This window comes from Rhineura floridana, chromosome 9 (genome assembly GCF_030035675.1).
Source record: "Rhineura floridana isolate rRhiFlo1 chromosome 9, rRhiFlo1.hap2, whole genome shotgun sequence".
NCBI lineage: Eukaryota > Metazoa > Chordata > Lepidosauria > Squamata > Rhineuridae > Rhineura > Rhineura floridana.
The window spans coordinates 81311698-81455876 of NC_084488.1; the positions used below are offsets into that span (position 1 = coordinate 81311698).

Consider the following 144179-nt stretch of genomic DNA (forward strand, 5'->3'; position numbering starts at 1 on the left):
ACCAGTTTTCATGGTCTACATGCAAGGGGCTTTGGCTGTCCTGAATCCCTGCCTGCTTGCCTCTCCAGAAGAGGACTGCTGATCTGTGCCATGTTCAAACCATTGTTACTGTACTTGGAAGGGACTTGATTGTATTTATTTATAAATGTATTTATATTTCTCACAAACACCAGGGTGGTGTACAGCAACAACATAAAAACATTTTAAAATAATATAAAACCATCATTAAAATGACTGGCTACTCAAAAAAAAAAAATTAAACAGCCGCATGGGCCTGTCAGCACAAGAAAATCTTCAGGAGATACCTGCAAGTCAAAAGCAAGGATACTTCCCGAATCTCGGCTCGAAGAGTATTCCACAGGATGGGACTAGCTACATTCAATGCCTGACTTCTAGTCGAGGCCAGTTGGGCTTTTGTAACTTGAGGAACACCTAACAGCACTCCTTCGGATGATCTCAGTGATCAGGCTGGGATATAAGGGTTGAGGTGGTCCTTAAGGCCCTCGTTCAAAAGAACTCTGCCTTTAGAACAGAAACAATAGTCCTGTTCATATGAACATAGGTGTACTAATGCATAGAAAAGGGACTGGGATCATAGCAGCAGAATCCACTTCTGGCTTCCACCCACTCATTGGCTCATCAGCACAGCACATTAGTTCTGCTGTAGACGTTGTACGTATGTAAGCTCCTTCCAGATTTCCATCCACACAGGCAGAACCTACAGTGAATTCAAGGCCAGGGCCTACTGCAATGGTCCCCTTCCCCCCCCATCACTCAGTGTCGTGCCCGGGTTGGGACTCAAGAACAGAATCACTTGATGAAAGCAAATCAGTTTTTATTACAGTAATTTCCAGACATAGGCTTCTTCACCTCATGAACTCTTAACATGAACCAAAACCCGCGGCATGGAAGAGAGTTGATAGAACAAAGTTTCAAGCATTCCCCATCCCTTATCAAGGGGGTTTTCGGGCCCGGATCCTCTCACTCCACCTCAAACTGCCCACATCTACGCCCCTTCCCGCCTCTTTTCTTTGGTGCAATTTTAACTGCCTTCGTGTGCGGGGCGATGGGGGGGGCGGCTGCCTCCTCCCCTTCTGATTCGGAAAGGATGGTGGGAAGTGGGGGGGCTTGGCCCGACACCTCAGGCAATTTCTCTCTACCCTTCTCTGCATCCGAACGACCTTGGTCCTCCTCCTCCCTCTCTGTCTGTAACTGCAGCACATTCCTAGGGGGGGAGTGCGTGAGAACCGAGTCTGTTGTCTGTTCAAGATTTTCCCCCTCTATCTGGGAAGCTTCCCCCTCCCCTTCAGAATCCTCAGCCCAGCTGCCCCCCTCTCCTAGCTCATTCTCAGAAACATCAGAACCCCAACCATACGTCCTGACACTCAGGTCCACACAGGTCACATGAAAATGGGGAATGAAGTGAGTGATCCAACTGTTGTTTCTAAATCTCAGCCCAGAACTGCTGAGCACCATGATCTTCTGGTGGGACACATGATACATAAATGCCTTGCCCTAACGTTCATGTGATGCTGACGCTACCTGATTCTATCACAGCCTTAAACTGGATCTTGCATGGCATTTGAACAACAACTGCCAGTGACTGCACAGAACACACATCTCTCCCACACTTTGCAGTGCAAGAAAGAAGGGTATAAGTGTTGGATTGATTCTGTTCTGTTGTCAGCATTGTAGAGCAAGAGATCCGTGGTGGGTTATTGACTGCACACTATTTCTCACATTTGCTACCCCTTTCCAGCTACTCTTCACTCGAATGGCAGTGGGGAAACCCACACTAGTAAAGGACTGCCTAACTGCTCAAACAGCAAATGAATATCATAGAATGGCAGGATGAACTAAAAAGTGAACTCTAAAAAGGCAAACACAAGTGCCATCTAGTGGTGGACACATCTTTTTTTGAGACAGCGAGAGAGAACTGAAAAGTTAAAGACAATGGATAATTGTGTATAAATGTCAAAGATTGGAAACTGAATCTCCAAAAACAGGCTCTGGATAATTAGGCATTTTTGGTGATTATTGAATAGCTTCATATTTTTCATAGCTTCGTTACTTTCTTTAGCTTGATGGCTTCTGTCTCAAGTGATGTCCTTGTATAATCCTACTTGGAACTTGTGGAAGATCCTGGGGAATAAAAGCATGTAAGCCCTTTATCATGGCAGCAGCTCACAGCACGTCAGCATGAATAACACCCTTCCTTCAGTCCTAACACTATCCCAAAGTCATCCCTATGACTTGAAATTCTGTCTTTCTTTACAGAATTATTTATTATTATTATTATTATTATTATTATTATTATTATTATTTAGAGGTAGCAGCGGTAGCAGCCCTACTTTGTGCCACTTGGAAATGGAGAACTAGAATGAGAGCTGGATGAACAGACTAGCATGCTAAGCAAGGAGATGAAGCAGGCTGGATGACAGCTAGAGCACAAGTGGCAAAAGACGTGCTGTGAGGCTGACTGGGCACAAGTAAAACATCATAACCATGCCTATTGTATAGTGGTGAGGGCAGTGAAAAAGGCCAACTTCTCTGCTTCCATCGCATCCTCAAGTCTGTCCAGTGGAACTTTTTGGAAATGGAGTTTTAGACCCTTCGGAGGCCCACTGTGAATTGTTTGCAACGCACTTTGAGGATAAAGTTGCTCAACTCCATAGCAATCTGGATGCCGCATCCACATCTACTGTAGTCCCAGTGAAGTGTCCAATGCAATGTCTGCTGCAACTTCTTGGGATCAGTTTCAGTTGATGTGGTCAGAAACGTGGACAAGGTGCTTGCAGCAATGCAGCCAGTAGTGTAACTTCTTGACCCTTGTCCTTCTTGGCTTATTAAAGCTTGCTGAGAAGGTATGACCGAGTGGATCCAGAGTGTGGTCAATGCGTCATTGTGGAACAGAGTGGTCCTTCAGCCACCCTGAAGGAGATGGTGATCCGACCACTCCTGAAAAAGCCCACTCTGGACCCATTGGTCTGTGACAACTACTGCCCAATCACAAATACCCCCTTTTTAGGGAAGGTGATTGAGAGGATTGCGGTGCAGCTATTGCAAGAACTCTTGGATGAAACAGATTATCTTGACCCATTCCAATCTGGGTTCAGGCCCAGTTATGGGACTGAATCATCCTTGGTTGCCCTGATGGATGGCCTTTATCAGGAGAAGGACTGGGGGAGTGTGACCCTGTTATTATTACTTAATTTCTCAGCGGCTTTTGGTACTATTGACCATGGTATCCTTCTAAGCCAGCTTGGTAAGATGTGTATCAGAAGCAGTTTTTTTACAGTGGTTTCTATCATATCTCCAGGGTCAGTTTTGGAAAACAGCAATAGTGATTGTCTTTTGTCACCCTGGCAGTTGTGCTGTGCAATGCTGCAGGGTACCATCTTGTTCCCAAATTAGCATTTTGTTCCCTGTTTAACATCTATATGAAGCCCTTGGGATTGGTCATCAGGAGATCTGGGGTGAGGTGTCAGCAGTATGCTGATGATACCCAGCTCTGTTTCTCTGTAACATCTGAATCTGGAGAGGCCGTGCAAGGCCTGGACTGGTGCCTGAACTCGGTGGTGGGCTGGATGAGGGCCAAAAACTGAGTCTGAATCCTAGCAAGACAGAGGCACTGTGGTTTGATGGTTTCCAAATTTTGATAATTGGTCTGTTGCCTGCTTTGGATGGGGCTGAACTTCCTCTGAAAGAGCAGGTTCGTAGTCTGGGGGTGCTCCTGAATCCATCTTTGTCACTAGAGTAACAGGTGACCTCAGTGGCTAGGAGTGCCTTTTACCAGCTTCGGCTGGTAAGACAGCTGTGGTTGTTTCTGGATCCTGACCAGTGTTATCCATGCACTGTAACCTCCAGACTGGATTACTGTAATGTGGTCTATGTGGGGCTGCCCTTGAGGTTGATCCGGAAGTTGCAGCTGGTGCAAAATGTGGCAGTACGACTACTCACTGGGCCAGGGTATCACCAACATGTTACCCGCTGCTGAAAGAATTGTACTGGTTGCCCATTAGCTACCAGGCCAAGTTAAAGATTCCGGCTTTGGTGTACAAAGCCCTATACAGCTTGGGACCAGGATACCTGAAAGATCGTGTTACCCCTCTATACCCAGTTGATCACTGCACTTTCAGATGAGGGCCTCCTGTAGATACCATCTTATCAGGAGGTCCATTCCGCACAACATAGGAAGTGGACCTTTAGTGTTGTGGCATCTACTCTTTGGAATTCCCTCCCTTAAATATTAGACAGGCACCATCTCTGTTATCTTTTTGGTGCTTACTGAAAACCTTCTTTCAACAAGCATTTTAAGCAGAGGCCTTATCCCAGTCTGTATCTGCTGAATATTGGAATTGCTTTTTAAGATGTTTTTAAAGCATTTTAAAAACTGTTTTTGAAGTTGCTTTGTTTTAATATATTCTAAAGTCTTTTTTAAACATGTTTTAGAGTGTTTTTAGTGTTTTTGTTTGCCACCCTGGGCTCCTTCTGGGAGGAAGGGCAGGATACAAATTTAATAAATAAATAAAATAAATAAGGTACAGAGCAGGGACAGCCAATGGGATGCCCTCCAGATACTGTTAGACTACAACTCCCATCAGCCAGCATGGCCAATGGTCAGGGATGACGGGATTTGTAGTCCAACAACTTCTGGAGGCTTTCACGTTGGCTACCTATGGTACAGAGTTTGATTCTCTGGCTCTTTGGAGGCCCTGCCAAAGGTGGGAATGTCTCAGTATCGACTGTCCGAAGCCTGTTCCTTGCAGTGGGGCTGGTCCATCTTAAAATATTAAGCCCTGAAAGCTTTTGCTGAAAAGCAGGATAGAAATATTTCAAAAATATAAGGAAATAAGCAGCTACATAAATACACATTTCTGGTTCAGAAGTTTCCTATGATATGTGTACAAAGAGGGACCTACAGCAGTCCTGCTAACTAACATAATATGAGAGTTGCCAGAACTTCATCCTGTCTATACAATGTGGTAGCTCTTTCCCCTAGCCCCAGATTATAGGTTGGGGAAATGAATTCTGGTATGATCCAAGAAACTCTTTTCAGTGTGTTTATCCCATGTCAGAGGGCTGCACCTGTCAATTCTTCTGCCTCAGGATCCTATTGCTGGCCCGAGGACTCAGATTCAGATGATTCACCGGTGGCTCCACTCAAAGGGGTGTCCTCAGCATCCCCTTCTACATTATCCTGAGGATTTTATATATTTGATTGATATACCACTTACTCATAAAAAACTCTAAGCCAGGGGTTCCCAAAGTGTGGTCCATGGACCACCAGTAGTCTGTGATCTTCATTCAGGTGGTTCATGGGTTTGTGGTTGAAGATAGGAGATGGCACATCCATCACACTGAATATTCATCCTGATTTCTAATTTCATTTGATTGTATCTCTTATTCCTTATATTGTGATTTATTGTATTACAATTTGAATTATATGGAATTACAATTGCTACAACAGGTAGAAAAATTGCTAAGTGGTCCACCAAGACTTTCAGCAATTTTCAAGTGATCTGTGGGGGGAAAGTTTGGGAACCACTACTCTAAGCAGTTTACAAATAGGTCTCCCATTATCTTCAGAGACTGAAGTTGACTCTTCTGCAGCCTGCTGCTCCACAACCACAGAGGAGCACTGTGACGATCCCACCTTTGGCTCCACCTGTCAGGTTCCCACCTGCTTGTTGCTACCACCTTTCACTAGGCACCACCTCAGGACACCACCAGTCAGGATCGTCGTTTTTATTTTTTCTCACTCTGCTCTAGCACAGATCTCTCAATATCCCACTGCTAGGCAGCACCACCAACCACTCCCTGTAAACAATACTGCTAGAGACTTCACCTTAGTCTCCCTATGGCTTGTTACTTTGTGTCTGGGTGCCCTTCGTGTCACAATCTTTGTCTATAAAGCATACAATCCTGGGTTGCTCTGGATACTTGACGATGTTACATTTCTTCCTTCACCTCTGCCACCATTAGATACAGTTTCCCTTCAGCCTTGGTAATTGCCCTGCCCTCCCTTCTGGTCTGTATATCCCCAGCCAAGGATCAGGCTTTTGGTAAACCAATAAAAGTATTTATTTGATAACACTAGGAAATAACAAGATTACTTTAGCAATGTTTAACAAGCGTATGGTTTCATATAGTGTCACTCTTATGTTTCCAGTTATATATATTCTGTCCAAATATCAGCCTAATAGAATCCAAACCTCCCTCAGAACTCTGTCAACTCAATCCCAACTGCCCGCCACTTCAACTCCTTTCCAATCACTCTCCTCTCCACTCCTCCCAACAACCTCTCATTTATACCTTCAGCCATTCAAAACACTCAGCCAATCATCATCCAACATTCTCCAGCATTCTAGTCCATGTACTCCCCCCTCTTACTCAATTCACTTACCATATATCCCTATATAAACCCGCACTTACCATATTTACAGTTTTTAACATGTAAGGACATCACAAGCACATGACTGCAAAATAGCTTACAGGCCCTTTAAAGATTGCTTGCTGCTTTACCAAGAAGGTAGAGCCACTGCAGCCCTGATTGCCTTCAGTTTTTAAACCCTTACATGATTCTGGTTCCTGTTTGAGGCACCATCTTCCCTAACTCAGCCAGCAGCACCAAGTGGGAGTTGCCTTGCCTCACCTTGCCTCCTGGTAATCATTATCACTTTCCCTGTGGGGCCCAAGCAGAACAAGAGAACACTGAAAACAGTTCCTAGGATAAAACCCTGCAGAATTGGTTCAAATTAAGTTCAACCAGTAAATTTCAGTTAGTTATTTCAACATGATGTTAAGGTTGCCAGGTCAGAAGGATCCCAAACCCTGAGATTTTGGAGGCAGATCCAAGTGATGTCATAGGGGTGGGTCTGAATGATGTCATAGGGGCAGACCTAAGTGATGTCACAGGGGTGGGCCCTAGTGATGTCATTAAGCATGATACATTAATCATCAACCACAGTTGCTTGGAGCATACAATTCAAACAAAAAAAATCTCTGATTGGAAATTGAGACAGAAATCTTAGCTAAAAGATGGAGCCTGGGTAGGGAACATTTAAACTAGCATAGTTGCTTCAGGCAAGAAGTGCCCTCAGGCCAGCCCAGTCATCAGAAGGCCATTGTAGGAAGAAAGTAGCCTAGTGTCATGGAAATGTTAGACAGGAGCACTCAGGAGTAAAGATGGATGCCCCTGAAGGTGGCAATTCTAACACACTTACTAAGCCCCATAGAACTCAATAGGTCTTACTTCTGAATACATATGGTTTGGATTGTGCTGTTGATAAAGGTTAACTAGGGATCCTCTACAAAGATATCCATATCAAAGAAGGGTTGGTTAAAGGTAAATGAAATGCAAATAGAAAAAGAAAAACAAAAGGCAGTGATGATTTCCTAAATGCAATACCATCAAATCAACAACAAGATTCCTATGAGTAAGGCAGAAAACTCAGCATCTCACAACCAGTCAGGATTCCTAACTAAAAACATTCTGGCAGCCAGTCAGCCAGGGTCACAGAAATCTCCCTGCAGCACAACCTGACCCAGGGACTGCAGTTAGTGCAGAATGTTGTGGCACGATTGCTGACAAGAATGATACCCTGTTAGCACATAATACCTCTGCTCTGAAATCTGTACTGGTTGCCATTTGCTACCAGGCCAAGCTCAAAGTGTACTTTCCATGTTATGGGTGCCACATAGTACTCGTTCTGCTCTTGTAAGAAATTGATCCTTTAGTGTGGAAGTACCTACGCTTTGGAACACCCTGCCTATTTACTTTAGGCAGGCTCCTTCATTGTACTCATTTTGGCACCTGCTAAAAACATTTTTGTCTAGCAAGCCTACCCAGGCATGTAGAAGCTATTTTTTATATCTGTTTTTAACTCATTGTTGGTTTTATTGTTTTGAATGTTTTTATATACCTGTCTTTAACTGTTTCTGCCAATAATTTTATGGTTTTAATTCTTTCTGTAAATCGCTTTGAGATTTTTTTACAATAAAGCAGTACATAAATGTTGTAAATAAAATAAATAATTTTTGGAGTCACTGTGGCCCTTGGGTCTCTTTCCTCTTTTGTACCGAGTCACTCCACAACACAAAGACAATTCTTTGCTATGTTCACTCAAAAGTCCCATTAATTTACAGCACAATCCTAACCTTTTCTACTCAAAAGTAAGTCCTATTGAATTCAATGGGGTTTACTCCTGGTATGTGGGATTAGCATTGCAGCTTTACTCCCAGAAAAGTGATTATAGGATTAAAACTTCATATTGGGAAGGTTTTCAAAATACTGCCCTCTTCAACAGCCCAGGAAAATTTAAACTTGTTTGACTCCTGCACACAAGAGAAAAAAAGACTGAAAGTTATATCCTTACTCAATTTATGAGATTTTCAGATAAGCAGGGGGTAAAGCATGAGAAAACAGTTTTCTGAGCTTGCAGTGCAGACTAGCTATTGCCTGGAGGTCAAAAAAATCACAACCCTGACTTCACTTATTGGCTACAAACCTGAAAGGGCAGGGTTAGAGCAGCCAGCTTACAAACTTATTTAACAGAAGTTGGGGGGGCAGCTGTCATTTTGGCGTATAGCTTGTGAACCAGACCACCTATACAGTTACTTTTTAAAAAAAATGAAAGCTGAGAGTCCGGAGATTAAGTTGACTCACCTGGAGACCCAGAGAGGACCCCAAAAATCCAGAGTCTCTGGACAAAAACTGGAGACCTGGCAACGCTATGCTAGACTCAACATTTATCATAATACTCTGAAACGCAAAGATCTTTATAGGATTTTTTCCCCTCCTCGCCACTGAGATATAAAAAATAATTTAAGTCAAAGTTGACTCTGGAGATTTGACGATTTGACATTTTGATCAGTGTTAGTTTTTAGCAGTAACTTCCCAACAAAACTTGCCTTTCTTTTCCATGACTCTGAAAAAGATAGTTGAATTTTTGCACTTAAATGTTTATCTGAAGTCCATTCCATTTACACTGAAGCAAATACGTCCAACTTGGTGCACTGTCTGAAGTTTATTTTGTTTTTTCCCTATAGATTTTGCTTTATTCAGGGAAAAATAGCTATTTCAAAACAAAACAGACATTATGGAATTTATTTCATTGTAGTTATGATAATTAATGTTTAAAATGTGATTCATTAGTTCATCACTCCACTAGATGGCATAGAAGACCTATTTTGTAGCTTTTTTAAAGAGGAGATTGTAGCTTTTAGCAACTTATTTAACAAACTAATCAGGAGGACAGAACTGTGATCTTTTTTGAGGGGGGCATAAAAAAGCTTCTTTTACTGCCAGAGCCAGAGCAGATGTGTCATGAGGCATCTCTGATCAGACCTTGACTTAAAAAAAAACTTTCAAAGATACACAGAACAATGGCTTGAAGGGAGTAAAGTTTTTACCATTTCCCACATCATTTCCCCATCTAAGTCTGATGGGAAAATGATGTGGGGAATGGTAAAAACTTTACTCCCTTCAAGCCATTGTTCTAATTGCTGTAACCCACCCTGAGACCTTATGATGAAAGGCATGTAAGTAATTGAAAGTAATTGAAAAACAAAAACAAATTGGAGATCCAATCAAGGGTCTCCCATCAGAAACAGGTTTTACCTCCTCCAGGGTCAGAGGCAGCATGTCTTTAAATAGAATTATAGAATCATGGGATCGTAGAGTTGGAAGGGGCCTATAAGGCCATCTAGTCCAACTTAAAGCATACCCAACCAGTGGTTGTCCAGCTGCCTCTTGAATGCCTCCAGGGTTGTGGCCACCCCCTTCCTAGGTAATTGGTTCCATTGTCTTATGGCTCTAACAGTTAGGAAGTTTTTCCTGATGTCCAGTCAAAATCTGGCTCCCTCCAACTTGAGCCCATTATTCCGTGTCCTGCACTCTGGGACGATCGAGAAGAGATCCCAGCCCTCCTCTGTGTGACAACCTTTCAGGTACTTGAAGAGTGCTATCAAGTTTAAGTTCAATTTTATTGTAGGGCCATAGGCCAACACAAGTACAAAGCAACATACAATATAAAAATAAGACACAAAGTTATTATGCTAAAAGAACTAGAGTTAATTATTAGTTAAGTTAAAAATTTTTATTAAATAGTTTAATTTGGTTGTAAACTTAGAATAAAAATGGCTCTTAGCTTCTGAGCTGCCAGCGCAAAAAGAGATACCTTACGTGTTATCTCATGGTTTGTATCAGATAATAAGAATAATATTTTTTCCTCTTCCGTGGGCATCTCACGGAAATTGAGCCACTCCTGTAGAAAATTTACTCTAGGATTCTGATAAATTGCGCAATATAACATAATATGTGGGAGATCCTCTACCCCATCAAAACCACAGACGCATTTTCTTTGGTCCTTTGGGGTATTGGATATTCTGCCCTCTCTATCGGAATTCGGTAATGTGAAAAAGCGAAGGGCTGTGAATGCGCGTCTGAGAGGCACTGGTAGTGCCTGTAAGAGGTATGGAGAACAATTATGATCTGTTTTAAATCTCCAGTACCATGGGGCAATACGGCAGTTAATTAAGGTCAAATGGTCTAAATAGTTGCAATGATTAAAAATTAACTCGCGGAGTCTCTTGTTTGTATCTATGTGAGTGAATTGTTGGAGAGTTATATGATATCTATGGAGAATGCCTTCAATTTTGCTGCTCCATGTGGTATGGAAATATGGGTGGGCAAAACAAAGTTTAAGTAATTCCCTACCTTGGTTTGAAGTGGGCAGTCTCATAAATTTTAGGACGGCTAGATGTATACGCGCGCCCAGTGGCGGGAGGCCAGTTTCCGCTCGAAGCATGGCTGCTGGAGTTCCTTGGGGCAGGAACAGTAAGCGCCTTAAAAAATTGGTTTGGATTGTCTCCAAAACCAGAATTGCTTTTTCTGCCCAGCCCCATATCATTGCTCCATACAGAACTTGAGAGATTACTTTGGCCTCATAGATTTTCAGGGCCGGTAGAATCAAATGACCCCCGGTAGATCGGGCGAACTTTAAAATTGCTCCCACTGTTTTTAAAGCTGAATGTTTTACAGATAACCAGTGATGTTTCCAGGTAAGGGTATCCGAAAAGATTACTCCCAAATATTTAAATAAGTGGCACTGTTCCAGCTGGTGGTTTCCCAGTGACCATCTATGTCTCACTGGCCTTTTCCCGAAAACTAAGATTTTTGTTTTCTGAAAATTAATGTTGAGTCTCTCAGTTGCACACAAATCATGTAATTTTCTCATTGATTTCCTCAGACCGACAGGTACTAAGGATAAAAGGACCATGTCGTCCGCATAAAATAGGGTAGAGATCTTCTTTTGCCCAATGGAGGGAGGGAAATGTTGTATATCTGATAGGTCTGAAATTATATTAATTAAGTATAGGTTAAACAGTAGGGGGGCTAGAGGACACCCTTGTTTGACACCCTTTTCAACCCCGAAGAGAGGCGTCGTGTGGCCATATTGATTTACTTTGACCTGGGCTTCGGTGCCTGTATTTAGGGCTTTTAAGAGGTATAAAAGACGACGATCGATGTTCATGTTGTGTAATTTAGTCCATAATCTATCTCTATCCACAGAGTCAAAAGCTGCAGCCAGATCTATAAAGGCCGCATATAGATGTCTTGTGGGACCAGATATAGACAGGCTTGCCAAAAAGTTCAAGGTTAAGCAATGGTCAGTTGGGGCAGACCCCTTCCTGAATCCAATCTGTTCTGGGGGAATGAGTTGGTTTGAGTCGGCCCACTGTTCTAACTTATAGAGAAGATATTTACTGTAGAGTTTAGTCACTACATTCAATAAGCTTATGGGGCGATAGTTGGAGGGGTTGGAAGGATCATTCTTTTTATATATTGGGACAATGATGCTATGTTTCCAACTCTCAGGTATTATTCCAGAGTCATTGATTCTGGAAAACAGCGATGCTAAAATAGGCGCCCACCAGTCAGGGAAGTGTTTATATATCTCAGGTGGTAAGAAATCTTCGCCAGGAGATTTTCCGTTTTTCAGTGAAGTTATTAGCGTAATAACTTCTGCAGTTGTTACTGGGGGCCACACAGGGAGAGAGGTAATGTCAATGTCTAAATATTGGGTTTGACAGGAAGCTGAGCAAGAGTAGAGACTCAGAAAATGTGCATGCCAAACTGAATTCGTAATATGATGTGATTTATTACTAACGAATGAACCCATACCCAGGTTAACTAAATTCCAAAACGGACATTCTTGTTTTACGGAAGCCACAACGGCCAGCCTCTGCCAACAGGAGACTGCGAAATCTAATTTCTTGCGTCTTAAAAGGCTTTTGTATGTAGCCTTTATAGATCTAAATCAGAGAGCGTAGGAGTTAACAGTTGGATTTTTGAGTGATAACTTCAAATATGATTTCAGTTTTCTTTTTGCCGCCCTACACTCTTGATCAAACCATGTTAAAGAGGGGTAAGGCTTGTTAAATTCCAAAGGCTTTCGTATCAAAAAAGGTCTTGAAAGAGAAAAGATTTCTTGGAATGCCTGTACTGGGTCCAATGTGCCTTCCAAAATGTCCTTATGGATCGATTGATATACGTCAGATCCTAAAAGAGACGCTAGATGTTCCCTCAAGGGCTCTGACCAGTAGACTCTTCTCGGTAGTTTTAAAGATGCCTGATGTACAGGTGACGGAAAAGGAAGATTAGTAGGTAAGAGAGTTAATTGAAGTGGGAAATGATCGCTCTCTGGTCTATGTACTACCTTAAAGTCAATTATTCCCATATGCAGTGGGGAGGATGCTATCATATAGTCGATTATGCTAGATCCCAAAACAGACCAATATGTAAAGGAGCCACACGAAGAGTCTACACAAGAGCCGTTTAGTATTTCTAACGAATGTTGGGTGACAAGTTGTAATAAAAAAGATCCCTGTTTGTTTGACTTATTGTCTTGGAGAGTTTTAAAGTAGTTTAGATGGTAACTCGATGGGTCCCAATTAGAGGCCTCTACATTGTGGGGCCCGGAGTTCCCAATTCTGGCGTTAAAATCGCCGCTTAAAAGAAAGCAATCTTTTGGAAACATTTCTTCAAGAAGGGACAGGCACTCTTCTAGTTTGATCCATACATTGTTGTCCTCTAAGCTAGAGGCATAGAGGGGAGGGATGTAGACATTTATGCAGATCAAAGGTTCTGCCGATATGCCCTTTATCCTAATGGCCTGGATTAATTGGGGAGAGGGAGTTGGTAAAATATCGACATTCGCCGAATAGGTTTTAGATATAAAGGTTACTAGGCCTCCTTTTGGGCGACCTCTCCCTATGGGTTTTACAGCTGGAGTAGAAACAGAATAGTAATCTAATAAAAACGGGGCATTGGGTGAGGAAATCCAAGTTTCCTGTAGGCGGATGATTTCATGTTTACTTAGGAAGTCTAGAAAATCGGTATCCTCTTTCTTATTGGCCCAGCCATTGACGTTCGACGAAAGGATTGTTGGCTGTCACTGGGACATGATTTCATCGAAAAGAGATGAATGTACTACGCAACCATTTGGTGGATAGATCAACTTATTGCTTGGATAGGAATGTAATTGTCTACTGTGTCGGGATTCAGGCTCCCTGACTTTTGTGGGTTTAATCGGAGATCCAATTTCGTCTGTCCCCAATATACACATTCTGTCCCACCTGCCTCATCTAAACTCATTTAAAAGAGACAAGCCTTGCCCAGATCTATCTCCAAATTCCCAAAATATCGTCAAGACATCAAACATGGAACTGTTTAACATCTCTATGACTTTTCAAAATGCGGCTAGAGACACTTCCAATCACCCACAAGACCCTTGGACAGAGATTCTTTCAAGACATTCATCTTCACATACCCGGGAGATCAATGAATGGTCATTAATCATGGACCCTTTACAACTAGTCCTAGAAAATTTCCCGAAACCTCTGGGACTTGTGTCGCATCATGAACGTATTTCTCATTTATGTAATCTGTTAACCCCATGGGCTACTCTTGCACCATCGGATGTCCTACGGGTACATTATTTATACTATAATGGCCATAAAGCTCGAGCTTTGGTCCGTTTTTCTTCCCACTCTATAACTAAAAAGATGCTTTCAGTCAGACATTTAGTAGCCAAATCAGGCATTAACATTCAAAGATATTTTGAAAATTATGCTCCTCCACTGCCCCTTTTAGCAAATTACACTTACCCCAGAATCCCAAGAGATGGGCCCAAGGGAATTTCTTCATCTCCACCTGAACCTCTAATTACCTTTTCAATAGACACAAAAGATATAAAACTGCCATTTGAACCATCCCCTTTGCCTTTGGGGAATAACAGCACATTTACCAATGAAGAGTTGTCATTATTGGAAACTTTTGGCACTCTCCCAGAAATATCCCAACAAGAGATAATAATTAGATTAGACCGACTAAAAATGCAACTTATTACTTTAAGACATCAGAACCTCAAACCTACACAAGCAAGTCCGACAAATTCAAGGCAAATCCCAGTGCCACCGCTGAAGCCCCAAAAGTTTATTCAATCCCGGGTAACAGATTATCTTCCGGGAATCCTATTGGACACGGATAATTTAAACCAGACCTCCCATAATTTACCTCTCGAGAATGCCGAACTGGCGATTTCCCTTTACTCCACAAGCAGCAATGCTACCAATTTAAATATTTCTCCCCACTATGAATTAGCCAGACGCGCAAAAATTGACCCTTTAGGCAAGAGCGCTATCATATCTCCCCTCAGTCTTCTCTTCTCAAGGCTAAACATGCCCAGTTCTTTCAGTGTCTCCTCATAGGGCTTTGTTTCCAGTCCCCTGATCACCACCAATTCTTTTCTCTGTATTTTACTATGGATGCACTTGAAGAAAGCTGTTTTGTTGCTTTTGGCATCTGTCGCAAACCTCACCTCATTCTCAGCTTTAGCCTTCCTGACGCCATCCCTTCAATTTTGTGCTACCTGTCTGTACTCTTCCTTTGTGGTCTGGCCTTCCTTCCACTTCCTGTATGTGTCCTTTTTTTGTCTTGAGGTCATCTCTAAGTTTTCTGTGAAGCCACATTGGCTTCTTCTGCTGTCTTCCCCCTTTTTTCCTTGATGGAATTGTTTGCCATTGTGCCTTTAGAATTTCTTCTTTTAGATATGTTGCTGGGGAACAGCAGGAGAAGACTACTGCCTTCATGCTTTTGAGCTTTCCACAGACATCAGGTTGGCCACTATGGTACACAGGATACTAGACTAGATAGGTTTTTTGTTTTATCCAGCAGAGCTTTTATGTCAATGCACATCAGAAGCTGCCTTATTAGCATGTGAAATTTTATTTTGGTTACAGACCAGTACATGCACATCATAAATAAATCAAAACCATATAAAATACATAACATCAGGACTGAATAGGAGATCTGTTGTTGTTATGTGCCTTCAAGTTGATTACGACTTATGGTGGCCCTATGAATCAGTGACTTCCAACAGCATCTGTCATGAACCACCCTGTTCAGATCTTGTAAGTTCAGGTCTGTGGATTCCTTTATGGAATCAATCCATCTCTTGTTTGGCCTTCCTCTTTTCTACTCCCTTCTGTTTTTCCCAGCATTATTGTTTTTTCTAGTGAATCATGTCTTCTCATGATGTGTCCAAAGTATGATAACCTCAGTTTCATCATTTTAGCTTCTAGTGATAGTTCTGGTTTAATTTGTGCTAACACCCAATTATCTGTCTTTTTCACAGTCCATGGTATGCGCAAAGCTCTCCTCCAACACCACATTTCAAATGAGTTGAGAATAGGAGATTGCAACCTGTATATAGGCTTCCTATATAAAATCATTTGTCATCGATTTCCAGCATACAATGGCAGCAGCACAGAAACTAGCCATTTTTGCTGTAACCTGTGGATTCATATCTGCCAATAAATGTGTTACGTAAAACTCATCAGAATTACCTGGAATGTACTGTATATTTGGAGTACTAAAAGAATAACAAAAATCCCTATAAAAAGTTCAGTACAAGAAACATGAACCACAGTTTCGACTTCTCCCATTCCATATGGGCAGTTCCGTTCATGATGGGGTACCCTTCTATACCTTCCATCTAGGAGGACAGATGGCAGAATATTGGACCTAGCTGCTGTGAAAGCTCTTCTGGATTTAGGGATATTCAGATTTATCAAGTAATATATGGGCACCAATGCTCTCCTGTTATCCTTGAACTCAGGGTGCATAACAAAAAGGCTCAAATGATTTTGTAATTCTATATCCCAAATTCACTGTTAGATAGTAGTTTTTGCTTTTACATATCCAGGAGCAAGAAGAGCACTGGGAATAAATCCCAGATTTCATAGTTTCTCAAACAGCAAGCTTTTCCATCTTGACTAGTATGTGTTGATTTATGTCAGTGGGACCAAGCCCACAGGAGAAAAAATCAACTTCAACCAATAGTGAATCCTGAGAATCCATGCACAGGCTTTGATAGAAATTAGTCCTGCTGGTATAGTGGTTAGAGTGCTGGACTACAACCTGGGAGACCAGGGTTTGAATCCCCACATAGCCATGAAGCTCACTGGGTGACCTTGGGCCAGTCACTGCCTCTCAGCCTCAGAGGAAGACAATGGTAAACCACCTTTGAATACAGCTTACCATGAAAACCTTATTCATAGGGTCACCATAAGTCGGAATTGACTTGAAGGCAGTCCATTTCCATTTTCTAAATGAAGGAACACATTGGGCACACCACTTGGGACTCCAATCACAGCTCTCAGAAACTTAGTCTTATCATATGCACATAACTGAGAGCCATATAGCATCTTTGATATAGCTTTCGGTATGAACACCTGAAAGGCTGAATGAGCATATTGGCCCCCCTTCATGTAGAAAAAGCTAAGCAGAGCTTTTACACTCCTCTGAGCATTCCAGGTAGCATTTTTTAATAGTGCTCTCCAGGAGCCCAATGCATAGAAGGTTACACCCAGATAACTGTGAGTTATAACCTGTTCAATAAGATGGTTGTTAATCTGCTGTTTATGCTTTTCCTCGTGATGACTAATACCTTAGACTTAAAGTAATTAATCACCAGATATTCCTTATTGCAACAAGAGGCCAAAGCTTTTAGAAATTTAGAACATGTTACTGCTAATGTCTATCTGCCTCCATGGAGACAAAAATGCCTGGTTAACTGGTTAAAGTTGGAAGAGTACCCAGAAGCTTCCGTGATTGTGGCACGGAATGCTCGAATTGGTCAGAGTGATGAAGCCTTGTATTCCTATTTCCATGAGCACTCACCTGAAATAGAGGAAACTCAATCACTACCCGATCTACCCAATCTAAGGATAAGGGATGCAATTATGCTGGCCTAGTGTGGTATAGTGGTTAAGGTGTTGGACTACGACCTGGGAGACCAGGGTTCAAATCCCCACACAGCCATGAAGCTCACTGGGTGACCTTGGGCCAGTCACTGCCTCTCAGCCACAGAGGAAGGCAATGGTAGGCAATGGTAAAGCCCCTCTGAATACCGCTTACCATGAAAACCTTATTCGTAGGGTCGCCATAAGTCAGGATCGACTTGAAGGTAGTCCACTTCATGTCTTATGAAAATGATAAATAGACTTGACGGAGTAATTCTGAATGGGGGAGTAGAGGGAGATAAGAATGGATAATTCACAATCCTGTCTGGTATGGGTGCATCAACAATTGATTACTTTACCGTGTCTTGCAATCTGCTGAATACTGTGAATAGTTGCAAAGGGGTAACTGCACAGAGAGTGACCATCTTCCCCTGATTTTATCTTTAATTCTAGGAAACCAGATTATGTATGCTGACCATAAATCTCTGCTAATCTCAAAGGTTGAAGTTAGAGCCTCATGTATCAGGTGGTCTATTCAATTGGACAAACCCTTACTCAAGATGTTGCACTCGGGGAAAAAGCCTTGGTCTCTGTCATGATGTATGTTAGCTATGGATTCCCCTGAAATAGTTGTAGCTCTATTCTAAGAACTGATTGTCTCTTTCCAAAATTGTCTAAAGAGTGAACAGACAGTAAGACAATGTTCCTCTTTAAATAAATCTAAAAGATGGTTTGACCAAGAATGCATTATATTGAAATTTTTTCTAGCTAAAAAGTAGAGGCTTTATATTGAAAATGAATCTGACAGTACTCCCCATGGAGTGGTTTGTGGAAAAAAGGAGGTATAAAGCCCTGATTAAGGAAAAAAAGAAACAAGCCCAAAGAGAATCATGGCTATGCCTAATAAAGGTATCAAGGACAAATGATTCAGCAACATTTTGGAGTGTGATTTCGAGGGGCTGGCAAAATACAACAGCTGGCTTGGAGTACCATATCCCTGCTAGCACTTGGGAGTGACACTTCTGTGCTATATATGCGAAGGGACAGGCCTCCCAACAAGCGGGTGGGGAAGAAGTTCATTTGGTTCACAATTTGCATTTCTCCAAATTTTGCAATGCAGTTCCACAATGCAAAATATCTCTGTACTGATGACAATAACACCCAAAAATGCATTAGAAGAAAATGCTTGTAAAATGCATACATTAGGAGGGTTTTGTGCAGAATTGTTTAAAGCAAACTGATGCAAAAATGGAGTGAAATGAAGAATGGAAAAATGAGAAATTGAGCAAAACTGAAATTGACAGATTCATTCATCCCTAGGTAGTGTAAATATATGGACACAAACTAATCAGGTGGGCTGCAGAGAGTGTACTTTACAGCCCTCTTATATTTTCACCTTTCACCTCCAACATACAAAACAGTCTCTCTGCAAATATTCACAACACTGTTGCCTGAACTGATGTTCCCTTTCCTGTCAAATTGGGGCTATGCCTGATTTAGAGTCCAGCTTGAACAGACCAAAAGGTGTTTGGGACAGACTCCCCAAATGTTATCTTTCAGGAGACAGCTTGCTGTTCTGACACTACTAGTTTTTGGCAGAGTATAGTATCTTTAATTCATCCTTAATTTATTCATTTTTTTCTGTATTGTTTTAGTAGTTAAGAAACTGACAGCCTTGAAACCAGAGATTATGGAAAGGGCTGGGTATGCTTTTGTTGAGGATGAACTGTCAACTGTAGAACAACTTCCTGATTTTCTAAGTTTAAATATTGCTTTGAGATATTTTATGGGAATCAATCGGCAGATGGAAATTAAAAAATAAGCAAAGATTTGAAGAGAAAATTGTCTGCTTGAGTTTTCTGTTTTCCATATTAGAAAGACAATTATTGAATCCAAAGAACGTGAGCGGAAGGAAAACAGCTGCTCATGCTATTCTGCAGCAGAAGTGGAAGAACCTTTGGATTTGGTTTCACTTTTCTCATGCAACCATCAAGCACAAGGTGTAAAAAAGACCTCCCATGACCAGAAGATACCTTGGATCCAACCTATTTACTGTATTAAGATTCCAACTGATATCTGCAGCAATACCAAATGGTCATTTCAGGAAAACTTTCTATGAGTTACTGCATCTGTGGAAGTAAAACAGGGAAATTCCTTCCCATATATTGAAGCTTTGTAATGGTCTGCTATTTTAATCTTAATCAGACCATTCCAAAGCTTTTTTGCTTATATCATACTTTATTTTATTGTATTTAAAATATTTCTAGGTAACCTTTCTGGACAGTGCCACTCGAAGGCAGCCTACCACAATGAAAGTTTACCAAATATCTACCCCCAAAAAAATCTTCAGGCATCCCATAAGTGACTTCTTGTGACTTTTTTATTTTTTATGACAGTTGTATTGCCAATAAACTGAAATCTAATATTAAAGACAGCAGAGACTGCATTTTGTAATTTCAAAAGCAAATCATCTATCAGCTGTGTTTATGGAATGCATCTTCCCATTCATATCAAAGCTGCAAGAGATGAATATTGGACCATTCTACTTAAGTGAATTTAGACATAATGACTTCAATCAGAGACCAGATCATTTCTAAGTGCAAGTACAACTGCTTATGAAGATTTGGGATCCTATTAGATATGTGACTGGTTCCTATTCCCTATTTTCCTAAGGCTCTGTAATATCTGATAAATAACTGAGTTACATCAAAGCAATAGTAAAGCATAAGCTGATTAACAGCTCACTGCTAAGAATGGAGTCTTGTCCCATTGACTTCAATAGAAGTAAATCCTTCATCTCAATTGGGTTATGAATTTGACTGTTAGATATTAAAAAAATAAACCAGTTGCCTCAATATTTATATCTGTCAGTCACACTGTTAATAATTTGAATGAATCCATAGATTTTCAAATAACAATGGTGTCATTCCTGCTAAAGGTCAATGGGAGTTTTGTTGCTAAGATGATATAGGGATAAGGATTTAGTTTTTACTTTTCAGGCACTGACATGAAGCATGCTTCTTATAAGGATGATATTCTTCTGGCTACTTACAGTATATGTCACAGGATGTTATTTTCATAGAGCTGGTAGTAGTAAGTGTTAACGTAAATCCTATAATTGACAGGTTAGTGGTTTGTGGAGGCAGTGACTTCCCTGGAGGGGATTTCTTGATTAATTGTGATGGCAGATTTAAGGCAGACTGGCTGCCAGTGCGAGGCAGCTGATTACACAGTGTCTAATTACACACTTTCCACTTTCCAGGGCAATGTAGTGTCATGTGTAAACCTGCCAAAATTCTTTTGAGACAGAAAATGCAGTGAAATCAGACTGACCAAAAAGAAAGACATTGCTGCTATGGCTAATCTTTGATGGATCACATATAAACAATGAGGACAGTAGGAGACAGTGAGCTCATTGATGACACTGAGACATAGTCTGTCTAGCTGGGGTAGAACCTAAGATGTCAGAATTCAAAATTCAAACTCCACCTCAGGTATGGATAAGTCTCTCTCTCTCCTCCCCTCCTCCTCCCCCTAGCTGCAAAATGGGATATGAAGCAATTCTCAAATTTTGTTAAGATAAATAATACATGTCAATGATGAAATATTATATGGTATTAAATAAGAAGGACCTGCAACAAAATGTCAAGGTATGGAGTATTCCTGTTCATTTGTCAATCAGCCTGGCCCTCCTCCAGGATACTTCCTTCTGTTCTCCCTTCCACTCTGTTTTCCATTTCCCCTCCCCTGGCAGCCAGTCAGATCCATGGTCAGTCCTCATTGGGCTGTTTTGGGGGTCTCCCTTTTGTTTTTCCTTTACAAATTGCACTTCTACAATCCTCTTGGTTGCCCTAAACCTCCCGATACTTCCTTCATGTGCCACTGGGGCTACATAAACAACGGCATCCCACCTGAACATCAGAATGCCAAACTTCAAATAGCAGCTGTCAAACTACTTTCCAGGTTATAACCAATCTATCCTGGGTTATTTTTATCCTGATCAGGGAATCTTCATTGAGAAGGGCAGCTGAGGGATATACTGCCCCATCACAACTGATCTTTATCTGTCTACAGCTCACAGACAGCCACTGGGGTTTGGGACAGGGAACACTTCTGACACTGTGTCTTGTGAATTGAGAGTTCACTAAAGAACATGCCCTCAGGAGCCTCTGTAACATGCAAGGGTTCTGTGGCAGACCCAGCAGAAGTTCTTTGGAAGATGTTGACATGGACGTTGTTCCCTGAAAAAAAATACCCTCTGTTGTAAATTGCATGCCAATGATTAGAAATCAGGTGTGGGTGTGACACACGGACAGCAAGTACTTCCATCATGAAACTTAAGGTAAAGTACATGGGATGCCCAAGTAATTTCCCCTTCTGGGAGAAACACTTGGAGAATATTCAGTATCAAAATTCACTAAAGATAATTTTAAGGACAATGTTTGTTTTCCTTCAGCTGTAATCGTTTCACTGTAGTTAACTAACTTGGATTTTTGTAATTAGTATATGTCTGGCTCGTTGCTACAAATGTATTACACGGATGCTTTAAATTCTTGACCCGTGCCTGATAGTCAACTGACCAAATATTTTTTGCTGGTTGAGTTTATGAATAACCAGCCAATCCTAATGAAGTCAGAAATTGTTATACTCTTAGAACAAAAGAGAATGAAGTTGATTAACGATTGACGTATTAATTGTGCTTCAGCTGTGTAAGTCATGTTTAAATAATTTATTCGTCAAATATGCTTTGTTTGTAAGGAGCCATTGAACCTTTCCTTTGACCTTCCATCCACACACCTGTGGGCTGCTCCAGGATCATTTTCTGCTGTGGTGTATAACACATCCTCCCCTTTCCCTGTTAGCAGGTGATTTACGTGACCCCTTATTGGCTTCTGTCAGTTACCTCTGATTTGTGAACAAGTAGGAATGAGCCCAGGGCTGGTGGGATAGCATGGTGACAGAGGGATGTTTGAAAGAAAGGTTACATGCAACCTTCCACTCTGTGAAAGCCAAACATGTAATTTTTCAAAGCAGTAGCTCTGTAATTTTACCTTGCTCCACTCATTTGGCAGGAAGCGCTGCTGCTGCCTGATGACAGTTTTGAAACAGAAGCAATTGAAAAGGCTTCTTTATTATCTGGAGGTCAAAATAATCAGAAAGTGGAAAGGAAACAGACACGTTCCAGGGCCTGCCTGTGACATATGGAATGAACCATGGTTCCCAGACCCTTAATTTAAATTGGGGTGGGGGACAGAAAATGAAAGAAACTTCCCTAACAAGAATAGTACTGCTACGTAAACAAAAATCTGTACTTTTATTATGAGTGGAGGAGGAAATTCCAGGGGTTTGTTTCAATGGGCTTAACATTTGCCCAGGATCAATTTGCCAGTTATTCTAAAAGTTCAGTATTAGTCAAAGAATGATTTCCTTAGTGTGTATTACTTTTGAAAAGAAACCCTATTTTTAGCCATTAAATAAAGCATGGAATGCAGTTAGGTAAAAGATTGGCAGCACAAACCTATGCATATTTACTTAGAAGGACGTTCCACTGAGTTCAGTGAGGCTTGCTCCCAGGTCTAAGATTGTAGCCTAAAAATAGTTTTCATAAGCCAGTCTTATGCATGTTTGCTCAGAAGTACTGACTTCTGTTGCACTTACTCCCAAGGAAGCATGCATAGAATGACAGCCTAGGGCTGCAAACTTAGACTCACTTAGTAAAGCTCATGGAACACAGTGAGACTTCCTAATATATATGCGTAGACCTGTCACCTTGCATGTCTTAATTGCATATCCTAAAAGTTATGCACTTATTTATTCAGCCTTTCACCCACCTTATCCCCAAAGGTCAAGGTGGATTACATTTGAACAATGGATATGCAATAATGCAATTACTGTCAAAAGGGACTCAGAGAGTAATCAGTTCTACGATGAGATATAGTATATTAACCAGACAGATGCCTGCCAAACTTTTTCTGAAATATTTCAAGGAAGAAATTGTTTGCTTTTTTTACTTAGGTATATCTGCACAGCCTGATTAAATGTCCCAGCACTGCATAAAGAAGCTTCATAATGTCACCCTCCTATACAAGAAAAGGCCTTCCCACCCCAGAAGAGACATCAACACACCCAGCCTACAATACATCCAGATAGTTTTCACTCTCAGGGAGAAAGCAGATCTAGCTTACAAAACTTGTTTCTCCAATGCCCTTAAAATATATGCTACCATAGTAATACAATTTGGAACTCATGATGATGGTACAGAGTAGAGGCTTTCATATCCCAAGTTTGGACTCTGTGTTAAAACTGGTGATTCCCAATGCAAAATCATTTTACAAATTCATTTCAACCAACAGATTATATCTACGACACATTTTCAAATGTACCTCTGCAACTGTATTTAAAATTATGATTGCTGACACAATTAGGATGTAAACAAGAGTTCACAGGCTTCTTAACTGGATCCACAGGAGAGAGGAAGGTGAATCATATAACACATGGGATATGTGTTGCCCAACAAGTGGTCAGATTCTCCTTATTCTCAGTCCCTGAATTCCCTGGGCAAGGACTATGCTTTGGAAAAGGCACCACCAAGATACTACCAAGGCCAAGAGGATGGCAATGTGGTTAATGCACAGAATCAAGGAGGCTATTAGAAACAAGAAGGCTTTTTTTAAAAAAATGGCAGTCTTGCTGAAATGAGGAGCACAAAAAGAAACACAAATTTAGGCAAAAAAAGTGCAAACAGATACTAAGGGATGCAAGAAAGAAAGAAAGTAAGAATTCAAGGAGCATATTGCTAAAAACATTAAGACTAGCAACTATATATATATATATGGCGATGTAGAGGGTTGAATCATTGGAGGACAAGTGAGTCAAAGGCATACTAAGTGAGGAAACAGAGGTTGCACAGAAACAAAATGAATTATTTCTATCTGTCTTCACTGTGGAAGGTCTCTGTGCCTGAACTAACTTTCTTAGAAAGGGGGTCTGAGAAACTGAGGCATACAGTGGTGATAAGAGGTGAAGTTCTAGGATTTACTGACACAATAAAAATGAACAAATCTCCTGGACCAGATGGCATCCACCTGAGAGTTGTTAAAGAATTCAAATGAGGAATTGCTTATCTTCTAACAAAAATATGTAATTTGTCTATAGGTTCAGCTTCTACAACTGAGGACTGGAAAGTGGCCAATGTAACTCCATTTTTTTAAAAAGGGATCCAGGAAATTGAATGCTGGTTAGCTTAGCATCTCTTCCGGGAAAACTGGTGGAAAGCATTATCAAAGATAAATTACCAAGCTTATAGAAGCATAAGTCCTGCTGAAGAAGAACCAGCAATGGCTTCCACAAAGGTAAGTCCTGTCCAACTAGTCTTTCAGAGTTTTTTGGGGGGTGTCCATAAAGCATGTTGATAGACAGGACTGTGTTCATCAACTTTCAAAAAGCTTTTGATAAAGTCCCTCACCAAAGACCCCAGAGTAAGCAAATCAGTCATGGCATAAGAGAACAGGTCTTGTTATGATCAGTAACTTGTTTAAAAACAAGAAACAGGGAACAGAAGCAAATAGATAGTTCTCAGAATGTACTTAATCCAACTACCTGAAACAATTTGTGAACTGAAACATAACTATCCTTCAAAATTCGCACTTCTCCAAATTTATTATTAAATTGGTGGAAACTGCTTTGTTAAAATGTGTGTATTAGGCAAAATGGCATACCAAACATATATATTAGGAGAAATTCATGAGGACTTTAAAATAAATTCACAAACTGATGATGGGATTGGACTCAGTGGCCTAACAGGCCCCTTCCAATTCTACTATTCTATTATTCTGTATGGAAATGTGGAGAACTGAACTTAAGAGTGCAAAAATGAGAAACCAAAATGGACATATTCACCTATCCCTATGTAAAAAGGACTGAGGCATTGTTAGTGGGTGGTTCTGTAGACTGGATGGAGGGGTTGTGGCCTGCTCTTGAGGAGGTTGCACTCCCTCTGAAGGAGCAGGTACATAGCTTGGGACTACTTCTGGATCCACTTGGCTTGAGGCTCAAGTGGCCTCAGTGGCAAGGAGTGCCTTCTATCAGCTTCGGCTGGTGGCCCAGCAATGACCCTATTGGACAGGGATAGCATAACTTCTGTTGTCTACACTCTGGTAACCTCAAAGTTAGATTACTGCGAAGCATTATGCATGGGGCTGCCTTTGAAGATGGTTTGGAAACTGCAGTTGGTGCAGAATTCAGAAGTCAGATTGCTTACTGGGATAAGACACATTACACCAATTCTGGTGCAACTGTACTGGTGACCAATTAGTTTCTGGGCTCAATTCAAAGTGCTGGTTTTGATCTAGAAAGACCTTATTCAGCTCACGACCCCAATACCTCAAGGACCGTCTCTCCCTGTATGTACCAACCCAGGCCTTATGCTTAGCATTGGAGGCCTTCTTTGTGTGCCCCCTCCAAAGGAGATGCATAGAGTGGCAATACAAGAATGGGCCTTCTCAGTGGTGGCTCCCCATTTGTGGAACACTCTCCCCAGGGAGGTAAGCCTGGCACCATAATTATTCATCTTTAGGTGCCAAGCAAAAACATTTCTCCCAGGCATTTGGTTTTTCACTTTGGAAGGCTTTTGGAGGGCTTTTTTGTGTAGCCTTCCTGAGAAGTGTTGCTCCACCACCTTATGTACTCTTTTTGTTTTTAACTTTTAATATATTTTTTATCTTTTACTTTATTTTTAATTTTAATATTTTTATTAACTGCAAATCGCTTTGGGTGGGCATATGTGTGTAGAAAAGCAACTAGCAAATTTAATAAAATAAATAAATAAAATTATGCACACTGGGGCAAAAACCCATAACTTCACATATATAGTGATTGACCAGCAAAGAGATCTTGGGGTCTTGGTGGATAGCTCAAGGAAAATATTGACCAAGAGTGCAGCAGCTGAGAAAAAGATGGATTCTATGTTAATGATCATAAGAAGCTGCCCATATCATGCTATATAAATCTACTGTGTGACCTCACTTGGAGGTTCTGGTTGCTGAACCTCACAAGCAACATTGCAGATCTGGAAAGGGTTCAGAAAAAAGACAACCAAAAAGATGAAGGGTCTGGAGCAACTCCCTCGGAGGTAAGGTTAAAACATTTGGGGCTTTTCAGTTTAGAAAAAAAGTACAAGAAGAGATGCACAAATAGCAGAGGTGTATAAAATTATATATGGTGTGGAGAAAGTGTATAGTTTTTCTCCCTCTCTCATAATACTAGAACCTGGGGCCATTCAATGAAGCTGAATGCTGGAAGATTCAGGACTGACAAAAGGAAGTACGTTTTCATGCACTGCATAGTTAAACTGTTGAACTCATTACCACACGATGTAGTGACAGCCACCAACTTGGACAGTTTTAAAAAGGGATTCGACAAATTCATGGAAGATAAGGCTATCAATGGATATTAGTCATGGTGGCTCTGTACTAAATCCAGTATTAGGGGTGGTACACCTACGAATACTACTTGCTGGAAACCACAGGAAGAAAGAGTTCTGTTGTGCTCATGTCCTGCTTGCAGGCTTCCCACAGACATCTGGTTGGCCAGTCTGAGAAGAGAATCCTGGACAAGATGGGCCTTTGGTTTGATCCAGCAGGTTTATTTTCTGTTTGTAAAAATGTTTTGCTGGACTAAAGGCCACTATAAATTCACTCTTCTGTTCACTATGCTACAAGAAAGTTGTGAAACACATAAGAATCAGGATTGTTGTTTGACATGTGCTGTATTGAAATACCAGAACAGTTTAAACAGTATAGCCAGTTTGAGTTCTTGGACGGACCACTAATCATTTCATGCAACATGTAGAGTTTCCCCAGTTACATAATGCTCCAGTTTGTATGTGGACAATGTCCGTGGGTTCAAGTGAAGCATCTGGCTTGCATACTTTCACTTTTCCTTCCTAAAATCTACCAAGTTTAGTTTTGCCTTCAAAGAGTCTCAGCTTAGGGTAACATACAGGATCCTGGTTTTCAACAACAATAGTCAGTTACACAAGCCAGCTTTCTAACCCATTGTTTGAAGTTGGCTTCTTTAGCAACTAATAATGGTTTAATGTTATGTGCAAATGTGGTCCATATCAAATTTGCTAAACTCATGCAAATCAACATGTGTTTTATATATAAGCAGGGTCTGAATATCCAGCCAGGTATTTTGTATGGCTGTGCACCAGCTGTGGCCAAATCCCACGTCCTGAACTGAATTGGACCAATTTGGGTCGACCTGGGATTCAACCAGAGCAGGTTGAGGCAGTCCCAGATTGCTCGAGATCACATTTGGTCCACCCGGAGCAATCTGGGGTGGTCAAAAGGAGGACCAGTCTGGCAGCAAGGAGGAGACACACACACACACACAAGCAGTCTGTGGTCCTCTTACCCACCCACCCCAAACACACACAGCCAGAAGGGAAGAAGAAGGGGAAACACATGGGCTGCCTAATTAATTAGGGTTTAAATCTAAATACTATTAAATACTGTTCAAACCTCTGAATGGTTTGGGGCCCAGATCTGAGATGGGTTAGACCTGGATCATCCTAGGTCAGATTGAGGCTACTCCAAAGCACCGAATGAAACCCTAAATCAGAACAGGGAGGGCATATACAGCCCTAGTATTCTGACATTAATGGAACTCTGATGTGCTAGCACCATCCTAATCTCTTCAATCAAATTCATCTCTTCAAGAGTTGGATGGAGCTGTTTCTTATACATGTTGTTTGTGGCTGCCGTTTGTCGCTTGGGTGGAGGGCCAAAAGATGACAAGTTTTTTACTCCGCTTGAAATGGTTAGTAAAAACATTTTTTTAAAAAAAAAATCCATTATTTCTCATGCAAGGTTTACACTCCACTGAAAAAGTTTTGTACGTCAGCCAAAATGATTGGTTTTTCAACAGGATCAGCCCTTACAAGTTTGAGATATGTCAGAACAAAGCTCTGTTCTATTCTGCCTTGCAGTCCCAAATGGGCTGATGATATTCCTGTTGAATGACATTGCTGAGTGATGGAAAACATACAAGCAATGCTCTGGACAAATGTCAGAATGGCACTTTGTGCCACATCTATTACAGACTTATGCAATCTGGCAGCACTGGAGAAAAAGAGGCACTTAGACTGCTAGGTAGCACTAAAACTGCAGAAAATTGGCTCTGAGGACAATTCCCAGTGACCTATCTTGAAGCCTCAATTTTCATTGAGATTACAGTGTGTAAGGAGGGAAGGCTCGCTCTGCACTGCAGAAGAATGGAGTCATTTGGCTTAAAGTGTTTTACGACTTAAATAGGCACAACTTGAAAGAGATGGAACACATTTGTGAGCACAGTAAGGCATTTGGATGGTGATGGGAGGATTCCCCAAATCAGCCTCTCAATGGGAAAGGGCCATAGCTTAGTGGTAGATCACATGCTTTGAGTGCAAAATATGTCCCCTGCCCAATCTCTGGTATTTCCAGGTAGCGCTGGGAAAGACTCTTGTCTGAAATCCTGCAGAGCCACTGCCAGCCAGTAGAGACCATACTGAGCTAGATGGACTAAAAGTCTGACTCAGTAAAAGGCAATTTCTTCTGTTACAGCTCATCAGTTTGTGGGGACCAGTGGCCTCATTGACCCCAAAGTTCACTGGCTCAGAGGCTAAAGATGCTGATGGGCCTTCTCGGCACACCTTTCAATCATACGGACAGTGAAGATCTAGCCAGCCAGTCAGTTAAACTTTTTGTTAGACTACATGGGTCATCACAAAAATGCGAACAGTGTAAAAGTCCATTTTAGCACAAGTCCATTCTAGCATATGGGACCCCATGTTGTACAATGAAATTCTGTCTGATCCATTGAGCTGCTAAGGTGAACATAGAAACCTTATATGTAGTGCAATTATCACCATCCATCAACAAATAACACAATTTATCTTTATTGTTCAAAAAGGAAACTCTCTGGAGAATTCGAGAAATCTGTCCCTAGGAGAATTATATAGGGATCACTACAGAACATAATGAGCAACATTTTCCACTTCTCCCTGGCTGCAGATGCACAAATGAGTATTTGTAGGTATTCTGTCTTATCCCCCATCCAAATATGCTGTGGGCATAGCTTGAAATTGCAAAGCTGTAAATGCCTTCCCTGATGCATCAACTATTAAATAAAAATTATAATAATCTGGAAGGCCATAATGAGAGTTCACAGAATAATAAAAATGTGAGAATGGCAGAGTTTGTATTTGACATCTAGCCAGCAGAAAGTCCCAATTCTTAAATATAATTTTTAATCATTTTTAATATACTGCTTTGCAAGCTAGCAAAAGACATCAATAACCAGTCCACATTTGATTACAAGGGTTTTGCATTTGTTGGACCAGCTTTGTACAGATGTGTTAGATATTTGCTCCAAATAACATTTTTGGACAACCTTCCATGTGGGACATGCTGTAATTTCAATCAGTACAAAATTAGGGCTGTGTGAACTCTGGACACTATGGAGAAAAGACCAACCTCAAATCTTATCATGACAGTTTGACAGTGAAGAGCAACCATGTGCTATGCCACCGATCTGATGCTTCAATCCACAGAAGGTTGTGCATACAAGATGAGCATCAGGAAATGTCATTTCCTAACTCTCTTCTTGCTAGCAATTATACCAGAGCTGAATTATTGGAGGTTGGCTTTGACTAGTTAATTGAAGACCAAACATGTACATCAATAAAGCAGTGTCTCATGTTTTCATTCCAGAATTGCAGGAGGAATCATGTTTTAGGCTGAAACAAATTAATACGAGCAACACTAGATACATGTGACATGGCAATCATGGAAATGCTGGCACAGCTCGAAGTATAAAAGAACCATCTGACCATGCTTGAAAACCACAGCACGCTGTAACACATTATCAAAGAGCTGATATATAAACAATGGATCAAAGTCCACCAGTGTTCCCTTGCTATAGGGCAGGAAATCTCTGCTTTCTTCCATTTCAGATGAACCCAAGATGAAAATGCTGCTGTGAGCTAAACCTCTTTTCCACAGAAGAGAGAGAGAGGGACAGAGTAGTAACTTAAAAAGCATTTACTGCTGTTAGACTCACATCTTGCTCTCAGGTGTTGCCTTCTGGCAATTTTTGTGTGTTGCTGATTATTAATCTTTGTAGTTTAATCACTATAAACATGGATGATAATTATCTTAAAAGGGAAAAAATGCTTTTTATGTTGTCTTTAGCATAACATTCGTTTTTACTCTTCCCTTAGATTGTAAACCACACTATCTAAACTCTCGCCACAGTAAGAAATATAATCCTCTCTCGAGCTAAGCAAAAATATTTTAGCCAGGAGGTGGTTGTCAGTGCTCTGGCAGTTGGTAAAGTACTCTGTTCCTACAGGAAAGCCTTTCCCTTAAACAATTTGGAAATATTTTCTTGTTATATTTTACATTTCAAATGTACATATATAAATGGCCTCAATTCCATTCTAGCCATGTGCTCTTGTCCCAAGATGGCATCTGCTTCAAAAGGCACATTCATCCAGTTCAGTGAAACCCATATGAAGACATGTGATGCAGATGGAGGCAAGTAGGACCTGCAATAAAATGTTGTTGTGTGGAGTGCTTCTCTTCAGGCTTCCAGCCCAGCAATTATGCCAGGATATTTCATTCCATCCCCCTCCCCGCACACTGTTTTCCATCCACCACCACTCCACTCAGCAAGAAGCCACCATTCCATGCCTACCAAGCCAGCTCAGTTGTCATTGGGCTGTTCTGGGATTCTCCTCCCCTCCACTCTTTAGGGTTGCCAGGTTCAATCCCTGAGACTGATCCTGTATCTTTAGGAGAAGAGAAAGTCAGCCAAGTGCAGATGTTCTTGCAACCCTGTAATAGGAAAAAACACAAGGTGGAATTATCCCTTCCCCCCTGCACAACTTTTAAAGATACAGAAGACCTCTTGATTGCCGGGCCCGGCCTCCAAGAGGTCTTCTGTGTCTTTAAAAGTTGTGCAGGGGGAAGGGAGAATTCCACCCTGTGGTTTTTCCCATTACAGTGTTGCAAGAACACCTGCACTTGGCTGACTTTCTCTTCTCCTAAAGATACAGGATTTTGTTTTATATTTCTGCTAACATTTGTCTCTCCTCAAACTTGCTGATATCTCCCTCTGATGCATGAGTGGACCCATTTTGGCTACATAAGGACGGGCACTGAAATAATTGAGATTACATTTTGTATATATGGTAAGAACGTAAGAAGAGCCCTACTAGATCAGGCCAAAGGCCTATCTAGTCCAACATTCTTTTCACAGTGGCCAACTAGATGTCCATAGGAAGCCCACAAGGAGAACCTGAGCACAATAGGACTCTCTCCACCTGCCATTCCCAGCAACTGATATTTAGAAGCATACTGCCTCCAACAGTGCATCATGCTTCCCAGTACACATTTCTCCTGCTGGATTGTGGTTGATACTTTTATAATCAAATCTAACATGATCTAAGTAAGAAAGAGAATGTAACTGCTTTATATCTCAGAATGGCACAGAGAAGCAAACCAGTCTGTGCATTTCAATCCAAGTTGAAGCCACTTCAGAGGCTACATTTTCCCACTTGCTTTTTAAAGAGAAGCAGCCACAGAAGGATTATCAGCAATGTGCCAGCACAGGCCATTATTTGTTGAAAGAATCCTTTGGACAACTTAGTTCCATTAGAGTCTGTTCATCTGACGACCACAGAAGTCAACACTTCTTGGTAGAAATTGGTTGTTTGAATTCACCACAGTCTTGAATTTGTGAATTGGAGAAAGGGTCATGACTCAGTTGTAGAGCACTTGTTTTGCATGCAAAAGGTGCCTGGTTCTGTCCCCAGCATCTGTCCTCAGCATCTCCTGGTAAGGATGGAAGAGAATCCTGTCTGAAACCCTGGAAAGCCATTGCCCGTCAGCATAGATAGGGTAGAAGCTTGCCATATCCCTATGTTTCATAAATTTGTATAATTTGATATTATGTACATCTCATGAATAATTAGGTGTTAAACCAGAATTATCACTAGAAGCTAAAATGATGAAACTGAGGTTATCATACTTCGGACACATCATGAGAAGACCGGATTCACTAGAAAAGACAATGATGCTGGGAAAAACAGAAGCCAGTAGAAAAAGAGGAAAACCAAACAAGAGATGGGTTTATTCCATAAAGGAAGCCACAGACCTGAACTGACAAGATCTGAACAGGGTTGTTCACGACAGATGCTGTTGGAGGTCGCTGATTCATAGGGTCACCATAAGTCGTGATTGGCTTGAAGGCACATAACAACAACATCTCACTTAATTATATGTAGTTCACTAGCCAATGGCACAGTATGTCTGAGGCATAAAATGCAAGCTGGCAATATTCAGATTTGTTTTCTTTTGGAAACTATTAGGCAAAAGTATTGGGCTTATGTTACTGATTGCATATATATATATATATATATATATATATATATATATATATTTAGAATGGTAGACTTCCTGATTTGGTAAACATCCCCAAGATGAAAAAGCTATAGATGAAGAAGTTAATACAGATTCTTTAGTGCCTTTGAAAGTCAGGCCAAAGTATTTTGCCTGTAGCTATGCAGACTGCCCCAGGAATTATTCAATCTCTCTTGACTGTAATTTAAGGCTGATTCGTGTGGTACATTTTTGTGCTACATTCAGCATGCACTGGGTTGTGTGTGTGTGTGTGTGCCTTTGCTAAATCAGCAGCCCCTTTGCTGATTCTAGAGTCTCCATATTCTAAAGTCTTTCAAGCTTTAAAAGCAATTTCACGATTCATGGAGCAGTTTTGCTGTTAAACTGAAATTAATATGAAAAGCTCAGATGTGCCCTGTGGAGCCTTCTTTCCAACATGTCAAAGCCTATGCTGGGTAACAGACCAAAGACTGTGAATTAGGTTTTATAGGTTACTCGTATCCCTGTGTATTGTCATGCAGGATAGATCTTTGGTTATCAGTTCTCTGATACTTTGCCTTCCAAAATTGCAGTGGCACACAGTGTCGATTGGCTGGTCCTCGTGACAGTCATTAATGACCTTCACCTCCCAGCCTTCCTTTGCTACCAAAGTACTTTATTCAAGTTCAAAGAAACACTAGTTTTTAATCAAGTACATAATAAAGCACAGAGCAAACATTTGAACATTTTAAAAAAGCAATGGATGCTTTTTTGTTTTAAGCAAAAATCTTTTTTTAAAAATCAAGCACAGAGTCAACATTTAATTGGGTAAACATGCAGAGTGTAAAAATCAGTTTACAAAACCAACTGGTTTGTTTGGAGCATTTTAAAAACACTAACAAAGCCAAGCACAGAACTAAGGGTTTTTTTTATGTAAGTTTTTATTTGTTTTCAAAAGAAGTAGCAACAACAAGATACACTGTTGCAAAAATAACAAGAAATTGAGCACACATGCATAAAAAATACTCAAGAATACAGGAAGAAATTTCAACCACTAGTCAGGTTGGTACAGAGCCGTTTCATTGTATCATATGAAAGGAATAGGTGAAATGTGTGGGGAAGTTTTAAAGAAGATTAATCTGCTAGTTCCTGACAACTGCCCCCCTGACATACCCTTGCCATAAAACTGAATAAGATGAATTTTATTTATTTATTTATTTATTGCATTTGTACACCGCCCCATAGCCAAAGCTCTCTGAGTGGTTTAAAAACATTAAAAACAAACATGTTAAAATTAAACTTGTAATGTATTTGACATTTGTTTTTGTTTTTTAAAGACAGACAGCCCACCTAAGTATGGAAGAAGGGCAAAAGGGAAATTAAATCAGCAACAGAGCAGAGCAAATGCACATGTTATTTGAGGAGCAAAGTCAGACAGTAGCTAGGGCTCACCCCAGAGGAGGGGAAACAACACAGCAAATCCAGGCTGTATTTGTATTCTGTTCCTATATTTGAACTGCTTTGGGCCTGTCTCAGCAGTGTAGTGGCAAATTCAGAAATGCAGGATCTCTTCATGATAGTCACAGCCTCACCCTCCCTATGTTTTTGCTGCTGGTTGAGAATGAGATCCTTGTTAATGCCTTCTCTCACAACTACAGGTCCCCCTGGGAGCCAATAAGCATGAAAGAGGAGAGTGTTAGCTACTAAAAAGAATGTTCTCAGTGGCTGACTCTCCTCCTTTCACTCTGACTAGCTCCAATCAGCAGGAAAGGACCAGGAAGCATGCAAGAAGACTCTTCTCAGTGGCTAACACACTCCCCTTTCATGCTGACTGGCTTCTAGGATGCTGGAGACAAAGGAACCCTGCTGGGACCCTGGTCCCACAAAAATAAGGGGTCTAAGACCCCCTGAGACCCTGAATGACTACACCACTAGCCCTTCTCCTTGCTAAAATGATGCTTATCTGCCTTTCACTCAGACATTTAAGCTGGAAGAAATAAAGGGAAATGATTTTATATTTTATTTATTTTATTTTATTTACCATTTTAAGGAGCTACTCTAACTATAAAACCCAAAGAGGGGCTCCAAAAATCAGATCTTACAATACATTGTTACTGTTGTTTTTACTTATAAAACTCCTGAAATTTTATTTTAGAGAGATGGCTCCCTGCTCACAGGCCACATTCACACCATACATTTATTCTACTATTTTCCACTTTTTATTTATTTTCCTCACAAAGCTACAGTTGCTATAGTGGTTTAACAATCAGTCCCTCTTCCCAAGGAACTCTGAGAATTGTAGCTCTGTGAGGGGAACAGGGATCTCCCAGTAACTCTCAGCACCCTTCACAACTACATCTTCCCAGGATTCTTTGGGGGAACCCTAGGCTGCTTTCAGACATGAGGATTGTTGCGTTAATTTAATGGACTAAAATGGTAGCACTGTCCCAATCTCATCCTATCACCATGCAACCCTTCTGACATATATATATATATATATATATATATAGTTGTATAGACACAAGTGTGTTTGTGGGAAATGCTGCTGCCGCCTGCGCCTACGCTGTACTACTGGTCACATGAGCTGCTGCAGCTAGCAACAAACTCCTGCAATTTTCCAGGTTCCCAAGCTTGCAAACAGATTATTTCTGGTATTATTTATCATGACAATTGGCACTAAACTTGCACTATATTCCATTAGAATTCCAGTACTAGCTTGGAATGTATGTCATATGAAAGATCAAATATAAAGTGCAAATTACCAGGTAGGAAAACATCAGAATAACGGAATAAAGTGCAGTATGAAAGCAGCCCTACACTGTTTAAAGTGGAATAATAGCATGGTGTAAATTTGGCAACAATTTAATAGATATGATACAAAAGGAAACAAAGAATGGGGAGGGAAGAAGAAAGAAAGCAAATTAGGGTACTGTTCCTTGAAGTTATATAATCTCAAGTGTACATATACACACAACCCAGCAGCACTTCATCCCGACTGATGGATGGAACAGAGTTTCCTTCCTTTCATTTCTGTAGCAGCCAAATATTATTCCTAGCTGGAAAGGGGAAGCAAGCTCCCTGCTAGCTGATGAATGGGAAGATTCATCTCCCCCCCCCCGCTATGATGCTACCTGGGAGACAGAGGCTGGTCCCCTAGCCAGCGGCAGAGGTCAGAGTAAGTTTCCATTCAACTCTGCGGTCCCATGGCAATTTGCCTTAAAACACTGACACAGAATGAGTATCATACATTCTTGTATTCCATATTGATCTAAATACTAATGATGAACTTAGTATTTAGGGATGGGACAATTCTGTCCAAAATTACAAGGAGAATGCCACTGGGCTAAGGGCACGACTTGCGCAACGCAAAGCTTGTCCCAGCCTTTTTTTAAAAAAAGAGAAACCTTTGACCTTATCATTTTTAAAAGTAAGCTCTAAAATTCTTTGAATTACTCCTCCCCCCCAGTGGCTGATATTCCCCCAGTTTTGTAGGGGGGGAAATGATCCTAGGAAAGTATGGAAGGCCCAGCCTTGGTTACGATGACTCTATCATTCCACTTTTCTGAAAACCTCCTTGTTCATCTCGTCATTGACAATGCTAGAAGGAGCAGCTGTTTAGCAGACTGATTCTGTGAATGTTTGCAAGATGTCACTAAGCAGTACACGACCACTGCATCTGGATAACAATCAGCTTTGGTGTGATGGAGCTGCCCTCCTGACACCACCATCACTGTTGCTTACCTGGACAAAGTGGTGGTGATGTTGGGGCCACACATGGTGCACTGGTGGGAGGGCCAGATTGGTGTTGGTAGTCCTGTTGATCCCCCCATGTGCCCCCAACAATGAGGCAGATGTTGGAAGAGTTGCACGTGCAGGGGGGCCCAGGGCAAGCTGATGCCCAAGGGCCCCGACATGCCTGGAGCTGGCCCTGCTGATGGGAGTTATAGGCAAGAACACCTGGAGGCATCAGACTGGTGAAGGCTATATTAGGATGTCCCAAGTTGAGATACCTGCTAAGGATATGTGAATTGATTTTTTTTTAAAAAAAATCCTGCTACATCCATGAATCAAGATTAACTATTTGTATGGAGGCTGTTAATGAAGATTTTTTGTAGCTGTCATGATTCTATTCCCTAATCATTCACTTCATTTATTTGCCTGAGTGCCCAGGGTATGTTGTTGCTTTTAATTCTGCCCCCTCCCCCAATGCAGGTTGATCATTTTAATGTGAATCACTATGAGAAAAATTAGAGTCAAGCTGTACGGTTATCAAATACAATGATGCATTGGGGTTCCTGGGAAGAGGGATTTGTTGTTAAACCACTCTGTGCACAGTAGCTCTATGAGGAAAATAGGGGTCTCCTAACAACCCTCAGCACCATTCACAAACTACAGTTCCCAGGATTATTTAGGGGAAGCCATTTTGTTTAAAGTGGTATGATACTGCTTTATACAGTATCTATAGTGCAGATGGGGCCTTAGTTTATTTATATGCTGCCTTTCAACAGTGAGCTGTGCTAGGGATGAGGGTTGCCAGATGTTCGGTTTTCACCGAGAGACTCTGGATTTTTGGGGTTCTCTCCTGGTCTCTGGGTAAGTCACCTTAATATCTGGACTCTCAGCTTTCATTTAAAAAAACCCTAAATTTCTAGGTGGTCTGGTTCTTGAGATATACACCAAAACAACAGCCACCCCCTTGCAATGTTTGTTAAATGAGCTTGTAACTGGCTGCTCTAACCTCTCCCTTTCAGGTTTGTAGCCAATAAGTGTTGACCTTCAGACAGTACCAAGACCACACTGCAAGGCCTGAAAACTGTTGTTTCATAAATTAAGTAAGTATATAGTTTTCAGTCTTTTTCTCTCGTATGTGCAGAAGTCAAACAATTTTAAATTTTCCTGGGCTGTTGAAGAGGGCAGGGTTTTGAAAACCTTTCCAATGTGAAGCTTTAACCCAATACTCGCTTTTCTGGAAGTAAAGCTGCAATGCTAATCCCACATACCTGGAGTAAACCCCATTGAATTCAATAGGACCTACTTTTAAATAGACATGGTTAGGATTGTGCTGTAAATTAATGGGACTTTTGAGTGAACATAGCAAAGAATTGTCTTTGTGTTGTAAATCTTTCTCTCTCCCTCCAATCCTATTTTAAAGCAATTAGGCAGGGCTTACATAGGTATCACTGCTTTTATTATGTAAGAAACTAATACTGATTTTATTTTATTTTATTTTAAAAATGTTCTGTAGTGACGAACTGGTTTTGACAATGAACAGTTATATGGGGTGTATGTATTTTTACATCTCTAGTGTGTGTGTGTATGGAGTCTTCCCAACAACCCTTTGAGGTACAGTTGATGACTGGAAACTAAGGCAGCTCACAACAAGAAATAAATCCCTTTAAAATCCAATAACCAATTTTGGGATGAGTGACTGAAGTTTCTTATTGCTTGAGCTTGCAGTTCTGTGCGCGCTTCTGTGCACGATTTTTATTTACATTTAAACATTCTGGAAATATTAACTGCCAGTATATATATTGCACCTAACACATATAACCACTTTTAAATCATTCCACATGGCAACTGTAACAGTGTAAGAAGCTGGTGCTTGGGTGTAGCAGCTTTTTTTGTGGATCAAAACCAGAGCACTTCTTACCACATTGCCACAAACAGCCAGATGTGGACATTTAAGGTGGTTAGGCAAAAAATAGCCCATTCATGATGTCATGAGACATAGGAGAATGGTGCTTGCAAAGGTTAACGCCCACATTTGGCTCCTCTTGGGTAGGCATGAACTGAACAAGGCCTACCAGACCCTAGCCTTGAGTGTCTACTGCCTCTATCCCTCCTGCCCCTGCTGGAGTCCTACAAACCTTATCTGGGGCAGAAATAGAAAGGGGAAGCAGCAAATGCAGCAGGAGCCACTGGCACTGGAACATCCATTCTCAACAGGAACTGGAACTGGAACTACATGTCCCAGCATCTGTGGTGGAAAAATCACACTACTGACATTCATTTCTGCCAGGAACAAGACCTTTCGACACTCAGAGGACCTTCTCTATGTACATGGCATCATTTTCCATGGGGCATGTTGGGACCTGTAGTTACCCATGTTCCAAAGATGTAGCTATGGCCACCAAACTGAATTTAGAAGAGGTTTTTGAGGATGCTGCTATCAAAGTCTGACAGTTTATCAACTTTTTATTTACTGTATTCACAAGCTACCAAGACCGGAAGAAGCAATATCTGTTTTTTCTCCTTTAAACACCCGTAAAACATTTCTCTGTTATCGAATTAACAGTAGCTTCCAACTGCGGAACAAATGTATTTTATTTGACCCTGTTTTCATGTTCCACAAATCTTTTATTGTGATTTAGCCATCTACTCATTTGGGAGCTGCAAACTGCAAGCTCAAGGACGTTAGTGTATTTAAAGAGACATACATTGCTTTCGTCTTTTTTTATATATTTTTAACTTACCACTTTTTATAACAATGAAGTAACGGATGAAGATGGCGGCGGAGTAGGAGGTTGTGGAGTTGGAGCTCCTCCGACGTTTATTAATTACCATCTTAAAACCATCTTAAAACGACTTTTAAAACATCCTAACATCTTAAACATCCCTGGATTGTTGCAGGAGGTGAGCTAGAAATTGTCTCCCTCCCTTTGATACTATACCGGTTGCTACGTGTTCCTTCTCGTTGCCGCTGCGGTCGTGCTTCCATCTTGGCGTGGGCTGGCTCCTCCGGCGTTGCGGCTACTCTGGCCCGGGGGCTTGCTGCAGCCTACGGCTGCTGCTGTGTTTTTGCTGTGGCTCGCCGCCCCTTTGTCGCTTGCTGCTGTGGTCAGAACGCCGTTGCCGTCACGTGTGACCTACGTCATTTTGTGTTGCCGCGGCCCCTGTTTGCTTGCTTGTTGTTGGGGGTTGTGCTGCCCCGGGGCCTGTTGTTTCTCCTTCGCCGCGGCCGTGCCCTGCCTGCCTGCTTGCCTGGGCTTCCTGCTCGTGCGTTGTGACTGCCATCGCGGGTTGGCCGCTACTGGGACATCGGGGCGTTGCTGTGTTGCTGTCACCGTGCCGCTTGCCGTTTGCCTGTTGCCTGACGCCATCGTTGCAGCTGTGGGCCGTCCTGATCCTGGGGTGCGCTGTTGGTGGGACGCTGTTTATATCGCCATCGTGCTGTCGTCATTGCCATTACTTGCCTGCCCAGGTTGGCTAGGACCTTATCGCCGTGACTCGGACCAAGTATTCCACAGTTAATACAGCTTCAATGCTTCTGCTCTGATTTATCATTGCGGCCGGCTGCGACTACCATTGTGGCCGGCTATCACAACCCGGTTCTTGTTTTATATTGGTGTATGTATGGATGTATAGTTGTATGAATGTGTGTGTGTGTATGAATGTGAATTGGATTGAAATGTATTGATTTAGTTGAATTGTATTGATTTAGTTAATTAACTTAATTTGATGTAAATTGATTGGTTTAATTGATTAATTAACTTAATTTGATGTAATTTAATTGGTTTAATTAATTAATTAATTGGTTTAATTAATTTGTTTTAAATTGGTAAATACTGCTGCTATAGGGTACGGAGGCGGGTCTCCGGACAAATTTTATTAGGCTGGGTGGCCTGCTGATAAGCAGATAAAGATAGAGGCATGTGCAAGCCGGAGAGGGAGGTGGGGGGCCAAGTTATAGGAAGTTTGGGCGGCAGGCGCCGGAAGGGTGCTGCTAGCAGACCACGCCGGAATAGGGGAACACGGGACAGATGCATTATATCCATCCCATGTTCCGGGTCTGCTCAGAACCAGACGAAAACTGGGGGACGCAAGGTTCCTACTGACCTTCGACTGCTGTTATGTAATGCCAGGTCTGTGGCTCAGAAAACCTCGCTCATCCATGATATGATCTTGGATGGGCGCGCAGACCTGGCATGTATTACGGAAACTTGGCTGGACGAAGCCTCTGCTCCAATTCTTGAGGCCATGTGTCCGCCAGGTTTCCGTTACGCACAGCAGCCGAGGGTGGGAAGGCGGGGAGGGGGTGTGGCAGTCATCTATCGAGGGTCCTTGGTTTTTGCCAGACCTCCCCTCCATAGGACTCAATTTGTTGATTGTATGTACTGGAGGTTGGGCCTGAAGGGCAGTTTAGGGATCTTGCTGGTGTACCGCCCACCCCGCTGCACGGCAGATTCCCTGGCCGAGGTGCTGGAGGTGGTCTCGGGTGTACAGGCATTGTCCCCAGAGCTGTTGGTTCTGGGTGACTTTAACGTGCATGCAGAGGCCGCTCTCATAGGAGCCCCTCGGGATTTCCTGGAAACCATGGCTTCCTGGGAACTGTACCTAAGTAATACTGGGCCCACCCATGTAGCCGGTCATGCTCTCGACCTAGTATTTGTCCTGGGAGAGGAGAGAAGTGGTCTGAAGTTGGGAGTGATTCTTGCCACTCCTGTGTCATGGTCAGACCACTACCTGGTAAATATGGACTTCTCGTTGCCATGCCCCCTCCACAGGGGTGAAGGACCTATTAAAATGGTCCGCCCCAGACGCCTGATGGATCCGGATGGATTCCTGACTGAGCTTGGGGAATTGCAACCTGCTGAAGGTCGCCCGGTCGAAACCCTGGTGAAGGAGTGGAACGTGGGGATCACCAGGGCATTAGACCGGGTGGCTCCGAAACATCCTCTCCCCCTGAATAGAACTCAGCTAGCACCATGGTATACACCACGGTTGCGTAGTCTGAGACAGGAGGTGAGACGACTAGAGCGCCGGTGGCGGAAATCCCGCTCCGAAGATGTCCGGACACAGGTTAGAGCAGCAGTAGCTGCCTACCAAGTGGCAATAAAGGTAGGAAAGAAGGCTTTCTTTGCTGCCTCTATTGCGTCTGTGGAGTGCTGTCCCAGGAGGCTGTTCCAGGTGGTCTGAAGTCTGGTCGGTCCAGTTGCTCAGGAACCCTTGGAACAGTCAAAGGCCTCCTGTGACTTATTAGCAAAACACTTCGCCGATAAAATCGAACACTTACGAAGCTTGATCCCGTGCACCGTGGACACAATGGATGAACCAGAGTTGGCCAGTTGCATGCCGGTAAATTGGGATCGGTTTCGGCTTCTCCCTTCTGAGGATGTGGACAAGGTGCTTTCATCTGTGAAGCCAACCACTTGTCTTACTGATCCTTGCCCTTCGTGGCTCCTTGTGAGCTGCAGAGAGAAATTGGGCGAGGGGATCAAAGCGGTGGTAAACGCATCCTTGAAAGAGGGTGTGATGCCATCAGCCTTCAAGGAGGCAATTGTAAAGCCCATCTTAAAGAAGCCCTCCTTGGATCCCCAAGTATTCGATAACTTCCGCCCAATTTCGAATCTGCCATTTCTGGGCAAGGTCATTGAGCAAGTGGTGGCCAACCAGTTGTCAGCACACTTGGATGAAACTGATTATTTGGATCCATACCAATCGGGTTTCAGGACTGGCCACGGAACTGAAACAGACTTGGTCGCTCTGGTAGATGATTTGAGGAGGGCATTAGATAGGGGAGAATCCGCCTTTCTTGTCCTCCTCGATCTCTCAGCGGCTTTTGATACTGTCGACCACAGTATCCTTCTGCTTCGCCTGGAGGGATTGGGAATTGGAGGCACTGTATTACAGTGGTTCCATTCCTTTCTCTCCGATAGGTACCAACAGGTAGCGTTGGGGGAGGAGGTATCAGACCCTTGTCCTCTCAATTGTGGTGTGCCACAGGGCTCTATCCTCTCTCCCATGCTGTTTAACATCTATATGAAGCCGCTGGGGGCAATCATCAGGAGATTTGGGCTGCAGTGTCATCAATATGCGGATGACACTCAGCTCTATCTCTCGTTTAAATCTTCACCAGAGTTGGCTGTGGAGACCTTGTCCAAGTGCCTGGAATCCGTGAGTGGATGGATGGGAAGGAACAAGCTGAAGTTGAACCCTGATAAGACTGAGGTACTACTTGTGGGGGACAAGAGAAGGTTGGGCGACATTGACCTGAAGTTCAACGGGGTGAGTCTACCCCTAAAGGACCAGGTCCGCAGCCTTGGGGTTGTGCTTGATTACAGGCTGTCCATGGAGGCTCAGATTTCGGCAGTGAGCTGGGCAGCCTGGTACCAATTACACCTCATACGAAGGCTGCAACCCTACCTTCCTGTTCACCAGCTCCCACTAGTGGTACACGCCCTGGTCACCTCTCGTTTGGACTACTGTAATGTGCTCTACGTGGGGATACCCTTGAAAACTGTCCGGAAATTACAACTGATACAAAATGCGGCGGCTCGACTACTTATGAATAGTCGCCGCCGAGATCACATCCCACCAGTGTTGTTCGACCTACACTGGCTACCAGTTGTTTTCCGAGCCCAATTCAAGGTGTTGGTATTGACCTTTAAATCCCTACACGGTTCCGGCCCAGTTTATCTCATGGAGCGCTTTCAACGCCACCAATTATGCCGCCCGACAAGATCGGCCACACAGGGCCTTCTCTCAATCCCGCCAACAAAAACAGCCAGATTGGCGGGTACAAGAGAGAGGGCATTCTCAGTGGCGGCCCCCACTCCCTCCCACAAGATCTCCGGCAAGCCTCTTCTTTAAATGTGTTTCGGAAAGCCTTAAAGACCTGGCTCTTTCAGCAGGCCTTCGGGGTATCTGGGGAGGGTTAATTGTTATAACTGAAATGCCTCCTGCCCAGTTTTAATATTGTTGCTGCAGATGTGTTGTTTTTATATTGTATTACTGTATTTTATCAATTGTATTTTAACAATTTTGTAAGTCGCCTAGAGTGGCCATTGGCCAGATAGGCGACGAAGAAATTAAATTTATTATTATATTATTTATTAAAGGCACCCAGTTATTATGGCTGGGATCAAGGCAGAATGTCTCCAAATACCAGTTCCTGAGGAACAACAACAGGATTGCCCTCATATCTTGCTTGTGGGCTTCCCATAGGCATCTGGCTGGCCTCTTTCCCAAAGCATTCATGGATTAAAGATAGGGGTGGGGGAGAAATTTGATTCAGCTCACATGTAATGCCAGATCTATCAAATTTGCAGTTTCCAAAACTATATGAGAACCAAAACGCAGTCATCCTTTGAAATTCACATTTATTTGAATTTTGTAATACAGTTCACCAACCAATGTTTACAAAAATGCATATGTTAGGGGAAAGTATGCATAAAAATGAATATATGAGTGAAAATAATAAAAATGCATTATATGATGAGAAATTGCTGGTAAAAATACGTACATTAGTCAAAAGTGCCTACAAAAATGTGTTTATTATTATTAAGAGAAATTCACGCTATAATGCTGACAAATTTTCATGAGGATTTTTTTTTAATCACAGCTTGCTACAAAAATATGGAGAACTGGATTTACGACTGGAAAAATGAGAAACAGAGCGAAACAAATTGAACAGATCTTTCCATCCCTAGCTAAGGGGGACTTAGGAAGAGAGATAAATTTATAATAGTAGCAGAAAGTGTCCAGCCTTGCTTGAGTATTCTAAGAAACAAACAAATATCATTGCAGTTTTGAAATCTGTGATTACAGTCAGTGCAGTTTTGAAAGGTTCAGTCCACCATCTTGATTCAAAATGTATCTTTGTATCCAGAGCTTGGAAAAGTTACTTTTTTAAACTACAACTCCCATCAGCCCAATCCAGTGGCCATGCTTGCCGGGGCTGATGGGAGTTGTAGTTCAAAAAAGTAACTTTTCCAAGCTCTGTTTGTATCCAAAGATAGAAAAAAACCCTGCTCCTTGATCTCAGGAACCACCACGCAACATTTGGTTACAATAAGAGTTGTCCAAATGCACAGAAAACGGACAAAGAGACAAACTACTTTCCAAAACATATAGCAGCTAAAGAGATTCTAAACAGCATAGATTTGACCAAGCCTCTAGAAAAGATAACCTAATGAGTCAACGTAGAGAGAGGTACCATATACAAGTATACAGTCTGTATCTGGGCTGGAATTTATTTTTAAGATATTTTTAAAGGTTTTTTTTAAAAAAAGATGTTTTAATATGTTTGTAAAGATGTTTTGTTTTAATATGTTTTAAAGTCTGTTTTTAAGATGTTTTCGAATGTTTTTAGTGTTTTTATTTGCTGCCCTGGGCTCCTGCTGGGAGGAAGGGCAGGATATAAATTTAATAATAATAACTAATAATAATAATAGTTTTGCAGCCAGCATAGATAATTACCAGTGTTGTGCAATTTACATATGTGCAACAACCAAGAGATACACAAACTGAACTATTACATACATCCTTTAAAAACAAACCACTCCGCCCCCTTAATTGTAAAATGAGGGGGGTGGATTCTTATGTTTCCTTCCATTCAGATGCCTCAACTCGGCAAAATATATTTGATTTAGGTATACTGCATGCACTTTCTGTCCCCTCCACCCCCCCATCATTCCCCATACCATTTGTTGCTGGGCAATCTGCCAAATGGAGCTCCATTTTAAGGCTTATATAGCTAAGCAGTTTTCCTTCATGCAGAGCCAAACTGACAGGTTTGCTCCTGGATTAATTACAAGTATAGCTCTGCTGAGACAAAATTGCATCTGACAATATTAAACCCTGGGCACCTTTGACATAAAAACCTAAAAAAGAACCCATAAATGGCGAGGTTGTACCATTCATTTACCACAGACAGATCTGAAATGCCAGCTCATTGGTTCAGATTTACAAAGAACTCTTGAGTTTTTGGTTAGGAGAGCTTCCTAGCAAATCTGTCACCAATATTTTCCAGAAGCATAGAGGTGATTTTATAATTGGATCCTATAATTTGTGGACAGGCACAAAGAGCTCATGGGTCTATTAGAACAAAGGAAGGTTTGAGACAACTGTTCAAAATAATGTCACTCCACAATCAAAGTTGTGTTTTATGCCACTTGTCATTCTGTGGTTTCTATTTATCAGCCCAAAATATTATATGGTGTTAGCTGTGGGATTTGAACCTACAAGATCCAAGATCATTATACAACCCCCTGCTTTTCTTCAGCTACTATTCTCCCAGGAAAAACCCTTCCCTGGTAGAAAAATAGCTGGGAAGCTGTGGGTTTAGCAGGGAAAGCATGGGCCATAGGAGGATTCAACTCTCCCTTCCACCCATCTATCTTAGCCAATTTAAATTGCAATCATAGAGTGTACAGACCTGGTACAATGATATGAATGTATGTATCCTGTAGGTACTCTCTGTACTCAAATGCATAGTCTATTCTATAAGATCTTTATATCAGAGGAAACCTGAGATTTACCTGAGTTTTATTTACAACATGTATGCCACTCAGGTTTTCATGCAAAAATATGGGGGGAGGATGTCTGATCATGTCCTGAAAAACTTTAGCTTTTGATGGATTTCTGAGCTCTGTTCAGTCATTCCCTTCACACAATTAACCATCTTGTGAGGAAGAGAGCAGGGCCATGATCACTGGCCCTTCCTCACACTTGTCCCAGAGCTTGGAAGATTACTTTTAAAAAGTAATAAATTACAGTTACAATTACTTGGCCCAAAAAAGTAGTAATTACCGTTACAATTACAATTGCTCTGAAAGTAACTAATTACTTTACTTTTTCTCAAAAGTAATCACTACAATTACGTTTCAGTTACTTTTAAAAAAACTCCTACAAGGTGCTGGCCTTGGCTGCTGCACATCTAAGAAGCCTAAAACAATATTAAAAATAAACACACACACACAGGGGGTAGTAGAATAAAAAAATTATCCATAAGATTAACATAATGGCATAACAGAATCTCACATCCCCCCAAGCAATGAAGATACCCCAACTCTTGAAATCAAATTTTACACTTGAAATGCTTTTATAATATGTTTCTGTTATGTCTCAAAAGAACAAGATGCTCAAAGAGCATGTCAGACAAGGAATGTCTTTTTACAGTCATTATGCTGCCACCAGTACTGAACAGGCGTTCTACTGCGGCGCTTGAAGGCATGCCTGTGTTGTGCTGCAAAAAACACCGCAGCACACGTGGAAAGCCATGGAGTGATGACACTTCCCTGCTGGGAGACCTCAGGTACCTCACCAGTTCCTCCTCAGCAGTGTCCACTGCTGACTTCTTGCCCTGGGGCAGAAAGTTAAAGAAGTCATCTCCTAAGTCATCTCCTTCCTGGTCTTTATCTGAAGACTGATCACTGTCCTCATTAAGTACACCCATCTTTATTTCAGCTTTCAACAAGGCTTCCATTGTGTATCTAAGAAAGAGAGAGGATATGTTAACACATATATGTTAGGAAACCATCATCTACTCTTCATTTCCTGATGCTTGTCATGTCCCCTGGTTCAGGGTCCAGCCTGAGCCTGTGGATGATGACATGGAAGGTAGGAAGGTGACCAAGTCACCACACTCATGGGGCAGCACAGCAGACCCTTAAGGATTACCTGCAGCAACCCAAGGTTGTGATGAGGAGCCCCAGGAAGAAAAGGCCCAGCCCCTGCCTACCACCTTAAGCCCTCTGATGACTCCCTTGAGACAACATTTCCCTTGGAGTAATCCACCCAAAGGGCTTCCCTAATGTTCTTACTTGTTGGTATGGGTAGTGGCCTGACACGATTCCAGCCGATCTAGTTTGAAGCGAGGGTGTACGCAGGCTGCCAGAAGAAGCAGATCCCTGCCAGATCCCCACCTCTCAAGGGTTGTCTGCTGCTGCTTCAGCATTTTGGGAGGAGGGGTGTCATGCATTGGTTCAGGAAGGCCACGTCTCCTTGCCTTTATTGCTTCTTCAATTGCTCTCAGCTTCTCAGGGTGTGCCCTCTGAGGAAGAAGAACAAAGCATGAATCCAAGAAAAAATGGAAGAGGAACTTCACAATTTAAACATAAATAGACAATGGACACTCTTTGAGGACCAGCATGACAAAGGCTTACCTCAAAATGTTTCTTCACATTGGATGAGGGGGAAACAGCTGATCTCAGATTTTTGATCCTTGGAAGGCAGTAATTGCATCGTACAACAACATTTTTCCCACTCTGGCTCACAAATGTACAAGCTTTCTCAAAGCCAAACCATGGTACTTGCTGTTCTGCAGATGTGGCTGTGGGCAACTGGCACTGCTTCATGCCCTCCTCCTCCTCGTGCACAGGGCCTCCTTTCTGAACCTCACTTTCTAGTTTTGCCTCCTCAGGATCAACAAGCTGTGACTCAAGTGGCCGCACTAACTGACTGCTGCTCTCAGCAGCAAAACCTGCAACAGGCGTCTCTGTAATAAACAAGAGATAATGCTCCTATATGGGTGAACTTCAGTTGTGATGTGCCCCCATCTCTTCCCCATGCTGCAAGATCCCCCAGTCAGAGTGGATAGCACAATTAAAAGAGATCCTATTTGCTCACTGAATAACCCTGCCTGGGCCAGTCTAACCTACTATCTCACAGGGTTGTTGTGAGAACAAAATGAGACTAGGGTTCAAATCCCCACATAGCCATGAAGCTCACTGAGTGACCTTGGGCCAGTCACTGCCTCTCAGCCTCATGAAAACCCTATTCATAGGGTCACCATAAGTTGGAATCAACTTGAAGGCGGTACATATATTTTTTATTTTGAATATGATGATTATGATAATAAATATGCAGCATTTCAAATTAATTCTGTATGAGAAGCATTCCATGCCAAGCTTGGAAAACCAAGGATGAGGTATAAAATGTAGACAAAAATACTTTTGACAAAATGCCGTTTATATTTTATATATATGAGCCTGGGTAGGGAACATTTAATCTAGCCTACTTGCTTTCAGCAAGAAGGGTTAAGTGCCTTCAGGCTAGGGCAGTCACCAGAAGGCCACAGCAGAGACAAAGGAGCCTAGTGTTGTGGAGATGTTAGATGGGAGCTTTGGGGAGTAAAGATGGAGGCTCCTGAAGGCTGCAATTCTAAACACACTTACTAAGGGATTAAGCCCCATAGAACTCAACAGGACTGACTTCTAAGTAGATATAGTTTGGACTGTGCTGTTGGTAAACCTTGACTAGGGTTCTTCTGCAAAGACATCCATATCCAAGCAGGGTTGGCAACCCCCTGCCTGGAATACCCTGCCCTTATCTTTTAATGTGGCTGCTCCAAATGTTTTTACAGATTTGACCCTTTACTTCAGAAAGAGGTCTGAAAAATGAGTAAGAGCAAGAAGTATCTTTTAAAATTGTTCTTTTCAGTTCACTCTTGAATGAACATCATACCTAGGGCAGATCCACACCATTCCTTTAAAGCACATTCAACACCCATTTGAAGCACATGAATCCCACCACAGAATCATGGGAACTGCAGTTTGTTAAGAGTGGTGAGAACTATAACTGTGAGGGGGAAATGACACTTCCCAGAATTCTTTAGGGGAAGTCATGCGCTTTAAATGCGAGTTGGATGTGCTTTACACATATTGTGTGAATCCGCTTAATAAATTTTGCCTGCATGTAAATTGTTCTAATTAATTTTTCAAAATGAAAATAAGCTATAAAGTGTAGTGGGTGACCATGGGCTACTCACCATTTCTCAGCCTATCTGCCCCTCAGGATGAAAACAATGGAGAACCATGACTACCCCAAGGCATACTTAAAATGTAAAGGAAGTATTGTACAACCATAGTATGCAATTGGATACTTATAGGGACACAGCATGACAAAACTGGGTGGAAGTAAAAGTTCTACACTTAGGAAAAAGAAACCAAATGCACAGTTATAAGATGGGGGATACTTGGCTCAGCAGTACAACATGTGAGAAGGATCTTGGAATTGTTGTTGATCACAAGCTGAATATGAGCCAACAGTGTGATGTGGCTGCAAAAAAGGCAAATGCTATATCAGGCTGCATTAACAGAAGTATAGTTTCCAAATCATGTGAAGTATTAGTTCCCCTCTATTCAGCACTGGTTAGGCCTCATCTTGAGTGCTGTGTCCAGTTCTGGTCTCTGCACTTCAAGAAGGATGCAGACAAACTGGAACAGGTTCAAAAGAGGGCAACAAGGATGATCAGGGGACTGGAAACAACGCCCTATGAGGAGAGACTGAAGGAACTGGGCATATTTAACCTGGAGAAGAGAAGACTGAGGGGAGATATGACAGCACTCTTCAAGTATTTGAAAGGTTGCCACACAGAGGAGGGCCGGGATCTCTTCTCAATGATCCCAGAGTGCAGGACACAGAATAATGGGCTCAAGTTGCAAGAAGCCAGATTTCGACTGGACATCAGGAAAAGCTTCCTAACTGTTAGAGCCATACAACAATGGAACTAATTACTAGAGAGGTAGTGGGATCTCTGACACTGGAGGCATTCAAGAGGCAGCTGGACAGCCATCTGTCGGGAATGCTTTGATTTGGATTCCTGCATTGAGCAGAGGGTTGGACTTGATGGCCTTATAGGCCCCTTCCAACTCTACTATTCTATGATTCTATGAAAATATTTATATAAGCATGACTATCAAATATGTTTATTTATATAACCTGTAAAGATATTTATAGTGCAATCCTATGTTTGTTTACTCAAAAGCAAGTCCCAATGTATTCAATGGGGTTTACTCAATCAGGGAAAACTGCAGCCTCAAGTGATAAGGAACTTGTTCTTTTAACAAGTCCTTTAAGTTGAGAGCTTATCCCAGTCTGTGTCTGTGTTGAAATTGCTTTTTAATATGTTTTTAAATTTTTTCTTAAAAAAAATGTTTTTAAAGCTTTTAAAAATGTTTTTAAAGATGTTTTGTTTTAATATATTTTAAAGTCTGTTTTTATGATTTTTAAAGTGTTTTTAGTGCTTTTGTTTGCTGCCCTGGGCTCCTACTGGGAGGAAGGGTGGGATATAAATAAAATAATAAAAATAAATAAATAAACTTCATTCATTTTTTAAAAAAATGAGTATTAGTTTCCTACATAATAAAAACTGTGATAAACACTGCCTAATTTCTTTAAAAATAGGGTTGGAGGGAGAGAGATTTACAACACAAACACAAGTCTGCACTTTACTCACAGTCATGAAAGGGCGGGGTTGCAGCCAGAGCTTTGAAAAGTTACTTTAAACTACAACTCCCATCAGCCCCAGCCAGCATGGCCACTGGATTGGGCTGATGGGAGTTGTAGCTAGAGCATGATCTGTTTAAAAAAAAGTTGTGCAGGGGGGGTTTACGTTTTGGTGTATATCTCGGGAATTAGACCACCTAGAAACTTTTTTTAAAAAAATTGAAGCGGAGAGTCCAGAGAGTAAGGGGTGGTAGCCAGAGAGCCAGAGCCCCCCCCCAAAACCAGAGACTCCAGCCGAAAACACACACACCGGGGCACACACACACACAAATCATCGTCACTCACCTCCACAGCTCTTTGCCATTCTGCCTTCCTTGCCCTGGCTTTTTCCTCCGGCGTCCATTTTTTCCTCTCAGAGTCAGACGCTAGCAGGCTCCCCCTGCCTATTCATCTCTTCTATCGTGCCTCCTAACACAGATCACAAGGGAAGAGACAGTCTGCGCAGAGGTCCAATCAGTGTGAGGCACATGTCTTGTGTTAACCAATCACAGCCAGGAGCTGACTTCCCCTTGTTCCCGCCCCCAAGTAACGTCCAACCTAACGTGGAAACGTTAAAGTTGCAGCTGAAAAGTAGGGAAATTACTATTCGTTCCGTTACTTGCCAAATGTAATGGAATTACCCACTCGTTATTTAAAATTGTAATGAATTAAAAGTAACTCGTTAAAAATAACGAGTTACTTCCAAGCTCTGACTTGTCCACATGTTGCAGCGGGTCGGATCTGCTTCATGCATGTACAGCAGATGCACAGTCTGCTGTTTGAATGCAGGCTCCCTACATTGTTTAGAATTGTAGGTCCCCTGCTTCAGATCTCTCCCTCACCCACCAGGCCACTGCTGCCATGCATGGACAGCAGACACAGGGCTTGTAAGTATATGACTGTGGGAGTGGAGCCAGCATGTAAAAAGAATGGCTGAGTAGGGCTCCGGACTGTGGAAAATCAGTTTTAAACTCTTGGGGATACATTATGAAGAAAGGTTCATTAGGAGATTGATGAACATGAAGAACAGCTTACAATTACTTGAGAAATGGGGCAGTTCTACAGTGTGTCGCTTTATGAAATCCAATCAGTCATAGGAGGAGCCACAGGCCATGTTTACACTATATTCCTCTATTAGTCCACTTTCAACAGTCATGGCTTCCCCCAAAGAATCCTGGGACATGTAGTTTGTGAAGGGTGCTGAGAGTTGTTAGGAGATGCCTATTCTCCTCACAGAGTTACAGTTTTCAGAGTCGTTTGTCAGTCCCTCTTCCCAGAGAACTTTGCGAATTGTAAGGGTCTTCTAATAACTCTCAGCAACCTTCACAAACTACACTTCTTAGGATTTTTTGTGGGAAGCCATGACTGTTTAAAGTGGAAGAGTAGTGGAATAAATATATGGTATGAATGTGATCAGAGACTAAACTGGGCCAAGTCTTTTACCTTTGTACACTTGGCTACATTCCAGCCATGCAAAAGTCAAAGGTTTACACATGCGCATGTACACAAACATTGAGGCAATCAAAAGGCATTAGCACATCCCAAGTGCATTCCAACTATGCAAAAGCACTTGAGCTGGTAGGAGTTGGTTTGGGAAATTCCCAAGGGCCAACACAGAGAGGCCTGCAAGGTTGTATCCAGTGGTGGCTGATAGTTCCAAGTCAGTGGGGTAGTGGAATCCTCTCAGGTTTTAGTCCAAACTTTCAAGGAGATGTCCAGGGTATTTTGCCACTGGTTGTATCCACCCACATGAGGATAAGATTCCCCATCCCTGGTGTATAATATAAGCTTTGGTCCTAAACAAACAGTTACTGTTTGGGCACATTCACCAATTATGTGCTAAGCACCAGGACTGCAAACTGAAGGTTTTACTTTGGTCTTTTTAACAAGTCCTTCCCTGAATTGCATTTTATTTGCTTCTTTGCTTCCCATTGCCTTCTTAATGTTGATTTTTTTCCCTTCTGATTTCCCCAATCTTAAATATTTTTTTTAAACAAGTGAGATGAACTGAATTCAACAGTGTGTTTAATAATGCAGTTTTGATAGGCATGTAACAGCAGATGGCACTATCACACTATAATAAATACTCTAGAAATTAGCACAATACTTATACCACATCCATCAGCCTGCACTTTTCAGCAAGCATTTTAAAACACTCTCTTCTATATGTCAGACGAAGCTGCTCAGACTATTTGTTTTGCCCCTCTAGCCCACTATTGTCTTCCCTGATGTGGTAGCAACTCTTCAGAGTCAAGGCAGGCATCTTTCATATCACCTGCCACCTGATCTTTTTAAGTAAATATGCCACAAATATGTCTGCTGCTCTACAACTGAGCTACGTCGCTTCCCCCTCTCATTATTTATCACTCAGTCTGAACTTTACCTGTTTATCTCTCCTTTACTAGCAAAAGAAATAGGCTTATTTCCTGAATAACTTTTTAAAATTTTGTAGATAAGTTACCAGTTTTTAAACCTGTGTTCAGTTTTGTGGGTGTGGTGAGTTTTGGTTTTGCTGCATTTATGTCGCTTTTGATTTTATGGCTTTATGTATTTATTTTGTTTTAAACGGTTATTTTACTTATTTTTTTGTAAGTCACTCAGAGTATTTTGTGTTATGAGATGGCATACAAATGCCATCATACATACATACATGCATACAACATTTTCCAGAGTGACACACTTCATATTTGCACCTAAATTGTACATTTAAAATTCCATCAGGAATCCTTTTAAATGAAAGCTGTTATGCCAGCATCTGCTTGGAAAGAGAACTAATTTAGGGGTAATGATCCACACACACTACTCTTTTTGTTTGTTTGTTTTTACTATTGCTCATATAGGATTTGGTCCCATAGAATGATGTGTACTCAGCTCGTTTCATAGAAATATGTGCTCTCTGCAAGGTCTTAGTCACACTTGCTATTAACAATCAGATTGGCAAGTGGTACCTTTTTAAAAAAAGGATTCAACTACTGATATTGGAATGAGTCATAGTGAAATGTTACGATGAATTCTTTGCGTCTACAAGGCCCTGAATTTGAGCCATGGCATCTCTAGTTTAAGGCATTTGAGATAGCACGGCTGAAGCTTTGAAATAACTTCCAGAAAGGAACTGGTCTACTTTAGTGCCATTTTTTGTAGTGGATAAGTAAGCTAAAATATATATATATATTACCAAAAACTGTCTTAACAGCAGAAGTGCTGTTTTTACACATTCTCTGAGGTTTTCTTGTGATCCTGCATTTCCAAAGTGTCTAATGCTATCATATTCTTGCTCTCCTCCTCAGCAGTCAGTTGACTTCAGTTTTTAAGAGAACATTCAGCTGAGATTCCCAGGGAGAATCAAAGTCTGATTGGATCAAAGTTGCTTATTTTATCATTGTAGTTAACCAAGCGGTCTAACAGTCTAATTAATCTATGGATTAATCACAGAGGGGAGTTTAAAACAACAGGTTGACTTTTTTCTAGATTATGGATATAAATCAGAGGAAATTTATTTTACTTGACGCACTCCAGTTAGTTTAAAAATTCCTTTTGATATCAGTGGAAATGGGGCAAATCCAACTTTCTCTGGATTATGCCCCATGTCACCCATTGCCTTAGATTTTGGAAATGCAATCCAGGCATTGTAAAATCTATTCACATTCACACTTCCCGGAATAAACAGAAAGCTTATCTTGCACCATTGTCAAATGTGGAACTGCATTTTTCTTTGCATTACTTTGCATTTGATTGGCTTTACATTTATCTGGAGCAATAGTCCAGAGTAGCTGGCCATACTGGATAATCTTGTGCCACTCTTTTATCTTGTTTCAGAGGTTTTATACCCTACCCTTCCTCTATATCAGAGGATAAGGTGGCTCTTTCACCCTAACTTAACACACAGGTCTGTTATGGAGATAAAGATGGTGGTATTCTGTATGTTACTCTTTGTAAGTAGGGTGGGATAAAAATGTAATAAATGAATAGGGCCCTATACAGCAAATTTAGAAGATCAGGCTAAATGGTAAAAAATAATTGCTTAATTTTACCAATTGATGCAAGTAGCATCCAAAGCAGGGTGGCTTTTTTTAGGGGGGTGAATAATACAAGGCTGTTTTGCTTCATTTGAAAAAATGGAAGGAGAATCCCTTAAATTAATTTTACTAGAAAGTGCAGCAACACCCTGCAGGGAAGAGAAGAAGGAAGGAAGGAGGTAGGAGCCACCTTTCCTGACAGTTAGAGCCCTGGAGACACAGGGATGATATACATGAATTAAACTCACAATTCATTCTCCACCCTAAGAAGAGAGATTTACCATCAAATAACATGATGAGAATGAACAACAACATCAGAAAGTGCTGTAGATGACTTTGAGCTTCTTTTTCTGCCTCAGTACCATCAGGAATGACTGGATATTCTTGTTTGATAGATGTTTATTTTGTATGTACAGACTGTGTCGGAGATTAATCTGATACCTGCCGGATGTGTTGTCGAGCAGGGCAGAGTTCATGTTTTGCATACCAAATTGAAACAAGAAAGTGACTTTGTCTGGGATATCTGAGAGAACCCATTGCCAAGAAGCATATAATGTAAGTCTTGTCATATATAATGTTACTGTTCCTTCAGAATGAACATTGTTTTTGAAGAGCTTTTAGCTTTATTTTTCTCCAAAGCAGTGAAACAAATAACATTAACAAATAAACTGAAATGGAGTATTGCAATAAATTTGTACTGGTTTACGTGTAGATAGCTGTTGATGGGAATACATGCCTTTAGCCCTAGATTTGCAGGTTATTTGGAAATGTCTGGCTACAGCTAGTGAAATAACATTTGTAGGGTTGTATCCAACTGAGTTATACTCAGAGTAGATCCATTGAAATTAATGGACCTGAGTTATCATATCCATAGATTTAAATGGTTCCACTCTATTATTTATTTATTTATTACATTTCTACCCTGCCTTTCTTTTCATGAAATGCAAGGCGGCTTACATATGGTTCCCAGGAGGTCTCCCATCCAGGCACTGATCATACCTGACCCTGATTAGCTTCAGCAGGGATTATGATTAATATTGGATACTAATTTACACAAAAGTATTGAAAGTATTGCTTTACTTTAAAAAGTAAATCTGAAATTGGGCAATATATTTGTTGATTTACCTGATAAAAGCACCTATCAGAATTAATCCATGACAGCGATTTATACAAAATGTATTTATTTGTACAGGCCTTTGGAACCTGATGAATGTAGGTGCTGAGTAGAGTTGAGGCTTAGTGTTGCTATTTTTACAATGGATGAACGTTTTTATTTTGTTTTGTTTTGTATTTTATATTACTGTTTAAATTGTATGTTGTGTTGTAAGCCAATCCTGTGCTTCAATCTGGAGAAACGGCAGGGTATAAAAACTCTAAAATAAATTAATAATTATGTACAGTGCTTTTTAAAATTTTTGGTAATAAATGACGTGTTGGCACGACCTGGGAGACCAGGGTTCAAATCCCCACACAGCCATGGAACTCACATGGTGACCTTGGGCCAGTCACTGCCTCTCAGCCTCAGAGGAAGGCAATGGTAAACCACCTCTGAATATCGCTTACCATGAAAACCCTATTCGTAGGGTTGCCATAAGTTGGAATCGACTTGAAAGCAGCCTATAACCATTTTGGTACTCGTATATTGATAAAAGTGCTATGGGTGCCAGCACAAAAGGGGCAGGGAAAAAGAGGTGTTGGTACCCCATTCTAGTGATTCTGTCACATACACACAAAAAGTCCTGATTATGCATCACATAGAGTGAAAATACACATAATAAAGACAGACTTATATTTTGAAATGGAGCTGTCATCACCCAATACCTGTAAAACAGGAAGTGAGAGGTCTTTCAAATGGAGTAGTGGCAAGCTAGAGACAGTGCTTTTCATCCAGAACTTTTCATCTCTAACCTCTCCCTCTTCCAGCTGAACTCCAAGATTGGAGATGATCCCAGCTGTAAGAAAAATAATCTGGTCAGGGCAAGAGACGGGCAAATCTAGCAATTTCAGTTTCTCTCATTTTCTCATTTTTCCAGTCTTACGTTCACCTTGCCACATTTCCACATCATTTGTGATTTATTTATTCTAAAGGTCCTCATGCAAATTCACCAGTATTTTAGTGCACATTTCTCCTAACATACATTTTGCATGCAATTTTTTGCAAATTAATACATCTTTGCAAGCAATCTTCCCTAACATAATGCATTTTTTCATACATTGTATATACACTTCCTCATAGTATACATATTTTGTACACTTTTTTTGGTTGGAGATTTGCATCACAAAATGCAGAGAAGTGCAAATTTCAAATGACAGCTGTGTTTCAATTTGCATCTTGTTTCAAGAAGTGTGATAGGGGGAAAGGGCAGACAGGTAGAAGAATGGTTCAGCATCACCCTCCCACACAATGTTTTCATGCTTGAAATAAACCCACACATCCACACCCTGTTTGGCAATGAGCCATGTTTAAAGGTACATGTAGTCCTCCTAACCATAGAGAGGTTTTTTTGGGTGGATCCAGTCCCTGCATTTTCCAGGCTGCAAGCAGCACACCAGCCATATAGTGCAGACCACCGAGTACGTGATCAACTTTCCTTTTGTCTAGTCCATCTAAGATTACATACGTTGTGTGGGTCATGGGAAATGGGGGTTTCTTGACCCAAATTTGGCAACATCCACTGATATAGTTCTTTGCATGCCTGACAAATATATTGATGGTTAAATATTGAATTTTATTTAATTATTGGCCTGTGCCACATCCTATGCCATTAAATTTATAGCATAATTTCATGCTGGGTGAAAAAGCATTTCCTACAGGGAAACCACAAAACCCATAGTTAAGTCACATACTTTCTGTTTCTTATTTAGATTATAAATGCAATTGAATGACAACCATTACAAATGTTACTACGATAAAAAAAAAAACCCTTAGCAGTTTGTTGGTCTCTGTACTACAATTAGGGATTTAGAACAGCTCCAGTTCTTCCTTCTGCTGTGAAGAAGAAAAGCTCTGCTTGTGGAAAGTGTTATGGTGAGACAGCAACATGACTAGGAGGAAAATCAGAGATTGACACCATTCACATGGGCAATGTGCCTTCACAACGTTTTTGTTTTGTTTTGTTTTTGTTTGCCCCAGAGATGGTCAGGGTATTATTGCTCACATTCAAAGCATTCTTTCTAAACAAATATTCTCAAATTGTTATATTCTAGTTATATTCAACAGTTATCTAGATTCTAAAAGGGTCCTGGATGATCCTATTTCCTTTGCAGTCTTTTTAACGGTGTTGGAAGAGTGCTTTTCACCCTACTGGTTGTTATGCTATGGAGGTCGCAGGTCACTATTGTATCTCCTCTGCTGTTTAACTTCTATGTGTTAAATGGTTTTATCCCCAGAACTATTTAACATTGGGAGCAGACATTAAGAGATTTGGGGCCAGGGGCTATCAGTATGATACTCAGCTGTATTTCTCTATAACATCGGAATCATTATGCAGCAGTGGGCCAGATGAGGGAAAATAAATTGAGAAATCCTGGGAAGACAGAATTATTGTGGGTGAGGGATTTTTGTCTCTGAGAAATGGGCCACTTGCCTGCCTTGTATGGGGCTGCACTCTCTTTGAAGGATCGGATATGCAGCCTGGGGCTGCTCCTGCATCCAGCTTTGTCACTGGAAGCCCAGGTAGCTTTGGTGGCTAGGAACAACTTTTACCAGGCGTGGCTGGTACGACAACTGCAACTATTCCTGGACCACAATAGCTTGACCACAGTAGTGCAGGCACTGGTTACTTCAAGATGGGATCACTACAATGCACTCTATGTGAAACGTCCCTTGCAGTTGGTCCAGAAACTGCAGTTAGTGCAAAGTGCTGCAGCACAATTGCTGACACAAGTGAGATCCCATCAGCATAGTACACCTGTGCTCAAAGACCTGCACTGGCTTCTGACTTGTCACCAGGCCACATTCAGTATTTTCCTATTGGTATATGAAGCCCTTAAAGACTTGGAACCAGTTTCATCCAAGAGTACTTTCAATTGTTGTGCCACAACCTTTCCGCCCTGTGCTCCTGCTGGGAGGAAGGGCAGGATATAAATCAAATAATAAATAAATAAACCAGTGGGTTTAGGGTGGGCTTTTCTAGGAGCAGTTGAATCACTGCCTCTTTCAGGGCAGCTGGGAGCACTCCCTCCTGCAAAGATGTGTTGACCACATCCTGGATCCACTTGGTCATATCTGGTCAACAAGCTTTAATAACCCAAAGGCAAGTTTGAGAAGACATGTTGCTGGCTGCATTGTCACAAACACCTCGTCATATCATCAGCCCACATCAACTATCCCAAGAAGTTGCAGCAGATGTTCCACTGGACAGCTCACTGGGACTATAGTGAATGTGGACGTAGTTTCAAGATTGCTATGGAGGCAAGCAAATTTACCCCCAAAATGCCTTGCCAAAAACTCCATTTCCTGGAGTAGGTTCTCTTGTGGACGAGGAACTGGCTAGGAAACAGGAAACAGAGAACAAGAACAGATGGACAGTTCTCTCATTGGAGGGATGTAGAATGTGGAGTCTCCCAAGGATCAATATTGGGACCTGTGCTTTTTAACTTGTTCATAAATGATCTAGGGTTAGGGGTGAGCAGTGAGGTGGCTAAGTTTGCTGATGACACTAAATTGTTCAGGGCGGTTAAAATAAAAAAGGATTGCGAAGAGCTGTAAAAAGATCTCTCCGAGCTGAGAGAATGGGCAGTAAAATGGCAAATCTAGACAGGGATAACCTGGCTTCAGTTGTCCATGCTCTGGTAACCTCCAAATTAGATTACTGCAATGCACTCTACGTGGGGCTGCCTTTGAAGACTGTTCTTTTTTTTTTTAATATTGCATGGCCTTAGGCCGTCGCAGACGAACAATCATTTTCATACATCTATTAAAACATACATATATCAAATATACAAACCACTTAACATGCTAAAAATAATGCAGGATATGACAGTAATACCTAGCTATCCGTCTATCCAGCACGTACCTTGTAAGGCCTAGCCTGAAATTACCCTGTCTGGTTTGCCATGTCTGAGTGTTTTACCCGTAACTTTTGCACTGCTAGGGCATAATGAGCTACCCTGTATGTGACCATATAATCATTATCAGCTAGAAGGAAGGGGATAAGACTATCGACCTGGGGATCATCCTGTAGTTTAATCATGTCTCCTAAAAATTTGTCCCTAGGATGAACATATAGGGAACATTCAAGCAGATAGGGGGGCAAATCTTCTACTACTCCGGCTCCACAGATGCAAAGGCGTTGTTCCCATGGGATCTGTTGATAACATCCTGACAGAACTGAAGTTGGCATTGTCTGGAGCCTGAGCGCTGTAAAGGCCTGCCTCAACTGAACTGGGATGGAGTAGGTCAGATAACTCGCCCTCAAATGGTCACACTTAAATAAGGAGAACCACTTAGAGAACCTGGAGTTGTCAATCGCTAATCTGTCCATCCATTCTGAATGATGGAGAATAGATTCCCAGTGCTTCTGTCTACTCTGGGTGGGAGTGGTTGAAACAGGGATATGATATCTTTGAAGAACTCTAGTTAGTTTGTTACTCCAGAAAGAATCTGATGTGGCTGACATATAACAGGCCTTCAGGATTACCTTTGCTGGTGCATTAGCTATCGCTCCCCAGAAAGTAATCAGTGTATTATGGACACGCGCACTTATAGGAGGTAAACCAGTTTCTGCATGCAAGAACGCCGCTGGCGTACCCATGGATAGCCACAGGAGTTTTTTAAGAAAGCCATTTTGAATAGCCTCGATAGTGGGTAGAAGCGAGTCCTCCCAACCCCATACTGCTGCCCCATACAGAATCTGATTAAGCACCTTACTTTGAAACACTTTTAGTGCTGGGGCCACAAGGTTACCCCCCTCGGTCCTATAAAATTTAAGAATGGCACCGGCTGTTCTTATTGCTGTGGATTTCATTGACACCAGCTGTTGTTTCCAAGAAAGCGTGTCCTGGAACTGAATTCCTAGATATTTGAAGGAATGACACTGTTCAATTGGGTGCTCCCCGATGGACCATTTACAAGGACAATGTCGTTTCCCAAAGACCATAATATTTGTTTTTGTGTAATTAATCTGTAGATACTCCCTGTTGCAATAATCATTTAAACGCGTCAGTAGTCTCCTTAGACCTATTCGTGTGAGTGATAGCAGAACCATATCGTCAGCATATAGGAGCACTGAGACTTTCCTGTTCCCAACCGTAGGGGGGAAATAGTCTAGTCCCACTAACTCTGACACTATATCATTAAGATATAGGTTAAAGAGGGACGGGGCCAGCAGACAGCCTTGTTTTACCCCTTTATCCGCCACTATTGGGTCTGTTAGAGAACCAGTAGGTCCTATTCTGATTCGGACATTAGTGTTAGTGTACTGTTCCTTAATTAGGAACAGCAACCGTTTGTCTATATTTGTTTTGATGAGCTTCGACCACATCCGGGGCCTATCGATTGAATCAAAAGCGGCCACCAGATCTACAAAGGCCGCATAAAGATGTTTTGTAGGCCCTAGGATGCTCTGACGGGCAACATAATATAAGGTGAAACAATGATCTATAGTGCATTGCCCTTTTCTAAAGCCAGCCTGTTCCGGGGAGATAACCTGGTTTGCTGCCTCCCATTCTTCTAGTTTAGTCAGCAGCTGTTTACTGTATAATTTCCCACTAATATCCAATAGACTGATGGGGCGGTAGAAACTGCAGCTGTGCAAAATGCCGCTGCCAGATTGGTAACAGGGACCAGATGGTCCAAACATATAAAACTGATTCTGGCCCGCTTGCATTGGCTGCCTGTATGTTTCCGATCTTGATTCAAGGTGCTGGTTTTGACCTATAAAGCCTTACACAGCTTGGGTGGGACCACAATACCTGATGGAACGCCTCTCCCCATACAAACCCTGCACAGAAACCACACATGCACTTTAGGCCCTCTCCACTATCCAGCCTCCTCTAGAGGAAAAAAATAGAAGGAGGTAGTGCCTTCACACTTGGGACTCCCAAAGGAAATCCTCAGGGGAAGCCCATTTGGTATGACCCCTTCAGTGGTGACTCTGGTGGCAGCAGATCTACCACTCAAGGGTTGCCAAGTTTTATGTCCCCAACCTAGCCAGGAGTGGGGTGCAAGATTGAATGCAGCGTTTCTCTGGACTCTGGATCAGGCAGAGGATCCCAGTCCTCTCAGCACTTATCAGGAATTTCAGCTGTCTCAAGAGACAGCAACTCAGGGGGAGCAAGCAAAGCACACAGATGTTCAAGTACTCACTCCCAGAGTATTTTTATTTCGACAAGCCTACTCAGACATATTGTTTAGTTACCTATATATTTTTAAAAAGTTGTACTGATTTTACCTGTTTTCCTGATAGCTATTTTATGTATACTTGTTTAACAGTTTTGCTGATTTTATCTCTGTTATTGATAATTGCATTATGTACACCACTTAGAGAGTCTTCTGATAAAGCAGTCTATAAATCTTACTCAGTAAATAAATAAATGAGTAAACTGAGCATGCCTTCAAGTGGATTAAAACAATTATTCCTTCCCCCCAATACAGTTCTCTCCTGCTGTCCCAGTTAGCGCTGCATCTAGATATGCCTCTCAATGGCCTCAATGGTTTAGCTAGAGATCAGATTACAGACTAATTCACATATGGCAGTCTTAATTTTCAAATTAATCATTTGCAAACAAATCGCAAGTTAAGAATTCAGATGTATATTTGACATAAAATGACTGAAAAAAGTCAACATGATTAAAAAGATACCCTGCTGAGACAGGCTTGTGTTAGTTCCTACAGTGCCACTTTTCAAAAGGCTGGTGCTAAAGATTGCTTCATTGTAGCACATGAGCCCTGCCCTGGGAGTAGCATTTAGAGAGTCTAACCATGGAGATAATTTTCATCATGTTGAGAAACTCCATGATCTCACCAATTAGTCTTGGTATGTGTATTAGACATCATTCTCCATATTATGTCCTTTCTCCCCAGGTTACCAGGTACATGGTTGATATTCCTGTTCCACTGAGCCTGTCAACATACACATAATGAACCCACACCTGTTGGTTCAGGGGTTCCTATAGAGTGAGGAGTCCATTGCATTTGTTTACATCACCTGAAACCAATCAATCCCTTATGTGTTTGCAAATGCTGGACTTGTATATGGACCTATATTTATGCTCCATCACTTAGATTGTCAGGTAAGTCTCTGTTAGTGCCCCCCACCCTCCATGGCTCAGATACGTAGATCATGTCCGCCAGAAGCCATGCATTCAGTATTGTGGGCCCAATTATGTGGAACTCCCAGCTGAGATTAGACAAGCCCTCTCTCTGTTGAACTTCAGCTGCCTGACAAAGACCCTTGTTTTTATTAGCCATTTTAAGTGAGTTTTCTTTTTTTAATGATTAATTTTAATTTATTTTATCCACTGTATGCTTTTTATAATTTTTATGTACACTGCTTACAAACCTTGGTATTTAAGGGATATGTAAAATATATTAACTAAGTAAATAAAAAAATAGTATTGTGATCCAAGTAGCTGAGAAAGCCTTGGTACTGAGGTACATTATCCAGATAAGCTGAACTGCCTTATCATCACCATCATCACCACCATTTGTATCTCACCTTTCCTCTCAAAGAAGTCCAGGGCAGCAAACACCAAAGTGATAAAACAATAGACTTAACTATTGTAAAACAGTCACATATCCTTACAGCTAATAATTTCAAGGTTGACAGGAACAGTACCTTTCAGTAATCAAATGTTTAGGTAAACTGGAATGTTTTAAGTTCCACCTGAAAGTTAACAACGAAGGAGACAGATGTGCATAACCAGGGAGGACATTCCACAAATGGGAGCTGCCACCAAGAAAGCCCTATCATGTGTCAGTGCCAACCTGGCAGCACCCAAAGCAGTAGTAACAGGATCTCTCCTGCCAGTCATAGCACCCTAGATGGCAAACCACAAAGTATTAGTCTGTCACAAGTAGTCTATATTAATTTGTTTCACCACATGTTCCAACAAACAAACACATAATGAACAGAAGGGTTTCAGAAAATGTGTTTAGAAATTGCAGTTCCTGCAGATTGCAACTCTCCCTCCTGATGATATAATGCTTCTCCACTGATATTGAATAGCTTTATAGTTATGGTTCAGGTATTCAGTATTGCTGACTTTGTAAAGTACTTAATGTCTACAGTGCAATCCTAATCCCTTGATCAGCATTGCTAGAGAGGGTAAGGATTAAGTGTAGATGTTCCTGCTATAGAAGTCCCTGCCATACCTATCAAAACCACAAGTGATTAGGCTATGGTGGTAGCCAGCATAGGCCCCTGAAACAGGGCATTTCAAGGGCAAGGCAGGGGTGGAACAGAGCGAACCATAGATCTACCACAATCTAATAATCAAAATATCCTCTTGGTGATACTATCCCAAACCACCCACTTAAAAATTGTGTGGAGACAAGCACTCCAGTATTCCCTTAGAGACTTGGTAAAAACAGATACTGCAGATCCTATATTCTTTTATCTATATATATAAAAAACTCATTTTAAAATGAACAAATCCAAAATTAAATTTATCATCATATAAAATAAACTTTATCACTACAAAATAAATAAATCTCATTATAAAATGAACGTTTCCAAAATTAAATTTGTTATTATATAAGGGAAAATTCACCTCAGGAAGTCCATAATAATCAGTCCTATGCAATAAGCAGAGCTAGCTTCTGTTACTGTGAGGCCACAATATGCTCAATTACAAAATTACCTCAAATTACAGTATTTCACAGAAGCGAAAAAGACTAAAACAAAGAGTCAAGTATTACCTCAAGTTTAAGTCTATGTTGCCATCTTAAAATTAACAGCCTCTCAAAAGTTTCTATTCCCTTTACAATATCTACTGTAATATCCTCACCAAGATCCTCAGCCAAGTATTTCCTTGATTTATTTGGGGAAGAAGAAAGAGAACAACATGAAATACACTCTTCTAACAATGGTAAGGAAATGAAAGATTTCAGGGAAGTAGCTTTCTAAAACTTCATCTCAGTAAATTATCCCAACATATTTAATTGCAGTGCAATCCTATATGTGTCTATTCAGAAGCAACCCTTAATGAGTTCAACAGGACTGACTCCCAGGTAAGTTGCATGTGGAATTGTTGCCAAAAGGTCTCATTGCTCTCACAAATAATCCTCATACATCGGAGGATACACCTTTATGATCTTGCCCCGTGATTATTAGGGACAGGGGAGAAATTCATTTCAGGCCACATTTAAAGGCAAACCTCCCTAATTCACACTTTCTGAAACAAAAGTGAAAACACAGCCATCCTTTGAAATTTGCACTTCTCTAAATTTTTCAACAATGCTTGCCAATCAAGTAATGTGTATGAAAATGCATATACTGTGGTAAAGTGTGTATAATTATGCATATATTGATGAAAATAACTTATCAAATGCATTAGAGGAAATTGCTTTGCGAAATTGGACACACGTGTATATTAGGACAAATGTGTACTATGATGAACATCCATGAGGACTTTTAAAAAACAAATCACAAACTGATGTGGAAATGTAGAGAACTGAAGATTGGAAAAAAGAGAAACTGAGAGAAACCAGAATTTACAGATGTGCCCATTTCTTCTCTGGTCCCACGTTCCCATTTTGTTCACAAGTTTCTGTGATCTTTGAAGAGTTTTAGAAACATAGAAAGCTGCCTTATGCTGAGTCGGATCATTGGTCTATCTAGCTCAGGAACTTTTCCCAGTCCTATCTGGAGATGCTAGGTGTTGAACTTGGGGCCTTCTGCAGGCAAAGCAGATCCTCTACCACTGAGCTATGGTCCTTCCTCTTTCACTTCTTGTTAGCACTAGTAGTACTTGGTTTAATCTTAATTCCCTCCCCTCCTTTTGTCTTTTATTGACAGCACCACCTTCCATGTACTAAGGCCACATTCACACCAGACATTTAGTCTGCTATTATTCCACGTTAAGAATCCTGGGAAGCAGGGCCGGTTCCAAGGTGCGGCCAGGTGGGGCACTGGCCCGAGGGCCCCTGAGGCTACAGGAGCCCCTGAGGGGCCCCTCTGCTCCCCTTCTGCGATTCACAAAAGGTATATTCTCAAGGGATGTCTATTACTGCACAGAAAAAAAACTCTGAAAGCATAATATGGGTTTTTATTTCCTGTTCTAAAAGCATAAATTCTTAAGGATATAACAACATATTGGTAGTATTAGGCCACATCCACACCAGATATTTATTCCACTTTAAACAGTCATGGCTTCCCCCAAAGAATCCTGGGAAGTGTAGTTTTTGAAGGGTGCTGAGAATTGTTAGGAGACCATTATTCCTCTCACAGAGCTCCAATTCCCAGTATTCTCTGGGAAGAGGGGCTGACAAACTACTCTGGCCACTGGAGCTCTGTCAGCAGAATAGGAGTCTCTAATAAGCACCCTTCACAAACTACACTTTCCAGGATTCTTTGGGAGAAGCCAAGACTGTTTAAAGTGGAATAATGTCTGGTATGGATGTGGCCTAGGAGACTCATAGAATGACAGTGTTGAAACAGAACAGAAATTCCTGTTGTCTGAACCCCTGCTAGAAGCTGGACTAACAACTCGGTCAAAATTATGATCCAAACCTCTTATCTTTCACAAACCATGAGCACCCAAAATAAGTTTCTGACAGAGCCATTGCTCCAGATGATTCAAGCAAGAAAGTCAGCATGCACTCTATCAAAAGATGAACAGTTGTTGGAAAATTTACTATTGAATTCAGTAGGGCTTACTCCTAGGTAAGTGAGGTTAGGATTGCATTTTAAGACCAACGGGGAAATGTAAATGCTTCAAATATAGGCAGAGCACAACCTCCCCATGGGAGATCTGTACATCTCCATCTCCCACTCCTTTTTCACAATGTTGAAAGCTTCTTTAAGTTTCCTCCCAACTGGATATAGATTAGGAGCTGCAACACAGGTACATGTACATCACTTAAATTGTCTACATTTGATCACTGTAAATTTGAAAACAGGAAGCCAAATGTGAATTGACACACTGAAACAAACTGTGAGATGATATAAATATTCTGTTTGCGCTGTTATATCTGTAACTGCACATTCGCATATGCAGGCCATCAATGGATATTATAATCATCACATGATGGGCATCCATGTCCCCAGCACCATGCTGTGTTATTTGTTCTATCAGCTAATTTTGTCCTGAATGCATCATTTTCTAAAACACACAACTTCTAAGCTATTGAACAAAAGTATTCCACCCCCTCTCTTTGGTCTATGTGGCTGTTCTTGTTGGAACAGCTCTATGGCATTTATTCATGGAGGGAAGGAATTGCTTTTTCAGAGATCATGATTTGGCAAGGAAAAAGCCAGGAAAGGATGCCCAGATTCAATCTGTCAGGCCCATTTTATTCTCATCAGTTTCAACAGTAAATTTATTTTGCCAGTTTCAGGAAGATGTGGAACACACTCATACACATGCTTGATACTGAGCTGGAAACTGAAATTCATTTAAATTCTTGAAAAGGAGAAACCATAACAGTGTGAGAGTGTAGCTCTTCTGCTCACTCTCACTGAAAAGGGTACTTAAACAGTGATCTGAATGGGTAACTTGTATGTAAAATTTACTTTGGAAGTTAGAAGAAAACTAAAATGCACCTTATTGAGAAAAATGAACTCATTCTGCTATACAAACATGTCCATTAGATTAGAAAATACAATGCCTCTGTGTATCTGTTATTAAAGATCTAGTGTGGTGCAGAAAGCCAGTGTGGTGTAGTGGTGAGACTGTTGTACTAGGATCTAGGAAACCAGGGTTCAAATCCCCACTCAGCCATGAAGCTCACTTGGTGAACTTGGGCTAGTCAAAGTCTCTCAACAACTGTACCTCATAGGGTTGTTGTGAGGATAAAATGGGGAGAGGGGAAACAATGTACCCCATCTTGGAAGACAGGTGGAATATAATTGTAATAATAAATAATCATAAAATTAATACATTATATTTCCACTGTGCTGTATGATATTGCATACAAATAAAGCCTATTTTCCCCTGAGAGGTACGTCTTCATTCAGTTTACTTCAGCGGCAATCATAGAAACACTTCGAAGGGTATAAGACCCATTAAACACACTGACTCACCAGTGAAGGGAAAGATGGATGTTCACAGGATGGGACGCAGGGTTGTTGCCCAGATGGCACTTAAAAGTGAAGCATAGTCAACAGAAGGAATACACAGGAAAAGGTAAAACTGCTGCCTTCTCCACCATTCCTTGCTTCTTTGCTGCCACCCACCAGCAGAATCATCACCTCCGCTTCCTTCACCACAGAAATCACTTCGTCGCCAGCAGCTCAGCTACTTCTTGTGCCTATCCATTGCCGCTGTCTATTTCCTTCAGGTTTTGCTTCCTCCTTTTGGCACCATCACTTCTGCCTTTGTTATCCACTGTACCACTAGCTCCACCTTCTCCTTTGCCACCATCACCATCAATATTATTATTATTATTTATTTATTTAAAATATTTATACCCCGCCCTTTTTCCAAAGAACCCAGGGCGGCTTACAAAAATAATCATGAAGAGTTAAAACAGTAAATATACAGAATTAAAATAGTTAAAATGAATTAAATCAAATACAATGTAAGAGTTAATTACCAATTCAATTAAAAGCCCATCTGAATAGGATCGTCTTCACCTTAGCACGGAAGGAAAGAAGTGAGGAAGCTAATCGTACTTCACTGGGGAGGGAATTCCACAATCTGGGGGCAGCCAGCGAAAAATCCATATTTTGTGTCTTTACAAGAGAAACTTGTGAAAAAGAAGGAGTAGAAAGTAAGGCCTCACCGGATGATCTCAGAGTCCGGGCAGGATCATAGGGGGAGATACGATCTAACAGATAACCTGGACCTAAGCCGTATAAGGCTTTATAGGTCAAAACCAGCACTTTGAATTGTGCCCGGAAACATATTGGCAGCCAGTGGAGCTGGTACAACAAAGGGGTTGTGTGTTCCCTGAGCCCAGCTCCAGTTACCATTCTGGCTGCAGCTCTTTGTACCAATTTAAGTTTCTGAGCAGTCTTCAAAGGCAGCCCTATGTAGAGCGCATTACAGTAGTCTAATCGGGATGTAACTAAGGCGTGTGTCACCGTAGTCAAGTCAAACAGGTCAAGGAACGGGCGCAGTTGGCGAACTAATCTTAATTGAGCAATGGCACTCCCGGCAACAGCAGAAACCTGGGCCTCCAGGCTCAAAGCTGAGTCCAGGAGTACCCCCAAACTGCGCACCTGCGATTTCAGGGGGAGTGTAACCCCATCCAGCACAAGTTGAATCCCTATCCCCTGATCCGCCTTATGACTGAGAAGGAGCACTTCTGTCTTGTCAGGATTTAATTTCAGCTTGTTCATCCCCATCCAGTCCACCACTGATACCAGGCATCAGTTTAGAAACTGGACAGCTTCCTTGGCATCATTAGGTGGAAAAGAGGAGTAGAGTTGGGTGTCATCAGCATATTGGTGGCACCGAACCCCAAAACTCCGGATGACCTCTCCCAGCGGTTTCATGTAGATGTTAAATAACATGGGGGATAGAATTGAACCCTGAGGGACCCCATAGGTCAATGGCCAAGGGGTCGAACAGGCATCCCCCATAACCACCTTCTGGGTTCTTCCCTCTAGGAAGGACTGAAGCCATCGTAACACCGTGCCTCCAAGTCCCATCCCAGAGAGGCGGTCCAGGAGGATACCATGGTCGATGGTATCGAAAGCTGCTGAGAGATCCAGTAAAACTAACAGGGACACACTCCCCCTGTCCAGTTCCTTATGAAGGTCATCCACCAAGGCGACCAAAGCCGTCTCAGTTCCATAACCGGGCCTGAAACCAGATTGGAATGGATCTAGATAGTCTGTCTCATCCAAAAAACTCTGGAGCTGAGCGGCCACCACCTGCTCTATTATCTTGCCCAAAAAAGGAATATTGGAGACTGGGCGGTAGTTGCCTAATATTGAGGAGTCCAGGGAGGATTTTTTCAATAAAGGTCTTATCACTGCCTCCTTTAAACTAAGGGGCATTCTGCCTTGTTGTAAGGAGGCATTAATCACTTCCCTGGTCCACTCAACCAGTCCCCCTCTGGCATTTTTTATAAGCCAGGAAGGGCAAGGATCTAACATGCAGGTGGTCGGACGTGCCTCTCTGAGAATTTTGTCCACATCTTCGGGTTGAACAAGCTGGAAAGAATCCATTTTAATTAGACAAGCAGGGGCCAAAGTTACATCCACAGAGACTGTATCAATTTTAGCGTCTAAGTCGGAGCGAATCTGAGCAACTTTATCTGAAAAATATCGCGCAAACTCAGAACAACGGGTTGCTGAGTGGTCAACATCAGATTCATGGGGGTCAGGGTGTAAGAGATCCCTGACCACTCGAAACAGTTCCATTGGGCAAGATCCCGCAGATGCAATGGAGGCGGAGAAGAAAGATTTCTTCTGGGCCCGCACTGCCACGGAATAGGTCTTTAGGTAGACTCTGGCCCATGTTTGGTCAGATTTGCTCAGAGTTTTCCGCCAACATCGCTCTAGTCTCCGTCTTTCGCGCTTCGTTGCCAACAAATCCTCAGTAAACCAAGGGGAGGACTTGGCTCCAAAGCGCGAAAGGGGACGCTTAGGAGCGATTGTGTCCACGGCCCTGGTCATTTCCTCATTCCAGAGGTCAACCAGGGCTTCGACAGAATCACCTGCCGAGGTGACAGGAAAATCCCCAAGAGTCATCAGAAAACCATCTGGATTCATCAGTCTCCTGGGGCGGACCATTCTAATTGGTCCCCCACCCCTGCAGAGGTTTTGAGCTCCAGTGAGTTTGAACCTAACTAGGAAGTGATCTGACCATGACAAAGAAACTAATGCCAGCTCCTGCACACCAAGATCACCTACATCCCATCCAATACAGAAAACAAGGTCCAAGGTATGACCAGCAGCATGCGTGGGGCTAGATATTATTTGAGACAGACCCATGGTTGTCATGGAGGCCATGAAATCCTGAGCTACTCCAGTAAGGGCAGTATCGGCATGGATATTGAAGTCACCCAGCACTACAAGTCTTGGGGACTCCAGTACCAGATCCGAGACTACCCTAGTAAGCTCAGGAATACCTCCTCCTCCTTTTCCTCTATCCCTTCACTCTCCACTGTCTCTGCAAGCAGCCCAACATTTTGTAAGCAGTTTCCCTAACATAATGCGTTTTAATGTTTTTCTCAATAAATATGCATTTTAATGTGTACTTTCCCCTGATATATGTATTTTTGTATATATTGTTGTGCGCCTCCCCCAATCTCCGAGCGGTGAGATTTCTGGAGTCCCTACGCTTCTCCAGGGTTTGGTCTCCTTTGGGAAGAAGGTCAGCGGAGACTGCGGTGTCTTTACGAAATATGGTTTATTTATTTACACACATTCCAACCTGAGCTCAAGGATGGAGGGGTTCAATGCATCAGCAGTCCAATATCCAGCTTTCCATGTGGGTTGCAGGAGGCACCCCAAAGGCCATCGTGCAGAGAGCTAGTCTCTCTGCCTGCCTTCCAGTTTCCAACAATTCTCTAGACACACTAAAACTACAAGCACAACTCCTGCTAGCTGCCAGGAGTGGGGGGGGGGAGGCTCTCCTGAAGAGTTTCAATGACAAAAGGGTCTCCCTGGCCCATTCACCATTGCTAGGCAACTGATCAGCCCATTATCTTACCTGGCCGATCTGTTTGGTTAACAAAAGACTCATTTGACCAGCAGAGAGCTCCTCATTCCAAGGCACAGGATTCCAAATCAGAGGCTGGAAAGGGGACCCACAGAAATCATTCATCCCAACCCCCTTGTTCATAACAATATCCTTTGGAGAACTGCACTGCAAAATTTGGAGAAGCATCAAAGGATAGCTGTGTTTTGGTTTCCCGTTGGTTTGAGAATTGTGAATTAGGCAGTATCTCATTAAAATGCAAGCAAAATCTAATTTCTCCCCCATCCCTATTCCCAGGTAAATCAGGTTAGGATTGCAGTCTTAGTTCAATTCTGGCAATGGATGTTTCTTTTCTTGTCCCCCAATTGCTTCCCTTTTGGTGTTGCTAGTTCTATTGTTTGGTTTGCATTGTTTACATGAGCCTTGAAACAAGGGCCTTCTTAAGAATAAACTGGGAACACAGACTTGCCTCCTTCCTAAAAGGAAGTTGTGTCATGGGTCTTTTTGTGGGGGTGTGGCATCTGTATTGCATTTTTTAAAGGTTCGTAATATCTTCCTCCTCCCCGCTCCCCAGCCTGGTTCCCTTCTAAAAAACCAGACAGGCTTCAAAGAAGAATTGGGAGTAACTGTACCAGCTACCCACCACTCTAAAATTGAAGGCCTAGGCCAAGAATAATGCAAGAGAACCCAGGTGGCTGAACAGGCTAGATTCTGAGGACCCTGAGAGGGGATATGAGTTACTTGTCCTTTTTCCAGGATTGCCAAATGACTCTTTCTGGTCCTGCAGTCAGCCTAATTCACCCCCCCCCCTTATCTGAAGATGCCTTCACTAAATTAAATAAGTAAAAGTTCCATATGGATTCCAGATGCTTAATGCATAACTGGTGGAAAAGGAGGTACAGGGCATAAATAACCATCAAGATCACATTCCAAAATGCAAACCATTAACAAGCTGGAGGGAAAATGCCATGGAATAAAATCCCTAGAAATTAAGTAACACAGGAAGTGTAAGAAAACAGATTCTCCCTATACCTGTCTGTTTCTCCATTAGCGATTTTCCAGATGACCAGAGTCTTAGTTACAAACTACTTCAGACAGGATTTTTAGAAAAGTGTTTTTTTTTTATAGAATAAATAATCATTAAATGTTGGGCTCTGAGCTATAACGTATCCCATTCATTTCTTGGAAGTAGTTAGCATGAGATCCCCATAGGATAAAGTGAACAATTTTAAGAGCCAACTTGCATGAGAGTACATTATAATTTTAGTCCTTTCTTTTTTCTTTCTCCCGGTAGAGGAGAAAAGTGGATGTAAATCTCTCCTCATTATAAGAAAGAATGCCAGTAGCTTTCAAAAGGTGCCAATAGGTTACTATTGTTAGCGGCACAACGATTGTGTGTGTGTGTGTGACTTTACCTGAAAAGGAGTAGACTTTTACACTGCTACAATAACCGAGGCTTCAGACCTGGTAAAATACAAAAAGCTTGCTCTGTTGAAGGAAATCCATAACAGATAGGAAAGGGATTCTAGTTCTATCTCACTAGCTATGTTAGGGGTTCAAAGACCAGCCATGGTCTTTGACCTCATGCTGCAGGTGAGAGAGACAAAGTAGAGATGTCTCCTCTCCTCAAGAGCTGGAAAAGAAGCAGGAAGTATGAATTGGAGGTGTGGTCAGCTTCCCTAAGAGATATCAGTTTAGAGGAAGGAAGATTAGTGGATGAGCAAAGGACAGGTATATAGCCTAGCAATCTGGAGGACTATCTGGAGGACTATCTCCCTTTGAGTGGCATTCCAGCAACTATGAATGTAATACAAGAATTGGCTACGAAGAGTATAGTCTGGGTACTGCATTTATGTGACATTTGATTTTCTCTAGAAGTTACTGTTTCAGAGGCTGCAAAAATGCTCACAACCCCATCATCACCTTCCACTCTTTTGTGCAATTTCTACAACAGTGTTCAGTCATTGTTTCTGGTGCTTAGGATAACATATGTCGGGTGGGAAACTTGTGGTCCTCCAGATATTGTTGGTCCATCAGCCTCAGAAAGCATGGCCAATGGTCAGGAATCAGAGTTGTAGCCAGCGCCGGTTCTAAAGGGTGGCCAGGTGGGGCACAGGCCCAACGGCCCCTGGAGCTACAGGGGGGCCCTCAGCTGCCCCTCCGCTCCCCTTCCGTGATCCGTGGGCCCCCCATGGCCCCCACACACCCCCACTTACCTGTCTGCTGTCTTTTACCGTTGCCCTTAACTAAGATGGCAGCAACAGTTTCCCTAAGGTACTGAAGCCTCTGCCGCCATCTTAGTTGACGGCAGAGATGCACGCGTATAGCACACATGTATGCCATCAAAAAGATGGCGGCGGAGGCATCATCCCCTTAGGGAAACCGCGGCCACCATCTTCATTAAGGGCAATGGTAAAAGACAGCAGACAGGTAGGTGGGGGCATGGGGGGGTCGTGTGCGTGCACAGGTGCACATGCGCTCATGCACACACTGGGGCCCAGGGCAAGCTGATGCCCAAGGGCTCTGGCATTCCTGGAGCCAGCCCTGGTTGTAGCCAGCAATATTTGGACAGCCACAGGTTCCCACCCCTGACATATGGAAGAGTGAACTTATATCTTTCATTGAAGCCACTGGGTGAACACCCTCTATGGATGCACATCCAAATACATAATATCCCATTGAGGAGGAGGAGGAGGATGCAGCAATGCTGGGGAAGGGCTGTAGCTCAATAGTAAGACATTTGTTTTGCATGCAGAAGGTCCCAAGTTCAATCTCTAGCAGTTCCAGGTAAGGCTGGAAATGTCCCCTGTCCAAAACCCTAGAGAGCAGTGAAGGATTTCATAGCTTTATAACATTTATTTCCAAACATTTTAATACTTCTTCAATATCTTAACTCTTAACATTTTACATGAATGCATATAGTTGGCCTTAGCCAATAAGTCAGAATCAAACAAGCTGCATTGCAATATATCTTAAGGCTATCCTCCAGTATCCAGAAAGAAATTGCATTATCTCACCCTTGGAATGTTGGCAGCAGCAACAGTATCTTCAACCAGGCCTGGAAGCATTAGTAGCTTGCTGTAGAATTTTCTACAGATTTATAGCTTTCTGTTATCTGGCAGGTGGCTGCGTGAGGTCATGACTTGGGCTGTGGTGCATCAATCCAGATGCACTTTTGTCCCCTCAGTGAGCATGCAGGTATCCCAAAGAGGACATTCCAACCCCTTGGTGATGCACTCTGCTTATCAGTTCTGGCTATCCTTGTCTCTGTTTACTATTGACTTGGGAGATTGCCTGGAGCATTGGCTGCTGTGCAAATTCCACTTTCTGACTCTACATATAAGGCTCCTCCTCCTAGAGGCTCTCAGTGTTTTACAGGGCAGATCCAGGTGCCTGAACTAACTTTTGCAGAAAGGGAGTCTGCAAAAGGAACTGAGGCAAATAGTGGTGACAAGAGATGAGGTTCTAGGCTCAATAGACAAAATAAAAACTGACAAATCGCCAGGTCCAGATGACATCCACCTGAGAGTTCTCAAAGAACTCAAATGTGAGATTGCAAATCTTCTAACAAAAATACGTACCTTGTCCCTCAGATCTGCCTCCATACCTGAGGACTGGAAAGTGGCCAATGTAAGACCAATATTTACAAAGGGATGCAGGAGGATCCTGAAAATTACAGGTCAGTTAGGTTAATCTGTCCCAGGAAAAATGGTAGACAGTAATGCTAAAGATAAAATAACCAAGCATATAGAAGAGCAAGCCTTGCTGAAGCAGAACCAGCATTGTTTCTGCAAGAGTATGTTCTGTCTTACTAATCTGTTAGAGCAGCCTTTCCCAACCTTTGGGTCCCCAGATGTTGTTAGACTCCAACTGCCATCAGCTCCTGCCAGCATGGCCAATGGTCAGGGATGATGGGAATTGTAGTCCAGCAACATCTGGGGACCCAAAGGTTGGGAAAGGCTGTGTTAGTCCTTTGAGAGTATCAACAAGCATATACATAGACGTGATCCAATTGACACAGTATACCTGGACTTTCAAAAAGCTTTTTACAAGCTACCTCACCAAAGACTCCAGAGGAATAAGAGGTCCTCTAGTGGATCAGGAATTGTTTAAGTAGCAGGAAGCAGAGAGCAGGAATAAATAGACAGTTCTCCAAATGGAGGGCTATAGAAAGTGGAAGTGCCCCAAGGATCGGTATTGGGATCTGTTCTTTTTAACTTCTTCATAAACATTCTAGAGTTAGGGGTGAACAGTGAGTTGTCAAGTTTGCTGATGATCCTAAATTGTTCAGAGTTATTAAAACAAAAAGGGATTGTGAAGATTTCCAAAAGGACCTCTCTAAACTAAGTGAATGGGTAGTAAACTGGCAAATACAATTCAGTGTAAACAAGTTATGTATATTGGAATAAATGATCTTAATTTCACATATACACTCATGGAGTCTGAACAGGTGGTGACTGACCAGGAACAAGACCTTAGGGTCATAGTGGACAGCTCAGTGAAGATGTCTCCCCAATGTGCAGTCGGTGTGAAAAAGGCACATTACTTACTAAGGATCATTAGGAAAGGTATTGAAGACAAAACTGCTGATACCATATTGCCATTATATAAATCTATGGTGCAGCCATATTTGGAGTACTGTGTACAGTTTGTTTATTTATTTATTATTTAATTTGTATCCCACCCTTCCTCCCAGCAGGAGCCCAGGGTGGTAAACAAAGCGCTAAAAACACTTTAAAACATCATAAAAACAGATTCTGGTCACATAACCTGAAAAACAACATTGCAGGGCTAGAAAAGGTTCAGAAAAGGGCAACCAAAATCATCAAAGGGGTGGAGCATTGAAGAAAGGTTGCAGCATTCGGGGCTTTTTAGTTTAAAGAAAAGGCGAGTAAGAGGTGATATGATAGAAGCATATAAAATTATACATGGCATAGAGAAAGTGGTCAGAGAAAAGCTTTTCTCCCTCTATCGCAGCACAAGAACTCATGGACACCCCATGAAGCTGAATGTTCGAAGATTCAGGACAGACAAAAGAAAGTATTTCTTCACACACTGCACAGTTAAACTATGGAATTCAATGCCATAAGAGGCAGTGATGTCCACTAACTTGGATGAATTTAAAAGATTAGACAAATGCATGGAGGAAACGACTATCAATGGCTACTAGCCATGATGGCTATGCTCTCCCTCCATAGGTGGAGGCAGTATGCTTCCAAATACGAGTTGCTGGAAACTGCATGAGGGGAGAGTGCTGTTTGCACTCAGTCCTGCTTGTGGGTTTCCCATGGGCAACTGGTTGCCCTTTGTGAGAACAGGATGCTGGACTAGATGGGCCATTGGCCTGATCCAGCAGGCTCTTCTTATGTTCTTATGTAATCAAAGTAAAGAGATCCTCCCATCCCTACTCCCATCATCCCTGAACACTGATGATGCTGGCTGGGGCTGATGGGAATTGGAGGGTCACAGGTTCCCCATCCCTATTCTAACTGAAACAAATCCATGAGTGGAAATTATTAATGCCAGAAGAGACAGTGACATGCCCAACCTGCTTTATGATTTCCTGGCTGGGTATGTATTCAAGCCATCTCCAGGTACAACCTTTTGTTTTTTGGATGACTTCAGTCCACATCTGTGTGTTATCTTTATGAGCTGCCCAGAGAACTATGTTATTGGCCGGTAGCAGAGCTTAGAAAAGTTACTTTTTTGAACTACAACTCCCATCAACCCAATCCAGTGGCCACGCTGGCTGGGGCTGATGGGAGTTGTAGTTCAAAAAAAGTAATGTTTCCAAGCTCTGGCCAATAGCTATACCACAAATAAAGGCATATACGTGTTCTCTCTTCTTGGGGTCCCCCCCATTTGAAAATTTGGCTGTGCATTTCAACTTTTTATCAATAGTTACTACAACATACTTAGAGAAGGAATTAATCTTAGTAGTCAGGCCTGGCACCAGCAGGTGGCCAAGTTGGGCACTGGTTGAGGGCCCCTGCAGCTGAGAAGGGCCCCTGCTGCTGGGGTTGGGTGCGTGTAGGTCCCCCTCTGCAATCTGTGCTAGCATTGGGTCATGGAGCATGCTCCCTGCAACCTGATGCTGGTGTAGATCATGGAGTGGGAGGCACCTTCCCAGGCAACACATGCCCCCACTACCAGCATGGGCTGGTTGTGCCACTTCCCACTGCACCATGGCACCACATCAGTGTGGTGAATGTGGAGGCTTGCCATCACCCAAGATGGCAATAGGAGTGTCAATACATCCCTGCCACCATCTTGGGTGATGACAGGCATGTGCACACAGTGTGCTATTGTGCTGGTGTTGCTAAGTCTATTTAAGCCCCTGGTGTCAGTGGCAGTAGTGCTGCCGCATTGCCACTGCCACTGCATTCAAAGTCCCACTGCAGTCTGGTGCCTAAAGGCTGGGTGCAGTCTGGTGCCAATCCTGTTAGCAGTATTGGTATGTCACCAACAAATTAATGGCAATTGTTACTAGCATGTACAAATAATAGAAAGTGAGAGAAATGAGCTGCAAATGAGAAAGGAATATTGCCTTCATGTTCTCTTTGTGGACCTCCCAAAGACATCCAGCAGGGCTCTTCTTATGTTCTTAAGCCAATAATCAAACATGGGTAAATGACTTTAGAAAACAGCAAGGAGATTGTACCCTGGGATCGGTAATGGCATAAAAAAGTAATGCACATATTTTCCCTTGGTCTGCATTTTGATTCTTGAGAAATATTATGTTTAATCCTTGTAATTTAAAAATTAGAAGAAAGCATGCCAGAAAATTGCTCATTGTATATGTCAGGTTTGCATGTCAATTTATCTCTCTTTTGGTGAAGTACAAAGTGTTAGATTAAGCCTCAGGTTAATTTTAATCACTTCAGTCCTCAGTTAGGGAACCTGTCTTGAGGTTATAAAGATCTGACACATATGTTAATAAATACATTTGAAAACATCCAAAAGCAATAATTTTAGTCACTACAGTTCTCAGAGAATCTTCACTGTCTTGAGACTATAAAGATCAGACACATATGCTGATAAATAAATAAATAAATAGGATAACATATTCAAGGAGATGATCAGCTAAATTCTACTCCAGAGTTATTTCCTCACTGACATGAGGCATACAAAACATTTTGCTGGAGGGAACTCATCCTTATGCTGTTGTTTTAACAAGTATTAACCCAACAAGATAATTCTTATCTGCATTGCTTCCTTGAAATACTTTATAGGGGCAAGGATGATATGCTAATCACTTGTCAAGGAAAATGATGTTCCTATGAGGTCTGTCACTCATTTTAGTCTGTCACTCATGTTTCTGTTATCAGAAGTGACTGCATTGAGATAAATTAAGGCCTGGATATTTTACAGTCACACAAATTCTATTGTATTAACTTTATCTTCCATGCCATCCACAGTGAATACCTTCTTCCATGATAATTTGATTAAGGTGCTTTGTACTCTCCTTCTAATCTCAGGCTGAACCAGCGTTGGTTCATATATATCACATTCTTCACATCATGACTTACTACATCTAGTGATGGCTTGCATAAATAATTCAAGAATCACATATCTATCACTGCAGACAGAACATTTATATCACCTCATGTCACCCAAGCACTATTTTTTTCAATCAATTCAGTATCAATATTCACCTACCAGTCATCAGGTGTTGAATAATCAAGAGATGAAAAATGGGTGTAACTACACGTGTGAACTACTGATGAATGGATTCTTCCTGTTCTGCTTAGTTATATCCCATGGGTTCATGTTCCAGCAGGAATTGGCAGCTTTGTAATATTGATAATGAATTGAGCACATTACCATCCTATTCTAATAAGAACATAAGAACAGCCTTGCTGGATCAGACTCAGGTCCCATCCTGTTCTCACAGTGGCCAACCAGATGCTTATGAGAAGCCTGCAGGTAGAAACTGAGTGCAACAGCACTCACCCCACTTGCAATTCCCAGCAACTGGCATTCAGGGGGCATCCTGCCTCCAACACTGGGAATATAACAAAGCCGTCATTGCTAGTAACCATTGAATTTGTCTAATATTCTTTAAAACCATCCAAGTTCATGGCCATTAGTACAATTTGTGGCACTGAATTCCATAGTTTGAATTCCATATAAGTAGTATGAAGAAATACTTGCTTTTCTCTGTTATGAATCTTCCAACATTTGGCTTCATAAATAGCCCTATTCTAGAGTTATGATAAAAGGAGAAAAGCATCTCTGTACAACATGCACAATTCTATACACCTCTATCATGTTTTCCCCCTTACATGCATTTTTTTGTAAACTGAAAAACCCAAAAGTTGTCACTTTTCCTCATAATAAATAATCACAAAAGGCCCTACACATTTCCAAACAGATAGTTTGAAAAACAGTCTAAACATTTCTAAATAAAATGTTATTTAAGATTCTACAGGAGTGCAGTTCTATTTCTCCAGGGGTTGCAGGAAGTAAAGTCATGGCCTTCATTTTTAAAAGAACAGGAGCACATTTATTTATTTAAAAGAATTCGTACACTGCAAAGCTCATCTCACTTTTAAGACAAACATGCATTAATCATGTGAAGGAGATCCACATGTAGAAAAAGTAGTGGAGCTACCATATTGGTCATGGCCCCAAGTTTACATGACTTCCTTACCCACCCACATGTCTATGCATTGAGTGTGGATGTCTGAGAAAGAGAAGCTTGCAGATGTAGACCTCTGTGCTTCACTGTGTGAATGGTGGGACCACAGCAAGAAAGCCACATAATCTCAGGGACCCTTTCCACATGTAAACTCATTTCATTTCATTAACTGAAGAAAATTATTATTATTATTATTATTATTATTATTATTATTATTAAATAATAATACACTATTCAACACCCTTTCTGACAGCCAAGCCTATCCCCCTTTAAACATATCTGGAATATGTACAGGCTCAACACAATGAGTAAGCATGGAGCAAAATCATTTCAATTGTACTACCACCAATTTCCATGCATTGACTGGCTCTGCGGCAGAGCTTGTCAGTACCTAAGCCCTATTCTGGTGTTCATAATAGGGCTAGCTCCTTATCATCTTCCATCTTATGGAAAGTGATTGTCTGAATCAGGGTGTCCTTTTATCTGTGGAGACTCCCTGCATATTTTAGAACCTGGGAAAGCAAGTGCTTCTGCAAGTACAGGAGACTTCCCAGTTGCAGACAGTCACCCTTTAAATCATTTAAGGGGGTATGGGTGAGTGCTGAGCTAGTTCCCTCATGCATGTTCTCCCTCCTCATGTGTTCATTTAAGCTCCATTATGAATGCCCAAATAGGTCAGGGGAGCAAGCTCCCCTGCCATACTTTGAAGCTACACACACTCCAAATGAGAGCAAAAGTGTATGCGTCTTGGGTCAGCTTTCATGCTGTGGATTGACATAATGTGATCATAGAAAGCCAGCATATTAGGATTAAGGTTTTTTAGCCTAGTCTCCCTCACAGGCTAGATTTCTGCTTACATGGAGTTAAGCACTTCATTTATTTATTTATTTATTTTATTCATATCTCACTTTTCCTCCTGAAGGAGCCCAGGGCGGCAAATGTAAACAAAACAATTTAACAAGAAAAAGAAAAGCATACTAGAAACAGTTAAAAACATTCCAAAACATAATTACAATTAAAGACATTCTAAAACATAGTTTAAAAATTATTTCATCGGTGATATTCACATAAGGACATACTTATCCTCTTCCACTAAAATCAATGCAATTTCTATATGCTTAACCATGGCTTAACATTGTGCCCATTAGTTAAGAAATTTGCTGAATTCTCCTGCCTTTTTTCATGTCCTTTTTTCTTACCTTAGAAAATAAACATTAAATAGTATATCACAAGACACTATGATGTCTAAATCATTTTTTGTTTTCTTAGTCATCAGATTGCTAGCATTCATTCTATGGAAGGAAAACTTATGTCCCCACCCCCCAGATTTCTACCCTGCTCACCTCTTCTGCAGAATCCTGTAGTTTTCATGTGTCCAGTGTAAAATCATCACATTATTTTTACCACGCACATTTGTTTTTAATGTAACAAGTGATTCCCATGTACAGTAGGGCCCCGCTTTACAGTGCTTCTCTTTACAGCGATTCGCTAATGCGGCGGCTTTCAATTAGGGAAAGTCCCCGCATTAAGGCGCTTGTTCCATTTTTACGGCGTTTTTTTCTGTCGCGCGCCATTTTGACGTCATTTTCACGCAACACGTCCCATTATTGTCAATGGGTTTCACTTTACGGCAATTTCCACTTTACAGCAGGGGTCCAGAACGGAACCCGCTGTATGAGCGGGGCCCTACTGTATGTAGTCCTAGTACTAGAAAGACTGGGATTCCAACTAAATTCGTTTGTGCCACCTGAAAAGCAACCTTTTCACCAGACTGTGAATGATTGTGACAGCTTATATCCGCCAAGAGATCCCACCCATCACAGAGAACTGCTTGCATTTTATATACCTTGAGTTCAGTTAGAGTGAATTTATCTGTCTGCATGCAAAGCAGGCAGGAAACCTTTTGGGCACTGGACAGGAAATCCTGTGAAAGGCAAATTCTAGAGCTTTTCATTCAGTCACACTTGTTTAAATTCCTTTGGGAAAGGTATATTTTTCACAGCCTTTGGCATCCTGTAAATTCAAGCTGTGGCTATTCATACATACATACAATACTAACTACTGTGGCATGGAAGCCTGTGTAGATTCAATTGTCCCCATGCAATAGAAAAAAGAAAAAAAAGGACTTTATTCAGTCAAGTTTTCTGCTTTCATCTGGGAATGCCTAGGCAAAGCTTTTCTTGCAAATGCAAGCATTTCAGTTAGAAGTATTGATATGTATAAGATAAATTCTTTGAAGAAAACCAATGTTTAAATAAATAAATTTAAATCTTGCAGCTGTCACCAAGCACAATCCCCACTAATAGAAAGCTTATATTTCATCCTTCCCCACAACACACATCCCAAGTAGGGTCTCATATAGTTGGAAACTAGAGAGGAAAAATCCAAAACAAAAAGCAAATGCTTGCTATTTAGTTTGTGACTCTTTGTTCACTTCTTTACATCTTTTGTTTTTTCAGTGAAGCTCTCCTCTTTTCCACTTGTCTCCATTTTAGATCTGATTGTTTATGAGCAAAACCATGATTTCATAAATTCATTTAGCATCATTCCATTCCAAAAGCTTATATTGTCCCAATCCAAAGTCACTTGAGCACACTGGAAAACTGTGCACCAATGGTTGAGCTCAAACATTTTGCCTCTTAACCCTTAGCCAAATAGACATTTAATGCTGTCAGCTCAGGAAGTGCTGATCACTAACTGGGGTGGCATGAGTCTGGCAACCATTTCTCCATTCCCAAAGTCTGCAAGTCATCAACCCTGCCAGAGCTGAACATGTTGATCTCTGAGAGACAGAGGAAGTTGTCTCACACTAAATCAGACCACTGGTTCATCTAGTGGTTACAGTACTCCTAGGACCTGGGAGACCAGGCTTCAAATCCTCATCCAGTCATGAAGCTTGCTGGTGACCTTGGACCCATCACAGTCTCTCAGCCTAATCTACCTCAAAGGGCTATTGTGAGGGTAAAACAGAGAGGGAAGAGAACCATGTATGCCATCTTGAGCTCCTTAGACGAGGAATGGTGTGATAGAAATGTGATAAGAAATAAATAGGCTGGCAGTCACCTGGGTTTCAGACAAGGGTCCTTCTGAGCTCTATCTGGAGATGCCAGAGATTCAACCTGGGACCTCCTGCATGCAAAACATTAATTCTTCTACTGAGCTACTATAGCTCTTCCTTATTTGGCAGTGAACACAGTGCAGGAAGGCTGCATGTGTTCCTCCTCCAGGTACTGGATGAGAGGAGGGTATCTTCCAACACTATTCTTGTGCTTAAGTAGAAGGAAGAATTGAATCAGGAAACTTGTGACACACAGTATGCTCCTGCAGTTTTATCATAAATTTAGTTTTACCCTGAAATCATAAGTGCCATCTGCCAGATCTTACATTACAAGGAAGCTGTGGTCGCCTCTGGCAGATTGTCTTAATCATATACTGCAAAGACTAGGTTTGCCATGAAGATCAGCAAGAACACTGCAGGAGCTGCATGAGGCCCTCATCCTCATTTTATATGGCCCCACCACGACCTGAAGTTTCTTCCTACCGGATCAGGCCAATGACCCATCTAGTCCAGTATCCTGTTCTCACAGTGGCCAACTAGTTGTCCATGGGAAACCCACAAGCAGGACCTGACGGCAAATAGCTCTCTCCCCGTGTGCACTTTCCAGCAACTGGTATTTAGTAAGCACACTGCCTCCACCTATGGAGGCAGAGCATAGCCATCATGATCAGTAGCCATTGATAGCCTTTTCCTCCACCCATTTGTCTAATCCTCTTTTAAAGCCATCCAAGTTGGTGGCCATCACTGCCTCTTGTGGGAGTGAATTCCATAGTTTAACTATGCCCTATGTGAATAAATACTTTCTTTTGTCTGTCTGAAATCTTCCAACATTCAGCTTCATTGGATGTCCACGAGTTCAAGTGTTATGAGAGAGGGAGAAATAATTTTCTTTATCCACTTTCTCCGTGCCATGTATAATTTTACATACTTCTGTAACCTTTCCTCATAGGAGAGTCACTCCATCCCCTTGAACATTTTAGTTGCTCTTTTCCGAAACATTTCCAGTTCTACCATATCCTTTTTGAGGTTAGGCAACCAGAACTATACACAGTATTCCAAATGCAGCCACACAATAGATTTATATAACAGCATTATATCAGCAGTTTTATTTTCAATGCCTTTCCTAATTATCCATAGCATGGAATTTGTCTTGTTCATAGCTGCCACACACTGGGTCAACATCTTCAGCAAGCTATCCACTACAACCCCAAAGTGTCATTCCTGGCTTTTAAAGTGCTTTCGCCTTCTTTTAATAGTTTCAGAACAATTGGAAGGGGCGGTATTTTATCTGATAAAAATAAAATGTTCTTTTTTAAAAAAATTGTTCCCTGTTTGTGTGCCTTGGGGTTCAGATTTTTATTCCCCAGTTGTCTGATACCAAATTGGTGGGCTTCTGCCATGTGTGTGTGTGTGCGTGCATGTAGTCAGAAGAAAGGAATTAATTTCAAATTCTTTTCCAGAACAGTAACTGTATTTATCTGTTGTATGGTTCTTTTTTAAAACAACAACAACAACAACCCTGTGTTACATCAAACCCTATGAAGCTTGCATGTAAGTAGACCTGCCTAGAACTGGGAATTCTAATCTGAGGTACCCATGGTGAAAATTGAAATTGAATGGTCTTTATTCCAGATTAGTTAATTTACAACACTTTTCTTTCCGGCTCCATGCATCACAGGTTCTGGCTCCACCTACTGCTGGCATGCAGCTCCCAACAAATTACCCCCAAGGGAATGTGGCCCTTGACAGAAAAAGGGTTCCCCACAAGACAGTAAACAAACAGTAAAATGTAGGGAGATTTTTTAAAAGTCATTTACACTTAATTTTTATTGTGGGGTGAGGACTTACTGAGAAAAGAACAACAAAAGTCCCTGTGGAATTCAGAACGTGTTGGTTTTAACTGTAGAAAAATAAAATAGCAAATAAAAATAAAATAGTAGTGTAACTGCCATGCACCATCATGGTGAGAGGGCAGGGTGGTGGTAAAGTTAAGGCAATTCAGATACACTGGCGTTTCTACCACTACACCCAAACCACCCTGACCTTCCTGCTGCCCTGGTCCACCCCCTCACTATCCTAGTACATGGCACCAAAGCCACTGCCAGGAGGCCAAATCCATGGTGATGTCCCTCCCTGCTGGCCATGCCACATATTATTTATTTATTTATTTATTTTATATCCTGCCCTTCATCTCAGTAGAAGCCCAGGGCAGCAACAAAACACTAAAAACACTCTAAAACTTCTTAAAAACAGACTTTAAAATATATTAAAATAAAACATATTTTTAAAAAGCTTTTTAAAAAGCTTTAAAAATATCTTAAAAAGTAATTCCAACACAGACACAGAGTGGGATAAGGTCTCTACTTAAAAGGCTTGTTGAAAGAGGAAGGTCTTCAGTAGGCTCCAAAAAGATAACAGAGATGGTGCTTGTCTAATATTTAAGGGGAGAGAATTCCAAAGGGTAGGTGCCACTACCCTAAAGGTCCGCTTCCTATTTATACGGAACAGGCCTCCTGATAAGATGGTATCTGCAGGAGACCCTCACCTGCAGAGCATAGTGATCAACTAGGTATATACAAGGTAAGACAATCTTTCAGGTATCCTGGTCCCAAACTGTATAGGGCTTTGTACACCAAAACCAGGACCTTGAACTTGGCCCAGTAGCTAATATGCAGCCAGTGCAATTCTGTCAGTAGCAGAGTGACATGTTGGTAATACCCTGCCCCAGTGAGCAGTCACACCACCACATTTTGCACCAATTGCAGCTTCCGGACCAACCTCAAGGGCAGCCTCACATACAGCACATTATAGTAATCCAGCCTGAAGGTTACCTGTGCATGCACAACACTGGTCCAGATATGACCACAGCTCTCTTACCAGCCAAAGCTGGTAAAAGGCACTCCTAGACACTGAGGTCACCTCATCCACCCCACCACTGTCCAGGCACCATTCCCGGGCTTGCACGGCCTCTCCTGATACAGATAGATAGATAGATAGATAGATAGATAGATAGATAGATAGATAGATAGATAGATAGATAGATAGATAGATAGATAGATAGATAGATAGATAGATAGATACTGGAATTTCCAGAACTAATTAAAAAGAACTACTAAGAAGCTTCCTTAAACTTAATCAGACCATTGGTCTATCTCAGTTGTTCCCAAACTTTTTTTCTCATGAACTACTTGAATATTGCTGAGGATCTTGGCAGGCCACTTAATGATTTTTTTTTGTCTGTCGTAGCAATTGTAATGCGCTTTGCTAGATGCTGTATCATTTTTAATTGTATTTTAATGGCTTCTTTTATTTCTTGTGCATTGTATATTTCATTGTATTACAATTTTTGAATTCAAACTGTAACACAATATACAATGTATAAGATAAAAAGAAGTAATAATATTCAATTAAAATCTATATGAATATTTAATGCAATGGAGGTACCATTTTTTGCCTTCAACCCTAAATCCCCGAACACATTGTGGTGTGGACTATCTGCATGAAACTCATGGACCACAGTTTGAGAACCCCTGGTCTATCTACCTCGCTTTTGTCTACACTGAGTGGCAGCAGCTCTCCAGGGTTTCAGAGGGAAATCTTTCCTACTCTCAGCTGGAGATGTGAAGAAGCCATCTGCATGGGAAGCATGTGCTCTACCACCGAGCTACAGATCTCCCTAACTGTTTAAGCAGATTTAATAATTAAGTTTTCCTATACTTTGTGTTCCATTTGTGTTCAGTTGGCTCAACTGGACTGATGTTTCATGCATTCTAAGGGTATTATTTTCTTATAATACTTAAAAACAACTAACATTGAATGATATTGGCTTTTAAGATGTGTGGTTCACATTAGATTTCCAAGGTGTATGCATCTATGAAAAGTTTTTATTCCAAACATCTATTTAAGAATGTTCCATATCAACCCATTTATCTAGTTCAGCATCCTGAGTCTGGCAGTGTCTGGATAATACGTGGAGGTGTTGAGTGACTACTGTGATACACTTGGGTAATTGTGTAACGTTATATCATATGGTATAGCAAAGGCTGCTTTTGACTGCTCCCTTGTGTCATTAATTTAGCCATGAGGATGAATAATTGATTTTCCATGCATGAGTTATATTTAGCAATGACTGATATTTCTAAATCTCTACAACAAATATAATTTTATAAGATTGTGATGATGTATTGTTTTGAGTTTGGATCTATGCTATCCTTCTGCTTAAAAATCTTTGTATCGCATCTACACACATACACACACACTTATCATGTGTAAAGGGCTTGTGGTAGGGGTGGGACACCTTAGGTCTGGGGGCAAAATGCAGGTCTCCCAGACCTCTCTATCTGGTCCTCAGGACTCTTCCCAGGCCACAGCTATTTCCTCAACTGTTTTTGCCTGGCTGGAACATGTCCTCGAACTGTGATAATGCTTCTTGCTTGTTTGGACAGAAGATGGAGGGTTGTGTATGGAGTTGGGTGTGTTCGAGTAATGAGTAGGATAGAAACCTCTGACTTTTGTGTGACTGGAATGTAGCCTACTGTACAAACATGAAAGTCACATCCTCTGTCCACTTCTGCCCCTAGTGCAGGCCCCAGAATGTTGACATGAAGAAATGTGGCCGTCGGACTGACAAACGTCCCCCACCCCTAACATATGGCTTACAACCAGTGGCGTCTGATGGCGCCATGTCAGTGGGGCAATGGAATTAGCTCTGGGTTTTAGTCTGAACTTTCAAGGAGTTGTCCAATGTGCTGAAGACAGCCATAATCGTAAGTATACTCTCAATCAGAGTTGTGAACACAAAGAGACAAGTAGAGAGAGAGATAAAGCTGGGAATCGGAGGGCTGCAGTTTAGCTTGACTAGAAGGAAATGGACTTGGGCGTGGCCCACAGAGGATCCATTCTATTGTGTTGGGAACTGCAAACATGGCCTATTGGTTTTGCTGCCTGTTTGGGGGGAATTTTCTTGTTTCCAGTAAGCTTTGCTTGTATATTTGCACATAAAACAAATATTGTAAAGACACAATAAACCTCGAGTGCTCTCTTATCCAAAGAAAACTAAATCCTGTGGCAACAACCCTGGGTTCCTGGAGGCCATCTGGAGAAGTGAGAAGCATGTGATAATATTATACCACAAAATGCATGTTTTGTGACTTGCTTGCTTTCCACGTATTGTTCATGGTTTCTTCAAGTTTCCCCAGGAACTAAGGCTGTGCCTTTGACCTCCAGAACTGTTTCACTGTACACAGTGGAGCCATGGACTGTGTGCATTTATTTATTTATTTTATCCTCTCATGTGCCAACGTTTGCCCTCAGGCAACTTCAATGGAGAAGAAATGTTGTGCGGGTAACATCATAATTTGCTCACTGTATCAACCTGAAGAAACATGTTTCTTTGGAAAGCATTGAGGACTTCTTCAGATCTGGAAAGTAAGACCTTTGAAAAAACACAGAGGTGCTTTCCTGAAAACATGCCTTCTCCCTTTATTCAACAAAAGGCTCAATGAATATTTTCGAAAGCCCTTCCCTTTAGATTATAAAGCTGGGCTAAGTTCTAAACCAAATCCAGCATTGTACAAAATACTAGCAATGGGGGTCAAATTCAGTTCAGTTTGCATACATAGCCAAATCTATCAAATTCACACTTTCCAAAACAATATGAGAATCAAAATACAGCCATCCTTCAAAATTCACAGTTATCCAAATATTGTGCTGCAGTTCACCAATTAAACAATATTTACAAAAATGCATATGTTAAGGAAAAGTGTGCATAAAAATGAATGAGCATACAAAAATTCATTATATGATGAGAAATTGCTTGCAGAAATGTGTACATTAGTCTGCCTACAAACAATGTGTTTATTAGGAGAAGTTTGCCCTAAAAACGCTGGAGAATTTTCATGAGGATTCTTTTTTTTAAAATATCACAAATTACCACAGAAATATGGAGAACTGAATTTGAGATCAGAAAAATGAGAAATGGAGAGGACTGAAATTGACAGATCATTCCCTTCCTACTTGAGAGGGATTCTCTGACTTAGGCGAGGGGTTCATAAAAGTGCAAACGGAAGGGGAATGGAAGCCCTCTGTTCTCTTGTTTGAGTAGGGCCCATCATGCAACTTGTGTAAATTTGCTCTCTACCTGCTTCTCCAATTGACTCAGGAAAAGACTTTTGTTCAAATGTTCTTCTGTGGGTTGTTTTTGTTTTTGTAAAGGGAAGTAATGCATGTTTCAGAGTTGCCACATTGGTGCTGTTGCTTTCATTAAAGGCGGAATTTATTTTGTAATTGTGAGGTTGCCATGGTAATTGCTGATTGCTTGGAGGTAATTACTTTAGCAAATTCTCATGTAGCTAATCAGCATATGAGACAGAGTACACTAGGGTAGCCTTTAGTATGTACACTGCAGTTTCAGAAATTTATTTGTTTTGAGAGAGAGTGAAAGAGTGGGGGCAGGGCGGGCGGGGAGCTTTGAATGGATCACAATTTTTGTTTAAGTTATTTGGCTACTATAAGTCAACATTTGATTCTCTTTTAAATGACTAAGGCTGCAATCCTAACCTTGGCTGCCTGGCAGGGCTTAATAGAGCGGCGGTGCTGCTGCTGCATTTGCAGCCCTGCCAGTACATGTGTCTCAGAAAATATCCCTTCAAAAATCCACAATGTAGAAGAGACTGTTTGCTCTTCCTGTTCGCCTCCAGTTTGCACTTGCTTGGCCTCTCCTATATTGAACACATACACGTGAACACCCATTTCATTGGGTGCCAGGATGGGACACCCTTCCATTCTGAACAGGAGGGGAGAGATGCAAAGAGCCATTCTCTGTGAACATAGTGGTGGTTGATGAAGGTGCCTTTTTGCAATTCCTGCCTCTTTTTCTGTTCTTTTAGACGTGGCAGCCATTTTGTGCCACATCCCAATAGGAGTCATTTTGTGTTATGCCACTCACTCTCACACACACGCACACACCACAGCCACCACTTTGTGAATGGTGCAGATGACATTTTCTCAGTACCCAAATGTGCCCACTAACCCCAAAATATTGGTAACCCTGGCTTAAGATGTTGAGAAAAACCCTCTTTGGAGGAGGCTGCTCCTTCCTAGTTTGGCCCCAACTCTACCATTTTCGGCTCCTGCATCAGAGGAGCTGTACCAAAGTTGGAGTGGTTCCAGCATAATTATATTCCTCCTGACATGTCCAGTACCCGATCACCTCCAAGATTTGCTGGCACAGGAGACTCGGTCAAGATCCTAATGTCATCTAGCCAGTGTAATTCTTGCTCTGAAAATGTCCTGTAGAGGCACAGAGGCACAGAGTAGTGAACAGAGGGGTATTTGTGCTTGCTGGATCCACATGCCAACCTTGTTTTTCCCCCCTCCACACACACACACTGCACAGACATACACCCACACACACACAGAGAGAGACACAAATTCAGCAGTGTGCTCCAATTATTTTTTCCCTCAGAACTGCAGAGAAATCAATTCAAATTCTGGAAGGTACTTTTTTTGGAATGTGCCTTTCTGTTGCCCTGAAATTAATCTCTCCCTCATTTTCTCTGTATTGCATAACTCTTTATGTAATACAGTTCTTGCCAATGCCAGAGGTGATGGCTGTTCCCAAAGTACAATACTTTGCATTCCATAATAGTTACACTATTTTTAAACATGCTGGCCAATTACAAAAAGCAGGTATATGACTAAGTGTAACCACATATTGCTGGGTACATGATTAGAGCAAATGAAACTCTTAATCCGTGTGGACAAGCTTAGGAAGATGAGAGAATGTCAATTTATATTCATGTTCTAAGAACACACCTGCCCCGGAGCACAAAAGCTAGATCCAAACTCATAGGCAGCAATTCAGGCCAAGGGATGACTATGCTTGGTCCTCTAATTCTTACAGAACTTATGAAAATCAAGGAAACATTCACAGGTCCAAACTCAACTACATCAGTCACAACTTAAGATGGGCATTAGAAGATGGTCACACATCATTTCCTCTAATAGCAAACTCAGATGATGAGTGCTGACCAGCTTGGAGTTAAGATGGAGCCCAAGGTTTACAGGAGTACAAAACATATTTTAAAAAAATACCGAAGGGGATTCCCCATCCCCACAAAAAAAGAAATCCCCAATGAATACTGAACATGATGTAAAACCATGTAGTAGCATCCAACGGGGCTGCGTGAGTGGGGCGGCATTGCTTTCCCGGCTTCCCAACACTGTGGACCTTCATACTTAGAAGGGGAGGGGTGAGGCGTGGAGAGCTCAGTGCAATGTGGCAGGTGGCAGCAGGAGCATCAGATTGGACTCTCTGCACCTCCCACCTCTCCCTCCTGGTAAGCAGTAGTGACATGTGGTGCTGGGAAGCCAGGAGAAAAATGCAGCCCCACCTACACAGCCCTGCTGTCAGCTACTGCAACCATGGAAAGTTGAATGTTTGTTGGGGAGAAAATGGGGGAAGAGAGAGGAATACCCTGCATGAAAGAAATGGTTTTCTGGTCTACACAGGAGCACTCCTGCAAGCAGGTGAGGATGCACTGCAATATTTTGATGCAGGTTTCGCTACTTGGCATACTAGCGCCAATTTGGGCTTTAATGTCTGACCTGCAGACATTCTTTGGGAGTGTAATATGACTTCCTTGGTCCTATTGTAAAGGAAATTAAGCTATCTTTACCAATACCTATTTCTCTAAACAAAAAGAAAAGAAAAAGAATGTCTTTTTAAATAATGCTTTAGATCCTTCATATACATTAGGCTGGAAATGACACACCATTAAGTTAAGTGAAGGGCATGTCATGAATAATTTCCTCCTCATTTTATGCTGTCATTCTTCCTTACAGCTCTGAACACGGGGCCTGTCAGGTCCAATCAGTTGTGTTGGGTATACGATGCTTGGCTGTATTTTTGCTGGGTAATGTTAGTAGTCATCCGATTAAAGAAATCTCATTGAATTAATCATATTAATCAATTGATTAATCAATTGATAAAATTAGCATATGAATAAAACAATTGATCCAAATGGAAAGGGGAAAACAGTTTTTAATTATTTTTAGAAGATACCTTCTTGCAGTAGGCAGCATCTAAAAAGAATGTTTCTTTCTTGCTTGTGAGAGAAAGGTTAGCAATATGATCATGTTAGAACAATTTATAGGAATTCTGCTTCTTCACGCTTGTTTCTGCCAGAATCTTAACACCTTGGAATACCATAATTACTTCTACAGAAGCTTATGCGTTGGCAGAATCCCACAATCCCTTCCATCCACTGAGGTAACGTGGGGAGGTTCTCTTGCATGACCTGCCCTCATCCAAGGTATGGCTGGATGAGCCTATTTCCATCCATGCAAATTTTGTATATCTCTATCATAGGTCCCTTCAGTCCCATTTTTTGCAGTTTTTAAAAAATGCATTAAAATCACATTTAAATTGTACACATTTTGTATGCATTGTTCCTCTAAAATACACATTTTTGTATGCTTTCCAAGGCATTACTCCCTAAAATATGCATTTTGTATGAGAAAATATGCATTTTTAAAAAACCACAACTGCATTGCAAACTTTGGAGAAGCCTGTAGTGCAATTAATAGCTGCATTCTGGTCCACATACAGGGCTGGGGTATTTGTATTAAGTCAGTTCACTTCAAAGTGCAGGAAAAAAATGAAATGGACTGCCTTGAAGCTGATCCCAACTTATGGGGACCCTATGAATAGGGTTTTCATGGTAAGCGGTATTCGGGTGGGAGGGTTACCACTGCCTTCCTCTGAGGCTGAGAGGCAGTGACTGGCCCAAGGTCACCCAGTGAGCTACATGCTTGTGTGGGGATTCGAACTCTGGTCTCCCATGTCGTAGTCCAACACTCTAACCACTACACCACACTGGCTCTCAAGAACAAAGACATTTATCCTCCATCTCTAGATGTGGCTGGCAAGAATGCAAGAGAAGACTTCTCTGCTGCAGCATCCTTTGGAACTCCATGCCAAAGGAAATCCATATTGCTACTCTTTTCCCAGGACTTTGGCCTGACAGCTGAATAATGATATTCTGTTTTTGTTGTTCTAATGACCGTAATTTTTTGGAAATTTTCTTGGCTGTTGTGTTGGTTTTAAATTTGTTAAAACAAGTGGTGAAAGAATGAGCAGTTAACATGAGAGTTTAAATTATCTCAAACATTTATGTGAACACTTCTTGTGACAATTTACTGTTGCTTTGCTATTAGCCTCAAGGGTGAAAATCACCTTCGTAGGGGCCATGACCAACTTACAACTCATACATTGAATGCATTGAACTCATACTCTGCTACTAAAACACTGATTTTAAGCTATTTTTTTCACTGATGAATTACTAATTTAGTTTTCATACTGTATCTAAGATTGGACTTAATCCTATTTTTAAAAAATTAGAATGTAAATGTTGTTGATATAGTACTTCTAAATGTAGCATTTATGCCCCATGACATGAATATTATGGGATCCCTCAGGGATCCATTCTGCTCCCCATATTGTTCAACATTTACATTGAAGGCACTGAATGAGGTCATTAGAAGATATGGAGCTGGCGATCACTGACACCCAGCTCTCTTTTCCAGCTGAGTCAGATGAGGCAGAAGAAGTTCTGATTCAGTGTTTTGGGGGCAGTAATGGACTGGGTGACAACAATCAATAAATTAAAACCCAATCAACAAGATGGAGGTGCTGTTAGTGGGTGGTTATCTATCCAGGGAGTGGTGGTCAGCCATCACTGAAGGGGATTGCACACTCCTTAAAGCAGAGATGGGGAACCGGTGGCCCTCCAGATGTTGCTGGACTCCAGCTCCCATCAGCCTCAGCCAACATGGCTAATAGTCATCGGTGATGGAAGGTACAGTTACGCAATACATCTGGAGGGCCACAGGTTCCCCATCCCTGCTTTAAAGGATCAGATAAGATTTATCACTTAGGGCTCAAGTAGCTTCAATGGCATGCAAAACTTTCTATCACTGGAGGCTGATACATTAACTTTTTCTGGGACAAAGATCAGTTGGCCAGTCATTCCCCTGGTAACTTACAGGTTGGAACACTGCAGTGTGTTTTACATGGAACTATCACAGAAGTCAGTTTGGAAACTGCAGCTACTCCAGATCACTGTGGCTGAACTGCTAACAGGAACTGGGCAATAAATCCTGTTTTGGAACAAATCTACTAGCTCCCAGTAAACTTCCAAACTCAATTCAAAGTTCTCACCTAAACCTCTACAGTCATACATGGATTAAGACCCGAATACTTGTTGGTGTGCCTTCTCCTACATCAGCCTGCCCATCCACTCAGATTGTCATCTGAGATTTTCTTTCAGATCCTCCAACATCTGAAGGGTGGCATGCAGTGATCAGAGGAGGTGTTGTTTTCAATGGTGGCTTTTTACCTTTGGAATGCCCTCCCCAGTGTGGCCCACTGGTGCGCTTGTTACTATATTTAGACACCAGGCAAAAACATTACTGTTTTCCTAGGTTTTAAAAACTGCTAATATCTGCATTTTTAGAGCCATTTTGATTTTACTGTGTTAAAATGCATGAAGAGAAAATTCTCTTGTGCCTCAGTTCTACTAAATGCTTCATACATTACAGTACATATTGCAAATGTGGACATCATCTTGCTGAAGCTAAGTAGGTCAGGGTTTGACAAGCACTTGGATGGGTGACTGCCTGGGAACCACATATATGCCACTTTGGTGATAGAAGGGTGGGATGCAAATATAAGTAATAAATAAAATGTGGGTTGTCTTCTTTTTCAGACTTATGCCCCATGCTGCCACTGAAAAACCTCCCTATCTAATCGAAGGCTAGTTCAAGACACATGTGCCGTGGCTTTCTTTCTGATGGGTTATCAGCTACTATCATACCTTTTCCACATTTTTTTCTGTAAATTAAAATGACTTGCTAAATATATGTATTAAATGTTAGCTTTTTATCCATTGTGAAAGTAGCTTCATTCCAATACCCCTGTGAGTAAGATCAAGCCATCATGCATATGATGAAATAGGCACCCTTTCCATGTTCTGTTATACTTCACATGTACATAGCAATAATCTAATTCTAAAGGAACATGACCAGGTCCGCAGCCTTGGGGTTGTTCTTGATTCCAAGCTGTCCATGGAGGCTCAGATTTCGGCAGTGAGCCGGGCAGCTTGGTATCAATTACACCTCATTCGTAGACTGCAGCCCTACCTTCCTGCTCATCAGCTCACACTGGTGGTACATGCCCTGGTCACCTCTCGGTTGGATTACTGTAATGCGCTCTACGTGGGGTTACCCTTGAAAACGGTCCGGAAATTACAACTTATACAAAATGCTGCGGCTCGACTACTTACAAACTGTCGCCGCCGGGAACACATCACTCCAGTGTTGTTCGACCTACACTGGCTTCCAGTTATTTTCCGGGCCCAATTCAAGGTGTTGGTATTAACCTTTAAATCCCTATACGGTCTCGGCCCAGTTTACCTGATGGAGCGCCTCCAGCGCCACCAACCATGCCGCCCAACAAGATCAGCCACACAGGACCTTCTCTCAATCCCGCCAACTAAAACAGCTAGGTTGGCAGGGACAAGAGAGAGGGCATTTTCAGTGGCGGCCCCCACTCTCTGGAACTCCCTCCCGTATGACCTTCGGCATGCCCCTTCCCTGAATGTATTCCGCCAAGCTTTGAAGACCTGGCTCTTCAGACAGGCCTTTGGGACTTACGGGGAGAGTTAAATTTTTACAACGAATAGCCTACTACTCTGTACTGGAATTGTTTTATTGTTATATTGTATTTTATGATGTATTTTATTATGATGTAATGTATTGTTGTTAAATTGTACGTCGCCTAGAGTGGCCATTGGCCAGATAGGCGACCCACAAATTAAATTATTATTATTATTATTAAAGAAGATTGCCTGGTTTAAATAATTTTCTCCATACTGCACTGGGAGCTAATGCAAATGACACTGCCAATATGGTGAAAGTGGTCTGAGTCAATCTATGTCGCTGTAAAGCCCATAGTGAGATTTCTGTATGGTGGATTCACTGCATTCCCAGATCTCAGGGCCCCACTTATATGCACAAATGTCCTAAATCTGTGGTGACCAAGCTACAATTTGAGCACAGTGAACTAAAGAGGTTGCAGCTTAGTGGAAGACCCCATGCTTTGAATGCAGAAGGTCCCAGTCTCAGTCCCCCATACCTCTACTGAAGGGATTAAATAGTGAGCCCTGCAAAAGACCTCTGCTTAAGAACTGAGAGGGCTGCTACTAATCAGAGCAGAGGAGAGGTAGACAGACCTCATGCTTGTCAGATCTGTTTTGTTTTTTACTAGAATTCCAAGATCTATCAATCAAAGCTGAATGCAAGAGACATAGAATTAAAGAACAAGCTGTCTCTGAGCACATTCGGAGCCTTGCGGGTTTTTCCTTTCCAGTTCCAAAACTGATATTTCACACGAAAGTCCACTCCAGGCTAGCTGTTTCCATTTCAGCAGCCTGATTTAGGTGGGGAAAGCCCTTTTGTTGCTGCCATTGTTGATGTATTACAAATCACTCAGAGATCTACCAGTAGATCCCAGTGTACCAATGGATACCAATCTACCTACTTCCCATCCCTGGAGTAGTCCATACCAATGGTAGCTTCATGTGTTCACATAACAAAGTGATCAGACAAGCCACTTCCCAGCTGCTGAACCTAGGCAAACCACCTTAGCAACAGCCATTCCACACATTATGTGAGGCATGCCACTATAGACTGCGGGTTATATTTCTGAATGCCTTTCCCACATAAATTGCTCCCTTCATTTAGTACATGAAATCAAACCTTTCTCCTCAGCATATTAGCTTTACCACATTGAAGAAGTGTGTTGTTGTTTTATCACCAAGGAAAATTCAAAAACAAGACACACTCAACTCACTTGCAGTCTGAAGTGATACAGTCCAGAAGAGTTCCCCTCACCTCCATTCTACATCATGTGTAGAACACCTCACAGACTGAGTTAAACAGCATCTCACTATGCAAAAAGAGTCAAGTGAACTAGCCCAGTGATTCTCACAAGCTGAGCTCTTTCCTCCTCATTCCGTTTTGGCAGCAATATAATCAGATCACTTCCTCGTTTAACTTGTGTATAAACAGTGACCCTGTTTATACTTCCCAGCAATCTTTCCTCTTAGTAGCAGGATTACTAATTGCTGGTTTACAACTCTTTCCTCCCTGAAGCTGTAGGACCAATGGAATTTGGCTCTCCACCAGATTTCGACGTGCAGGAGACAGACATTTCCAGTTCTGCTCCACCCTCGCCAAAGTGAAGCGGAGGCAAGAGAGAGAGAGAGAGATGTTTTGCTGCTCAGGCATACACAGACCATTGTTTATACAGCTGATTTGTTGACAGCACACTCACACAAGAATGGAAGTTCAGAGGGTGACCTGGCTCTCTAATCTCTGTTAATGTTTATCTAAAAACAGAATGATGGATTTATTGATGCATCCCTAGCCTTGTAAAGTTATGTGTGGTTTCCAGTAGGAAATTGTTTATTAAATGTTCAGCTAAGGCTGGCCTGACTTTATCTGGAGGCAAATAACATACTGTTGTGTGTTTGGTGGAACTTGACTTGCCAAATGTTGGCTAGACCTACATTATGGAGTTTGTATCTGGAGGATTGTCATTATGGAGAAAACACAGCTCTGTGCATTGGAAAGGGGTAGATTTGGGTATCTGTCACCATCAGGGATGGATGAACTCAGATTAATTCAAATTATCCAAGATCATCCACACACAAAAATCAGAAGATCTTGGATCATTTTTCCAAGCAAATCCAAGGCCTGAAAAAATGGGGCTCCTATCAGTGTCTTAAATCTGCCCTTATTCATTGTAATAGAGTGAAATCACTTCATTGCATTGAATAGGGGCAGATTTTAGCAGCTGCAAGGACAAAAAAAGGAGGGGTTATGTTGCTCCCTTGAATTGCATAGTGGAAGAAGCCAGCAATTCTTCTTCACCTTGGATTTCAATTGAAGCTGGAGAAGAATTCAGGGATATTTAAAATTTCCCTCTACTTTGAGATGGACTTTTATGAGGTCCCAAAGTTATCTTCTGAGCCCTGCTTGAGAGAATACCAGCATTTCTTCTACCAGTACCTATTTGTGATTGGATTGGATTAGATTAAGGAAAGCAAATAAGGAGGAAAGCACCTCACAACTACAGCCAAAACTGCATTACATCACTTCCATAGTCTTTCCATTGCTACAATCATCCTGACTTCCAGATATAATATCTGTAAAGCTGTATGTGCATTATCTAGGACCCTGCAAAAAAGCAGGGTCCCTGATCATGAGTCAAGAGAATCAAGATTCGTATTCATGTATAAGATGTTTGCATGGAGGCTCTATACGTGCAGAGCCTGTGCACGGAGATGATAAATGCATAGAGGTCAGGAGTAGATAAGGAATTATGCACTTCATGTGTTCACCCTGCAGTTTCTGACTATGTAAACAAAAAGAGCTGAAGCCAATCATATCTCCTCAAATGTGCACAAAGTCCAAGGAGTCTCTGCTAGTTTTTTTTTTTCAAAGCATCTCATTGCCCAGGGCTAAATCCAGGGCTAATTTCCTCAACAGTGTCTGGAGTCAAGCACTCTGCAGAAACAGCAATTCCAGCACTACAACTGTGGCATATCATTTAAAGAAGCTTAAAATGAAATTGGCTGGATGGTGATTTTGAAAGCAAGGCCTTTCCTGTCTAAAGCAACTCTCTCTTTCTCACAAAACTTTGTTTTCAAAAGCAAACACAATGTACTGCTCAGGGAATTTCTTTACACGTGAATTCAAAACCATTGTAAAGATAATCAGAGAGAAGTCAGGTTGCTTACAGCAAAGCTTTCATAAGGCTCACAAATGGGTTATTTTAATCTTCTAAAGCGTCTCTATCAGTACTTCCCTTCCTCTTAGCAATTTGGACCAGAATGACAACAGTAATTGGAGGATGAGTCACTGGATACACAGTAGGTGAGACATCACCAGAAAAAGGCCAAGAAATAGCATTTTTAAAAGAAAGACTTGATTTTATTTTGCCTCTGGGCTTGTATCTGTCTACTTGGAAGCATTTATACTGGCGCCATTCGTGCCAGGATTGCTAAGGGTCTGTTAGCATTTCCATTAGAATTTTTGTTTGTACCATGATATACAAGTCATTATCAATAGTTTTTCTATGAACTGTTCCTTGACCAAAAGGCAAAAAACACAAAAAGCTGTGTTTCTGATTTACATTTCTGATATCAGATTAAAAACAATCTTAAGTGTGTCTGCTCAGAAATAAGTAATGTTGTGTCCAATGTGTTACACCACCAGTGTCTTACCTTAGGCTGCAATCATAGGATACCTGGGATCATAGGATACCTGAAAGACTGACTTATCCCTTATATACCCAGTCAATCACTGCACTCTGCAGGTGAGGGCCTCCTGCAGATACCATCTTGTCAGGAGGTCCATTCTGCACAATGTAGGAAACGGACCTTTAGTGTGGTGGCACCTACCCTGTGGAACTCCCTACCCTTAAATATTAGACAGGCACCATCTCTGTTATCATTTTGGCACCTATTGAAGTCCTTCCTCTTTCAACAAGCCTTTTAAGTTGAGACCTTATCCCAGTTTGCTTCTGTGTTGGAATTGCTTTTTAATATGTTTTTAAACCATTTTTAAAGATGTCTTCAAAGCTTTTAAAAATGTTTTTAAAGTTGTTTTGTTTTAATGTATTTTAAAGTCTGTTTTTATGATGTTTTAAAGTGTTTTTACTGCTTTTGTTAGCCGCCCTGGGCTCCTGCTGGGAGGAAGGGTGGGATATAAAGCAAATAATAAATAAATAAATCCTATGTCCACTTACCTAAGAATATGCCCCTTTGAACTGATTTACTTCTGAGTAGCCATGCATGTTTCCTTTTGCTTAGCAGATTATCATTATCATCATCATCAACATCATCATCCAACAACAACAATTCAGATTAATATATGTTTTCTTTAACATATAAACATGTTTTGCACTGACTCAGTAATCTTCCTCCTCCTCTAATTTTATTAGGCATAGCATATAATATGTAGCAATGTGGGATTCAATCAAGATAATATCACACAACACACTGCTGCTGCTTTACTTGTAGCAGTGGTAGTAATGGGAGTTGTGGTAGTAGTGGGTGAGGTTACAGTGTATTTTGATGCTCTGCTCAATATCTATTTGATAATATATGGTATGATATGCAGCTTAATCCAGAACCATGCAAACAGGGATCTACAATTTTTGGCTGATTGTACCGGCCAAACAGTTTAGCCACCATAGCCTTATTTGGCCCTATGTAGGAGTACAACACCAACCTACCCCTGCAGGAAAGGGTAGTTATTGCCAGTTAGACCACTCTGACCACCAGCCACCTCAGAAACAAGGTGACCAAGTAGCCTCCAGTCTTCTTTCCAACGTTGAGGTTGGAGAGGGTGCAGAGATTATGGCACAATGTCTGGGATGATCATCACCCATCTCTATAGCTCTTAGGTAGGGCAGAATGCTGATCTTCCCGTCACACTTGCCATGGTGACTAAAAATGTAGAAGCTGGCATGCAACCCCACATGCACTGATGCTTGTGTGAAGTGGTTTTTAAGCCCTGTGCAGTAAACCAAATGGGGTATAGTCAGCATGTGGAGGCGTGGCAGGGATTGTGCTTTGTGACCCCACTCTTGATCACCATACATTGATCCTGCTGTCTGCACAGATTCTCTGTACATACATGCTATATGTGCATAGTCTCTCACTGTGCAATGAATTCCCCTGCATTTCACAGGATTCCAGAGCACCCTAGCAGAGCCCTCAAACATAATACATGATATATACCAGTCGATCACTGCGCTCTGCAGGTGAGGGCCTCCTGCAGATACCATCTTATCAGGAGGTCTGTTCTGCACAACATAGGAAACTGACCTTTAGTGTGGTGGCACCTACCCTGTGGAACTCCCTACCCTTACATAATACAGTCTCTGTCAAGGATGGGGAATCTAACAATTTGGGTTGCTCTAAATTTCTCATATTTCCTTTCTTAAACTCAGCTCTCCACATTTCCACATCACTTTGCAATTTTTTGAAAAAATCCTCATGAAAATTCAACAGCATTTTAGTGTGAATTTCTCCAAATATACATATTTTGTATGCAATTTTGCCCAATATACACAATTTGCAATGCATATTTTCCCTAACAATGCATTTTTGTATGCACACTTTCCCTTAGTATATGCATTTTTGTACACATTTCTTTGCTGGAGAACTGCATTGCAAAATTCAGAGAAGTGTGAATTTCAAAGGGTGGCTATGTTTCAATTCACATATTGTTTCAGAAAGTGCAAATTGGGTAGATTCACCTTTAAATGCAATCTGAATCAGTTTCTCCCCTGTCCCTAGTCCCTGTGTAGAAGAACTCAATCAAAGTCTGGAAGTCAAGGTTTAGGTTAGTGGGTGTGATCCTGCCCCACCACCACATGTTTACTCTTCTGTTTTGGTTGACTGAACAAGGCTGTAGTCACTACACATAATGTTCAGGACTAACCACTGGTACAGTCTTTATTGTAGCAATCCCTACAAATAATTGCTTCTTCTTTCCTCTGAAGAGGAAAATTACATTTCTCACACTGAACATATCCAAAGTCATTCTCATTTTTACCTTGCTCATCTTCACATTGACCAAGACAGAGGTCACTGACATTTCTGTTTTCTGAATGGGAAACTGAGAGATAGGTATTTGGCCATAGTCACAGGGGGGGGGGAAGCTACATGTAAGTAGTCAACTTGGTAGAGCAGGGTAACATCAACAGACCAGACTCATGCAAGATAGCAGGTCCTCTTCCATGAGCAGGAAAATAGGAAAGTTGTTATTCTCAGATGACATTACAGTTCATTCTTTTTGTCACTTTTTCTTCCAAAGAAAATGTCACTAAGATGATACACACAGTGTCTCTGCTCCAGATGAAGAATCAGATTTCTCCTGATGAAAAATTGGGGATATTGCACAATTTATGGTCACCACATGGAAGGTGAGCTAAGTCACTCCTTGTGGCAATTGCTGTGGAGCTATCCACCAGGACATAGTTCACTCCACAAATCATCTAATATTCCTCAGGTTATCCAAATAGTCGAAGAAAAAGGTGCATAGTGGTGTGAAGAAGTGTACCCAACCTGCATATTCAGTATTCATACATTTCACTGTACAACTTAATGCATCCTCCGCTTGCTGGCTATACTGTGTGTCTCGGCCCTGAGATCTTACGGTGCTCACTGTCAACAAGTCCAGTACACAGCTCAACATACCAGCTTAGAGAGATGCCTTTGAAGATCGTAGCCTAAATGGGAAGTGTCTAAAGAAATGTAACATTTCTTTCCTTATATGAGCAAAGTGAATTTGGCACTGAACTGATAAATGTCAATGAGAGGGGAAGGCAGGGAGAGATGAACCTGCACGGACTAGCACCAAACACAATAAACAGCTCTCGGAAGTAGTTTCATCAGTTTTTATTCCCCTTGAGGCATCAGGGAAAGAAGAAACAGAGAAGTGCAGGTTGAGCAACGAGGTGCAGGCATACATAACTGAATATTTTAGATGTAGACCTTTAGATGTAGAATATGTAGAAGGCATATTTCGTGCCTTCTGGAGAACATCACTTTTAAGTGCCGGTTCTTTTCTATCTTCCTTGGCTGTATCTCCCAACTTGCCTTTGGCACCAGCTTGAACTTGGAGAGCTCTTTCTTGAAATAAAACAAAATTAATTAGAGCATCATACAGGCACAGGCATGCAAAACAAGGAGCAGGGGTCCTGTAGCTGGCACCTTCAGAAAACATTTAACTATAGATCTCTTGATTTCAGAGAGAGGCAATATATTGCCTTCTGTCTGAAAGGTGTCACTCTTAGGCTGTTGGCCCCTTGCTTCTGTTTTACCACAATCATGGTCCACAAATTGCCAATTTCTCATGTCCTTTAACTTTCACTATGTTTCACAAATAAGACTAAGTAAGATTAGAAGGAAGTCAAATATCAGCATCCATTAAATCAAGAACTCTCACCTATGTCACCTTTTCCTCTGCCTTAAATGTCAAACAACCCATGGGAAGCCCCTAATCTAGATAGAACATTACCTCTGGGAAGTCCATATCTCCATGGCAGAGCATTGGACAAGCTACTGGTGCATCTCCCCAAAACTAGTAATAGTCAAGATGAGGGACAAAGGATTAAGAACAAGGTCAAGCTTCAAATCATAGGATGAAAGTGCTGGTGTTTAGCAGCCATGTGGTCTGTCCGATCATACGGACAGACTACTTTTGTAATGGCTCAAGCAGTGACTTTTGCCTCAGTAGCTGTAGCAAAATCCTATTCCTAGCAAGTGGGGCAGAACAAGCTGACTTTGCCCTATTTACCAGGAAAAATCCCCCACCCTTTCTCTTACTATACTAGCCTCCATAGTGCCCATGGTTCATAAGGTGCTACACAGGAAACAAGGCAACACACTTTGCTTCAATGTATTTCGGACCACTACTCTAACCCATATATCATAGAGACAGATATATAGATACAAAGGTCATTCTCAGTCACATAAGCCTTTTCTATCTTTTACTGTGGTGTACTGATTATAATACAGGATTAGCTAATGCTGTGTCCTCCAGATGTTGTAGGACTGCAATTCCCATCATTCCAGACCATTGGGCATGCTGCCTAGGGTTGCTGGGAGTTATAGTTCAACTACTTCAGGTTGGCTGTCCCTGTTACAACACTATGAATATAGATTCTCCTCCATATGTTGTTCAGAAGATATTACTTCTAAACATAACATAGCCATAATGTCCTAATCTATGGAAATGTCTCAAAGACTTAGACCCAAGATGGGTACACTTTCTTTACGATGGTGCTCTTAGGCAAGTGCACTGGTGCAGCAGGGGTTTGTCCCAGCAAGCTTCCCTGAATCAGCCAATAGTTAAAAATGACTACAAAATCAAGATCAGGAAGGAACTTGACTGGCAATTTGCTACAGAGACAGATAGAATTTTGATGAAATTATAATAAAACAAAATCTGAGTTAGAACTTTGACTGCAAATATTCAAATACGTAGCTTCCTTATTTGGCATTTTTACCATATTCCCAACTTTGGCCAGTGTGCAAACGCCCTCCCCCACTCATGCACACACCCAGTCCTACCAGAAAGAAGAGAGCCAAGCCATTATGCAACAGCTTACTCAAATTAGGCAGTACATGGCAACACGGGGGGAAAAGGTAAAAGAAAAATGTCATTTCTCTTCAGGAAGAAAATCACCCCCTTCTAAATTGAACATGCATTATTATTTTTACTTATTTAGGGCATAAACCGGGCTGGGAAGAGTTGGATGTGGTGGATCCCCAGCTGATTCGGCAGGCTCCCGGCGCTTTCTAGTCCCTGTGCACAGCTTCCGGCTGAGCTGGCCTTCAGTCAACCCAGAGGCTCCTGAATGGCAATTATATGTGCTGAAACTTTACACTGGCTTATCTTCACCATTTATGCTGGCTTCCCCTGAGTTGGATTGCTCTGTAGTCTAACACTGTCCCCACACTTCTTATTGAAGCCCACCTCACATTCAAAGAGCCATTGCACTACAATGTGACCTACGTTTGTCTGGGACTCTGTTTCTATAGCATAGTTAGCCTAAAAATTAATCCAACATTGGCCTTAAAGTCTCACTGCTTCTCATTACACAAACACTGAATTTGCTACTTTGGTTCCTCATTATACCGAAAAAATTAAATAAAAACATGCACACATGGTTCTACTTTCTCACACACATTCTACATGGTAGTGCACTGTATTTTAGGACACAATTGGCTACTGGATCTTCATTGTTTTATTATGGTTCTAAGAGGAGTTCTGTGAAAACATTTTGCATTTAATAAATATGACTCAGAAGTCATAGAGCCATCACTCCTTCCAGCAAATATTCCAAACTCAAAACAGATCATATGGCAGAAAGACAGTGAAATACAATTGGTTGCTATTACATAGCCATGGTAACATCTCAGCATGCTTTGCTGCAATTCCAGATGGGAGAAAGGGAAACAGCATATGGATATATTCATGTTACAGCCAAGGCTCCAATGTTTAATAACAGGGGCGAATCAAAACTTACTGGAGCAACCTTTTAGCTAGTTTTAGTTCCTCACAGATGAAAAAAAAACAGATGAGAAAAGCTCATTTAGTGAATAAATATAGACATTTAGTACACAGTCTTTCAATAAATGCCATTTTCCTTTGTTTAAAAATAGTGATTCCCAAATTATAAGCAATTTTGATGTCCTCCTGTTTCAAAGAACAACTGCTGAGGTATTTTAACTTTAGGGCTGTTTAGAAGTTTTAAAATTAATAAACAGAAAGTCTGATATTTCCAAGCTATTGCAAAATTAATATATTTGTCAGGCATTGGCTGGGTTTGGATTATTATCGGTTTAAGAATCTCAGAAGTGGACAAGACCTGTCCGCATGTTTAGTTCCTTCTCTCTTCACAGCATGTCTGAAAGGAATATGGAAGACTACAATTAACTGGTTGCCAATTTCATCTGAACCTAAAAACTATGGTTACTAACTTCACAACAAGCCAGGATCTTAAACCAACTTAAAACTGTGGTTTAAGATCCTTGCTTGTTCTGAAGCTGGAAACCATAATTTGATGGTTTGGGAAAAACAGGAAACAATGATAAGTAGGAGCCTTGCTCATTTCATTCAGGTGCACAGCAATGGGAGGCGAGAAGGGTCTGTGTGCATGGACAAAACTCTTGTGCATATCTTGGCTAATTAAGCCGAGTTGTGATTGTTCACATGCAGACAATATCAGATGTTAGGCCTTAGTCTTGACCTGAAGCATAACACAAAGCTGGAGAAACAGGTCCTCAGAGCTAGCTGGGGTGGGGGGGATGGCACAGGCAAGAAACAAGTCCACACAAAGCCAGGGTCACATGTTACCAAACAAAATCACAAATTAATCTGCTACCTTTCTATTCTTATCAGATCAGGGGAATCCAATGGTTTGTCTGAGTAGGTTGAGTCATCCTTGACCTGTGAGCATATCATCACCTACTGAATTTTCTGAACTACAACCTGGGTAGCTTACCACATATGGCAACAGAGCCTAGAAACATCCCTTATACCTAGTATTATCTGCTTATACCAAGTATTATCTGCTCCAGGGATGGGGAACCAAATGTGACTCTCCAGGTTTCTGTCTGGCCCTTGGGACTCTCCCCAGGACATACCTCCTTCCCAGCTCCATACCCTTTCTCCCTAGGCCACACCCCTCACCAGCCTTGTATCACACCATCCTTGAGTATTTTTGCCTGGCTGGAATGTATTCTTGAACTCTGCTAATGATTCTTGCTTGCCTGGATGTTGGATAGAGAGGGGTGTCTGACTGTGTGTAGAAACTAGTCTACTGTACAAAGGCTAACCTTATATTAATTTCTCTGCTCACTTTTGTCTGTGGCCCCACCCACCAGAAGGTTGTCCAAAAGAGAATGTGCTCCTTGGGCTGAAAAATGTTCCCCATCCCAAGTCTATTCCGACTAGCAATGGCTCTCCAGTGTATCTGGGAGATGTCTCCCCCTTCATCTGTTATTTAACCATTTAACCAGAGATGCTAGGTATTCAACAAAGCATGTGTTCTACTACTGAACTATGGCCCTTCCCCAATGTACTATTATGGGAAATTATGTATGTATGTATGTATGTATATCTATAGATATATAGATATATGTATAGATGCTCAACAGTCTGAGCTGTGTGTGTGTCAGTATGTGTAGAGTGTCAAAGAAGCTGAGAGCAATGCCATCAGGAGTCTACACCAAGAGACTAGACTCCTAGCAAGGGCACCCAAGGCAGAATGGTCAAAGCTGAGACACCAGACTAAGATGCATCCAGACTCAGAGGAAGGCAATGGTAAACCACCTCTGAATACCTCTTACCATGAAAACACTATAAACAGAGTATCCAAAATGCAACATGAGATAGTGCTGGAAGATGAGACCCCCAGGTCAGAAGGCACCCACCGAGCTACTGGGGAAGAACAAAGGACAAGTACGAGTAGCACTGTGACTAATGACGCAGCTGGGTCAAAGCCGAAAGGAAGCCCAGAGGCTGATGCACACAGACGCAAAAGGAGAGTCCGGAGCTGTACGACGTACACAATAGGAACATGGAATGTGAGAAGCATGAACCAGGGAAAGTTAGAAATTGTCAAGCACGAAATGGAACATATCAACATTAGAATACTTGGTTTGAGTGAATTAAAATGGACAGGAATGGGACACTTTCAATCAGGAAACTACAAAATATTTTATGTAGGAAATGAGAAATTAAGAAGAAATGGGGTGGCTTTAATAGTGAGGAGTAATGTAGCAACAGCAATTAGGAGCTATAACACAAGGTCTGAGTGAGCGATATCGATGAGATTAAATGGGAAACCTATTAACATAACCACCATCCAAGTCTATGCTCCAATGGCAAACGCAGAAGAGGAATTGGAAAGATTTTACACAGAAGTACAGGAAGAAATTGATCACACACCAAAACAAGATGCGCTGATAATCGTGGGGGACTAGAATACAAAAGGAAGGAACAGAGAAGAACTGGGAATTGTGGGGAAATGGGGCTTAGGAGATAGAAATGAAGCAGGAGAAAGACTTATTGAATTCTGTGAAACCAATAATTTGTTTCTTGCAAACACTTTTTGTGAGCAACCGAAAAAATGACTATACACGTGGACATCACCAAACAGGCAATATGGGAATCAAATCGATTATATGATTGATAGCAAAAGATGGAGAAGTTCCATACTTTCTGCAAAAAAAAGACCAGGAGCAGACTGTAGTACAGATCATGAACTGGTAATATCAAAATCAGAGTAAAGCTAAAGAAGAACAACAAAGCAATCATAATGCCAAAATACAATTTAAATAACATTCCAGAACAATATAAAGAACAAATAAGGAACAGATTTGGGGCTTTAAACTTAGTTGACAGAGAACCAGAAGAACTATGGAGTGAAGTCAGAGACATTATCAGGGAAGAATGAAAAAGACAATACCTCTAGTTAAAAAGAGAGAAAGACCTCAGTGGATGACTGAAGAAACTCTCAAAACGGTTAAAGAGAGAAGGAAATTAAAAGCAAAAGGAGATAGAAACACGGTTAGAACCATAAATGCAACTATACAGTGACTAGTACGTAGGGACAAAGAGAACTATTACAATAGTTATTGTATAGAAATAGAAGAGGACAACAAAAAGCATAAAACAAGAACCCTATTCCAAAAGAGTAGAGAAATGAAAGGGAAATTTAAACCAAGAGTAGAGATGCTGAATAATCAACAGGGGAGCACACTGACTGACCGAGATAAAAGGAAGATGGAAGCAATACACTGAAGAACTATAAAAAAGAGATGCAAGGATGACAGATTCAAAGCTGCACTTAAAATACTTGGAAAAAACAAATCACCAGGAACAGATGGCATACCAATAGAGTTGCTACAACTTACTGAGACTGAATTTGTCCAAATTTTGAAAAAAGATTGTCAACAAATATGGAAAAGAAAACAATGACCCACACACTGGAAGACTAAAGTAATGACAATGGAAGATTTATGTAACTTTAAAGTTGACAACGAGGACATTGAACTTGTAAGGATTATCAATACCTTGGCACAGTCATTAACCAAAATGAAGACAATAGTCAAGAAATCAGAAGAAGGCTAGGACTGGGGAGGGCAGCTATGAGAGAACTAGAAAAGATCCTCAAATGCAAAGATGTATCACTGAACACTAAAGTCCGGATCATTCAGACCATGGTATTCCCAATCTCTATGTACAGGTGTGAAAGTTGGACAATTAAAAAAACAGATAAGAGAGAGAGCTGTGTGCATACCATGGGCTGTGAAAAAGACAAATAATTGAGTGTTAGAACAAATTAAACTAGAACTATCACTAGAAGCTAAAATGATGAAACTGAGGTTATCATACTTTGGACACATCATGAGAAGACACGATTCACTAGAAACGACCATAATGCTGGGGAAAACAGAAGGGAGTAGAAAAAGAGGAAGACCAAACAAGAGATGGATTGATTCCATAAAGGAAGCCACAGACCACAGGGCGGTTTATAACAGATGCTATTGGAGGTTGCTGATTCATAGGGTCGCCATAAGTCGTAATCAACTTGAAAGCATATAACTACAGCAGGCTTTTACCCTGCATTTAGGTTACCGAGACTGAATGTCATTACCTTAAAGTCCTAATTGGCTTCATAGCAGAATACCCAAATGTCCACCTCCTATCCTATGAGCCTTTCTGCTCTCTCTGAGGTCATCATGAGAGGGCTTGTGTCATCTTGCTGATATCCGGTGCTCAATTGACAGGAGCAAATAACTAGGCTTTTGAATGTCATGCCCTAGCAGAGGTCTGTTTGGCTCCATCCTGATAGCTTTCCAAGCAAGAATATGTTTTTGTTTCAGTAGGCCTTGGGCCTCCAGGATAGTTGACTATGGGTTGTTTTCCTCTGACTCATTTGTTTATTGTGTGGTATTATCTGCTGCTTTCTTTTTTTCCTTTACTTTTTTTTGGGGGGGGGTTATTGATTGTTGATTATTGGTTGTGTCTTGATTCTGCTATGAGCCTCTTTTGAGTGCTTCATATTGAGAAAGAAAGGAAGGATATAAAAGTATCTGTAGGATTGGTACAAATCCTACAGATCTTAATGCACTGCTGGAACTGGAACATATTCAGGATACTCTAGCCTGGCTAGATCTGGATATTTACTGTGCAGAGTATATCCCAAGCAGAGCTTGGAAAAGTTACTTTTTTGAACTACAGCTCCCATCAGCCCAATCCAGTGGCCATACTGGCTGGGGCTGATGGGAGTTGTAGTTCAAAAAAGTAACTTTTCCAAGCTCTGATCCCAAGGAGCTATGAACTTGCTCCAAGAGTTCAGCAACAAAGCAACCCTAATCCTTCACCAAATGTTTAAAGGGGAGGTCATAAACATTGGGCTTCCAGAGGTCCAAAATTCTAGTGAGGGAGCTTGCTTCTTATCTAGTCTCTTTCTTTCTGCAGCAATATTAGACACTAGTCGACCACAACCAGATCCAGAGCTTCCAGGTAGTTCATCATCCTCCCACTTTAGGTGCTATAGCACATGGGATGTGGGAGGTCTATATTTCCTTCAGCTTCCCAAGTCACTGTCCTGCTAAACTAGTAGGCAAGAGAAGGAAAGTAAGATCTGCATGGATTCATTGATGGTGGCCTTGATCATCATAATCATTTCTCCTGCCCTCTTATAAGCATAGGGTTTAAAGTTATATCTCACATTCTAGTGTTGATGCACCACTCAAGGTGATTTACAATAATTAAACATCGCAATATAATACAATATATTAAAATGAAAACCATAAGACTATAAAAATACATAAAATACACTACATTAATAATATATTTAAAAATCAACAATAGCAGTGATCAGAAATAAAACTGACCTTCACAGATAATACTTAGCAGACAAAAGCCTGCTTGAATAAAAATATTACCAGCCTGTGAACAGGGAAGTAGTTGTCCGGGATCATGGAGGATGTAGACCCCTTACTTTTAGGGGGCAGGGTCCATATGTTCAAGCCAATCAACATGGAAGGGATGCATATTAGCCACTGAGAAGAATGCTTCCTTGTTCTTTCATGCTCATTGGAGCCAATCAGAGTGAAAGGGGGTAAGTCACTGAGAAGACTCTTCTCAGTAGCTAACACATACCTCCCCTTTCATGCTGGTTGGGTCCTAGAGTAAGTGAGATTCATGGCAAAGTACCTTGGGCTCCCAAATCCTAATCCTACACCCGGCTTCATTTCAGAATTCTTAAAATCAAAACATTTCTGGTAATGTTCAGCCCACACAGAGATAAATTATGCGGAGGGGGAAGCCTATGCACACAGCAGTTTTATTCCGGTTCTGTAATTCTGTAATTGCAGAAGAGACCGTGAGTCCTGGGACCATGACTGTGACGGGGTATGGTGTGACTATAATGAATGGACCCTGCACTTTTGAATTTGCCACTACATTACTGGCACTGAAAAACAGCCATAGAGGGGGCCATCTCTGCTTCAGTGGGACAAGTATTCCACAGTATTAGTGCAACCAGTGAAAAGGTCCAGTCTCTTAGAATCAGCTATGCCGCTATCCTTGATGAGAAGAGCATCTCCTCATAGAGACCTGTGCCCATACACCACCTGCTAAGAGGTGTCACCCAGAGGTTTTCATTCAGTGCCACAATTGCCTTTTTTCCTTCCTCGGCCACAGATATAGAAACATTCAAAAAGAAATACTGGATTAATTTTAGAAAGCTAACTTATTTCATAGATCTACAGGTATGGCACTCTCATCTCACTATTCATTTTATACCATGCCTTGGTCCTATATAACTCATAATTCCTTTTGTCAGCTTCCTTTTACATTGAATGGTATTCTCCCATTATTGTTTTGGCATTATTCACATGCCCACTGACTTTCAGATCTATTCCCAATCCCCCCATTGTGAAAACAAAACAAAAAAATATCCAAAGAGGGACTTTGCTTCACTAAATGAGAATTTTTGACTACTTCTTCATTGTTACTGGATAACGTCTCTGGAAAGATGGCTGTGGTCCCATTTTGACAGGGTTAAGAAAGGTTTCTAGTGTTATCTTCTTAATATCCTGATTTGTTTTTTCCCAATAGGTCTGGGTTGCATTTGGAGCCCAGCACTAACTACTTAGCCATTGCATTAGTCATAGATGAAAACATTATGTTCCTGTTATCCATCCAAATGTTAAAACCCCATCCTTGGGGATAGGCAATAAATATGACACTCTAGGTCTTGGAGAAAGTTTAGCTTTGCTGCATAATATAGGAAATGGGCCAGTCACTGCCTCTCAGCCTCAGAGGAAGGCAATGGTAAACCCCCTCTGAATACTGCTTACCAAGAAAACCCTATTGATAGGGTCGCCATAAGTCAGAATCAACTTGAAGGCAGTCCATTTACATTTTATTATGTGCTTTTGTAGGAGAATTCTTTCTCCATTGGGATCTTTTGCTGGGGGTCCTTAAAGGAAATATTTGAGGACACAGGCTTGAAGCAAAAAGGTAGGCCTTTATTCTTTACAAGCATATGCAGGGCCATATGCAGGGTCAGCCCCTCAGAAACATCCAGGAGAGACTGCACTGAGGCATTGTGTGCAAGCTCTTTTATAGAGTACAGTTACAGCATGTGACAATGATTTCACCAATCTCATGAGTTCTTGCCCACATAACATCATTCCAAACCAATCAGAAAGCATTAGCTAACTCCAGTGGTGATTCCAAACTTCTGTCTACCTTGTTGATATCTCCATTGTCTTACTGTCTTTTCAAGACTAATGAATTTTGGTTCCAGTTGGAACAGTTACTATAGTGAATATGCTTTCAAGCATACTTGGTACATTCCATATGCCATTGTTGCATTGTTTCTGATCAGTCAGGATGACCCAGGTACATCTGAAAATATTTTGGACAAGTTCTTTGACTTAACTTTGGGAACTTAACTCAGGGTGTTTGTGAATGTATGAGCACCCCCAGTCCTATTTCCTTTGCCATAGGGGTTCTTATGTCCTTATACTTTCTCAGAAATCCCATTTCCTTACTTATAAAATACTTAGCTCAAGAGAGGGGATTATTTAAGAAACTTGCGCTTCATCTTGAAGCCACACAGGAAAGGGTGAAGACTGGATAACTCTGGTTAACTAGTATCCTTCAGCCTCAGGAATATAGAGGCAGGCAAGCAGCCACCCCAAATGCACCCTTTTCTTTATGAAAACACACTTATAAAGTTGTAAATTTAATACATTGAATTGTTTTAAAATCATTATTAAAATCTCACTATTTCTCTTCATTAAAACTTTTGATTATACTATAAAACTTTTCTCCTTTAGATGGCATTCAAGAATCAAACATTGGCAATCACAGCTTCTTCTCACAATTTAAATGCTCCTTGATTCCGAACAATAAAATAATTAATTTTCTGCATCGGGTCTTGGCAAAGAAACAGAAGGTCTCTTTGACTGCTGCTGTTTTGCAACAGATTTTCTTTCTTTCAGATCTGAATTAAATGCTAAGATTCAGGGTTCTCTATAAGCATGAATCTCAGGGCCCCAATAGGCCTGAAGTTCAATATTTAACTCCTTATGATTTATAAAATAAATGTGCCTTCTTAATATCTATGATTATATATGTGTGGATATATAGAATTCCCCATTACTTTTACTATGTGCACAGTGCAAGGGCGCTGTCCTGGAAATTTGCAGCTCTTTAGCAATTGTTTTTATATTGTTTTATATTGCTTTAAATTTTAAAATTGTGTTTTAAATTGTTTTCAAAATATGTGTTTTAAATTGTATATTTGTTTTCATGTTTCTGATTGCTGTAAACCGCCCAGAGAGCTTCGGCTACGGGGCGGTATACAAGTGCAATAAATAAATAAATAAATAAATAAATGTTCATACGAGTATATATCTGAGGGGGAGAGACAACATAACTTTCTTTTAAAGCATCAGCTTTGGCTTGTAAGACAACTGTGGCCATTTCTGGACCAGTATAGCCTGACCACTGTTGTCCAGGCACTGGTAACCTCCAGGCTTGATTGCTGTAATGCGCTCTATGTGGGACTGCCACTAGGGTTGGTACAGAAGCTGTAGGTTGTGCAAAATGTAATGGCACAACTGCTTACTGGGGCAGGATATTGACATATTACCCTGCTGCTGAAAGAATTGCACTGGCTGCCCATTAGCTACTATGCTAAATTAAAAGTGCTGATTTTGGTGTATAAAGCCCTATATAGCTTGGGACCAGGATACCTGAAAGATCGTTTTACCCCTCATATACCCAGTCAGTCACTGCACTCTGGAGGTGAGGGCCTCCTGCAGATAGCATCTCATCTGGAGGTCCATTCCGCACAACATAGGAAATGGACCTTAGTGTTGTGGCACTGACCCTTTGGAATTCACTCTCCTTCAATCTTAGACATGCCGTTTCTGTTGTCTTTTCGGTGCCTATTGAAGACCCTCCTCTTTCCACAAGCCCTTTAAGAGGAGAACTTATTCCAGTCTGCCTCTGTGTTAGAACTGTTTTTAGGAGTTTTTTGGGTTTTTTAAAAAGGTATTTCAAAGATTTTTTAAAAGATGTTTTGTTTGTGGCAAACAAAAACATGAAAAACATATTTAAAACATCTTTAAAATATTTTGTTAGGGTTTTTTGTTTGCCACCCTGGGCTCCTTCTGGAAGGAGGGGCGGGATATAAATTCAATTAATAATAATAATAATCTTTATAGATGTACATATACTTGACATGTTAGAGTGTACAGAGAATAAGCCTAGCAGATAGGATCCAGTACATGTTTTTATTCTTCAATCAGCTGCACATACGGTCATTTTTATTAGTCAAGGATGATTAGAAAAATCCCTGTTCCAAATACTATCATAAAACAACTTTTCTCCCCTTTTAATTACTATGTCTTATAATAACAACAAAAGCTGCCTTAGGCATACGGAGCCAAATGTTCATTCTCTATTTTTGACCTATCACAAACACTGAGCACTCTCACTTCCAAACTACTCTATAGTGTTTGACAGGTATCTTTTCAGTTTGTTTGGAAAGGAAGGCTAAGCTCTGTTGCAACATATGAAAGGAAATCACATCAAATGCCATCCATATAAACCTGACAAGCTAGGGAGCAGGAGAGAAACCTGACATGTCAACAATGCCTTCATCGGAAATGTTACAACACTTCTGTTATCATATCTCCCTTAGCAACGCCCTATGGTTTGTTTAAGCTAGATAAATCTTTAAGAGCTTGACACTGAAATGTTTCAGGGGATAATATATCTGGATGCCTGTTAAACTACAAGTAAAACCTAATCCTACTAGATTTCAGAGATGGCACCTGCTCAGTCCTGCTGGATTTGACTGCTGGCATGCTGTGTGTGAGAGAGGTTAAGTTGGTTAGAACCACGGTGTGACAAGGCTCCCTACTATTTAGCTTTCCCCTCTTCCTGCCCCTAGAATGCTACAAGGGTGAGGACAGATTTGTTTATTTAAATTTAAAGTCTACCCCATTCCCAAAGGCTCAAGGCTAGTAACGAGAAAGAGGGATTTAAAGAATAAAACCTCATCATATTAACGGGCCTTGTTTAGAAGCTGAATAGAAGGGAGAGCCTATAGGACCCTACAGCTGCTTATCAAGACAATCTAGGTTCCAGAACTGGCATGATCTCCACAAGGCCCCCCCCCCACACTGCATCATGAACACTTCATGGTTAACATTATTAGGGTGAAATTGTCTAATTGTCTGGGCTCCTGCTGGGAGGAAGGGTGGGATATCAGTCAATCAATCAACTAAATATATTGATTGCTAGGAGGATTTCACTGACTAAGGGTCAAATTGCAATCTCAGTGGTTTGACCAAACCCCTAAAGCACCAAGTTGTGGTGGATCCAAGAAGCTGGCAGTTTCCATGTGCACTTGTCACTTCTGGGAAACCTTTTATTCAACGACCTTGCCCTCAAAAAAGAAATGTATTTATATTTGACATTTATGACCTACCTTTCTATAATAGCCAAGGTGGCTTACAATCAAAATTAACACAATATAAAAGCAAGATATCAACAACAACAAAAACAATAATAAATCTTAAACCTAAAACAGATGTGACTTTTGTACTTAATTTACCCTTGTGTAGTTGATATTTTAAAAATAAATTACTGTTATGAGGGGGGGGGACCACATTAGAACCATGACATGGGAGGGATTAAGCCTCTGCCCTCACCATGGTTGCAGTATTACAGAGAGAGAGAGAGAGAGAGAGAGAGAGATTCACAATGGCAGTTTACTTCACAAATAGCAGCCATGGAGGGGTTATTCTGATTGGGAGGGGAAGCTTAAAATTTCGTCCCCCTGCACTATGGTCCCATTTTAGCAGAAGAAGTGCTGTGCTGGTTCTTGTTTTTTAAATCAGTTTTAAAAATCAACTACACAAGAGCAAAGTAAGTGACAAAGATCATGTCTATGTTGACCCTGAGTTGGAAGCTTGCAGTGGAGTGGACATCCAGATTAGATAGCTGAGCAGATGCTGAAGGACCACAAATCCTCTTCATGAATTATCAGAGGGAGCATGTGTAGATTGGGCCTGTGAAGCCACATGTTTAGCTCCACATGCAGAGCCATATAACTCCTTGCATGTTTGAAAAAACACACTTCTGCAAAGGGAAGCCTTGCAGAAGATCAGGGTCCTTATGTGCACAGGGAGCCTCCATGGACACACAAAGGTCACTTTAAACATATGAAGGGGCCAAGGAATCATGTGGCTGGGGGGGGGGAGAATAAACATGTGCCCCCAAAGGCTGATCTATATCTGTTCCCTCTCTAGATGGATATTTTTACCAACAACAAATAAGTAATCCAGTTTCTTCTGATTGGCTGTACCAATCTAGCACTTGTTTGTGATGAAATATCCTTGAATAGCCATTACAAGGTGAGGCTGTTCTTAGTACTGCTTGCAGATGCTGAAGAACTTCAGGAAAAAAGTTGGTTTTTTAAGCATAGCAGTGGACAGTTTATAAAATACTAAAGTGAAGCTTTTAACTTTTAACAATCAATCTGGTTTAACAAAAAAAAAAATCACCAGAGTTCCTCAGTGTTCTGCTGGTAATATTTAGATAGCATTATATCTTAGAAAGCCCTTGCGCCTAGAGTTTGGAAATACAGAAGACATTATTTATTTATGTATTTATTTATTTCCATTTATAGTCTGCGTACTATCTGGAAATCTTGAAGCAGTTATGTAGATGTAGATATAGATATATACACACACAGTTTTGAAAGCAACAAACAGAACTTCACCCAAGCTTACTCTGGATCCCTATAAGCATTCCATTAATCACCTTAAAATACATGCACGTAACTGTGATTAACAAAACAGAGGTTTTTACTGTTCTACCAAAATGTTTAGCCTTCTGCCTTCATCAGCTGCTAACGTACACATGCTGTTACCAAGCTGGTAGTTATAGAGCTTTGAGGATGGAATACTCAGAGGAGCTTCCTTTGCACAAGCTAAGTAATGCTGGTAGTGTCCTCCAGGTTAAGGCCATGTAGTGCCAATATGTCCAGAGAATATATCCAAATGTTCTCCCTCTCAGTCAGTGCTGCTGGACCTGTTGGCATCTCTATAGGTGTTATAGAAAGTCCAACAGGCTGTGGCCCTCAGTATTGAAATGTTTTGCAACTAGATGCTCTACTTTTTTTGTCAAGATTGCTGATTTGTGGTTTCTGAAGCATGTGCTTAGGTCAGTTGTAGTTTTTCCTGCATATTGGATATCTTGGTCTTTTGCACTGGATGACATAAATCATATTGCAGGACCTGCAGGTGATATTCTGTTTGATGTAATATGTTCTGCCTGTCCTGGTGCTTTTGAAAGTAGCTGTCTCCCTGAGGTGATACAGCGTTTGGAGTGATAAGGATGAGACCCAGGATTGCTGATAGGTGGCTTCAGTACAGCTCTCACTAAAAGTCTGCATAAATCAGGAGGCTGGTGAAATGCTACAAGAGGAGGGTTGTTGATGGCTCTAGCAAGATGTTCAGAGTTTGCTGGCAATGTGTAGCTCTCCCTGATTGCTTGGTGATAGTAAGGAGATGCTGGATGGAAATCTACCACAAATGGAATCTGTTGTTCTTTGTTCTTTGACACCTCATTATGATGGAGGAGAGAGCCTGGGTGGTGTAGTGGTTAAAGTATTGGACTATGACCTGGGAGACCAGGGTTCAAATCCCCACACTTCTAGAGAAAATTGGTAATGGGGAGGGTATATGGTGCATGTGTAGTTCCTATGCAGGGTGAGAGCCTGTGCAGTGAACGGAATGACAGGAGAAAGTCACCAGAGTGGGAGTCTGCAACTGGCAGAAGGCTGGCCCTCCCTGGGTGTGAGAAGTGTCCTGTGTGAAAGATATTGAGTGGGTCTGATTGTTCCCAATTCTCTCAGAGGCCTACTGGGATAATTGGTTCAGGTAGGTTTTGTTGGTGGGCTCTTGCTGTGTCCATATTGGGTGCTTAAGAGAAGTCTTAGTAAGGAGGAGCATGGGTGATACCACCCCAATTTCAGTAGTCATGGGTAGAGGGACCTATGGCCATGGGAAGATGGTGAACTACCATAGAAAATGAGGGCAAGGCTATCTACACCTTGTTCCTCTCATCCATTCCTCTCATGGATGGGTTTCTCATTCCACTGGCCTGTGTGTGCTGTTGTTTAATGCCAGATCAGTACACAATAAGACCACACTCATCCATGATCTGATCATGGATGAAGGGACCGATTTGGTGTGCATTACTGAGACCTGGGTTGGTGAGCTGGGAGGAGTAGATCTGACCCAGCTTTGCCCACTTGGATACTCAGTGCAACACCAGCACAGGCTGCAGGGATGGGGGGAAGGAGCTGCTGTGGTCTACAGAACTTCCATCTCTGTCACCAGGAAACCACTCTGTCATGGAGCTGGCTGTGAGGGCCTGTACCTGGTGTCAGGCCAAGGAGACAGTTTAGGATTGGGGTTTAGCTATCATTATCCCAATCTATAAAAAGGCAGCCGATCTGATCCAGCTAATTATAGACCAATTAGCTTATTAAACATCGATAGCAAATTGTATGCTTCCCATCTACTTGAAAAACTGCAAAGCTGGATGGACCAGGAAAATATCCTGGTGGAAGAACAAGCAGGCTTCAGAGTGGAGTGCTCCACCATGGACCATGTGCTTGTACTCCAACATCTTGTGGGAAAATATTCATCTAGAAAGGGGGGCTGCCTCTATATGGCCTTTATAGACTTCAAGTCAGCTTTTGATCTCATTTCCAGAGATAAGCTATGGGAAAAATGTGAGACCAGTAATATTGACAGGTGACTTTTAGTTCTTGTATGGTGCCTCCATGAAAACACCACATTGCGCATCAGGTGCAATAAGGCTGGCCATCTGACTAGGTCTATTGCCACCTACAAGGGCGTCAAGCAGGGTTGCGTCCTAGCTCCCACCCTGTTCAATTTTTGTATAAACTCTCTGGTTGGACACTTGGCGCAGGTTTCATCTCACCCGCCTACTCTTTCGAATAAACCAGTGTCCATTCTATTGCACACTGATGACGCAGTTCTTATCTCACTATCTAGTATCGGCCTCCGACGACTGCTGAAAGCACTCGCTGACCATTGCTCTAAGGAACTCTTAGTCATCAACCAGGACAAGATGAAGGTACTAGTGTTCACTAGGAAAAAGAGGAAGCACCGTTGGTACTTGAATGGCCTCCCAATTGAACAAGTACCCTCGTATCGGTATCTGGGAGTGACCTTCCACTCTTCCGGAACATGGCATCTCCACACCAAGAATGCCATTACCAATGCACAGAGGAACTCTAAGGCTCTCCTCTCATTTTTTTACACAAAGGGAGGGCAATATGTCCCCTCTGCTATACAAGTCTTTGTGGCAAAAGTCATTTCCCAACTGCTGTATGGTTCCCAGGTAATGGTCTGCTCCAAATACTCCTTCTTTGAACCTGTACAATCCAAATTCTTGAGATATATTCTGGGTATTCCATCCTGCGTTTCAAACAATGCTTTGCGCCTCAAAGTAGGGCTCCCCACAATTGAGGCCCGTATATGAAAGCTCAAGGTTGGGTATTGGTTAAAACTGTTGTTCTCTCCTGTGGGCCTGGCTCCCCTTGTTCTTTCTGATGTATACCTATCAAGCTGGAAAAAATCATTAAACAGGAAACTTTTAAGTGCAGGTTTTTCTCTCCCCGCCATTTCCCTGCTGGGCCTCACCAACGCAAGGCAGGCCATCTTTCAACGAATTTTAGTTGTTGACTACCAAAACCACCTCTTCCAGGTAGGGTCCAACCTTGGCCCTATTCACACCACAGGGGCTTTTGTTCCAGCGTATTATTTAACTTCTCTTCCCACCTCTCAGCTCAGAAAGGCATTTATGTTGGCAAAGCTTAATGTACTACCATCAGCTCTTCTTGATGGTAGATTCTGAAAGATTCCTTTTGCCAAGCGCTTATGCCCCTGTGTTGTAGGCGAAGTGGAAACTGTTGGCCACGTACTGTTAGCTTGTATTTTTTATCGTGACCTTCATCTTTTAACCATCACCCCTATTATCCAACAATTCCCGGGTAGGGACGACGTATTTTATGTTAGATATCTCCTATCAGATCAAAAACCCCAAGTTACAAACAAGATAGCGAGATTCTGTGCCGCAGCAATTACACAACATAGAACATTGCTAGGCCAACAGCCCGCACAGTCCTGATCGGTGGCCTTTTTAGGTGGTCCCGGCCTTCCCTAGAACGTGTGTCTTGTTTTAACTTGTGCAGTATTAATACTGTATTTTTGATGTTTTTGTATTGGTTATATTAATACTGTACTTTTGATGCCTTTGTATTGGTCTTTGACCGTTCATTCATTCATTCATTCATTCATCCCCATCTCAGCAACTAGTTTTGCAAAGTGATGGGTAAACTCATTACATACAGTAAGATGTGCATTTATGTAAAAAACAGGCATGCTTCACAATTGCTTTTTCTCCCCTTTGTGCACAGTACTATATTTCAACAAAAGATATAGAGGAAGAACTACAAACTTCTCATCTGGTTTAGGAAAGGATGGCTCACAAAACTGGAATTATTGGAAGAACCATGCTATTACCAAGAAAGCTAGGTAGCCATTCACTATTATGAATGAGACTAATTAGAAGATGTCAGCTGAGAATCATGAATTCCTTATACAGCAGGCATTCTATTGGAGGTGAAAGGCATATGAAAAACATGATAATTGTTGTCGTTGCTTTTTTTGACAATGTCAGGCAAACTATAAAAAAAAACCCAGTGAAAGTTGCAAAAATATTATAGTCTAAAAACACAGTGCTATCCATGTTTACACAAAACTTGACAGATGAATCTCTCAATTTTGGTTTCCAATTTTTCCAACTTGTAGCTCATTTTCACATCAGGCTGTGATTTATTTATTTGTTTAAAGTCCTCATGAAAAGTCATCTGCATTGGAGTGCATATTTATCCTAATATATACATTTGGTATGCAATGTTGCCTGCTATACAAATTTTTACAAGCAATCTCCCCCTAATATATGGTGTTCTTTAAAGTTATTTTCACAAATATATGCATTTTATCCTCCTCTAGGATGCACACTTTGTGGTGAGGGGGTTTGAGAGTGCCAAAGAAGCTGAAAGCAATGCTATCAGGAGTCTAGACCAAGAGGCTAGACACCTAACAGCATCACCCAAGGCAGAATGGTCAAAGATGAGACACCAGACTAAGATGCATCCAGCCTCAGAGGAAGGCAATGGTAAACCGCCTCTGAATACCTCTTAGTGAATACCTCTTACCATGAAAACCCTATGAACAGAGTATCCAAACTACAACACAAGATATAGCCCTATTGGAGGAGGAGGAGAAGGGGGGTGTCCACAGGAGCGCTGCCTTTTTGGAAGAGAAGGGAGGGTGCGTGTGCGTGAAGTGGCTACAAGTGGAGCAATGGTTGTGGCTGCAGTTTAGCGCAGGCAGTCAACATTCTAGAACTAGTTTTGCCTTGTGGGTAGTGTATCTGTCTCCAGCACTTGAAGTGAAGGGTTTATGCATTTCCTTTGTATCCCATCTGTTACTAGTTCCATGGGTCCCAGGGCGGCTTACATCGTAATACCCTATAAAACCATATACAGTAACATTTCAGGAAAAACAAAGCTTAAACTAAAATAAATTATTTTATTTATTATCCAGCCTTTGTGTCCATAATTATTTTTTTAAGTATTTTTTTTAATTTTTATATTTGTTTTTAATGTTTTTAATTGTGTAAACTGCCCAGAGAGCTTCGGCTGTGGGGCGGTATACAAATGTAAATAATAATAATAATAATAATAATAACAATAATAATAGTGCTGGAAGATGAGACCCCCAAGTCAGATGGCACTCAACAAGCTACTGGAGAAAACAACGGACTAGTATGAGTAGTGCTGGGACTAATGATGCCACTGGGTCAAAGCCAAAAGGAAGCCCAGAGGCTGATGCGCACAGATGAAAAGGAGAGTCCGAAGTTGTACGACGTACACAATAGGAACATGGAATGTGAGAAGCATGAACCAGGGAAAGTTAGAAACTGTCAACAAGAAATGGAATGCATCAACGTTATGATACTTGGTGGGAGTGAATTAAAATGGATGGGAATGGGACACTTTCAATCAGGCAACTACAAAATATTTTATGGAAGAAATGAGAAATTAAGAAGAAATGGGGTTGCTTTAATAGCGAGAAGTGATGTAGCAAAAGCAATTAGGAGCTATAATGCAAGGTCTGAGTGAGCAATATCAATGAGATTAAATAGGAAACCTATTAACATAACCATCCTTCAAGTCTACACTCCAACGGCAAACACAGAAGAAGAAGAATTGGAGAGATTTTATGCAGAAGTACAGGAGGAAATTGGTCACACACCAAAACAAGATGTGATGATAATCATGGGGGACTGGAATGCACAAGTAGAGAACAGAGAAGAACTAGAAATTGTGGGAAAATGGGGCTTAGGAGATAGAAATGAAGCAGAAGAAAGACTTCTTGAATTCTGTGAAGCTAATAATTTGTTTCTTGCAAACACATTTTTTGAGCAACTGAAAAGACGACTGTACACATGGATATCACCAAATGGTCAATATAGGGATCAAATTGATTATATTGTTATGAGCATGGGAGTTGGAATGGATGATCCCCGTGGGTCCCCTTTTCAGCCTCTGATTTGGAATCCTGTGTCTTGGGGCTGGCTCTGCTGGCCAGATGAATTTCTTTTGTTAAACAAATAGAGTGGCCAGGTAGGAGAATGGGTCTATCCATTGCCCAGCAACTGGTGAATGGGCCAGGAAGACCCTTTTGTCATTGAAACTCTTCAAGAGAGCCTTCCCCCCCCTTCCTGGCAGCTAGCAGAGGTTTGTGCTTAGAGTGTTTTTAGAATGGTCTAGAGCAGCCTTTCCCAACTCTGGGTCCCCAGATGTTGCTGGACTACAGTTCCCATAATTCCTGACCATTGGCAATGCTGGCTGGGGCTGATTGGAGTTGTAGCCTAGCAACAACTGGGGACCCAAAGGGTGGGAAAGGCTGGTCTAGAGAATGGCTGGGGCTGGAGGCAGGCAGAGAGGCTATACCTCTGCACCACGGCTTTAGGCTGCCTCCTGCAACCCAGATGGAAAAGCTGGATACTGGACTGCTGATGCCTTGAACCCCCTCCATCCTAACCTCAGGTTGGAATGTGTGTAAATAAATAAGCCATATTTCATAAAGACACCGCAGTCTCTGCTGACCTTCTTCCCAAAGGAAACCAAGCCCTGGATGAGCACAGGAACCCCGGAAATCTCACCGCTCAGAGATTGGGGAGGCATGCAACAATATTGGTAGCAGAAGATAGAGAAGTTCCATACTTTCTGAGAAAACAAAACCAGGAGCAGACTGCGGTACAGATCATGAACTGGTAGTATCGAAAATCAGAGTAAAGCTAAAGAAGACCAACAAAGCAATCATAATGCCAAAATACAATTTAAATAACATCCCAGAACAATATAAAGACCAAATAAGGAACAGGTTTGAGGCTTTAAACTTAGTTAATAGAGAACCAGAAGAACTATAGATTGAAGTCAGACACATTATCAGGGAAGAATGCAAAAGGACAATACCTCTAGTTAAAAAGAGAGAAAGACCTCAATGGGTGACTGACAAAATTCTTAAAATGGTTAAAGCAAAAGCAAGAGGAGATAGAAACACGGTTAGAACCATAAATGCAACTATACAGTGACTAGTACATAGGGACAAAGAGAACTATTACAATAGTTATTGTATAGAAATAGAAGAGGACGACAAGAAAGGTAGAACAAGAGCCCTATTCCAAATGATTAGATAAATTAAAGGGAAATTTAAACCAAGAGTAGGGATGTTGAATAATCAACAGGGGAACACACTGACTGACCAAGATAAAATAAAAAGAAGGTGGAAGCAATACACTGAAGAACTCTATAAAAGAGATGCCAGGATGACAGATTCAATGCTGCACTTAAAATACTTGGAAGAAACAAATCACCAGAAACAGATGGCATACCAATAGAGTTGTGTTACTGAGACTGAATCTGTCCAAATTTTGACAAAAATTTGTCAACAAATATGGAAAAGAAAACAATGCCCCACATACTGGAAGCATTTGATATACATCCCAATTCCAAAGAAAAGGGATCCAAGGAAATGCAGTAATTATCAATCTATTGCCTTAATATCCCATGCAAGGAAAGTAATGCTGAAGATTCTACAACAAAGACTCTTACCATATATGGAATGAGAACTGCCAGATGTCCAAGCTGGATTTAAAAAGGGAAGAGATACCAGAGTTCATATTGATTTGCAACCATACATTAGATAATAGAATGAACCAAGGAATTTCAGAAGAAAATCACCCTGTGCTTTATAGATTACAGCAAAGCCTTTGATTGTGTAGATCATGAAAAATTATGGAATGCTTTAAAAGAAATGGGGGTGCATCTCATTGTCCTGATGCACAGCCTATGCTCTGGACAAGAGGCTATTGTAAGGACAGAATGTGGAGAAACCGACAATAGTCAAGAAATTAGAAGGCTAGGACCAGGGAGGGTAGCTATGAGAGAACTAGAAAAGGTTCTCAAATGCAAAGATGTATCACTGAACACTAAAGTCAGGATCATTCAGACCATGGTATTCCCGATCTCTATGTATGGATGTGAAAGCTGGACAGTGAAGAAAGCGGATAAGAGAAAAATCAACTCATTTGAAATGTGGTGTTGGAGGAGAGCTTTGCAGATACCATGGACCATCAAAAAGACAAATAATTGGGTGTTAGAACAAATTAAACCAGAACTATCACTAGAAGCTAAAATGATGAAACTGAGGTTATCATACTTTGGACACATCATGAGAAGACATGAAACAGAAGGGAGTAGAAAAAGAGGAAGACCAAACAAGAGATGGATTGATTCTATAAAGGAGGCCACAGACCTGAACTTACAAGATCTGAACAGGGTGGTTTATAACAGACGCTATTGGACATCGCTGATTCATAGGGTCGCCGTAAGTCAAAATCGACTTTAAGGCACATAACAGCATGCATTTTATGCACATTTTCCCCTTATGTACAAATTTTGTTCACATTTGTGGGTGGAAGAACTTCATCACAAAATTTGGAGAATGCACATTTCAAAAAATAGCTCTATTTTGGTTTGCATATTGTTTTGGGAACTGCGAATTCGGTAGGTTCACATTAAAATGTAAACTGGAACAAATGGTTCCCCAATCCCTATTCAAAAGTAAGTCCCACTCAGTTCAATGGAGCTTACTTCCAGGTAAGTGTTTATAGGGCTGTAGCCTCATAAATCCAAAGCTCTTAAAAGTCACCTCAGCAACAATGCATGCCTCCGAGGAACAGTTCAGGAGTAGCAAAATGATAATTGATTGGCTTGTGTGAGTCCTGTGTTCTGAGAAACCTCTACACATCAGAACTTTATAACTGTGTTTTTTTAAAGATTTTTGATGTTTCCTCACAATATATGTGGTTTTAGCTAAAGAGTCTCCTGTTTCCCTACTGGAAAAAGTCAGCCCATTCTGATTTCCAGCCCTGTCACAGTCTGCATGAAGTCCCATGGCATATTTTCTCAGATAGTCACGAAACATGGAACATTGTTTTCCAGGAAATGTAGAATTCATAAAGATGGCAATTCTACAACACATAGGTTTGAATACAGACTTTGGTCCTGCTGATGAAATTTATAGAGGTGACTTTTGTCAATTCCTACCTCCCCCTGCAGCCCTCAGAGCTATCTCCCACACTGGAAGATTAGGAGACTCAAGTGTTGCCTCCCCCTCTAGCAGTGGGATCCCTCCCCTGGATCAAATGCCTTCCATGAATGGAAAATACAAAATGCCAGTGTTGCACTAAAATATATATTTGAAAGAATTATGCTGATTAAAAGAATCCCTTACGCAACCAATTCCTCCTCCCTCCCAATGCATTTTCCTTTTGTTTCATATATTTTTATACTGTAAGCCTGAAGGCAGAAAGTAACAGACTAGAATAAAAAAAGTGTCAAAAACTGTGGCAAAATATGTGGTACTCCTGCATCTTAAGAGCCAACCCAGTTTCCCAAGTCCAATAAAATTTGGGCCAGATCTAACAGAAGGTATGCTTTAAATATAGAAAAAAAGGAAATGTCACAAGGGAAATCAATGTGGTTTTACCCTTGGCAATGGCATCACACATGGTATGTTGGATACATCCGGAGTGCTGACAGTTTAATGACTAAAGCTGGCAGTATGGCCAATGCATTGATTAAGTGAGCACAAAGGAAGGTCTGCAAGGAACATAAAAGCACTTAAATGTAACTGATGTCCATTTACCTGGATTCTTTTGTTACTGTGCCATATTCATGTGGGCTTGTTGTTATTGTAACCTGAGCCTTAGCATGTGTTTGGACATGAAATGAACTCAAACACAGAGTTCCCTCCTATTGTTCACATGTGATGAAAAGACAACAGCAAAACACGTATTTTATTAGGGAAACATGAGACATGGAAATATTCTTTCATAGGCACTATGTTCTTTCATAGTGGGATGTCATTTCTAAGATCAACCCTTGTAAAGATTTAGACTGAGACTGAGCCGTATCTTCTAGGATATGTTCCACTGGCACAATTTTCAATGGGTGAATGCAGTTATTATCTGAAAGCTCTCGCTGTTGTTCCCTAACTATACAGTATTCATACATTATTGCCCTGGGTTCATGCACAGATATTGAACACCTAGCTTTACAAAGCCAAGAAACACTAACTTTCAGAACAATTAACTGCTACAATCCTATGAACATTTACCTGGGAGAGGCTACTGTAAGGACAGAATATGGAGTAATTGATTGGTTCCAATTGGAAAGGGTGTGAAACAGAGGTGTATTTTATCACCCTATTTGATTAATCTATACGCAGAGCATATAGGGAAAGCGGGATTGGACCAAGATGAAGGAGGTGTGAAAATTGAAGGGAGAAATAATAATTTAAGATATGCAGACGATACCATACTACTAGCAGAAACCAGTAATAATTTGAAATGAATGCTGATGAAAGTTAAAGAGGAAAGCACAAAAGCAGGACTACAGCTGAACATCAAGAAGACTAAAGTAATGACAACAGAAGATTGACGTAATTTTAAAGTTGACAATGAGGACATCGAACTTGTCAAGGATTATCAATACCTCGGCACAATTTATTGGTTATTCAAAATGAAGACAATATTCAAGAAATCAGAAGAAGGCTAGGACTGGGGATGGCAGCTATGAGAGAACTAGAAAAGGTCAAATGCAAAGATATATCACTGAACACTAAAGTTAGGATCATTCAGACCATGATATTCCTGATCTCTATGTATGGATGTGAAAGTTGAACAGTGAAAAAAGCATATAAGAGAAAAATCAACTCATTTGAAATATGGTGTTGGAGGAGAGGTTTGAGCACACCATGGACTGCGACAAAGACAAATAATTGGGTGTCAGATCAAACCAGAACTACCATTAGAACCTAAAATGATGAAACTGAGGTTATCATATTTGGGACACATAATGAGAAGACATGATTCATGGGCTCCTGCTGGGAGGAAGGGCGGGATAGAAATCAAATAATAAATAAATAAATAATAGAAAAGACAATAATGCTAGGGAAAACAGAAGGGAGTAGAAAAAGAGGAAGGCCAAACAAGAGATGGATTGATTCCATAAAGGAAGCCACAGACCTGAACTTACAAGATCTGAACAGGGCGGTTCATGACAGATGCTATTGGAGGTCGCTGATTCATAGGGTCACCATAAGTCGTCATTCACTTGAAGGCACATAACAACAACAACAACAACAACATTGAACACAGTAAGGCCGCATCTGCACCTTACATTTAAAGCAATATTATACCATTTTAACAGTCATGGCCAACCCCAAAGAATCTTGGGAACTTGGGAACTGTAGTTTGTTAAGAGGAGAAATGCATAGGACTTTTCTGTAAACAGTTTTCATTCAGTTTAGGAGCATCTAAAATCCCATTTTCATAAAGTGGCTAAGCAGCCTGAAGTAATACTTTTATTTGTTGTTTAATTAGTCTAACAGTGAATTTGATACCCAGGACAGAAATTTAAGACTCCTTCCAAAGGTGTCAAAGAGTTTTGTTACATTATTGCATAAAAGATATGTTGCCACTAATGCAATCATAACATGTTCCCTCATTCCTTTGACATGAACAGAGCCTCCTCTTGGGATTGGGAGGATTGAGGTTAGGCCTAAAATATGTAGAGGAAGAGGGAATGAGCATTAGGGAAGATGTTTGGTAAATATCCAGGAACCTCTGTGTAGCTGAATGGAAGTATAGTAGTATTTAGTTCCATGAGGCACTGGAAGTAGAAAGGAACCTTGTATTTTTAGGCTGAGGGGGAAGTGGTAATAGCTTGCCACTAATTATCAGTAAGCAGAGAAAAGAGGGGCTAAAAGAAGAGGGAGGAGGTGAAGGGTAGGTTCTAGGACAGCCTTTCCCAACTAGTGGGCCACCAGGTGTTGTTGGACCACAGCTCCCATCAGCCTCAGCCAGCATTGCCAATGGTCAGGAAAAATGGGAAATGTGGTCCAACAACATCTGGTAACCCACTAGTTGGGAAAGGCTGTTCTAGGATGTCATGTGGACCAGAACTTGTGAACGTTTGGTTTTACCCTTGGCAATGGCATTGAAAGGGTTAGGAAGAGCCTATATACATCTGGTAGACCAATTAATGTAGATGGTTTATAATCCAAAAACTAATAAAAATTAATGTATGCCTAGACCTCTTACAACCTGTTCTTTATGTCCAATTGTAAGGTCTTAATCTAATACAGGCATACCCCGCTTTAACATACGCAATGGGACCGGAGCATGTATGTAAAGTGAAAATGTACTTAAAGTGAAGCAATTATCTATGCATGTACTGCACTGCAATTGCCACTAGATGGCAGCGGCATCATGCCTTTAAGTGTCCGTTATTGCGAAGCGCGTACGTTAAAGTGGGGTATGGTGGAGTATGGAACATGTACTTTATAGCAAAGTTGCTTTATAGCTTAAAGTGAAGCTTAAAGTGAAGTGACTTTAAGCGGTGTATGCCTGTATGTTGGGGTCTTAGTACCTTTCAATCCCATGGTATCTCTAAATGGAGTTGCTCTTATTTCCTTATACTTGATATGCAAGATTGGCTCAGGTAGCCCTATCTGTGTTCCCTGTCTTGACAGATCTTGCCTTCAGCATATCAAAGTCTTTCCGTCTGTATTTAAATGGGAAACTTTCCACTCCAGACCATATCCTGGCTATCCTGGGCCAGATGACTCAACTATGCTGTTTGGCCTTCCTTACTTCTATTCCAGCTGTGAGGTGAGGTGTGACTGGAATGTACTATTATTTCCAGATCAGCAGTTTTCTTTTGACCTAAACTAAACTCTGGCCTGTTCAGAGGGGGAGAAATGCCTGCAGGCGAGATACCTCCAGTACCGCTTTTAGTTCCTTTGTGATATCTCCCCTAGATCCCTTTTTTTCTTTTTTAAACAAAAACTTCAGTATAGAAATGAGGCCAGGAGATTTGTGTGACAGGGGTGATTAAATCCCAGCTGCACCATAGAATTCCAGATCTTAAAAAGTCAACACAATCTAAAAAATAGGTAGTTTTAAAGGAACTGGCTGCATTTTGAAATATGCTGGTGTTCAGTTGAGGTATTCCATCTGGTCAATCACTAACTTTCTAAAATGTTTCTGAATGTTGATATTCCCTGTTAAGTCATATCTACCAACAAGTGCATTGTAAACATTTGTCTGATCATACTGTGTGAAGACAATCCTTCTATATTCGATATTGCTATATTGAAATCCTAATATCTCATTGTGAAGTGATGTACAGTGTAGGCTGGTGAACAGTGAGCTACGCGTGAGGTCTTAAATTCAAATCCTAGTTCAGCCTTAGGTTCACTGGGCAGCCTCTAAAAATAGAACAATTCTACACAGATTTGTGAGACATGCTGCCCAATGCTATGAATATTTTTCTTTCATAAGTACCAAATTCAGCAGAGCTTTTTCCCAAGTAAATGTACATAGACTTACGTTCAATTGAATTCACCAAAACCTATTTCTGAGTAAATATACCATTGGTCTCACCTGAAAGGTGATTTTCATAGGAGTGGGCCATCACTGTAGGAAATAGTTCCACCTATCGTGCGAAGGCAAGAATGTTTTTGAAGTCAAGACTAGGGACGTCATGCCCCTCCCACTCTCCAGTTCATTCGTAGCGAGTCTAAAAAGAGATATCTAAAAATACAAGAACAAGGCCAACAGGCCCGCCAGGAAAATAACATAATAGTGACATGCATAACAACATGACTCTAACATAACTACATAACATAACAGAACTAAAAGTCTTGACTTCACTCTTAAATTTAAATATAATAGCGTAACAATAACATGTAACCCATTGATAAAATCTCTAGTCATCCTCCAACTGGGAGGGTCGTGATGGCCCACTCCTATGAAAATCACCTTTCAGGTGAGACCAATGGTACATTTTCCATAGGAGGTGGGCCATCACTGTGGGATGTACCAAAGCAACCCATATAGGGAGGGACCACCCACATGTTAATCCTCATTAAGAACCTGTTGCAACACTCGTCTGCCAAAAGATGCATCAGCAGAGGCATAACGATCAATTTTATAATGCCTTATAAACGAGTGTGGGGTAGACCAGACTGCAGCCCTACAAATATCGGCAACAGGAGCATTAGTGGCAAAAGCAGCCGAGGTGGCAGCTGACCTGGTAGAATGAGCCGTTATACTAGCTGGAACTGACAGCTTCAGGGACTCATATGCTAAAGTAATGCATGCCCTTAACCAACGGGATAAGGTAGAATTGGATACTTTATGCCCCATAGACCTTGGATGAAAGGATACAAACAGAGACTCTGTTCGTCGAATCTCTTGGGTCCTAGACAGGTAGGTCTTGAGAGCCCTCCGGACATCTAACGAATGCCAAGCCTTTTCAAGAGGATGGGTAGGATCCGGGCAAAAGGAAGGCAACACAATGTCCTGGTTGCAATGAAAAACTGAATCGACCTTGGGACGAAAGGAAGGATCAGTCTTCAGCACAACAGAGTCCTTATGGAAGACGCAGAGGTGTCGAGCGGAAGACAATGCGCCCAACTCTGAGACGCGTCTGGCAGATGTGATTGCGATCAGAAACAAGACCTTGAAGGACAGTATACGTAGGGGCACAGTCCTGATGGGTTCAAATGGAGGGCGTTGCAAAGCCTGCAGAACTTTCGGCAAACTTCATGAGGGGAACCGATGGACAACAGCCGGAGAGCGTAGGGCGACTCCCCTCAAAAAACGTTTGATGAACGGATGTGAGGAAATATGATCTCCAGGAGAGGACACTGAGAGAATGGATGACAGAGTAGACGCATGTCGACGTAGAGTGTTGGGTCGAAGTCCCATCATAAAGCCACTATGGAGAAATTGGAGCACCTGGTGCACATTGGCCTGGGATGGATCGTGGTGGTGGGACTGACACCACTTGGAGAAAGCCACCCAGGTATGTTGATAAATGCGAGTGGTAGATGGTCTTCTCGAGGCCAAAATAATATCAATCACAGCGTCAGACAGTCCAGCTGACCTCAAATGTCTCCGTTCAAACGCCACGCTGTTAGATTGAGCCAAGTAGGGTCCTGGTGCAGTACTGGACCCTGGGATAGGAGGTCTGGCATTACTGGAAGTGTCCAAGGATCCATCATTGACATTGCCAGAAGATCTGAGAACCACGGTCGGCGTGGCCAAAATGGTGCTATCAGAACCAGCTGTGCCCTTTCGGTTCGCGCCTTCCTCAAGGTTTTGGCTAACAATGGTATGGGAGGAAAGGCGTACAATAGACCGTCTGGCCACGGTGTTGTCAGAGCATCCACTGCTTCTGCTGTTGAGTCCAGATATCGGGCAAAGTACCTTGGAAGCTGGCAATTGTGACTGGAAGCAAACAGGTCGACTGAGAGGGCACCGAACCGACACTGGAGACGATGGAAAATAGCTGGATGGAGTTTCCATTCTCCCGGAAAGACCTGTTGTCTGCTGAGCCAGTCTGCTGTTACATTCCAAATCCCTCTGAGATGTTCTGCTTTCAGGGATTGTAGATGTTGTTCTGCCCAGACAAAGATGAGGGAGGCTAAGTCTTGCAGAGGACGAGACCTGGTGCCCCCCTGTCTGTTCAAATGTGATTTTACACACGTGTTGTCTGTTCGAATGAGCACATGATGCAAAGGGAACAGAGACTGAAAATGACATAGAGCCAAGTGGACAGCCTTTAGTTCCAGCCAGTTGATGCTTCGAGATTGCTCTGCATTGGGCCAAACCCCCTGAACGTACTGGGAGTTGCAGTGGGCTCTCCAACCTATGAGGCTGGCGTCTGTGGTCACGACGGTTCTGCGGGGTTCTCTGAACGACGTGCCCTTGGAGAGGTGTTGAACCTTGGTCCACCAGCGGAAGGAGAGGCGCAGAGCGGGGCTCAAACGAACTTTGCGATGGTTGGAGCTGGCAATGTCTTTTTGAAAAGGCAACAGAGTCCACTGAAGGGGCCGAGTGTGGGCTCGAGCCCAGGGCACAATGTGGATTGTGGAGATAAACATCCCGAGCGCTCTGGCGAGAAGCATGACGTCTGCGGATGTTTGTTGCATCAGGGACCTTGCGATGCTTGTGATGGCAGTGATGCAATCTGGAGCCAGGAAGACCATTGCCTGCAGGGTGTCCAACATTGCCCCAAGATGTAGTAGGCGTTGGGTTGGTTGGAGATGGCTTTTGTCGAAGTTGACAAGCCAGCCGTAGGTCTGCAAAACATTGAGGGTGATCATTAAATGATGATGAGCCAGCTCTTCAGACTTGGACCGTATTAGCAGATCATCCAAATATGGGTAGATATGAACCCCTTGGGTCCGAAGGTAAGCCACTAGGATGAGTAGCACCTTGGTAAATACTCTTGGAGCAGAGGAGAGGCCAAATGGCATCGCTCTATATTGAAAATGTTGGTGGCCAAAGGCAAACCGAAGAAACTTTCTGTGGGCTATGCAAATGGGCACATGGAGATACGCTTCCTTAAGGTCGATAGAAGCCAGGAAGTCTCCTTCATGCAGACTCTCGGTAATGGAATGGAGAGATTCCATTTTGAACCTGCGGTATGTTACAAAACGGTTGACAAACTTGAGATCCAATACCGCCCTCCAAGATAAATCTCGTTTTGGCACAGCAAATAGGAGGGAGTACACCCCTTCCGACCTCTCAGTTGTGGGAACTGGCTCTATTGCCGCTATGACCAAGAGGTGATGTATAGCTGTCTGCATGATGTTGTGCCTGGCTGGTGCCCTTGGGCAAGGAGACGGATGGAATCTGTCTGATGGGGTTGCCCAGAACTCTATGGTATAGCCATAAGTGAAAAGGCCCCTGATCCAGGAGACCGTAGTAAGGCGCAGCCATCGATCTCCAAAATTAAGTAATCTGCCACCTATGGGGAGGGCGTTAATACTACTTGTGTAGGCGAGGGCCTCCCCTATATGAGGACGATGAGTTGCCCCTGCGCCCTTGGTACTGACCTCTGCCCTGGAAGCGTCGGTTCCAGGAGCCCCTGAATGCGTTGGGGTCATAGGGTCTGAAGTCGCAGCCTCGTCCTCCTGGCCGCGTTCCTCGAAAGGACTGGTTAGAACGAAAGGAGGGAAATCGCCTGAAGGGCCTGTGGCCGATGTTCTTGACTGTGGCCAGAACCGGTTTTTGGGCGTCTTTTGGATCAACCAGAACTGCCTTTAGAGCTTCCTCGCCGAAGAGTAGAGATCCGGAGTAAGGAGCCTTGGACAGGTTCAGTCTGGCCGCTGAATCAGCTTGCCAGTGGCGAAGCCAGAGGGTGCGACGAGCGACTATTTGAGTCGTCATGGCTCGTGCCCCTAATTGAGTGGCATCCAAAGTGGCATCAGCCACAAAAGCTGCTGTCTTACGTAATTTCGATAGTGCTCTTCTGAAGGCGACAGGATCAGGGTTAGCATCCTCTAGAAGGTCATCCATCCACATCATAGAAGCTCTGGAGAATATGGAGGCTGAAGCGGAGGCACGCATGGCTAAGGCAGTGGCCTCGTGATTCTTGCGGAGGGCGAAGTCTATTCGTCGCTCAGTAGTATCTTTTAGGTGGGATTCCCCTTCCCTGGGCAAAAGAGATCTTGAAATGAGGCGAGCGATTGGTTCATCTATGCCAGGGACATCTAACTTGGTGGCAAAGTCTGGGGCTAGGGCGTACAATCTGTCAGCCAGGTTCTTGAAGCGTCGGGCTTTGAGTGGATGAGCCCATTCTTCGGAGGCTAATTTGGCAATTGGGTCCGGCACCGGGATGTAGTGTTCAGTAGGTGCAGGGGATTTGAGGACCTTGGCCCCTTTGATAGCTGGGGCGGACGAAGTTGAAGGCGCAGTCTGGAGACCAAGGGTATGAAGTACCCTACGTGCTAGCGGCTGATAGTCTGCGGTATCAAACAGGCGATACGATGTATCCTCCTCATGATCTGAATAGTCGCTCCAGTCATCTCCTTCAACATGGTCAGTGAAAGTTGACTCCTCCGCATACGAGGCTTCGTCTGTACATCTGACTCTGGCTACATCAAAGGGATCTGGTGAACAGGAAGGATGAGCTTCATGGCACGCACGTTGGTCCATGTTGAGTGGGGGTATGGCAGGAACTTGTGGTAGTGACTGCATTTGGGTGAAAAATGCCAGCATGGCTTGAAGTTGGGAGAGGAAATCAGGAGACAGCTGCAGACCAGATGTGGCAGATGTGTGTGCCTGATGAACTATTGGGACAGATGTTTGAGGCGGTAAACCAGAGGTAGGTTCGTTAGGCGAACAGTGAGCGGGAAAGCCAAGAAACTCTTCCTCGTCAGAGGCAGCAGCCGGGGAATGGAAAATATCGCTTATGTGTGTCTGTGCTGTGGTTGGTACAGAGACATAACGAGGGCGCTTTGGTTTACTATGGCTGGAAAGATGTTTTGTCTTAGCCAGTGCTTTGGCATGTCTGGTCTTAGACGTGTTAGGATGTTGTGGCTTGGCTGATTGTGGCATGTCTGGCTGATCTGGCACCATGTGTGTTGATGGTGACATGCCTGGCTGTTCTGCCATCTTATATAAACCTGGGTGCAGTACACTGCCACGGAGGGGGCAGGATGTAAAGACCCGAACTGGCACAGCGTACTACCACGGAGGGGGTAGGATACACTGGCAGATGGCGAAATGCACTGCCACAGAGGGGGCAGAATGCACTGAGGTATCAGCGTTAATATAATACAGGCTGTTTTAGAGTTGGCACACTCAGATTAGTGCTGTAGGCTGGGTTTTTAGCTTGTTCACGGCCCCAGAGGGGGCAGGATATACAATGTAAATCAGATTTAATACAAGTCAGTCACTGATATTAAAGCTCCAGCCTTGATAATGTAATCCAGCCACTAGGATTAAAGCTCCAGCCTTGATAATGTAATCCAGCCACTAGGATTAAAGCTCCAGCCTTGATAATACAATCCAGCCCACTAGGATTGGAGCTCCAGCCTTGATAATATAATTCAGCCACTATGATTACAGCCACAGTGATGTGTGTAAATCAGCCGTGTGTAAATTTGTCAGCAGCACATATACACAAACGTACGGATAGATAGCCTGCAGGGGAGGTATCCGATAATAAGGGGAACAAAAAAGGCGGGAAATTCAAAATCAAAAAGAAAAAATGGCGCCCGGAAAAAAAGAGCGCGGAGAGGGAAGAAGCAATGGCGGCCGTCGGAGGCGAACTGGGGGAAGGGCTGCCCAGCACGGTCTCGACGAAAACCGCAGTAGCGGCTCTAGAAAATCCCCGGAGAAAACAGGTAGGGAAAAAACGGCAGCCGCCGCAGAGAGAGCCGCCGTCGCGGTCTGTAAAGCCCTTCGCAGTGGAATTTAAGCCACGTAGCGAGGGCGATCTGAGGCAGAGGGTTAACGGCGGGAGCCGCAGCTGCAAGCTCCCACTGAGATCGGATAAGCCGCAGCCGCAGCAACAGATCAGGGGGGGGAGGGAGGTCAAAAGCGATCAGAAGCGATCAAAAAAGGAGAACCGCAGCCGCGGTCACTGAGGGAGCCCCCAGGCTAAGGATACAACAGAGCGGGGCGGGGGCTAGAAACTGCCAAAACGAAGAGAGCCGCAGCCGCGGTCTCAGAGGGAGCCCTCAGTCAAGGAAATAAAATAGATTGAATAGCTCTGAGGGAAGGGTAAAGAAAGCCGCAGCCGCGGTCTCTGAGGGAACCCTCAGAGGCTAAACACAAAACAGAAAAAAGGTTTTAAAAACAAATACACAAACAAATACGAGACTTAGCTAAATGCTATGTGAAATTCCAATCTTGTTCGTACGAAGGCAAGAATGAACTGGAGAGTGGGAGGGGCATGACGTCCCTAGTCTTGACTTCAGAAACATTCTTGCCTTCGCACGATAGGTGGAACTATTTCCTACAGTGATGGCCCACCTCCTATGGAAAATTATACAGCTACGAGAGTGGCTATATACTATAGTGAGCATGGATTTTTTTGTATTCTGCCATGTTAAATTGAAAATACCCCATGCTATTCTGCTGCTTCCTACAAGCTCATTTCAAAACAAAATCTTAGAAACAGTATAGTGCTGAACTCAGAAACACTTGCTCAGAGCTTGGAAGTAACTAGTTACAAGTAACAAATTACTTGTAATTCATTATTTTTTTGAGTAACGAGTGGGTAATTCCTTTACATTTTGATTGTAATAGAACTAGGAGTAATTTTACTACTTTTGTGGAGTAATTGTAATGTTTCCAGCATTACATTTGGGCATTACTTGGGGGGGGAGCAGGGGAGGTCTTCTGCTCCTCTGATTTGTGGATGAAAATCATGTGCCTCAAACTGGGCTTCTGTGCAATGTCGCTCTTTCCTCATGCTCTGTGGATGGGTAGGAGGCAACGAGGGAGGAGATGGAGAGTGAGACAGGGTGGAGTGGAGAAAACAATTATTTAAAAAAACAGATAGTGGTGGTGAAGAATGGAGTGGAGGGAAAAAGGAGCCGGAGGTCAATAACATGGATAAAGGAGGAGAAGGAGGTGGCGGCAGCATGAAGATAAAGAACTGTGGAAGTGAAAGATGACAATGTGTGTGTGAATACTGTGCTTGCACTTGGCACATAAAGTGGCCACCATCACCCTCTCTGGCTACTGTGCTGCATTTGCAGTATTTTAACTGTTTTGCATCTCAGGGGAAAATGTTTGCTTGAGTGAGTGTCCCTTAGTTGGTGGCGTGGCAGGGTCTGGGAGGTGGTTAAGTGAGAGAGATTATGCTTGCTGGCTGAGTGGAGGAGGTTTGATGTGCAAAGATCTGAGTAGTGGCCTCAGCCTCCCTCCCCACCACCCTTACCAACGGAGAGACCACCATTGCTATCTTATGAATAACAATAATTATTCTACTACCTCTGTATGTGTTTGTTTATTTTTAATGTTGTTTTAGGCTACTTAGATGTGCAGCAGCCAAGGCCAGCACCTTGTGGGCGTTTTTTTTAAAAGTAACTGAAATGTAATTGTAGTTATTACTTTGGAGGAAAAGTAATGTAATCAGTTACTTTCAGAGCAATTGTAATTGTAACGGTAATTACTACTTTTTTGGGGCCATGTAACTGTATCTGTAATTTATTATTTTTTAAAAGTAATCTTCCAAGCTCTGCACTTGCTTAACAACCCTCTAAGTTTTTATGGCGATACTCAAACACTCAGAGAGAATCCAGAGATTAAAGTTTAAAACAAAAGTAAAATAATCCAGACCCCTGCTGTACTTTTTTTCTGCCAGTGGTCTCATAATTTGTTGAAATTAATTAAAAGTCAGCCATGTTCAGTAAGTACCTATAATTTTATTACTGACATTGCCCCATACTCTGACCTTCATCTTCTGCAGTTTAAAGGTTAAAAAAAATGAATGGCTGATTTTTTAATTAATTTAAGAAAATTAACATTGGAGTCAACATGATAGCACAGGCATGCTCAGTAAGAACCAACTCTAAAAGCCAGACTAACAGCTGTTTGGCTTCACTAATCAGGGGGCCACACCCATTCCAGACATTTAATAACTTTAAAAAGTCATGGCTTCCCCCGAAGAATCCTGGGAAGTATAGTTCTGTGAAGGATGCTGAGAGTTGTAGGAGACTCCTATTCCTCTGATAGAGCTGCATTGGCTAGAGTGGTTTAACAGTCAGCCCCTCTTCCCAGAGAATTCTGGGGATTGTAATTCTGTGAGAGGAATAGGACATGTAATCTGTAAGCACATTGAAAACAATGCTATGATTACTAGAAGCCAACATGGATTTATCAAGAACAAATCCTGCCAGACTAATCTTATCTCAATTTTTGATTGGGTAACCTCCCTGGTAGACTGTGAGAATGCTGTGAACATAATATATCTCGACTTCAGCAAAGTGTTTGACAAAGTTCCTCATGATACAAAGTGCCTCATGATACTATCATCTGGATCCACAGTTGGCTACAAAATCGTACTCAAAGAGTGCTTATCAGTGGTTCCTTCTCCAACTGCAGAGAGCAGGGTATGACAATGGAACCAATTACCTAGGGAGGTGGTGGGGTCTCTAACACTGGAGGCATTGAAGAGGCAGCTGGACAGTCACCTGTTGGGTATGCTTTAAGTTGGATTCCTGCATTGAGCCAGGGGATTGGACTCGATGGCTTTATAGGCCCATTCCAACTCTACTATTCTATGATTCTAAGACCACAATGCTGGGAGTTTAAATTCTTCCTCATGCTATTTTTTTATTAAAAGTACCCCCCTAAAGCTGCCATTTGTCTTGGGGTGAGGTGGGGGAGAACCTACAGGTGGCTGTATAATACCTGTACATTTTCTCCTTCTACAAGGCAAACAGCAGCTGGGGGGGGCACTTTAAATGGGAAAATGGTGCAGGGTAAAGGCTGAAGCCCTTCCCCTAGGACTCTAGGCATCATCTGATGCCTTAGAATCCACACAGACAGTTGAATCATATTTACTTTAAGGAACATTACATCCAGAACAAGTAGTCATTTTATACAGAATACTTACAGTTCTAATTTTCTATCCTAACATAACTAACGCTTCTCTTTAACTATGCTAACATTTTAAAAACATGGTATCATTATCACTCTCATCTCATTTCCTCTTTCTGTTTCTCACATCCACTCTCTCCTTTCAACACCAACTGTCATTTTCCAACTGATACTCTCTTCCTGTCACTCACTCTAACTCCGCCCAACATTCCATTCCACTTCCCTACTATCAATCATTCATCCTCTCACACTTCTGTCTTTTAGGTAGTGTCATTTAGGTCATGTTATATGTCTTTACGTCTTTAATCCTTAAGTAAAAGTTGCAAAACCAGAGAGCAATTCTAAATTAGCCACCATAACTTCAGCCTATGAAGTCATTTTCTTTTTCTTTTGTTTTGCAAAAACCCATACTACAGCATGATATGCTTCATGGCAATATATCACACGGCAATGTATATGCTTGGAAGTCTTGTGGCCTGCAGCCAAGAAAATAACTGAATCAAAAAATAATATATAAAAAATAAAGTCAATAAAGAGATTTGTGCTATTTTTTCACATGATGGTGTGCTGGGCTATGCAGGTATGAAACTGCGCAACTGTCATATAAACACATGTATGAGGAAATCCTTAGAGCTGTACTTCTACACTAAAAATGATACTGAGAATGGTACTTGAATTTCCTTAGTCAATGACCATCTGGTACTGTTCAGAATGTAAATTCAGTTAAAAGTATCATCCTTCCACTTACTGTATTGCAAATATTCCCACTTTTTTGTAGCTAAAACAACAGAGAGTCTTGTGGCGCCTAACAATTTTATTATGGCATAAGCTTTTGTGGTCCATAATTATACTGCAATAATTATATTCAGAAGTGACTCACTGGGCTATAAAGTACATATGTGTGGCTGTGGATATATATATTTCCCAGACCCTCAAAGAATCAGTCATGGCAAGAATTAGCTCTTGGGGAAGAGCTAATTAGCAGTTGGATGGATTGTTGAAAGGTATTTTCCTCTTTTTGGTTCATATAGGGTTAATTTAATGCTGCAGGAGCTCAACCAGCTGAGACTAATCATGACCGAGTTAGGGTTATATAAATCTCTCTGACCTAAAATGGGGGAGTATAGCGGGGGATGGCTTCAGCTCTCTACCTGGCTTTGTTAAAGAAAGTACAACAGCCTTTTGGGGACTGCTAACTCCATGTTAGGGTTGCCAGATGTCTGTTATATTAGCCCATTTTCTACAGAGAGTTATAGCTCTGTGGAACATAATGGATATTCCTTATTTTAGTCACCAGTCTTGGAATTTCTTCCAAACAAATTTTTGATCCCACAAGTCCTCCCCCACAAGGAGTTTCTATTTAGGTCAGGAGTGAGGAACTTGTGGCCCTCCAGATGTTGTTGGACTTCAATTCCCATCAGCTCTAGCCAGCATGGTCAATGGTCAAGGATGACTGGAGTTGTAGTCCAACAATATTTGGAGGGCCAGAGGTTCCCCATCCCTAATCTAGTTGTTTCCTTTTTATTCTTCTAGTATTTCTTTTTCTTTCATTTACCTGTTGCTCTATGTTGATCCAATTTAAATGCATCATGAAGGAAATGTTTCCCACCCCAATATATACAACTACAAAAGCTTGACCTCCTACAATTTGCTTTCCAAAAGCTGAACAGGGCAACTTACCAGTTCCTGTTCTGTGTTAAACAGTATATGCCTGATAACTTCACAAATTCCTGACAATTGCTGCTGTGATGGTTAACTGCTAAATGCAACCAGACTAAACAGATAGCACAAAACCCTACAACCCTTCAGTAGTTGTCATCTCAAAAAGGAATACAGTTGTAACTACACTGCTAAAAGAGGATATACTTTTCTACATGCTATATGAGACACAAACTACTCATCTTACTACAGTGCTTACTTATTTTTATTTATTTATTAGTTTTATATCCTGCCCTTCCTCCCAGTAGGAGCCCAATGCTTAGCAATATCTACAGTATTAGGAAATGCAGAACTACAGTATTAGGAAATACAGAGCTCATAATCTGGTCTTGATTGAGAAATGATTAGGAAAAATAAAAAGGTTGGGATAGGGATATGGATGTCGTCATGACCTTTACAGTGAGCCATTTCAGCTGCATAAAGTACTTATAAATAGAAGAATTGTTTGAATAGCTCCCAAGGAGTATAAATGTGAACCGACATGGACACAATGATGCTTTGCAGACTTTCAGAGGAGGTTAGAAACCCCAGATAAATAATACTAAGACAGAAATATATTCTTGAATGAAATTTTCAACTGACTTAGGGTTGTATTCAACTAAGTCCTACTGAGAGAAGAATTGAAATTAATGACCCTAAGTCAGTCATGTCCATTAACTTCAATGGATCTACCATAAGCAGGAATAGCATTGAATGCCACTCTTAATCCAGATCCACCCTATGACAGGTATTCCAAAGAAAAAGGAAATTCAAACAACATATTATTTATTTATTTATTGAATTTATACTCTGCCCTTCCTCCCAAGGAGGAGCTTGGGGAGGCTTACTATGATATGACTAAGACAGATTCTCTTGTTGTACCTGCAATTGATAGTTCCAAAAAATTACAAAACGTGGAGCTCAATAAATGGAAGACAAAAACTTGGAATAACCCACACAATTGTTTCTCAAGACACAGATCTTGACAACTCTAGCACTTCAGTGATCTGGCCTACGTAAAAGGTACAGCAAAGTGGTGGACAGGAGACGTATCCTTGCAGCATCAAGGCTGAATTAAGTTTAAAGTGGCAAACAGTTGAGGAGGCTCTTGCAAGGCTACAAGAGAACGCTAGATGTTTTAGAAAATGCTCATAAAATGCAAAGAAAGGAAGCAACTCCTATTATTCCCATTTCCTTTTTAATGATGATTTCAAGATTCCATGTGGTTTCCTGCTTTTAATCAGCACAAGATGTCGAGACATAACTAATTTTTATTAAAAACTTGCATAGACATTGGTAGCTACAGAATCTCTTACAATGTAATTTACTGCATTCTCACATATATTAACAATAGGGCTACATTCACACAGCATTTCCCAGATGATTCTTTACCTCATAATTTCCACATTTTATTTGATTTTTCACACGATATAAAAGTCAGTTCCGTAAATCTAGTAGAACATAGCTGAAGTTTAATGCTCATTTCTGTGATAAATGATTCCAGAAACAATCTGTTTGTAAGCTTTGAAACCCAGAAAATAAGGGAGTTTTCTGTTAGTTGCAGCCGCACATGTGACAGGCTGTGATGCAGTATCACAGCATGCAATGTGTTCCTACCCTTTAGGCTCACATCAGTTCACCTGGTGAAAATTGTGCCAGTATTTCAGCATGCAGGGAACTACACTGTGCATGTGCATAATGGGTGGGCAATGGCAACAACTCCAACCCCAGCGCCAACAGGCAACCAGCTTGGGCATGGGCCTGAGAGCCCCTGCAGCCCAAAGGAGCCCTTGCAGCCAGAAGGGCCTCTGGGCCTCTCCTTAGGCAGGGGCTGGGAGACTTGAGCTCTCATTCCACGATCCACAGCAGCATTGGGCATGATTTGTGGCCAGGCTGATGCTACCATGGATCATGGAGTGGGAGTTCCAAACTCCCAGGAAACACCCCCTAGGGGTTGATGCCCCCACCACCATCATAGGTGATGGGAGGTGTGTGCTGTGATGTTCCTGTATTAATGTATATATGGTAAGTGCTGTTTGTATAGAAGATACATGGTAAGTGGAATGAAAGAGGAGGGGGGAGTAAATGAGCAGTAGAATGCTGGATGATTGGCTGAGTGTTTGAATGGCTGGGAGTATAAATGGAAGAATGACAGTTGAATCTGGGTGGAGAATCTGTGGTGAATCTGGGAGGACGTTGCTGGGTTGTTTGAGAAGTGTTTGGTGGTGTTTGGAGGTGGATGTCAGGAGCGTGTGGAGAAAGAGAGAGTGGGAGTTCTAGTTCATGATAAGTCAAGTATCACAGAAATAGATGAAACCATATGCTTATGTGCCTTTATAAAGTAATCTTGTTATTTCTAATATTTAATAAACTCTATTTTGGTTTACCGGAGGCCTGATCCTTGGCTGGGGAATATACAGACCAGAGGGAAGGGCAAGGTACTTACCAAGGCTGAAGGGAAACTGTAACAATTGGTGGCAGCGGTGAAGGGAAGAATGTAACACCACAAGTATCCAGAGCAACCCAGAATTATATGCATTCTATATAGATCAAAGGGATTGGGACAGCTCAAGCACGCAGTCACAGAGGTAACCTGATTGAGAGAGACTCAGGCAGAGTCTCTGGGAATACTGGTTATAGGACGTGACTGGTGGTGCTGCCTAGCAGGGGGATCTGGTGAGGTCTGTGCTAGAGCGGAGAGAGAAACCATAATAAAGGACAGTCCGGACTGGTGGAGTCCCTGGTGGTGCCTAGTGACAGGCAGTAGCCACGAGCAGGTAGGAACCTGACAGGGAGAGCCAGGGAAGGGCGACACATGCGCACATTAGCACGTTGATGCAGCAGTGTGGGAGGTGGAGCTACCAGGCCTATTTCAGCCCACACAGGCTGCTTGGGGCAGATATAGGGAGCATCATGACAATGACGACCCAGGGCCACAGTAA

At 41.8% G+C, this 144179-nt stretch overlaps 1 protein-coding gene and 1 long non-coding RNA gene across 3 annotated transcripts; one reads left to right on the forward strand and one right to left on the reverse strand.

The window, feature by feature from the left end:
* Nucleotides 1-44411: 44411 nt before the first annotated feature.
* Nucleotides 44412-97266, reverse strand: LOC133364153 (uncharacterized). 2 transcript variants are annotated; one of them, XM_061584324.1, is made up of 6 exons: nt 97147-97266; nt 56558-56688; nt 51027-51149; nt 47618-47949; nt 47276-47505; nt 44412-46945 (listed from the first exon to the last, which is right to left on the reverse strand). In XM_061584324.1, exons 3-6 carry the CDS (start codon nt 51082-51084, stop codon nt 46555-46557), a joined length of 1011 nt encoding a protein of 336 aa, XP_061440308.1. In that variant the 5' UTR covers nt 51085-51149; nt 56558-56688; nt 97147-97266; the 3' UTR covers nt 44412-46554. The 2 variants fall into 2 exon arrangements, with proteins under 2 accessions (XP_061440308.1, XP_061440307.1); XM_061584323.1 differs by having other exon boundaries at nt 97106-97266.
* On the forward strand, nt 55166-104782 carry LOC133364154 (uncharacterized). Its single transcript, XR_009757850.1, has 3 exons — nt 55166-55291; nt 102145-102253; nt 104564-104782. It is a non-coding gene; the product is annotated as an uncharacterized LOC133364154 (long non-coding RNA).
* Nucleotides 104783-144179: the final 39397 nt, after the last annotated feature.

Bases quoted from the DNA above. Each gene is read 5' to 3' on its own strand.
- LOC133364153 (XM_061584324.1), bottom strand. From the start codon at position 51,084: ATGGACGCCGGAGGAAAAAGCCAGGGCAAGGAAGGCAGAATGGCAAAG. The intron at 47,950-51,026 runs GTGAGTGACGAT...TGTTTATTACAG, and splicing joins AATGGCAAAGAGCTGTGGAG to AGACGCCTGTTGCAGGTTTT. The intron at 46,946-47,275 runs GTAAGAACATTA...TCTCTTTCTTAG, and splicing joins GCCACTACCCATACCAACAA to ATACACAATGGAAGCCTTGT.